Source organism: Leopardus geoffroyi, chromosome B2, assembly GCF_018350155.1.
Source record: "Leopardus geoffroyi isolate Oge1 chromosome B2, O.geoffroyi_Oge1_pat1.0, whole genome shotgun sequence".
NCBI classification, from domain to species: Eukaryota; Metazoa; Chordata; class Mammalia; order Carnivora; family Felidae; genus Leopardus; species Leopardus geoffroyi.
Window position 1 is genome coordinate 50,829,551 of NC_059332.1, and position 144,179 is coordinate 50,973,729.

At 42.8% G+C, this 144,179-nt stretch overlaps 1 protein-coding gene and 2 long non-coding RNA genes across 5 annotated transcripts; 1 reads left to right on the forward strand and 2 right to left on the reverse strand.

Annotated features, from left to right (window-relative positions):
- Nucleotides 1-32,066: 32,066 nt before the first annotated feature.
- On the reverse strand, nucleotides 32,067-35,550 carry LOC123608521. Its single transcript, XR_006717272.1, has 3 exons — nucleotides 35,432-35,550; nucleotides 33,762-33,857; nucleotides 32,067-33,017 (listed from the first exon to the last, which is right to left on the reverse strand). It is a non-coding gene; the product is annotated as an uncharacterized LOC123608521 (long non-coding RNA).
- Nucleotides 35,551-39,562: 4,012 nt separating this feature from the next.
- On the reverse strand, nucleotides 39,563-113,624 carry ELOVL5 (ELOVL fatty acid elongase 5). 3 transcript variants are annotated; one of them, XM_045498549.1, is made up of 9 exons: nucleotides 113,446-113,588; nucleotides 97,182-97,301; nucleotides 66,649-66,714; nucleotides 63,408-63,595; nucleotides 48,835-48,912; nucleotides 47,927-48,098; nucleotides 46,036-46,160; nucleotides 42,556-42,690; nucleotides 39,563-41,435 (listed from the first exon to the last, which is right to left on the reverse strand). In XM_045498549.1, the coding sequence occupies exons 3-9, from the start codon at nucleotides 66,704-66,706 to the stop codon at nucleotides 41,292-41,294; spliced, it is 900 nt and encodes a 299-aa protein (XP_045354505.1). In that variant the 5' UTR covers nucleotides 66,707-66,714; nucleotides 97,182-97,301; nucleotides 113,446-113,588; the 3' UTR covers nucleotides 39,563-41,291. The 3 variants fall into 3 exon arrangements, with proteins under 3 accessions (XP_045354505.1, XP_045354504.1, XP_045354506.1); XM_045498548.1 differs by lacking the exon at nucleotides 97,182-97,301 and having other exon boundaries at nucleotides 113,446-113,624; XM_045498550.1 differs by lacking the exons at nucleotides 66,649-66,714; nucleotides 97,182-97,301; nucleotides 113,446-113,588 and adding an exon at nucleotides 66,052-66,075.
- LOC123608523 lies at nucleotides 112,492-114,892 on the forward strand. The gene is made up of 2 exons (XR_006717273.1): nucleotides 112,492-113,147; nucleotides 113,823-114,892. It is a non-coding gene; the product is annotated as an uncharacterized LOC123608523 (long non-coding RNA).
- The last annotated feature ends 29,287 nt before the right edge of the window (nucleotides 114,893-144,179 follow it).

Sequence of the window (144,179 nt, forward strand, 5' to 3'; positions counted from 1 at the left end):
TTTTTTTTATTTTTTTTTAACGTTTATTTACTTTTGAGACAGAGAGAGACAGAGCATGAATGGGGGAGGGGCAGAGAGAGGGAGACACAGAATCGGAAACAGGCTCCAGGCTCTGAGCCATCAGCCCAGAGCCCGACGCGGGGCTCGAACTCACGGACCGCGAGATTGTGACCTGAGCTGAAGTCGGACGCTTAGCCGACTGAGCCACCCAAGCACCCCTAGGAACATGATATTTGAACAAAGATTCAAAAAAGGGAGTTTACTCTAGGGATTTGTGAGGGAAGAGTGTTTCAGGCAGAGAGGACAGCCGGAGCAAAGATTCCAGTGGGGTTCAGGCCTGTTTTGATTTAGCAGAGTGAGCAAGCAAAGAGTAGTGAGAGGTAAGTTCTGAGATTATGTGTGACCTTGAGTGAGGTGTGTGTGTGTGTGTGTGTGCACGTGTGCGTGTGTGTGCACACACACATGCCTGTATCTATGGAGCAATGATATAATTAAGAGTCAGCCAGTCAGTCTACAGATATTTATTGAGGTCCTACTATGTGCCATTCTAGGTACTAGGAACACTGTGATGAAATAAATCAACTTAATGAATGTACATTCCAGTAAATAAACAAAAAAGAGAATTTCAGATATTATGGGCTACAAAGACAAACAACAGAAAGGAAGCAACTTGAAGGAAGAGGCTCCTCTACTAGTATGTCAGGGAAGTTTTCTTGAGAAATTAATGCTGGGCTGAGGTCCCAGTAAAGAGGAGACAGCTGCCTGATAAGTGTGAAAAGAACATTCCAAGAAGTTACAACAATTCGCAAAGCCCCTGGGGAGTCTGAGAGATAACAGAAGGCCAGCGTGGCTGGAGCATAGCGGAGGAGTGGAAAAGAAGGGTTCCTACTGCCTTAATGGTTGGGCAAGGAAGGCAGAGTCAATTGATAGGTAATGCTAAAGGCTTGGACATTACCCAACACATAATTGGAAGCCATTGGATGAATAATGATGTGATTAAGCAAATGTTTATAAAACATCACCGGGATTGTCATCTGAGGAGCGTTCTCAGAAGGAAACCAGGGAGAGAGTACTCCAAGAGAGAGGTTTCACTGAAGCCTAGAGAAGAGTTTGCTGAAGGAGGGAGTGGTCTGTTTGGCCAATGGCTGCTGGTCAGCCCAGTAAGATAAGGACAGAGAACCAACTACTGGCTTTGGCAAGACCTAGGTCATTGGTGACCTCAGCAAGAACTGAGGTCTACCCATTGAGTAGAGGACTGGCCGTGGAAAGCCTGACTGGAGTGGATTGAGAGAAAATGGGGCTGAGGATGTGGACAAAGCAGCCACAGTCAACTTTTTAGAGTCAAGTGGAGCCCAGTTTAGTGCCTAGACTAGAATTCAAGATTCCTAACAAAGAGTTCTCTTCTATGGAGCACTGACGAGAATTAAACACTCCTGAAATCATATATAAAAAGACAGCTGCATTACAATATCACCTGATTCTGAGATTGCCATAACTTGATTCAAAAGAATCGTAATCAGCTCTTGGACTAGGAGATCAGGGCTACTGGGAGAGCTGTCCCTGGACTCTGTCTACCTCTGGGAGGCATCAGGACCAGAAGAGAAAAGACAAAGTTCTGAGAGTGAGTTTGGGGAAGATATAAGAGGAGGAGGCTGCCTACTTTCAGACCTCTTACCAGAGCTCCAGGGCAGGCTTGGAGAGTGACAAGGCTGGGTCCTGAAGCTGGGAACAAGGGGCAATCTTAATCATATTGGGTGAGTTCCTCCCATGTGGAGAGGAAAGAGGGTAAAGCTTTTTTTTTTTTTTTTTTTTTTTTTACCAGAAATGCCTTAGAGAGAGCCAGAAAGGCACACTGAGAAGTGAAAATATTTTTGTTCAGATCGTGAGCTTATGTGTACTTTGAAAACTTTGAATTAATGATTAGTGTGGTTTTTAAATGATTTTTAAAAAATCACGGTTGGGTCCCCTGGGTGGCTCAGTTGGTTAAGAATTGACTTCGGCTCAGGTCATGATCTCACGGTTGCTAAGTCTGAACCCCATGTCGAGCTCTGTGCTGACAGCTTGGAGCCTGGAGCCTGCTTCGGATTCTATGTCTCTCTCTCTCTCTCTCTGCCTCTCCCCTGCTTGCACTCTCTCTCTCTCAAAAATAAATAAACATTAAATATTAAAAAAAAATCAGGGTTTCAGACACAGGCAGAAATTATAAGGCAGTGTATACTATAGTATGGGTCTTGAATCTTATCAGTTGTCCAGGCCTCACACTTGTTTGCTATCGCTATCTTAAAGTTCTGAATAATCTTTTAACAAGGTGCCCTGTGTTTTCATTTTGCACTAAGCTCCACAATTATTGTCTAAAGTGTAGGTTAGCGGTTGTCTCCAAGACAGGCATTTTGCTGTCAAATATAGCTCAATTCTTTTTTTTTTTTTTCAACGTTTATTTATTTTTTTGGGGACAGAGAGAGACAGAGCATGAACGGGGGAGGGGCAGAGAGAGAGGGAGACACAGAATCGGAAACAGGTTCCAGGCTCTGAGCCATCAGCCCAGAGCCCGACGCGGGGCTCGAACTCACGGACCGCGAGATCGTGACCTGGCTGAAGTCGGACGCTTAACCGACTGCGCCACCCAGGCGCCCCAAATATAGCTCAATTCTTGAATGGATTAAAGAAGGCAACATCACTATGTTGGTGGTTGTATGAGAGAATAAGACTTCCCAGTATGGATACCCAAGTTTAGCATTTCTAGGCATCGCCAGTTTCTCAGATCTTCCTAGAACACATGTCCTTAATTTTACAAGTAAAAGAAAACAAAAAAAACTAGTTAAAAATTATAGATACTTCTAGGGGCACCTGGGTGGCTCAGTTGGTTAAGCAGCCAACTTTGGCTCAGGTCATGATCTTGCAGTTCGAGTCCCACATCTGGCTTTCTGCTGTTAGCACAGAGCCTGCTTTGGATCCTCTGTCTCCCTCTCTCTCTCTCTCTCTCTCTGCCCCCATCTCTGTCTTTCAAAAATGAATAAACATTAAAAAAATTATAGATACTTCTGAATATTAAGGAAAGGTCTTCTGTGTCTCCCTCTTTCTCTGCCCCTCTCCCACTGGCACTCTGTCTCTCAAAACTAAGTAAACATTACAATTAAAAAAAGAAAAAAAGAAATGGTTACGATGGTAATTTTATGCTTGTGTGTTGTACCACAGTTAAAAATTTTTTAATTAAAAAAATTATAGATAGTCCTGAAAACTCTCATATAGAGGTGCTTGGGTTGAAAATTATCAGTTGTTTTCTTCCATGGGGGAAGGGATAGGAAATATGATATTTCTAGGTGGTTAGCGAGAGATATGGTATCCAAAAAGAAAAATTTCAAAGGCTTAGTGCACTATTTCATCTTTTTGTCTCCAAAGAACCATATCATATAAACTACATTATGTTGTCTTGACTTTCCCTGTGTGTTTTTCTATTATCCTGATAATGTTTTATCCAATTCTTGAAAGAAACATGTTTCAAGAACCTACAGTGTGTGAGGCAGTGGGTCTACAGTGATGAATCTAACAGATTCATTTTATTCTCTACCCTCACTGTTCATAAGGCGCCTGTGAGGGAGACAGTTCATCAGTTCATCACATAAGTAACTTGTGAAAAATGCTGTGGAAAGAAATTCAAGAGGCAAGGAGAGATTGTGACAGGGTCTGAGGCTGGAGGTCTTGGGAAAGCTGCCCTGATCGTAGTAAATTCAAGATGGCTGCAAATTCTTTGCCCTTCTTCCGTGGTGACGTGGGGTCTATTTACCCTCCCTCTGAATCTAGACCGATGCTGTGACTTGTGTTGACCAATCAAGGGGAGTGGAAGTGAGACTGTGTAACTTCTGAGGTTAGGCCCTAAGAGGATCACAGTTCCTCCCTTTGTTGCTTGAAATGTTTTCCCCTGGAAGCCAACGTCATATAAGAAGTCTAAGTCTGGTTATCCTAAGACCACCATATTGTGAGGAAGTTCAAATTGGGCATGTAGATAGAGAGAGGCTACAAGGAGGAGCACCCCAGTGTCAGTCAAGTGAGTGAAGCCTTCTTGGACACTATAGTCAGCCCAGTCAACCACCAGAGGAACGCAAGCTGAGTGTACCCAGCTGAACCGTGTCTGATTCCTGTCTCACAGGATCACCAGCAAATAAGGTCTTCGTTATTTCAAGCCACTATGTTTTAGGTAGTTTCTTACACAGGTCTAGCTAACCAAACATTGAGGAAACAGTCTTTGACAGAAATGAAGTGATGTTTTGAACGTTAGCACCTAGCTTTAGCACAAGATTCCTGACACGGCACCATGGCAGGGGGGAAGGGGCCTGACAGCTCACCGCTGGCTAGGTTGAGAGGCAGTAGATGGAGGAGTATTTACTAAGCAACAGAGACTTTGCTTTCTCTGGGACTCATGGCAGTGGCATGCATTTGTAGCATCTGAAAGCAGAAAGATTTGAGAATTGCTTATAGGGAATAAATAAACATACCCAGTGCATTCTCTGATTTTGTGTCACCGGTCTATCTATACACTTGTAAACTTTTCATTCCTTCTAGCTCCTCTCTTGGCCTCAGGCATCCATCCCCACAACCTGGATTTCCTGGTGCTGCTATGTGCCTGCTGCCCCCAGAAGTCCAGCTGCCGAGGACACTGTGTTATATACAAATGGAAGAATTTCTTGGGAAACCTGGACCTCTGTTTCTGCCTCCCAAGCCACAGTCCTGGCAAGGCCCTGGTCCCTCCAGAAAGCAACACTTGCCTGTCAGGCCCTCTCTCCCCATCTTCCTCGGGAAGGGGGCTTTAAATGAGAGGAGAGGCAGACACCTCTGTGCTAATGACAATGCTATCCACTTCTTGCACACTTCCTGTGCACCAGTAGTATTCCATTTTATTTATTGATTTCTAAATGTCTTATTATTTATTTTTTCAGAGATCGTGCCCAGGGGAGGGGCAGAGAGAGAGAGGCCAGAGGATCCAAAGCAGGCTCTGTGCTGTCAGCACGGGGCTCGAGCTCAGGAACCTTGAGCTCATGACCTGAGTCGAAACAGACGCTCAACCAGCTGGGCCACCCACGCGCCCCAGCCAGCATCCCATTTTAAATATCACAACAACCCGTGTAGAAGGAATGATGATCCCTACCACACACATGTGGAAGCCGAGGCACAGAAGACATAAGAGCCTGGTCTGTGTCTGCCCGGCTGGTGGGACAGTGCTGGGAGTGTGCCCTGTGGGGAGGAAGACACCTCCCCACACATGCTCTAAACCATCCTGTCAGAGAGGCCTGGGCTCTTCTGGCGGCCTTTCTGCTGGTGGGAACGCACGTTCTTCCAGTGAAGGTCTTTGTTTACGGAGTGGGGGGAAGAAAAGTTAGGACTTCTAATTCTGCTCTCTTGGCACAAACGGCCTTTTCTGAAACGATTTACCTATTTATTAATGACGGTCATCAATTTATAAATAGCACATGTTTTGTATACGGCATTGAGCACAGAGGCCTTCATTATGAGTCAGAAGATAGAAGTTCTGCTTCCCATGCGAGCTGGAAGTCTGTGACAAATTTCTTTACTCTTCGGATTTTTCAGTTCTCGGTTTCTACCTCCTCCACTCAACCGAGAATAATTTGAGGGGTGGGAATGTTCCGGTCTTCTTCATACCTTTAGTTTTAGTTTTAGTTTTTAAGTTTATCTATTTATTTTGAGAGAGAGAGAAAGAGCAGAGGAGGGGCAGAGAGAGAGGGGGACAGAGGATCCAAAGCAGGCTCTGTGCTGACAGCAGAGTCCGATGTGGGGCTCAAACTCACGAACCATGAGATCATGACCTGAGCCAAAGTCATGCTTAACTAACTGAACCACCCTTAACCATCCCTTCTTCATACCTTTGGTATCTAGTACAGAGCCCCGAAATGTTTGAGGGTCGAAATAGGAAGGGGGAGAAGAAAGAATGAAAGGGAGTCATCAGGTAGTATGGTCATGGGATCAGCGATATGATTACAAAATCATTGCAGGCTTTGTTGAGAGACAGGTGGATCTGGGTGGCAAGCTTTTTAGAAGGAGATGGGGCCTGTGATGAGAGCCTCTTCTGCATAAAGGGTGCAGAAAATAGAATTGTGTGTACGTACAGTCAAATGCCTAGGCAACCTTCCCTTTCCTTGTTCCTCCCAAAGCAACTAATACCACAAGATGACAAAGCGGTTCAACAAGAGGACGGCTGTCAGCGACAACTCTGGCCACTTCCTTTCCTTTGGAGATGGTAGTAAGAATGGAGAGGTCGGAGGAGCCCCAACACAGATGCAGAATGATGACTTGGTTTTGTGCCACCAAACTCACCTAATACATGTTCTTTGGTGACCTCGATTCTTCTGACCTTTACAGAGCGAACTCCCACTTTAGGAGTGTGCCAAGATTTTAACAGGGAGCTTCAGCTGCAGAGGGCAAAGGAGTCACGCTAATAAGCTCTCCAATTCTGCTTCTTGCAGACGGCTTCAGTTTTGAAGGAGAAGGCATTATTTTTAGAATTCCTTCTTGCTTTCATCCTGTGTCTTGAATGATTAACTCCTAGTGTTTCCTCTCCAATTGTTCCTGGGGAAGCAAGTGCACTTGCAACCCAGAGACCGGATGTCTTTTAAAAAAATCATTTTCAATCTGCTCCCTCCCACCCCCCACTCCATCTTCTGTCCCCACCTCTTGCCCCTCCTCTATTGAAATCATCTCCTTTGAGTGTCCAGGACAGTGGCTTGTCTGGTAGGCGCTAACCTGGGAGAGACACTTTTAATAATGTTTAAAGTCCAGTTTAACCCTTCTGGTGTCTAGAAAACATGACTTCATGGATCCTCAGGCTTGACTTAGGTCATTAGAATACAGAGGTCGGGGTGAAGGGATAAGGGAAGCACACAGTCTGTGTTTGGGGGAGGGGGTTTGTTTGAAACTCCCACAGCCTTTCAGTGAGTAGGCAGATGCGGTCACTGTTTACTTACAAATCTACAAAGTGTTTTCAAAATGTAACTTCACGCTGCTGTTTGTTTTTGCTAAATTATCCTTTGCTAATTTTTGAAAAAGAAATCTCAGAGGGAAAATTATAGTTTTCAAAATTAGATGCAAATCAAAATCCATGAGCATCTTTGAGATTAAGTTTCTTAAAAGAAAAATAGATGCAAATAGCTGTATGTGGGGGACAATCTGTGCCCCAAATAAAAGAACATGCATTACGTGAGTGGGGAGTAGTTCCTAATATGGACGTATTTGACTAAATGTATTATTTCTATTTTAAAACATGTGACTATGGTGACCAGTAAACAAGCCAAAAAAGATGTTTGACTTTATTATTTTTTTTACAAATTTATATGTTACTTAAATTTTTTTTTTACTGTTTATTTACTTTTGAGAGAGAGCAAGGAAGCTGTGCAAGCAGGGAAGGGTCAGAGAGAGAGAGGGAGACACAGAATCCCAAGCAGGCTCCAGGCTCTGAGCTGTCAGCAAGGACCCCAACGTGGGATTTGAACTCACAAACCATGAGATCATGACCTGAGCTGACGTCAGACACTTAACCAGGTGTCCCTATATTTTCCTTTTTTTTTTTTCAAACATTTATTTATTTTTGAGACAGAGAGAGACATAGCATGAACGGGGGGAGGGGCAGAGAGACGGAGACACAGAATCTGAAACAGGCTCCAGGCTCTGAGCTGTCAGCACAGAGCCCGACGCGGGGCTCAAACTCTCGGACCACGAGATCATGACCTGAGCCGAAGTCGGCCGCTCAACCGACTGAGCCACCCGGGTGCCCCTATTTTCCTTTTTTTTTTATAAAGTAGGCTCCACACCCAAAGTGGAGCTCAAACTCAAGATCCCGAAATCATGAGTTGCTTGGCTCCACCGACTGAGCCAGCCAGGTGCCCCAAAGATTTTTGACTTTAAATGCAAAAACCTTAAGTGGATTTGAACTTGTAATGAAAAATGGATGCATTTCGTGACCCTGCCAAAGGTATGTGTGTGTGAGTATAATGTGCTTATTTTTTTATTATCTTTAAGGTTTATTTAGTTATTTTGAGAGAGAGTGAGAGAGAGAGAGTGAGAGAGAGAGAGAGAGAGAGGGCATACACACCATCATGAGTGGGGGAGGGGAAAAGAGAGAGAGGGAGAGAGAGAATCCCAAGCACGTTCTGCGCTGTCAGAGCAGAGCCCAGCTCGGGGCTCGAACTCACAAACCAGGAGATCATGACCTGAGCTGAAGCTGGATGCTTAACCAACTGAGCCACCCAGGTGCCCCTAGTGCAATGTGTTTAAAGTCATATTGAGTCTGATTTGGTGGCTCCTGAGATGTAATGATTAACATTTTAAGTAAACATAACTTGTCCTTTAATTCTTTAGAGCAAGTTTTAAATAAGCTTGAATGTGATAAGAAGTCTTACTATTCATTCTTTGCGAAGTTTCAAGTAGTCAAGTCATAAAAGTAATTTCTCAGTTTCTCTGATATGGCTCGTAGAAATAAAATCTGTGCTCTGAAGAACACAGTGTGAAGCTCTGAAATACAAAGGACTTGGGCAGAAGCACAGATGGACGGGGCAGGGGGGTTGGGAAGGGAGACGAAGGGGGAGATTGCTCTCCCTTGAATACATTGTCCCAGAAAGGTGCCTTGTGGATAATTTTTAGGGTCCATGTTGACACGATGGTTGTTAAGACTAGTGCAAAAAATTTGAGGAAGCCAGTGTGAAATACTCGGATGAAAGGTCAACAGTGAGATCATGAGACATTTAAAAAAAAAAAGTCATCAAAACTTGGAGTCTCTTTTATTTGCTCTCTCTCCCACTAAAACTCCCTGCTCTCATGTTAAAGAAGGAAATATTTGTCGAGAACACATTCATCCTCATGTGCTTAGGGAATGAGAGAATGTTGCAATAGTGTATGACAGATTGTATTGGTTCTTTTGATCTCAAGTACTTCACGTTGTCCTTTACTGAACTTAAAGTTTGTCCAAACAAGCTTAGTCTTTAGTCTTTAGTCACACTCACATGCAAACATCAACCTCCCCACTCCTCCAGTAAACCCGAAACAAGTCTGTTCTGCTTGAAATAATTCCTTCGGCAGCTCCCACTTCTCTCAGGATTTAGTCTGATCTGGAAAGGCAGACACAGCTCCCTTGGGAGCTGGCTCCCAGGCTCTCTGCATCCATCCACCTCATCTCCCTACGCCCTTACCGTATTGACTTTGAGGTTCTTGAACGTGCCACATTCCCTCCTCACACCCTCCAAGCCTTTGTTTTTCCTTCTCTCTTTACCTCCATGTCTGCCTGACTCTGGCAGGTCTTTCCACATTTAGCTCAGATGTCACCTCCTCCTCCTCCTGAAAACCTTCCCAGACCATCTACTTGCTGAAATCAGGACTGGTGCCTCACCAGTGAGTTTCCATGCATCTCTCTGTGCCTCTAAGCAATATTACACCAAATTGAATCCTTCGCCTTTTCCTGTTTACTTTTTTAATGTTATTATAATTTTTTTTATGTTTATTTATTTTTGAGAGAGAGAGGGAGAGTGCTCGAGCAAGTAGGGGAGAGGCAGAAAGAGGGAGACAGGCTCTGCACTGATAGCACAGAACCTTATTTGGGGCTCAAACTCACAAAACCTGAGATCATGACCTGAGCTGAAGTTGGACGCTGAACCAACTGAGCCACCCAGGTGCCCTCCTATTTACTTTTACAGTAACACAAAAACTATCCCATGGCAATTGTCCTTTGCACATTTGGTGGGTGAATTTTTAAATCAGAGTTTGTTTCTAGCCCATGTTAATGTACTTGTGTGCCTAAGTGGATGAGGACAAATAAATCTTACAGTTTGTTTGACCAAGAATAGTTTCCTGATAGTGATTTGGCAACCTGAAAGTTAGCGAAGGAAGTAAACAATACTTACTGAACAGACTGCCATTGATTACCTTCTATGAATCATTTATTTGAATTAGGAATGCTTTAAATTATTTTTGTGGATGGACTTAAAGCCGTATCACAAAGCTATAATCATCAAGACAGTAAGGTACTGGCACAAAAACAGATAGTCGGATCAATGGAACAGAATAGAGAACCTAGAAATGGACCCACAAATGGATGGCCAACTAATCTTTGACAAAGCAGGAAAGAATATCCAATGGAATAAAGACAGTCTCTTCAGCAAGTGGTGCTGGGAAAACTGGACAGCGACATGCAGAAGAATGAACCTGGACCACTTTCTTACACCATACACAAAAATAAACTCAAAATGGATGAAAGACCTCAATGTAAGACAGGAAGCCATCAAAATCCTCGAGGAGAAAGCAGGCAAAAACCTTTTTGACCTCAGCTGCAGCAACTTCTTACTCAACATGTCTCTGGAGGCAAGGGAAACCAAAGCAAAAATGAACTATTGGGACCTCATCAAGATAAGAAGCTTCTGCACTGCAAAGGAAACAATCAGCAAAACTAAAAGGCAACCAACGGGATGGGAGAAGATATTTGCGAATGACATCTCAGATAAAGGGTTAGCATCCAAAATCTATAAAGAACTTATCAAACTCAACACCCAAAAAACAAATAATCCAGTGAAGAAATGAGCAAAAGACATGAATAGACACTTCTCCAAAGAAGACATCCACATGGCCAACATGAAAAAATGCTCAACATCACTCATCATCAGGGAAATACAAATCAAAACCACAATGAGATGCCACCTCACACCTGTCTGAACGGCTAACATGAACAACTCAGGCAACAACAGATGTTGGTGAGGATGTGGAGAAAGAGGATCTCTTTTGTACTGCTGGTGGGAATGCAAACTGATGCAGCCATTCTGGAAAACAGTGTGGAGGTTCCTCAAAAAATTAAAAATAGAACTACCCTACAACCCAGCAATTGCACTACTAGGTATTTATCCAAAAGGTACAGGTATGCTGTTTTGAAGGGGCACATGCACCCCAATGTTTATAGCAGCACTATCAACAATAGCTAAAGTATGAAGAGATCCCAAATGTCCATCTATGGATGAATGGATAAAAAAAATGTGGTATGTATATATAATGGAGTATTATTCGACAATCAAAAAGAATGAAATCTTGCCATTTGCAACTATGTGAATGGAACTAGAGGGTATTATGCTAAGTGAAATTAGTCAGAGAAAGACAAATATATGACTTCACTCATATGAGGACTTTAAGATAGAAAACAGATGAACATAAGGGAAGGGAAGCAAAAATAATATAAAAACAGGGAGGGGGACAAAACATAAGACTCTTGAATATGGAGAACAAACAGAGGGTTACTGGAGGGGTGGTGGGAGGGGGGGATGGGCTAAATGGATAAGAGACATTAAGGAATCTACTCCTGAAATCATTATTGCACTATATGCTAACTAACTTGGATATAAATTAAAAAATAAATAAAATTTAAAAATAAGTAAAAAAAAAAAAAAGAAATGGGACTAAGAGCCTTTCAATGTGAGAAACTTGTATGCAGGCTAAGAGATGAGAAAGGTGTGGAAAGGTTGGAGGAATTGATAAAAGCTTTTGTGTATTTAGAATCTAGAGTTAGAGGCAGTGGGGGCCAGCTGAGCCAAGCTGTGCCTGAAATGTGGAAACCTACAACTTTGTATAGTAAGAATGGGTTTTGAATACTGTTCACTCTAGAATGGCAGTGATGTTCCACAGCCACCTATGTAGGAAGATTCAGAGAACTGAATTCCAGTGGATTGGCAAGAGATTTCAGAGGGGAAAAAAGTCCAATGGTTTCTTGGGTCAATTGTTGGAATGACATGATGTCAATTTATTTATGACAGTCACTTTGTAAGTCACTTTATTATTGAAATTCTAGCTAATATTCCACTCACCTCCAGAAGAATAATTATTATCTTACAAGTGGTCTTTCCAAGGTAGAGTCCAGAGAACATATGTAATGTGAGGGCTGGTTTCTAACTATTATGCTGTCTGTAGTTAAAAAAATTTAATTTGCAATGTTGTTAATCTGATAATTTTCACAGATATTTAATTTTTAAAAGTCAATGGTTACCAGCTAGAATGCTTCTGTGTGCAAAATCCAAGAAATTAATTAAAAAACAGTCAGTGATAAATATGTGTATTTTAAGGGCAACATTTACATTGAAAATTGCATCTCTGTCTTGCATTTATGGTAAATAAATAAATCTAGTTTTGCAAACAAAAAATTCATTTTTGTGGAGATAACATAATAACTAAATATAAAATAATAACTAAACATAATGAGGGCCACATTTATTATGGATATATGCTAAACATCTTTTTTGTTGTTCCAAGTGCTATAATTGAACTTCAGAATTTATCTTGGAGTTCAATCATAAATTCAAAATTTATCTCCTCTACCTGGCTGACCCCCAAAACACACACACACACTCACACACACACACACACACACACACTCACACACACACACTCACACAGACACACACACATACACAGCACACACCTCACTTGCATTCCCTTAGAGCCACCTTACTAGATTTTGTCTTTATTAGTCCCTTGAGACAAATGTCACCAATTTCCAAAGTTGTAATAGATCTTGTAAAGGAAAACGGAAAATAATGGTAAGAAGATCCACTCAATTGGGCATATGTGGCTCCCCGCTGACCTCTTCAAACAGAGAAATCAAGAGCGAAAATCATCTAAGAAGGCAAAAGTTATAATATTCTTCCAAAGCCCGTTGCACCCAGTCATGCGGACCTGTGCTGCACAGAGTCAGTTCTGCAAGTCAGCTTGTAGAGGGAAGAGTTATTTTAGAAAGATCATCTCAGAAGCTTATTTATATTCTCTTTGAAGGGATGAGTCCAACGAACTCTTGAACTGGACACTTGAAATCCTTAATTTTTGCTGTCACTTGGAAAAGAATTACTCTTGATAATTTGTAATATAATTTATTGGAGAGCAACAAAAGTGGCTGACAATATTATTAGCTGAACTTTTGGCCTGCTTTGGTAAATACCAGATAAAATGTTTTGAGGGTGGAGCGTGAAAGTCTAATTAGACAACGGTAAGGTAAATGTCTCACTATCAAGGAGAGTTTGTATTTTTAAATGGATACGAAAGATTGTTAGAACATTCTGCCCAGCAATTCTGTGTGCCAGAAAAATGAGGTGAGAGATCTGGTGTGGAATTTGGCATGGAATGTTTTTCCACAGGTATAATGAGAAAGAATGTTGAGCAAGAGGCTTGAGACAGTCAGTTTTACTGAGGGTTGGTGGGGGTTGGAAGGGAGGGGAAAGTGGGTGATGGGCATTGAGGAGGGCACCTGTTGGGATGAGCACTGGGTGTTGTATGGAAACCAACTTGACAATAAATTTCATATAAAAAAAAAAAAAAAGACTGTCAGTTTTAGTTCCAGTTTTGCCTCTGTGACCCCGGCCAAGTCACTTCACTGTGAACGTGGATTTCCAAAACTACCAAATAAGAGAGTTGGACTTTTAGTCTCCTTACATCTCTGATGATCTGTGTTGGATTACTCCACATCCAAATAGAGGAGGCCACATATTTTTGGCCATACCAACCACCATTTAAACAAATAACCCTCTCTGGTCTTAATGGAGGAGGAGCTCATGCAGATGCCTGGTGGCCTCCCCCTGGGCGAATGCAGATGAATTCTAATCAGCAGGCATGGGCTGACCAATGTGTCTACAGTCTGTTCCAGCTCCACTGGATTGGGAGGCTTTTGGAGGCAGTTGGGTCACGCTCCCTGACCCAAACTGGCGAAGTGGGAGAGCAGTCAGATGTGCCAGCAGTTACATAACCCATCCCCAGGAGGAAGAATGGAGTGAGTGAACCACAGTTCAAGAGAAAAGCTTCATGCAGGTTATTTGCTCTGTGTCAGGGCCCAATCCCTTCAACTGCCCTCTACCCACTTGTTTTTGCCTCTTGCTTCTGCTCTTCCCCACACCTTCTCCAGATCTTAGTTCCCTTCTCACTAGTGAAGCTGGATTCTCATGGGCTCATACAGAAGATAATGTACCAAAACCATTCACCACCACCCTCTTCCTTGTTGACAGAACTCTGATTGTGATCAAGGGTGCCCCCAGCCTTAGGTAGCTAAGAGAAGACCTCCCATGCCTCAGCCCAAGGGGAGAACCCTGAATGGTGTGAGCCAGGCACTGTGTTCCCATTTTCCTGTTATCCTCACTAGTGATTGGCTTGGGTACGGGTGTGAATTACAGTTCTGGCCAATGTGAGGGAGATCACTTGAGAGACTTCCAGGAAAACACATATTGTGTTGTCAGCATTCAATGCCTTAAATGCCATGGCCATCTTTTGAAGATGAGAGATAAGCTGACAGGCTGAGTGAAGTTGGTTGAGTAGAGAAGTGGAAAGAATCATCTGGGTCGTTGGTAATATATCTGAGTTGCTTAATCAACCCTGGAACCCATCTACCTCTTGAATTCTGGCTATATGAGATTTTTTTCTTCCTGTTTGAGTCAGAAGCCAAAAACATCTTAATACAGTTCATGCTGGTGCACTGATGAGGCAGTGAGGAAACTCCTGGGCTTTAGAATCATGGGGACCTGGTTTTACATATTAGTTCCTCCACTTCTAGGTTGTTGCTGACGAACAAACTACTTTAAAACTTCATGACTTAAAAAAAAAAAAACACTAAGCATATATTGTCTCTCAGATTCCAGGGGTTGCAAATTTTGGGGATGGCTTAGATTTTCTCCTCTCATGAGATTGGAAACAGGTATTGGCTGGGGTTGCAGTCACCCGACAGCTTAGCTAGAACTGGTGGATCTGCTTTAAGGGACTCACTTGTGTGGCCAGTGGCAGGCCTCAGTTCCCCACTGCCTGCCCTTTCCAATAGGGCTGTTTGAGTGTCCTTTGTTTTATTAATTTTTAAATGTTTATTTATTTGTTTTTTGAGTCAGAGAGAGAGTGAGAGAGAGAGAGAGAGAGAGAGAGAAAGAGAGAGCAAGCTGGGGAGGGGCAGAGAGGGAGAGAGAGAATCCCAAGCAGGTTCCGTGCTGTCAGCACAGAGCCTGACACGAGGCTTGAACTCATGAACTGTGAGATCATGACCTGAGCCGAAACCAAGAGTCATATGCTTAACCGACTGAGCCACCCAGGCACCCCAAGTATCCTCTGTTTTAAATAAAGATCTTATTATTTTGGTATGAGAGAGCTGACAGATCAAGAGATGAATGCCAATGAAAAGATAATTTGTTATACAGTCAGGTCACAAGGGGAAGGCACATCTCCTCCACAGGAAGGCACTGGGATTGGCCTGGGGGGCAGAGGCAATAAGGGGAAATGGGGGCAAGAGCCTTTACTGTGGTTTCCATGGGAAGGAAGGGGTGAAGCAGGTTGAGTAGGTGTATTAGGATTGGTTAATTTGAATTATTGCAGCAGGCCCTGGGGCATAACAGCTGATCCCTCGCTGTCTAGTACCTGGCCTTGGGGTTTACTAGTGGCCCAGAGTGTGGGAGCTCAAGAAAGGAGGTGGTTGCGGATATGGGTCATGGACTGGTTGACTTGCATGTGAAAAGTGTGCTCACAGACACATTGTTTGTTATCTCTAGGAATTGGCTTGCCCAGGGAGGGGCAGTCCCTCCAGGGTCGTTAAAGCCCTAGATGTAAAAGCATAGAAATACAAAAATAAAAGAAATGATTAATACACCTTCACAACATGGTGGCTGGCTTTGCCCAGAGTAAGCAGTCCAAAAGAACAAGGCAGAAGTTGCAATGCTTTTTGTGATCTAGATTCAGAAATCACACACCATCACCTGTGCCATACTCTACACAGGCCAGTCCTGATTAAACGTGGGAGGAAACTACTCAGGGTGTGAACACCTAAGAGGTGGAGATCATTGGGGGTCATCTTGGGGGTTACCACACATTTGAGAAATTACTTAACCTCCAAGTCTCAGTTTGTCTGTCTGAAAAAGATGGTAATAATATTATGGCAGTCAGACCTCTTGGTTGCAAGCAACAGAAACCAAACCTGGCTTACTCAGGCAAAAGGTGATTTTGCTAGATAAATTCAGGGCAACTCACACAATAGAGGGAGGCCTGGGAGCAGGAAATGTCGTGCAAGGTGAATGGTTTGGTCAGGAAATCGGTGTTGATGTCACCCCCGCGGGACACTGGATATTGCTGCCTGAGCTGAATTCCCACCACACAGCTGTTGCTATGAATCACTCTTCTGTCTCCTGAAGGTTCCACCGTGCTGGCAGAGTGGGGACAGGACAGTCTGGCCCTTTCTGCTTCCAAGAATTCAACAAATGTCCACTGCTTCTTAGGATCCTCATGAAGATTAAACAACAATATATGAGTCTTTGGAAAATTGAGAGTCATCAGTAATTGGTTGTTTAATAGAAGGAAGAAAGCAGTCACCTTGGGGGTGACAAAGTGGGTTCAGAGATCTCAGGTAGAGAGGGATCTTACCTTAGACTCCGAAGCATCCTCATAACGTGTCCAGACACACTGATCACTTCTAATCACACTCTCATCCCTCCTCTGCTCTTATACACATGTACACATTCTTTGTTTTTCCACCTTTATTGAGACATAATTGTGTAAGCTTAAGGTGTAGAAGGTGATGATTTGATACATGTCTATATCGCAAATTCATTAACCATAGTAAGGTTAGTTAACACCTCCATCACCTCACATAATTATTATTTTTTTTGTAGTGAGCATATATGCACATTCTTAATTTGCTGAGTTTTATACAAATCCTATCTCCATTACGATGTGGTTGTTCTGTGACCCGGGTTGGAGATTAGGAAACAGTGTGACTAATTAAGAAAAGCTAAAGTAGGGGTGCCTGGGTGGTTCAGTTGGTTAAGCACATGACTTCAGCTCAGGTCGTGATCTCGTGGTTCGTATGTTGCAGCCCCACGTTGGGCTCTGTGCTGACAGCTCAGAGCCCGGAGCCTGCTTCAGATTCTGTGTCTCCCTCTCTCTCTGTGCCCCTATCCCTCCCCCCCCCACCCCTCCCAAACACGTGTGCACATGCGCATGCTCTCTCTCTCTCCCTCTCCCTCAAAAATAAACATTAAAAAAGAAGAAGAAGAAGAAAATCTGAAGTAAAAGCTTCCTGTGAGATTGCAACCGTGACCCCTTAGTACTCTGATAGGAACCACCATTAATTGCACTAACTGGTGTTGGTTCCTCATTGTGTCATTATTACGTTTACTTGTCTCTCTGAATCGGCAAGGCATGGCAAGATGCCTCTTCCCCGAGAGCCTGCGCTTTCCTAGCTGCTGGTGTGGGTCTTACTATTCGGACTCAATCATTTCATTCAAAGGGCCTCACCCGTCTTAGGTTTGAACTCACTGCGGCTGATGTGTTTAACTTGTCAGTGGTTTTGAAACTTTAGTGTCCCTGAAGATCACCAGGAGGGCTTGCTAAAACACAGACCGCTGGGCCCCACCCCGAGAGTCTCGGATTATAGTAAGGCTGGGGTAGGATAAACATGTTGCCTTTCCCAAGCTTATTTGACCACAGAGGCTTTTTAAACATTTTCCTGGACTATCTCCCTGAACTAAGTTCCACCAGACTTTTGCCAGGAAACCTTGATCTTTAAGGTGTCCGCTACCAGATCCGCCCAAAGTGGAAAAAGCAAACAGGTTCTTCTTGGATCAGTGGGATAGTCCTATCTATTTTCTTTTAAGTTTACTGATTTATTTTGAGAGAGAGAGAGAGTGTGAGTGTGGGGAGGGGCAGAGAGAGGGGGAGAATCCCAAATAGGCTCTGTGCTGTCAGTGCAGAGTCCAACTTGGGGCTCGATACCACGAACCGTGAGACCATGACCTGAGCTGAAATCAAGAGCTGAATGTTTAACCAAGTGAGCCACCCAGGTGCCCCTAGTCTGTTTTTTTTTAAGAAGAAGGAAATTAATATAGGAACAGCTGGTGAGTCAGGACATGGAGTGTGGTGCCTGTCTGCTGAGTGGTACCTGTGTGAACTTGACAAGCCCTTTGTCCTTTCAGAGGTAACCTGTTCTTATTTACAAAATAAGATCTGTAGGAGATTAGGCTGCATCCCAACAAACTAATATTTTGCAACCTCACAGCTCCCAGAAACATCGGAAAGGGATGGCTGAATAATGTTTGTTAATGAGAGACATGGGAAGTAAGGAAAACAGTTTTGAAAAGTCTTTTAGAAGTCAAGGATAGATATGGGGAGAAAATACCTCAATGAATATGAGGGATGGAGAATGTGAGATTGCATTTAGTTTCCAATGGCTGCCTTAACGTAGTACCACAAACTTGGTGGCTTAAAAAGAACAACAGATTTTTATCAGTTCTGGAGGTCAGAGGTCCAATATGGGTCTACTCCAGCCTCAGCCAAAGTGTCAGCAAGACTGTGCTCCTGCTTGGAGGCCCTAGGGGGTTCACCTCTGTTCATTGTCTGGTTTCTGAAGGCCGCCCACATTCATTGGCTTCTGGCTCCCTTCCTCCATCTTGAAAACCAGCAACATTGCATCTCACTGACCATTCTCCCTAGTCACATCTGTCTCTCTGACCCCAGCCAGGAGTATTGTCCCCTTTTGAGGAACCTTGTGATTAGGTTGAACTCATCCAGATAACTCAGGATTACTACCCCCTCAAGGACATCTGCAGAGTCCCCTTTGCCATGTAAGTTAACATGGCTACATATTCTGAGAACCCCCATCCTTGGGGGATGAGGGGGCATTATTTTGTCTTCTGCATGGATGAAATTTTGTGTTTAAAGAAGTGTGGGTGTTGAGAAGACTCACTTTCCTTCCTTTGAGTCCCACTGATGCTCTGTCCATATCTGTACTTTCTCTGTAACTTAAAAAGATTTTTTTAATGTTTATTTTTTCGAGAAAGCACAAGTGGGGGAGCGGCAGAGAGAGAGGGAGACAGAGAATCCAAAGTGGGCTCCATGCTGACAGCAGCGAGCCCGATGTGGGGCTCGAACTTATGAACTGTGAGATCACGACCTAGCTGAAGTTGGATGCTCAACCGACTGAGTCACCCAGGCACCCCTTTGTATCTTTAATAAAACTGTTCTCACTTCCAAAAAAAGTGAAAAAAAGAAAAGAAAGAAAGACAGGAGGAAAGAAAGGAAGAAAGAAGTGTAGGTGTTGACATTAAAAATTGAAATTAGACTTCATAATATACGGGGTAAAAAGAAGTAGAAAGGGCTGATATGAAAAAAAAAAAAATCCAAGAAAGCAGGTAAGTTACAGTAGGAACAAAAATAGTTAAGTGTTAGATACACATTAATTCTCTGTGAAAAAGCCAGAGCAAATATTGGAGGCTTAGCATGGGATTGTTTTTCTGTTATATAGCATACCTTCACAAAACAGAACTTAAAACCTAAAACTCACACCATTTAAACAGCAAGCCTGTGTTAGCTTTAATGAAATTGGTCCTGCATGGTTTAGCTTGATTTTCACGGGTGGAAGATGGTGGAGGGAGCCCCACGAATTGTCTGAAGTTGTCACAGAACCCCAGACAGTGTTTGAAAGAATTGTTAGGAACCTGGTGAGGTGAGCACAGCCTTGCCTTTGTTTAGTGGCTTCAGGGATGTGGAACAAAAAGAAACACAATATTTACATTCAAGGTGTGAGTGAGCCTGGGCCCAAGGGGTGGCCAAAGCATCATCCAAAGGTCAATCAGATGGTAAGAACTAAATTCAAGTAAAAGTATCCCAGTGAAGGGTGTACACCATGGTTTTCTCAGCCTCAACACTACTGGCATTTTGGACCAGATAATTCTTTGATGTGGGGGACGATCCTGTATGTTGTAGGAAGGTTAGCAACATCTTTGGATTCTATTCATCTGATGCCCGTAGCACCCATTCCCCATGTTGTGACAACCAAAAAATGTTCCCAGGAGTTGCCAACTGTCCCCCTGAAGGGACAAAATTGCCTCAGTTGAGAACCACTGGTATAGACGGAGAACAGGTGAGGAGAAGCAGTGAGCCAGTAGGTGGAACCCAAGAGCCTAGAGAGATTTTCAGGACATGAACCAAGAGAACGGTCTCCAGGACCTTTTGCTGGACCTCGCGGGCTGGCTGGGAGCCACCAGGAGCTTCCAGCTGGCTGCATATTGGTCTCTTAATGACCGGCAGCCTCCAGGTCAGAAGAGCTCAAGCACAATTTGTTCAGGTGTTGCACTCTGGCTATTGTCCATTTGTTATGCAAGCACAGCCTTTAAAAGACAATTCACCTGGGCAGGTGACATGTTGTTTGCACTATAAACAGCTTGGGATCTATTATCTTGTTTCGCTCATCAGGGTTAACTGTCAGTCCTCAGGATCCCTGATTTGTAGAAGAAGGACAAAAGGATGGCTGTGGAGAGATTCCTGATGCAGGCCGGGCCACCTCAAACCTATACCGATGATTTGATGCAAACTAGAAAAGTTGCACCCCTTGTGGATGAATTCAAAGAGGGTGTCCCTCTGGGCTGGTCAAGAGTGGGCCGGGAGAGCAGATGGCACCTGATCTGTAGCCCTGGCCCCACTCAGCATGGCACCCTACATGGTAAGCACGTGCCGAGCTCTTGGGCTGAAAGGTCAAGCTCTGTGACCCACACTGGGTTTTACATATCACAGGAAACACATGTGAAACTTGATTTCAGACATGACATTGGGATGCTCTAGCTATGAGATAACCTAATGCTTCTTTACTATCAGAAATAGAATTTTCCTACAACCTATGGTCAGGAACAAAGGCAATAGATTACGAAGCAATGAGCGAGAGGTGGTTTAGGAATAGTCTAAGGGAGAAGAAAGCAGAATGCATAGCTAGAGGAGGCTGTACCTATTTGCTTCTGTGTGTCTGAACTATTCATTCATAAAATATAGGACCTAAGTGATGAGGGAGATGCAGAGATAAATAAGGAACCTGTGCTTTTTTTTAAAAGTTTATTTATTAATTTTTTTTAACATTTATTTATTTTTGAAGGAGTATGAGTGGGGGAGGAGCAGAGAGAGCGGGAGACACAGAATCTGAAGCAGGGTCCAGGCTCTGAGTTGTCAGCACAGAGCCCGACCTGGGGCTTGAACTCACAAACCATGAGGTCATGACATGAGCTGAAGTCAGATTCTTACCCGACTGAGCCTCCCAGGTGCCCCAAGTTTATTTATTTTGAGAGAGAGAAAGCAGGGGAGGGGCAGAGAGAGAGAGCGAGTCCCAAGTAGGCTCCATGCTGTCAGCGCTGAGCCCTATGTGGGGCTCCATCTCACGAACCATGAGATCATGACCAGAGTTGGAGCTGAAATCAGGAGTTGGACACTTAACCGACTGAGCCACCCAGGTGCCCCTGATAAGGGAGCCGTGCTTTTATGAGTGAGGGCAGACCTCTGAAAGCCCTCGTAAGTTTCAAACACTGATGGCCCAAGGCTCCTGGTTCGGGAGATGCCATTCCGCAGAGCAATCATGATCCACTGCCTGCCTTCCTGGGAACTGCCTTCAATGACCCCAGAAGACCAGCGGTGTTGACCCTCTTCCTGGACGGCCTAGGTGTCATCCTGCCAAGGGGCAGAGAGATTCTAAATCAAGAAAACCTGCATTAAATGCAGACGTTCCCATGTCATACATGAAGACCCTGAAACACAGACCAGCCGCTACCATTTGCAAGGACCTGGGCTAAGAATACATGCGGAGACCCACACAGCTCAGGTCTGATGTTTAAAGAGAATTTGTTCCACCCTGTATGTACATGGGCAAATATATCTCCATAGCAACAAAATTGGGGAAAAAAGTGAAATCTGTGGGTTTTATCTGACTGAAAGTTTGCAAAAATTTTAAAAAATGATGATTTTGTGATTATTGCACACTTGTGGGTATTGTTATAACACATTTAAATGAGCACTAAAGAGGGCGACTGGGTGGCTCAGTTGGCAAGCTTCTGACTTTGACTCAGGTCGTGATCTCATGGTTTGTGAGTTCGAGCCCTGTATTGGGCTCACTGCTGTCAGCACAGAGCCTGCTTTGGATCCTCTGTCCTACTCTCTCTGCCCCTTACCTGCTGGCACTCTCTCTTCCTCTCTCTCTCTTTCAAAAATAAATTAAAATATTATAAAAAAATAAATGAGCAATAAAGACACACAATTCATGTATAACTATATATTTATCCATAAGTTAATGTTTTTGCTTTAATTTCAACAAAATCAATATGTTGTTATGATTAAGATTTTCAGGGGCGCCTGGGTGGCGCAGTCGGTTAAGCGTCCGACTTCAGCCAGGTCATGATCTCGCGGTCCGTGAGTTCGAGCCCCGCGTCAGGCTCTGGGCTGATGGCTCAGAGCCTGGAGCCTGTTTCCGATTCTGTGTCTCCCTCTCTCTCTGCCCCTCCCCCGTTCATGCTCTGTCTCTCTCTGTCCCAAAAATAAATAAACGTTGAAAAAAAAAAATTAAAAAAAAAAAAAAAAGATTTTCATATAATTTGTGTTATATTGATAGTAAAACCAAACTGGATTAACTTTCTTGAATCTTAGGTTGTTTTCCATTTCAAATTGGATAAATGTTGCTCTGCAGAGGCAGCAATGATTGAAATTATCAGTAACATTCTTTTTTTTTTTTTTTTTTTTGAGACAGAGAGAGACAAAGCATGAACCGGGGAGGGTCAGAGAGAGGGAGACACAGAATCTGAAACAGGCTCCAGGCTCTGAGCTGTCAGCACAGAGCCCGACGCAGGGCTCGAACTCACGGACCGCGAGATCATGACCTGAGCCAAAGTTGGACGCCCAACTGACTGAGCCACCCAGGCGCCCTGTCAATAACATTCTTAATTTTAAATATCAAGCTTTGTAACGGGGTCACGTGATCCATTGCCATTATCACACACTATTACGAATATTGAAAATTTCATCCTATAAATTAATTTATATCATGATTTAACAAATCCTTTAGAACAATATCTTAAAACAAATCTGGATCCATATAATATAAAGAGTTGACACCGCGTTTCATGCATATTATTTGGGTACCTACATACACACACATTCAAGAGTAACGTGAGTTGTGTGTGAATATTGTGCTAATTCAGGAGACCCTCTAGAACCCAGAAACTGGAACATGAAGAGGAACAAAACTCCATGGGCGAGGAAGGTCTGAAGAGCTAAGCTGTCCTTCCTCCCCTCCAGGAGCTCCCGCTGCCCGGGTCCTCCCCACTCTCCACGACAGCGTCTGTTTCTGACGTCAGCCGCAGTGAACTGTACAGGCTTCTGCAGGTTTGCATGAGCTCACCTATTCTTTGGGGAACAGAGCAAAAGTTAGAGGTTTGCCTGGGAGTTGAATGGTGTCAGGCACCAGCAGATGTTCAGGATTACAGGTTGCGCTGAGCCACTGTTTAGAGTCATGTGACAGAGGGCCTCTTATAGTGATGGGTCCTGGAACGCCCAGCCCAGGTCTGTGGCCAGCACTGTATTACTTGCTAAGTCACCAACTAGATATTACTGTGGAGGGTTGAATGGTGACCCCCCAACAGATACAACTATACCTAATCCTTAGAACTTGTTGACTGGGACCTTATATGGAATAAGGGTCTTAACAGACGTGTTAAATTAGGGATCTCAAGGTAAATCATTCTGGATTATCCAGGTGGGTCCTAAGTACCATGACGAGTGTCCTTACAGGAGACAAATAGAGAGAGGGGGAGAAGAGATTATATAGATGAGCAAAGTGAGGCTCAAATGGGCCAAGTAACTCGCCCCAGGCCACATGGTTGGTAAGCTGGGATTGGAACCCAGGTCTCTCGAATTCCAAAGACCTTTAAGCACACACACAAACCTCCCTGCTGAGTCATATACCCCGCAGCAACTGAGATACACCCCACGTGTGGTGGTTTCATCTGTGCTACGTGGTCTTTGTCCCTCTGCTTAAAAGGGGGAATGATTCTTGGGGCACCTGGGTGGCGCAGTCGGTTAAGCGTCCGACTTCAGCCAGGTCACGATCTCGCGGTCCGTGAGTTCGAGCCCCGCGTCAGGCTCTGGGCTGATGGCTCGGAGCCTGGAGCCTGTTTCTGATTCTGTGTCTCCCTCTCTCTCTCTGCCCCTCCCCCGTTCATGCTCTGTCTCTCTCTGTCCCAAAAATAAATAAACATTGAAAAAAAAATTAAAAAAAAAAAAAAGGGGGGAATGATTCTTTCAGCATGCCCTCTGCCAACACCGGGCTCTTTACCAGCACCTTGCAAATGAGATATAAGTTACAATGGACTGACTATTCTTCCAACTCAGTAGATCACGGGAACAGTGTTTCTGTGTCATAAAGAAACAAAAACTCATAGTTTTTTTTTACATCTATTTAGCCTCTGGGTCGTTTGGGTTTATTTGTAGATGTTGCCAAGATGAATCAGAAATCTGGGGAAACTATTTGTCCTTGGAGAAGGACAGCAGTCAGGGTGGAGTTTTGTTACTTTCTTTTTGCTGATTTTGAATGTGTGTTAAGACTATCTCAACTGTCCCAGGAGAAATAGTTAGAAATAAAAGTTTGTGTTCTTAAGACTTAAAATGTATACTCTGAGCTCACTTAAGCTACAAGGGACTGCTCTCCAACTGCTGACAAACCCAAATATACTGTGTGTGTGTGTGTGTGTGTGTGTGTGTGTGTGTGTGTGTGATGGTGGTAGTTGGAGGAAGAAGGTCTGGTTGACATGGTTATTTTTATTTCGTTACCATTTATTTCTTTTCTTCCAAACAAAAATTTACCCCATTTTACAGGTGGAAACATTGAGTCTTGCTGAATCAAAAGGGTTTACTCCAAGTTAATCCAACCAGACAGACTTAATTACAAATGCTATGCTTGTCTCCTCAAGAAACCATTCTATTTAGTGAAAACGAGAGCTGTTATACAATGAGTTTTGAGGCTAATTTTAAAACAAGTCATGTGTCCCTCCCGTTGCTCTGACCCAAATATGAGACAGAGATTCAAAGCTGCGCACAAGGAAAACCAAAATCAATAAGGAGGCCCGACATGAGCATTTTGGTTGATTACGGGAACTCAAGCCTCATTTTTCAGCCGCTGCGATGCTTCATTGCTTGGGATTCACCTGATGTTCCAGTTAGGGCACTGCCCCCCAAGGCTGTGCAGAGGGGGATCTGAGTCCAGAGTCAGGCCCAGAGATGACTTTGTGTCACTGTTCTCTCCAAACCCTGATTTCTAGAGCAGTCAAGAGATGCTAATCTGACCTCTCTCACAAAAATGGCCTTGCACTGTGCTAACATTAGCTAAAAGGTTTGAAACTCCTGTTCTCTCTTGAAGGGCTAATGGTTGAAAGGGAAAGAGTGCCAGGCAGCTGACAGTCCTCACAGTGGCCTGGGCTGGGAAGGGGTAGTGCAGACAGAAGGTGCTGGAAGGTTACTCCCGATCTCACTTTACTGGATCCCTTCTTTCTGGCCAAGGGTCCTGTACACAATCTGCCTGGAACTTCTCTCTTCTCTCATTTCTCTACACCAAATACCTGCTTCCAGGGAAGAATCTGATAAATTTGTTTGCATCAAGGAGAATGGAAAAACTCTTTTTTTTAATGTTTATTTTTTTATTGAGAGAGAGAGGGAGGGAGAGAGTGGGGGAGGGGCAGAGAAAGAGGGTGAGAGAGAAATCCCAAGCAGTCCCTGCACCTGCCACAGCACAGAGCACGATGTAGGGCTTGAACTCACGAACTGTGAGATCATGCCTTGAGCCGAAATCAGGAGTCAGATGTTTAAACAACTGAGCCACCCAGGTGCCCCAAGAACGGGCAGCACTTGCATTTTGCAGACCTAAAAAAAAAAAATAGGGGATCTCTGTGTTTTTCAGATGTCAGGGCAGTCAGGGAAGAGGTATGCGACTGGCTCTGGGGGACTGGGAAGGTATGCACAGGAAGGTTCGGGTGAGAGCCAGACAGGCATTTTCAGAGAGGAAGACAGCCACTAGAAAGGGCTCCAGCGGTAAATGAAGGAAGCCGTGGGAGCTAAGGAGGCAAAGAGCAGAAAACCTGGAACTGAAAACTCATGCTGGAAGTATTCTTTTTCTTTCAAGTAAAAGGTTCAAGGAAAGAAAATATATGTAAAACTCACTCATTTATACTTTCATTCATTCATTCAAAGGAAATGGTATTTGCTATCAGAGAGGTAGCAGAGAGAGAGCCACGGACAAGATATACATGGTCTCTCTATACCTGGGAGATGGAACTTTCTCTCCAACTAGCAGGGTGAGGCTAACATAATTTCACGTGGTTGTCAGTGCCTTGAAAAGACAAAACAGGGTGAGGAGATAGGAGAGCTGCAAGGTAGTTGCTTGGGGCAGGGGTGTTTAGATGAGGTGACTGGTCAGTCTTCCCAGGTCAGGTTTCCAGATTTAACAAATAAAAATACAGGACACCCAATTAAATCTGAGTTTGCGAGAAGCGATGACAACTTTTTCAGTACAAGCATGTCCCATGCAATATTTGGCACATACAAGTACTAAAAAAATTATTTGTAATTTATCTGAAATTCATATTTAACTGGGCATCCTGCATTTTATCTTGTAACTAACCCTATCCTCTGAGACCCCCGTGAATGAGGTGAGGGAGAGTTTCAGGAGAGAAAACAGGAAGGGCCAACGTTTCCAGGCAGAAATGAACTTGGCTTCTTCAGGAAGCCTCATGTTGGAACAGGGGGGTCGGGGGGCGGGACCCCAGAGATGTGGGCAGGAGACAGATCACATGGGGTCACAGGCCCGTGTGAAAAGTTTGGATTTTATTCTCATTTGTGCAATTTTAAGGAAAGCCCTCAGCATGGCAATTAATTATTTCCATGATATTCCAGTTGAGTATTGTGTTTCCCAAAGCAGGCATCACTGACATTGCTTTAAGACCAGAGTTTAGAATGAGAGAGTAGGTGCTTCTGCGTTGGGGGGGGGGAGGGGAGGAGAGAGTGAGCAATGCCTCCCTTAAATTTCCCTGACCTCACCCTTCTTCCTCATTCACTACTGCCTTCAGTTTTCCTAGCACTGGAGAAAGCCTTTCATCATACCATAAGGAATGAGCTTAAAATGCTACTGGGAGAAGAGATTTAGGGACTCAAATTCTTACTAGTCTGTAAATGACTACTCTAAAGTGTTTTGAAGGTGATGAATGGGAAAGCACGTAGCAGGAGTCAAGGGAAGATGGCAAAAATATGAAAAAGGGGCATCTGACGGTGCTCATGTCAGGCACTGGCAGTGTGACTAGTTGCTTAGCTGTGACCTTGAGTGTGGGTCAAGTAGAACTCAAAACGAACTCTCCCCACCTCTCTCTATCTAGATGGCCAAGAATCTCTCGTGGAAGAGATATTCAGAACCAGGCTGGCTGCAAACCACTACTGCCAGATGGCGGAGCAGTCAAAATATTGAGCTGTGAAGCCCACACTGTTTGGGTAAAGACTGAACTTGCATTCCTGCTGCAGACCTTGGTGGGCTCCAGTCTGAGAACGCTTCCTGCCGCCTCTGCCATTTCCCTCAGGGACTCACTGAATGACTCACAGCTCATTTCCAGCAGTTTGCTCCTTGCAGGGATTTCTCCCTCCCAACCAGCCTCTTCTCTGGCCTTCTAGTAAAAGACACCCTGTGCCGAAAATGGAGTCTGGACTGTATTTCTGTGAGAACAGACCTACCTTCCTTTCCATGTAATATGCATTTTAGGGACCCAAAAAGAATCTTGTGAGGTGACCAGAAAAGCAGCAATGCCCCCATTTTCTAGATGGGGAAACTCCAAGAGGCTGTCTTGTCCCAGGTCCGAGTGGAGGAGTGTGGACTTCTGACTTGTGTCTTTTCTCACACACGAGGAGCCATCAGTCCACTTGAAAATTATTTAATGGGGTGCCTGGCTGGCTCAGTTGATACAGCATGCGACTCTTGATCTCAGGGCCGTGTGTTCAAGCCCCACGTTGGCTGTAGAGATTAGTTACATAAATAAAACTTAAAAATAAAATAAAAATGTCATTTCTGTAGAAAACCATGGTCTAGAAAGCAAGACAGTATCTTCAAGGGGAAATGAGGGTCCTCTCATTCTTACAAAGGCATTTATTTCAGATAGATTGAATCACTCTGTGGTAGACTGGTTTATTCTTTCCAAAAAATGTAATGACTCCCCCATTATACACATAATGTTTACTTCAGAAACTTTGAAAAGTTAGAAAAAGAGACAATAAATATCACCTGTAATCCTCCCACTCAGATATAATTGCTGTTGATATTTTGATATGTATCCTTCCTGTCTTTTTTCATATACATAAGACTGTATTTAAAAAACATTTTTTTTAAAGTTCATTTTGAGAGACAGAGAGAGAAAAGAGGGGCAGACAGTGAGGGAGAAAGAGAATCCCAAGTAGGCTCTGCCCTGTCAGTGTGGAGCCCAACGCAGGGCTCAAACTTATGAAGCATGAGATCATGACCTGAGCTGAAATCAAGAGTCAGATGCTTAACCAACTGAGCCACCTAGGCATGCCACATATGGCCATATTATATTAAAAAAATTTTTTAACATTCATTTATGAGAGACAGAGAGAGACAGAGCCTGAGTTGGGGAGGAGCAGAGAGAGGGGGAGACACAGAATCTGAAACAGGCTCCAGGTTCTGAGCTGTCAGCACACAGCCCGATGCAGGGCTGGAACCCACAAACTGTGAGATCATGACCTGAGCCAAAGTCAGGAGCTTAACCAACTGAACTGCCCAGGTGCCCCCACATACGGCTGTATTTTTTTTTTAAATTTTTTTTTTTCAACGTTTATTTATTTTTGGGACAGAGAGAGACAGAGCATGAACGGGGGAGGGTCAGAGAGAGGGAGACACAGAATCGGAAACAGGCTCCAGGTTCTGAGCCATCAGCCCAGAGCCTGACGCGGGGCTCGAACTCACGGACCGCGAGATCGTGACCTGGCTGAAGTCGGACGCTTAACCGACTGCGCCACCCAGGCGCCCCCATACGGCTGTATTTTAACAAATTAGAAGAAAATGTGGTATAAACTGATTGATAACTTGTTTTTTCATTTAATAATACTTCCACGATTTTTTTCTCACATCATGAATTTCTTTCATCATCCTATAAATGAGGTCCCTAATCTACTCAACCCATTTGGACTTTCAGGTTGTCACCATGTTTGTTGTTGTTGTTGTTATAAACACCATCGCAATGGGCACGCTTGGTCTTATAAAAATACAGCCATGTTTGTACCCAGTTGTTTGGGTAGAGGAAACAGAGAAAGTTGATAGGTGTCAGCTTGATTTACATCCGTCTTTTGGAGCACAGGGAAAAGTGAGGCCAGGATTTCAAGTGCCCCCACCGTAAATGCTGTTTCCCTCCCCTGCACTCTTAATTCTTTTTCTCCAACTTAACTGTCATGGTACTTATGACCCCCACTTCTCGTAGCTCCTTTGCTTTCTCTCCGCCCTGCTATTGCTGTCCTCATCGCCACGCCTGAAACCACCTCATCAGAGCCTCCCTGGTCTTGCCAGCTGCTGGTGAGTGTTTTCTGCATCTTGACTCTGTCTTAAATTTATTGCTATTTATTTCATTTCATTTCATTTCATTTCATTTCATTTCATTTCATTTCATATATAGAGAGAATCCCAAGCAGGCCCACGCTCAGCGTGGAGCCCCTTGGGGCTTGATCCCATGACCCTGGGATCATGACCTGAGCTGATATCAAGAGTTGGATGCTCAACCGAATGAGCCACCTAGGTGCTCCTGAAAAGTTATTTCTAAGAGCAGTGAATGAAGAATCCTCGACACAATATCTGAAGTCATGCCTATAAAACTCTTTGGCAGACCATGGCACGGACCACTTTGCCTGTGAATACATCCCACCACCTACTTATGCTTGACTGGGGAAGCGGTAAGAATCTCAAAGAAAATTAACAATAAAGTGACCTCTGGATTTCTTTAATTTCTTCACTGGAAGAAGTTACCATCACTCCATTCTCTCCTCATCAAGGCACTAAGAGTTTGTGAGTTCTAATAATCAGAAAAGTTGGGATGATCATAATTCCCAACCTATAATTCGAGAAGCACTTAAGAAAGGTCATAAAATCAAATAAGGCTCAACTTAAACACACACACACACACACACACACACACACAACCTTTGTTGCCAGATCCTACAAATAGTTCCCAATGGTGTCCTTCACCTTCACAATTATTTTAGTCTTTCATTCTAAATCCAAATGGCACAGAGCAGCAGAATTTATACATTAAGTTCCTAAGAGAGCAGACAGCTCATTAATTCTTAACATTGGTGGGATTTGACTGTTCACTGTCATGTGCTCAATTCTGAAATATATCTGGTCTGCTCTCCTGAGATGATTAAGATGTCTTATTGATAACCTCAGGGCTATTAACAACACAGTGCCCTTCTTGTGCCAGACAAGGTTAAAGCCGCCCCCCGCCCCCACCCATGGGAGGGTGTGGGCAACATCTACACTAATCATCTCAAATTCATTCATTCACAAGTTCATTTATTCAGGTATGTGAGACTTTCCCTAGGTGCCCGGCAAGAGAAGATCTTGTCCTCCAGGAGGGAGACAAAAGAAGTATTTAACCTAATGAATATGTTACAAAGGAAAATAAAGCCAAGTAAGAGAATGGAGTGTGTGTGTTGGGGGGAAGGTGGTATTTTAGATCTGGTAGTTTGAGAAGGGCCTCTTTGGGGATGTGGCATTCAAGTGCGGGGACGAGTCATGGAAATCTCTGGGGAAGAGCAGTAAGAATAAGAACCTCAAGACGGGAAAGGCTCCACCAGAGAGCCAGCAAAGACTCGAGGGTAGCTGAATGCAATTGGAGGGCACGGGGTGATCTGAGGAGGCTGGGCCAGCTCAGGGAGGATAGGCCATGGGAAGATTCAGCATTTGATTCTCTGAGAAGCAATTGTCTAGAGGTGGCCCTGAGGCAGAGGGAAGCTAGTGACCCTTGGTCTGCTCTACCAGGTCTTTCCAATGTGCTGATTCGCTACAGACTCTCCCAGGCCCTGCACCCAACAGTGACCACCTTGGGTCCCAGCAGGCTGGAAGCATTTAGGGATTTGGGGGAGAGTTTCTGGGGTCTTGGTCACTATGACTGTCACGTTTACTGACTTGGGGGTTTTACAATTCAGATGAGCTGCTCTGGCATCCTAGGTCTATCGGAAACAGATGAGATTTTTAAGGAATGCGGACTTTATTTCTGCTACACCACCACCTTGCATAACCATCAACTATTACGTGGGGATAATTCCTTCTGAGTCCCCCTGGTAGACCATGTGATCCATATGTATTTTCTCCAGCCCTTGACAAGGTCACCTTGTGTCTTAGTTCAATACCAAAGTACCATACACAAAGTGGCTTACAGACAGACATTTATTTACTTCTCAAATGTCTATTTATTGATTTTGAGATTGAGCAGAGGAAGAGGAGAGAGAGGGTGAGGGAGAATCCAAAGCAGGCTCCACACCTTCAATGCAGAGCCTGACATGGGCTCGACCTCAAGAACCATGAGATCATGCATGACCTAAGCCAAAATCAGAAGTTGGATGCTTAACCAATTAAGCCATCCAGGTGCCCCACAGACATTTATTTTTTTTAAGTTTATTTATTTATTTTGAAAGAGAGAGGGAGAGTGAGTGTGGGAGCTGTCAGCACAGAGCCCGATGTGGGGTTCGATCTCACGAATTGTGAGATCATGACCTCAGCCATAATCAAGAATCTGGTGCTGAACCGACTGAGTCACCCAGGTACCCCAGAAACACATTACTTTCTTTCTTTGTTTTTTCTTAATTTTTTTTAACATTTATTTATTATTGAGAGAGAGAGAGAGAGAGACAGAGCATGAACATGGGAGGGGCAGAGAGAGGGGGAGATACAGAATTTGAAGCAGGTTCCAGGCTCTGAGCCATCAGCACAGAGCCCGGCGGAGGGCTTGAACTCACAAACTGCAAGATCATGACCTGAGCCTAAGTCGGACACTTTACCGACTGAGCCACCCAGGCACCCCAGACATTTATTTCTTATAGTTCTGGAGGCTGGAAGTCTGGAACCAGAGTGCCAGCAAGGTCAGGTTCTGGTGAGACCCTCTTCTGGGTTGCAGACTGCCAAGTTCTCATTGTATCCCCAAGTGGCAGAGAGCAGAGAGAAACAAGCTCTCTTATGGCTCTTATAAGGACACTAATCCCATTAATAAGGCTCCACCCGCGACTTCCTCTACTCCTAATTACCTCCCAAAGCCCATCTCTTTATACCATTACATTGGGGGGCAGGGTTTCAACATATGAATTTGTGGGGATGCAAACATTCAGTCCATGATACATGGTTATCAAGTGGTGATGGGATCTAAATTCAGATCCAGTTGGCTGGAAAACCTGTTTTTGTTTTTTGTTTTTTGTTTTCTTAACGATCTATCTCACTGGTTAATCTTTCCTGAGTACTTCCTTTCATCACAACATTTATAGAACATGTACTGTTTGGAGCTGTACCAGGTGGGCCCTGGGGATGGAGATATAAATAAAAGACAGTCCCTGCCCTCAAGTGTCTTAGAATAGAGTGGGCTGTCTGGAATCCATACCTCATCTTCCAGAATGGAGTGAGATCATGTAACACACAGATGCCCCATGGCCAACACACAAACCATTTTAGACTTCCTGAAATGGAGATTTGTCTTCTTCTTCTCATTAAAGAACCTTGCCAGCTGCCAGGCAGGTTGTGCCATTCATGAATAGCATCCATTGAGCCATTTGTCCTTGGCTGACATTGGTACTCCCTGTTCATACTTGGATTTCACTTTAATTTGGATCGTAAACTGTCACTTGAAAAAATCTTCAGCAAGATAGCCCTGCCTATCATGCAGGGAGAGAAAGACAAGTTGTCGATGTCGAAGCCCGCCTGTCACGCTGCGGCAGCTCAACTGAGTGGTTTTTTCACCGTTGCTTTCTCAGCAACTGGCAAGATGCGTGGAGCGGAGTGGGCATGTGCAGAGGAAGAACCAAAAACAGGGGGCTGGAGGAAGCGGCATGTGGCTCAGATGCTGAGAAACCTCCCTGTGGCCAAAACGGTTTGGAATCGTCTTTCTTCTGTGTCTGGGAGAAGCTTAAATTCAAGTCTTACTGTGATGCTGAAAAAAATAAATGCTATGTGGTTGTCTAAATATAGATTACCGTTAGTTTTTTTTAAAAAAAGACTTGTGAACTTTTTTTTTTTCCTGAAAAAATTTTTTATCACATTTACAGATATTATTTGGTATTAGCTTTTATGACTTGGCAGTTTCTTTTACCCAGTGGCATCCCAGAAGGAAGGGAATCGTGCAATAAGTTAAAGCCCTTTAAATATTCCAAAGCTTTAAATCAGACATTTTAATATTTGGGGTTCTCTTTGAGTGACTCTCCCAACATTCTAATCCATTAACTGATAATGGGTATTTTTCAAATATACAAAATCGCACGGATATAAAACTCGTGGGCAAATTCTCTCCCTGGTTGGAAAGGAAGTAGCCAGCATGATTCCAGTCCATGCAGCTGTAAATGCCCTGAGACGAGCTGGTCTGAGGGGCTGCTGTTGGGGCGACTCCCTGCACAGTGAACTCTAAAGGCATCAACATGGGAACAGAACAGCTTGTTGGAAAGCGTTGGAGGCCACGCTTTCCTCAGCAGGTCACGGCAGGGCACGTACCCTCTGTGGGATTTAGCTCCATCTGTAAAATGGGGAGGATGGCCGCTCACAGCTAGACTCGGGGCGGAAAGCACCTCTGGCCTCACTCCGTTGGCATTTGGTACTAAGCACGCGTCCTAGTTCGTTCAGGCTGCCGTTAACAGAACACACAGGCTGAGTGGCTTATAAACAGTGCACATTTATTGCTCACCGTTCTGGAGGCTGGGAGTCCAAGATCAAGGTGCTGGCAGATACGGTGTCTGGTGGGGGTCTACTTTCTCATAGGTGGTCATCTTCTCGCCGTTACCTACATGGCAGAACAGAGGAGCTAGCTCTCTGGGGAGTCTTGTACGAGGCAGTAACCCCGAGCGCAGGGGCTGTCCCTCATGACATAATCACCCCCCGAAAGACCTACTTCCAGGTACCGTCAACACTGAGCATTAGGCTTCAACGTATGAATTTGGTGGGGGCGGAGGTGGGGGAGACACACATTCAGACCATGGCGCTGTCCCCACCTGACTCCCTTCTGGGACGCCTGACCCAATCAGAATGCCTTCAGGGATCTGGAAGGCTTGTGAGCACACCATTTCTATTTAACTCAGATCGTAAAAACTGCTGTCTCCAGAAAGGTGCTCCTTCTCTGGTTTTATTGCACTGACAGCTCACTTTTAATCCTTTTATCCAAACTTTGTACTTTTCTTCTAATCTTTTCCTGCCTCTGCTTCTACAGAAACCTCATTGCAAATCCTACCACAGGGCCAGGGACACAGTCCGTGCTCACTTGGACCTTGGGCCAGAGAAATTGCTGAATTCCTTGACTTCATTTCATAAAGAGCCACATTTAAATCAAGAGTTATTTTCAGCAAAACACGCTGTAAAAAAATATAAAGCTCTTAAATTCTCCAAACACTGGGGACTAATCTAAAAGAGCCCAAATAAGGGGCACCTGGGTGGCTCAGTTGCTTGAGCGTCTGACTCTTGATTTCAGCTCAGGTCATGTTCTCGTGGTTTGTAGGATCGAGCCCTGCATCTGTGCTGACAGCATGGAGCTTGCTTGGGATTCCCTCTCTCTCTGCCTCTCTTATGCTCATGCACTCTCTCTCAAAAACAAACAAACAAACAAACAAACAAACAAACAAAAAGAGCCCAAACAAAACGTTGCTATATTAAATCCAGGCTGCTTTTCTTAAGAAGTGTTGAGATACATAGGGAAGGCCTTACAGTCTATGGTCCCACAGAGCCAAATAGTATTCCTTCTATCATGCTCTGTGTGTTCAAAGTCTCACCTTGGAGATGAACAGCAAGTATGTTCTGCCTTACGTGTCAATGTCCTGACAAGGCAAGGAGCTATAAGCAAATTCGGGCTGTCGGGAGTCCTACTTTGCAATCACACAATGTCTAAGAGGGAAGGGACCAGAATGCTCCTACAACCCCCTCGTTTATTCATGAAAGACCCAGCAAATCATGATGTATCCTATCAGAATTTCATGCCAGTTGGTGCTATTAATAGATAACTTTTGAGTGACCACTTAAGATTAGACTATTATCCTACTTAATATCATTTTGTGAGGCAACTAAATTTAAGATGTTCAATTCATCCATTTTCCTAAGAAACTTGAGTTCCCTTACCAAGAGCTTTTTTTTTTTTTTTAATGCTTATTTACTTTTGAGAGAGAGAGAGAGAGAGAGAGAGAGAGACCCCCATCCATGTGGGGCTCGAACTCACAAACCATGAAATCATGACCTGAGCCACCTAGGTGCCCCACCAAGAGCTATTAATAACTGAGCTTCAACCAAGGATAGCTTAGTGGCAAATAATTTGTATTGAACAGATTTAAAATTGGATACAGAATTGATCAGCATGCTTCCTTGTTTACTTACCTATGTGATCTTTTCATCCTTGATAATAAGTGACTTTTACTGCAAGGCTCCGTGCTAAACACTTAATATTTCATCTCTGCAATAAAAATTTTTTTAATGTTTATTTATTTTTGAGGCAGAGAGAATGAGTGGGGAAAGGGCGGAGAGAGGGAGACAGAGAATCCCAAGCAGGCTCCACACTGTCAGTGCACAGCCAGATTCAGGGCTCAAATTCACAAGTCACGAGATCACGACATGAGCCGAAATCAAGAGTCAGATGCTTAACTGACTGAGCCACCCAGGCACCCCTCATCTCTGCATTTAAGTTCAGCTATCTATGCTAGGTATCTATATCTCTCTTTACAGTTGGGGAAACTGAGGTTCAGAAGAGCGAGGTAATGCTTGCAATCACACAGTAAATGGTAAAGCCTTTATTCTAACATGTACGCTGTGTCACTTCCAAAGATACATAGACCCCTTCTAGAACAGGTAAGAGTGCCTTTTGTACCCTAAGACATATATCCCATTGCACTCAGTTCTAAAATAAGGGTGGAATTTAGGGTCTAGGTTGGGGCCACTACAATTCTCTCTTCTGAAGCCCTTAGGAAAGCTTAATATTTGAATTCTGACTGCTCTCTTGTTAAGGGCATGGCATGACTTTGGGCCTTGGTCTTACTCAGTAAAATGAGCTCTGGATGAGTCCATCAGCAGGCAGGAGGGGCTTTGACAACCCATGGTCACACAGTTTTACAAAGAAATGACAACCGATAAGGGAGTACAGGAGGGTGTGAGATTGTTGGAACCTGACTGACGGTTTGCTACAAACAGGTACCTGTTTCACTGGACATTGCTGAAAAGGGCTAGATCGGTTAAAGCATGATCAAATTCATCAGTCAAGGGAAACCCACATCTATGCTTATCATTTGAACACAGAATGCCAGTAGTAATACGTGTTGACATAGTTGCTTACGAATTTGTTTACAAGCCATCATGGAATCCCACCTGTGATCCTTCCTCCAGGTGCCCCAAGGTTTTTAGACTTCAAGTGCTAGGTCTTTGGCTGGAAAGAACTGTCACCAGGGTTGAGGCCCCCTTTGCATCTGCTCAACGGACAGGCTCCCATCAGTTAATAACTAACAGGAGAGTCCCAAGTCTTATCATAACCACCGCCAGGCCCTGCCTCAGCACTGCTAGTAATAGGGAGCAGGAGGAGGGCATCTGGGCAGGAGGCATAGCTAGGGATAATCTTTTCGAGGCATAATTACTACCTCCCCTGGGAACTCTGAGCACATGTCATCAGTGGGAACACCCAAATTCCAACCTCTTCCCACTTCACCTTATTTAAAAGATAAGCAGTTTCTCTCACACAATCAATAGTTGGGTGCCATGTGTCACCTCACTGGCTCAGCCTTCTGCTCATTCGCTCCTGCAGTCTCTCTCAGGCAACCTCAGCCACCACCTACCTAAATCCAGATGGTCTGCAAAGGCTCAGATTAAGCCCCCACCTTCACAGAGCTCTTCTCAACCACCTTGTTAGAAAAGTTCTCTCTCCCCGGGCTTTTACAGTGGTCGGTTTACATCCATCTCGTGGCACTCACCACAAACCACCCTGTGAAATCATCTGTGTGCATGTTTGATCCCGATCCAACAAAGGCTTCTTTAGGAACTTAAGTATTATGTCACAGATCCCCGTTTGCTCAGGACACCTCCCTCAGCCCTCTGTACCAAGCACTCTCCCAGTGAGTCCGGATGATCTGGGAAAGGGGACATTCAGTGACAACCGTGTGATTGGTTCTCTGCCACCACTATATCGTCAGGTACTGGGTTCCAGTTGGCTTACTCCTACAACTTCCACCGCAGAGCCTGAGCCATCTGCACAACCTTAGACCACAAGCTGAGTCCAGACATTATATGAAAACAATGGCAAAAATCAGTCCTGGGAACTTTCTCCCTTTGGGTGAGTGCCATGAATATGCTGGCACTCAACATATTTATGGCACGTATTCCTCAGAAAAGGAAGCTCAAAAAAATGTTAAAAATGACAAAATGAGTTTTTTCTTTTTATTTTGAGAGAGAGAAGGCATGAATACGGGGCAGGCAGAGAGAGAGAGAGAGAGAGAGAGAGAGAGAGAGAATATCCCAAGCAGGCTCCGCGCCCAGTGCAAAGCCTGACATGGGGCTCGATCTCACAACTGTGATATCATGAGCTGAGCTGAAATCAAGAGTTGGACGCTTAACCGATGGAGCCACCCAGGCACCCCAATAGGTGGTAGTTTTAAGAGATGAGTGGAGTGAACAGAACAGGATCTTGAAGGTAACAGCTAACAACTTACTCTGTGCTTGATGTGGTTCCAAGGGCTCTGTGTTGTATTTGCCTAAAGGCCATACAGGCAGAACAACAACCAGGCAATTAGGCCTCCACATTGTGCTTCTCACATGAGGCTGCACTGCCCCTCCACATACATGGGAAGGCTGCTAAGAAGGGAAATGTGAATCCTCCCTCCCCCCCACCCCCTCCTGCCCTCCCAATTCCCTATATAGAGAGAAAAGGATGGGAACAGGTGCGGCCTCACTCTGCTCTCTTACCCACTTACGTCTCTGAGGGGAGGAGGGCGACTCTGGCGGCCGAGATTGGGAGATACACTGAACATACTTTCTCAGCACGGCAACGTCACCAGGACAGAATCTGACGCTGCAAGGGGAGCTTGGAGTTAAGGTGGGTCAATTACTGGTCAATGCAAAATATTTTAATGACCTCATCACCAGACCAACAAATACCACAAACCACTGGTGTGCTAGAGCCAGCCCTGCTAAGTTTACGTCAGTAGGGTTATCGGCCAGGGTAATAAGTAAGCCCTATTGTAATCTTAGCTTCACCCAGCCAGTCTTTCCAGTGAGATGAACTATTTTGATCTTCGTTCATCTGATTTCTAGGTCTTGTGTTTTTTTCAAAGTGTTCTGGATTTAGAGGGGAAGGGCAAGGATCGGACTAATCACCACCACCAAACCCCCAGAGCCCTCTGTACTTTTCAGACGATATCCCAAATACTGAATGCAGTCTCACATGACATTTTTAAGGTGATATTGACAAGCTGGAAGGCATTCAAAAGCTAAGATTCCAGGGGCACCTGGGTGGCTCAGTCGGTTAAGCGTCTGACTTCAGCTCAGGTCACGATCTCATGGTCCGGGAGTTCGAGCCCTGCATCCGGCTCTGGGCTGATGGCTCAGAGCCTGGAGCCTGCTTCAGATTCTGTGTCTCCCTCTCTCTCTGCCCCTCCCCCATTCATGCTCTGTCTCTCTCTGTCTCAAAAATAAATAAACGTTAAAAAAAAAAAATTAAAAAAAAAAAAAAAGCTAAGATTCCAGCCTACACTGGGGACCATGTGGTACGAAGGAGATGGAAGGAACATGTCAGTGCTCTGTGTACATGGTTGGATCTGTAAGTCAGACTGGGGGACACGAAATGGTCTTTGGCAAAGAAAGCGATAGGGCTTTGGGACTAAGGTGGGCTCTCATTACTCTAGAGAAGGGGTCAGCAAATTACGGCTGCAGGTCTTGTGTTTTGCAAGTAAAGCTTTATTGGAACACAGCCACGCCCATCCATACACGTATTGTCTATGGCTGCTTTTGCTCTACACAACGGCATAGAAAGTCGTGGCAGAGACTGTATGGACTGCAAAACCTAAAATTTGTATTCTCTGGCTCTTTACAGAAAAAATGTGCAGACCTCTGGTCTAGACCTAGGAAAGTAACTAATCACCTGAAGGTGTGGGGAGGGAGAGAGGATGGGAGGAAGGGGGAAGAGGAGAATTTTGGTAGCGGAAGAGGTGAAAGTGGGGAGAAGGGTGGAATGGAGGATGGGAGGAAAGGGGGAAGAGGGGCACGGAGGGGAGGGGGTAGGGGGAAAGGGTGTGCTTAGAAAGCTGGGACCTTTGGTTGGGACATCAGGAAAAGGCCGAGAGGAAACCATTAGTGGGGACTGACCACCATGCCTCACTACATGGGGATCTGTCCTCATGTGAGCTGAGCAACAGGATAACCTTTCCCACTGAATTATTTACATCTACCTGGGTGAGTTCCTACAAGGTGAAGAAAGTGGATTTTCCTCCAATGTGTCAGAATTGGTAGCATACAAACAATGTAAAACGCGAGCACAGGTAATCAAAAATGTTTTAATGATTAATGTTCAGACATTATTTAACAGTGTGGATATACCCAGGTGAGCTAAAGCACACTTTGACAGCACACTATTGAATGTTATAGTTTCTGTGTTGAAATATGTAAAGACATTCGCAAACTAGTACCTAGGAAGACACACATTTACAAATATACACATTCTAGATTTGATAAGGTAAATGTAAACAGATGCTGTGACTCCTTCCAAACAGAAAACCCACAAGACTAAGAAGAGAACCAATCGGCTCCCTATAATATGAATGTGCAAAATTAAAGCATGATAAACTGATATTTACATAAATATCAAACCAACAATTAGTTTATACATTGTCGATGACCTTCTCAGATGCGTCACGAGTGGTTCAATGACTGTTTTTTCCCCGAATGGAGAAGATATTCAGAGACTAAATTTCAACACTTTAAAATGACACACACAATAGTCCTTATTTGTTTGACCACTGCCTCAAGTGTGATAGACATGATTTTATGATAAGCAGTCTTATTTTTAAATAAGCAGTTCTACACAAATCTTTAGATTCTAAGCAGAAAAAAAAAATGACAGATACCATTAGATTTACATTAAACAAATTATCTATCCAATTTCCCAGTTCTCTTAGGCTATAGCTATCTGTTTAATTTTACCTTAAAATTTTTTAAGGTCCCTTTTCCCCCCGTTTATTCATTTTAATAAGCTAGGCACATTTTAAAAGTTTGTGTCAAAACAGACAGCAGCACAGGAATCAATCCAAATTTGGACCCTGGCCAACTAGTTCCCCATTGTTCATCTATGGGATTCTGTCAAATGGTAAATATTCAATCATCTCTTTTGAAAAGTGTACATCCTCCCTCTGACGAGTGGAAAGCAAAATGGGCGTTGTTTCCCGTATAAAAACACTTAGCACTTCAGATATTTTAAATGTCCCACTCGCCCTACATACTTCCTAAAATCTTGAAGACAAAGAATATATACTTAGGTTTCATCAAAACTGCTTTAGAGCCCCCCCTCCCTTTTTACATTATTAATAGTGGCACTCAAAATAAAAAAATAAGATCTGTTAAAAAGTTAAACTGACTGTTCCACTAGAATTGAGCCTGCCTGATTTAAAGCCAATATTATAAAACTGAAGGTGCCATTTCTGATTTCACATATACAAGTCACTTGACATTATGTGTCACACGCTAGTTCAATAAATCATGGTCTTTGATTTTTCTAAACAGAGCTATTAAAAATGAATAAAAACTTGAGACATATCCTAATTTAAATTAATAAGCTTTGGGCCCTGCTTTTTAAATTTTAAGGCATGTGTGTTTTTCTACTGTAACAACATTGTACAAATTTACAGTCACATGCATGATCTACAGTAAAAAAAAAAAGTTTGGATTACAGTGTTTTTAAATTGTGAATCACAATTCAGCACCTATCATGTTATAACTAATAAGGCAACAGCAGTGTCGTATACTACAATAATACGCCCTCCACAGTCTAGCGCAGGGTCGGTGAGAGCCCAGAAATGTTAAAAATCTTATGCCTACGTGTATAATCTGTATAGGTATTCTAGGGGTTTTGAACTGATGAAAGAGGTCCTACATGAGTCACACTATTGTAGGCCGGACTAGTTACAGCAGCTGTTAACGAGCATCGGGCACAACTCATACTGTGCTTACAATCAGACGATGGGTTTTGGAGGTCTTCAACTCTTCTGCTTCAATCCTTGCGCTGCTTCCTTGGCTTCACATGGTTTTCCAGGGAAGAAAAGCTGTTGGTGTGTCCGTTCACGGCAGCCACGGACCCATTCTGGTGGTCTTTCAGGTGCTCTTTCCTCCGCGAGGCCCCCTTCTTGTTGTAAGTCTGAAATGAAGAAGGGCAGACAGGCCGTGTGAATGGGTGCTCTGCTGGTGGATGGGGGTGCCCTGCTTCCCTAACTCCAACCTAGCTTCCTGCTAGCATCCAATACCACGAGGTCTGCAGTCAGGCGACCCTGGGTACATTTTTTGCCACCGGTTTTAATCACTTTTTCTTTTTTGAGGCGTAGCATGAGGTAAGTTCAGGGAGGTATAGGCTGCGATATAAGTGCTATTCTAAAAATTAAGTAGAAAATTCAATTTGCGCTTTATTTGGCTTCGCCCTGTCTGTATCCAGATGGCAGGTTATCGAGGTTACAAGGCCACACCAGTTTCTCCCTCTCTGTAGTAGTAGCTCTCCCGTCACTCACATCTCTTATCTTCAAGGTCTGCTCACGAGCTCACTCAAACACACCATGTGCAGGGGTGTGTGAAGAAAGGTGCCTGTGGGCACAGGGAAGGGGCTGAGCCCCCAGGTGGCTGGTCGACGGACTGAGCTTTACTGCCTCCACATCCATGGCCTCTGCCCTTGCTCCCGACCTCTGGTGCCTGCCCAGAACCAGGCACTGCACGGGAGCAGGAACACACGTCATCCAGGGGTGGTGGGGAGCCACCAAGTGATCCACGGGAGACAACCTACCCTAATTGGACCCTTCTGTGAGTAAAACTTACCTCACATCATGCACTTGGGAATGAACGGAGCCCCCAAACCCAAGCAGTGGACGTGTGAGAAAACTGGGACAAAGAGGCAGATTTCTATCTACAGCTGAGAGCTGTGAGGGAAATTTCTTTGGACATTTAATTTCATCACAAAGTTCTGAGCAGTAGGGCTGTGAGACTGACTGAAATCACCCATCACGTGTCTGCAGGGGGCCCTGAGCAATCCAACACGGAGCTTGTTCAACAGCTCTGCTTTCCCACGTGAATCCCGAGCCCTCTTTCCAAAGATGGAGCCCTCTGGAGGTTTGGGACAGATTTCAGCATCCCTTATGTTGGCAGGAGTCCCCCTCCTGTAGGCAGGGGCTGCCCTGTCACTGTGACAGCAAGGGTCCCACGTGTTGTGATGGCCCCCTGAAATGAACAGATGAGGGGCTTTTTAGCAAAGGCCACAGAAGAGTGAGATTTACCTGAATGTAGAAGTTTGTGAAGAAAGCAATCAGAGAGATCATGTATCCGATCTGGAAGTACAGCCACCCAAGAGGGAACGAACACGGCCAGATGACCCCGCAGCTGGTCTGGATGATTGTCAGCACAAACTGAAGCTGGTGGGAGAGAGGGGATACAGCTGATCGGCCATGGCCCATGGACACAGTGCCACCCCAGACTGGCTCTCCATCCAGCACTCCTCAGTCTGTGAATGAACACTTACAGGCCTTTCTGGTGCAGAAGTCAGTCACTTCATAAACACTATGCATACATTTATACATAAATTTATCCTACACTATCTATTTGCCTTTGTCTTAAAAAAAATGTTTATTTATTTATTTGGGGGGGGGGGAGGGGCAGACAGAGAGGAAGAGAGAGAATCCCAAGCAGGCTTCAGGCTGTCAGCGCAGAGCCTGATGTAGGGCTCGAACCCATGAACTGTGAGACCATTACCTGAGCCAATACCAAGAGTCAGAAGCTTAACTCACTGAGCCACCCAGGGACCCTGTGCCTTTGTCTTATATATATTCTTCTCCCCTTCCAGGCTACTTCAATCACCTTCTCTCTAATTCAGAAAATAGGGATGCCTGGGTGGCTTAGTCAGTTAAGCATTGGACTCTTGATTTCAGCTCAGGTCATGGTCTCATGGTTCATGGGTTCAAGCCTCATGTCAGACTCTGCACAGACAGCATGGAGCCTGCTTGGGATTCTCTTCTTCAATCTCTGCCCCTCCCCTGCTTGCACTCACATGCACATGTATAAGCATGCTCTCTCTCTAAAGTAAAATTTAAAAAAATGCAGAGAATAGTTAAAAATACTATATTGTACATACGCAAGCTGTTAAAAGAGAGTAGATCTTAGAAGTGCTCACAGCAAGAAAAAATTGGAGCTATGTATAGTGACTCTAGAGGTTAATTGAACTTAATTGTCCTAATCATCTGACAATACATACACATATCCAATCATTATACCATATACTTCATACAATGCTACAAGTTTGTTATATCTCAATGAAGCTGGGTAAAGGAAATGAAAACTTAATCCCCCTCCATAGAGAGATGCAAGGTATTTAAAAACAACGTTTACTTATTATTTTTGAGAGAGAGCAAGTGGGGGAGGGGCAGAAAGAGAGAGAGAGAGAGAGAGAGAGAGAGAGAGAGAGAGAGAGAATCCCAAGCAGGCTCCACACTGTCAGCGCAGAGCCCAAAGCAGAGCTCGAAGCCATGAACTAGGAGATCATGACCTGAACAGAAATCCAGAGCTGGATGCTTAATTGACTGAGCCACCCAGGTGCCTCATAGAGATGAAAGATATTTTTTTGTTTGCTTTACCTTTTTAAGGGAGAAAGGAAGGGTGTGAGGGGGTGTATGTTTAAAGATAACAGTGGTATCTCTGTGGGATATGCAATCCCACTGGACACTCTTCTGATTCCTTATCCATGTACCATTTGGGTTTGAAGAAGGCTGGTCTGAACTTCTATCGGGATTTAATGCTAAGTCCATAGATAATTTCTGATGAATAAATCTTGAAAAACATGTGGAATTGCTTGGAGAAACAGGGAAAAGGAGTGAAAATGAGGTGTGGCTCCTGAAGGGTGTTGTCTTCTAGAGGAATAACAACAGGGGGCAGGTTTCTGTCCACCACATATCCCAGCTCCAGGGTTTTTATGTAGAACTGTTTTTTGTTTTTTTTTCCCTTCTTCTCTTTTTTAAGGTTAAGTATTCCTGGCTAAGAGATAACTAGGAGTGGTGCTTAAATCTAAGCAAACTGAGTGCAATCTTCTACTTCAAAGGGCAGAGCTTAAATGGGGAACCAACTTTCCCAGTCTGTTCTTTTAAATGCTGCTTCTGTGTAGCCAGGGCTGGGTGGTATAAATCAATTTCTGCATCACTTCTCAAGTGTAACAAGAAGGTTAAAGAACAATTATCCCTTCTCACAGGTGACTGAAAAAATTAACAAGGACTGCAGAGCAGCTGGCAAAGAGGTGATAATGAAATGTCAAACACATAAGTAGTTCAGACCATCTTCTCAGATTTTTTTTTTGCCAGATTATTTTTAAATATTGGAAAATCATAATTGACTTGGAAAGACTGGAATCAGCTTGGTTTCTTTAGAAAAATGATAGGGCAGGGCTAGGGCTAAGGGTTTAATGTCTAAACCCTCAATCAGCTAGCATTGGCCTATTGCCTCAGCGTCCTCATCCACAAGATGGGGATAACAACATGAAATGAGAGTATTGGAATAGTCCACGTAAAACTGCTTCCTTACATAGACTCAACAAATGTCAGTGTTTAAGATTAGTAGTAATATTAATAACTAGTTCACGAAAGAATTCACAAGGGGAGAGAAGGATGTGTCTGTAATATGCTGACAGCTCGGGGAAGCTTAACAATGGATGGTGAGACAAAACCACCAATGCAACAGTTGCCCTGGTGTGGTGAATCTCAGGAAGGAGGCTGTCATCTGAAGCACAGCAGGTGCCATTCTCACCAACAGGTGCTTTGCTACACGGGGGCTGAGAGGTCACCTGGCACCTGCCTTAACAGACATCCTCACTGCCTAACAGCTACAAGTAGCTGGGACTTTCTCAACCTTGCCCTCCAGCTCCTTCTAAAACTCCTGGAAACACACACACACACACACACACACACACACACACACTTTGTGCACAAACTAAGGACAAATGGCCTAACTTGAAGTCAGGAAATTAGATTCTAGTTCTCATTCTACAACCCAATTAGCTGTGTGCCCAGAGGCACAATTTCCTCACCAATTAAAATTAAGAAAATTTTCCTCTCTGCAAGTAGTTTAACTGGATCAAATAAGAAAGGGCGCGAGAGGCACATGTTAGATGCTATTACTTTATTTTTATTTTTTAAAATTTTTAATCTTTATTTACTTTTGAGAGAGAGAGAGAGAGACAGAGAGAGAGAGAGAGAGAGAGAGAGAGAGAGAGAGAGTGTGTGTGTGTGTGTGTGCGCGCGTGCGCGCGCAAGCAGGGGAGGGAGAGAGAGAGAGGGAGACACAAATCGGAAGCAGGCTCCAGGCTCTGAGCTGTCAGCACAGAGGCAGATGCAGGGCTCCAACTCACAAACCGCGAGTTCATGAACTGAGCCGAAATCGGATGCTTAACCGACTGAGCCACCCAGGCGCCCCTATTTTTAATTTTTTTTTTAACGTTTATTTATTTTTGACAGACGGAGCATGAGCAGGGTAGGAGCAGAGAGAGAGGGAGACACAGAAACCGAAGCAGGCTTCAGGCTCTGAGCTGTCAGCACAGAGCCTGATGTGGGGCTGGAACCCACAAACTGCAAGATCATGACCTGAGCCAAAGTTGGACGCTTAACCGAATGAGCCACGCAGGCGCCTCCTAGAGGCTATTAAATAACAATACAGCCAGGAAGAGGTGGGAGGAGCCACCGAGTCCTGGGAGGAGAGTCCTGGGAGGGAGAGTTACGTACCAGCTGGCCCTGAGTGATGTACTTCTTCCACCAGAGGTATGGGCGCATGGAAGGGACAGATGACAGACCGTAGTACGAGTACATGAGGACGTGGATGAAGCTGTTAAGTGTGGCACCAAAATAAGCTGAAAGAACAGAGGGGATGTGGGAAGGAGAATGCATCAGTGTTTTACACATAACAAGTTAAAAAAAAATCCAGAATTCTTTTCAAATCCCAAAAAAAGATGCTTTCAAATAGGGGCTGGCAGATACTGCAGCAATAAGCACTTCACGGACCTGTACTCAGAATTCAGTTGGCACTTGGGCAGGCAGCTGCTGGGATGCTTTAAGGCCAGGGTCAGCTGGAGCTGCCAGGGAGGCACTGAATACAAGAGTCAGGAGGCCGCCACTCCATTCTGGCACCAAACGGTTTTGTCGCCAGACTCCTATCACCTAGCTGCTTTTCTTTACATGCCCAAGTGCCTCAGACTGCTGTGCTGAAGGCCTGGGGAAGGGAGCCGACGAGCAGTATGTTCACAGCTGGTTGTCTAATACACGTGCTTAGGTTTGAAGAGGCCTTGGAAGGCCTACACACACATATATGTGTGTTTATATATACATATATTTTTTTTTTCAGTAATACAATCCAGAGTCTAGTTCCTTAGAGACAAAAGACTCCTCTTTTATCGCATGATTTTTAAATTCCAGTAGAATCACCAATTCTTTTTTTAAACCGTCCTCCTCCTCCACAGCAGGAAACACAACAGAGCTCTCCAGCTTTCCCATGAGCCGCGGTCCACAAGACTGGGATCAGGGAGTGCATTTCTACTCCTGGCTAGCACAGTAACTGGCTGTGTGACCTTGGGCCAGTCACGTGCAGTTCCTGTGGTTGTTCCTCATGGGCCCAGCGGGGCTTGTTAAAATCCACCATCCTGCCAGTTCTTTGAAAATGTAACCCACTCTTCAAATGCAATGAGACACTGTTTCTATTAGAAAGTTAAGTCATTAATCCCGAGCCGTAAGATGTGATGGTGGGGGAAAGAAAAAAAAAACACATGAGAGGGGGCCCTGGAACCTGAGCTCTACCAAACCTTCTACTATCTCCATTTCTCCCAAACCCAAAGGGAGCTGAGTTTGGCAAGTTCCCTTTCTAGTCTTAAAATTCTATGACTGTGTGAACCTTGGTGGGCCGAATTAATCAAGGTCAGTGCTATCGTAGGAAAAAACACATGAATAGACCCAAAGGTTCTCAAATTCCTCAGTGCCGGATGGCAGAAATTTTGGTCAGAACATTTGTTAGAACTCCCAAGCTAAATCTAATGGTGACAATTTAATCTCTGAAAATGAGACTTCAGACCATAAGCTTTCTAAAAACAACACCCATCCTTCTTTGAGCATTTACTTCAAATGCTGGTGCTTGCCCCTGAAGATGCTTTGGGAGGGTCATTGTATTAGCATATATGCAAGACTTCTTAGGTGCCCCTCAGCTAAATCTGTGCTTCACCAGTAGTCTTACTCCCTGGTACTCCCTCAAGGGTGTGCTTCTGTCTTCTTGGCCTGCCTGTATCAGTCAAACACCTTCCACACTGTAGAGAAACAAGGACTAGAAATTACCTGGAACAGCTGCCCTCTATGACAGAGGACACTGTCCCTATTTATCAATATGCCCCAGGCTGGAAATCTGGTCTTTCCCTCACTTTGCCAAGTTAGCAGAGGATGGTTTATTAGCTAGAAAAAGGTTCTATCAGCTCAATGAGTGCACAGCCACACTATCATGAAAGCAACTCAGACACAAAATTCAAATGCTTGACCTAGAAATCTACAGAGGCAGCACCTTCTCTAAAAGCCTTGGTTTTAATTCAGCCCCTCTGCTCGCACCTGTTCCCAGACCCCGCCTCAATGTAAGACTTACAGTGGCCACAGGGGACCCAGTTCATCACAAACCACCAGATGTTCAGCATGGAGGCATGGTGGTAGACATGCAGGACCGTGATCTGGTGGTTATTCTTCCGCAAGATGAAGAAGAAGGTGTCCATGAATTCGATGAGCTTGGAAAAATAGTACCACCAGAGGACACGGATAATCTAAGAGAAAGAGGTCATCAATGTTTCTCTGGAATATCACCCCTGACATGTTTTACTAACATCTCAGAATCCCAGGTTCACTCAAAGCCCCACTGGCTCAAGTCGTTCAGCAGCTAGGAGCTCTGGTCATTTGGAGAGCATCGCTAACTAAAGAATACTGGGGGTGGGGGCAGGGGGCGAGGAGCTTTGAAATGACAACAGGGAAAAATTTTAAAAGAACCACTGACATCCTCCAAGATGAACAAAAAAAACGACATGTTGAGATGATGACCTGAGCTGAAGAGTCGGACATTTAACCAACTGAGCCACCAAGTGCCCCATCAAATAGTTTTAAGGAGCGGAAGGACTGCCATGCTGAACATATAGCAGCAGCTTTTATGTAAAACACTCAGCGTGGAAGTCACAATGTGCAAATAGACCACTCTCCCAGGGCACTCTGAGGAATGATTATAGCATTTAAGGCATTATTCATAAGATCCTGTTTATATAAATGCTGAGAAATGCATGCGTTTCCCCCCCACCTGGAAACTAAAATTAATAGGACTCAATTTTACTAAATGAAACTGTAGTTTTTATCTTAAATCTTTCATGCTGTTCTAATTTTCATACCATGTGTGTGTTAAAAAAAATTCTTTTAAAAATGTCAGTAGGAATTACCTTGGGCAGTGAAGTCATGAACTTTTTGTTTTTTGTACAATTTGTTAAAAAGAAAAACTATTAAAAAAAAAGACCATACCTTCATATCTGCTTCTCCTGCGCTGCGTGTGCCCTGACAGAAGAAGTTGTACCTGCCTTCCCATACTCCTGTCACTAACTAAAACAAACAAACAAAAAAAAACAGAAAAAGCCAATCACCAACAATATCAGAACATATAAAGCCCTATTCAATTAAACTTCAATTAGTTTCTGAATTTGCGACAACTGACCTTGGGCTGGCTGAGGCAAGTCTGCTCTTTGCTCCTGAGCAAAAATCAGGATGACAGGGAGTGTGGACAAAGGGAAGTTTAGATGACCTAAGTCTCAATTTCACAAGGGGTGAACTGGGAGTCACTCCAGGGTGCTGCCTTACCAAGCTGGCTCTCTCCACAATTTTCAATTCCCCAGGCTGTCACAAGGCCTCGACCAGCTTGGTGGCAGGCTCTCTGGGTCCTGCCCACCAGGCAGCCTCAGCCCTTCCCTAAACCAGGGGCTTCTCAAACTTGACTTTGGGGCATCAGAATCCCTGAAAGGGTGTGTTAAAACAGGATCACTGGGGAATGTTTTTGATCCAGTAGGCCTGGGGTGGGGTCCAAGAATTCCTAGGTTCCCGGGCAATATGGATGGTGCTGGTCTAGAGACCACACTCCCAGAACCGGTGCTGTAAAACCTAGGATCATTCAGTAAGCCTCGCCTTCATTATTTCCTGTTGCTGTATCATCCCCTGGGTCCATGAAGCAGACCTCCACAGTGTCACAGAAAGGACCCCAGAATTGAGCTGCAAGCTCCAGGTATCACCAGTTCAATATGAGGGCCTCAGTTTCCTCATCTGTACACAGTGAGGACACCTGGTCTAGATGAGACTTAAGGATCCACTGTAATGTCCAGAGAAGAGATTTAATTTGAACACCTGTGCATGTCCACAGTATTTTTTTTTTTTAAGTTTGTTTAAAAGTGGAACTTGAACTCATGAACTGTGAGATCATGACCTGAGCCGAAGTTGGACGCTCAACCAACTGAGCCACCCAGGTGCCCCCACACTATGTTCTAAACAAACACCTACGGGGTGCTACTCCTTGTCCAGGTAAACTGTAGCTCACTGCTTCCTCCCAAAGCCTATGGTGACCTTGAGTTTTCCTGGTGACTTTCTCTCTGGTGGCCAACTGGCACTAGAAGGGTACAAATGTGGTGGCCTGCCTCGTGCCTGATCTCATCTGGTATCCAGCATAAAAAACTGGCCTTGGGTCTCAAAGTGTGTTCCCCAGTCCACTGCATTCACATCCCATGGGAACTTACAAGACATGGAAATTCTTGAGCCTACCCTGGACCTTCAAAATCAAAATTCTGGGGGCAGATCATCAAGATAGGGCTTCAGAGTCATGATCACAGACCTTTGGAAAATCTAATACTGTGGTTTATCAAGTGTGGTCCCTAACCTAGAAGCATCGGTATCTGCCAGAAATTTGTTAGAAAAACAAAACCACAAGCTGCACCCTAGACCTACTGAATCAGAAATTTCTGGGTGCAAAGCCCAGTGGTGTGGTAACAGGCTGTTTTACAGGTGACTTTGATGTAGCTAAAGTTTGAGAACCACCGGCTCAAAGCTGTGGTTCCCATTCTAGTTGCGTAACAGGATCACCTGGGGAGTTTCTAAAAACTAATGCCTGGCCTCGCCCCAGATCATTAAACCAGAATCTTGAGGGGCCTTTTACAAAGCTCTCAAGCTCTTTCAACATGCAACTAGGAGTGGAAACCATGGGTTTCACGGTGGGTGAGCCACGAAGGATGACAAGGGCCTGAAGACAAACGGTTAAATTTCCACCCAGTCTGACCTCAGAAATGTCGGTAGTGGGTGTGGCCACTGCACTCTCACTGGACACCCAGCTTAGAAACTGCTTTTTTTCCTATTAACTTCCTTTCTGTGGTTTGCTTTCTGGCTTTGTCATCGTCTATACATAAAAAAGCATCAGGCATTAACATGGTCTTCGTGGCCAAAGACCAGCACAGGGGTGTGGAGCACACACGAGCAAGGCATCATTATGTGATGAAGAGTCTGCATTAGGAAGCGAAAGGTTGGAGCGCTGGGCTAGCTAGGCTGCTATCCTATCCACCAAGGCCCAGGACCTGAGACGAGCCCGCTGAGTTCCTCAGGCCCCGGGTACTTTAAAGTAAAAAGATGAGGTTGGACTAAATTATCTCTAAAGGTTCTGTTCTAACTTTCTACAATTTCTATGTTAAGACTTAAAAAAAATAAACCACACACAAACTACACTGCACTATCTTTTAAATAAATTTTTTAATGTTTATTTATTTTTGAGAGAGAGAGACCAAGTGTGACTGGGGGAGGGGCAGAGAGTGAGGGGGACATAGAATCTGAAGCAGGCTCCAGGCTCTGAGCTGTCAGCACAGAGCCCAATGCGGGGCTCGAACTCACAGAATGAGAGATCATGACCTAAGCCGAAGTCGGATGCTATCGAATGAGCCACCTAGGTGCCCCTACACTGCACTATCTTTGAAAAACCAACTTCCACAAGGTAATTTATAAGGTCTATTGTCCTCTTAAGTCACAGCCAGTGAAGCACACCACATGCAGACCTTATTTCAAGTTCCAAGAATCAAGACACAAAGCCTGAACCCCAAGAGGGGTTGGGAGTCAGTGGTGTTGGCATGTGTGCCCTCAGAAGAGCTGCTGCCTTTCCTTTGACCCCCTGAAAGAACCAATGAATTCTCTTCTGTGGCTGGACGATACAGAAAGGAACTAATGGTTCTCGATGAGATTTTCACAGGACTCCTGAAAATGATAAAAAGTAAGGACAATACAGCAAAGTTCTTCATGAAGATAAATTTATGCCATCTGAAAGATACATTTACAACAATAGCCTTACTGAAATTTATAAACAGTGTCCTCATGTATCTATGACATACTTTTGAAATTTTAGCATCTTATTGATTTAAAATTCTAGGACCTACCATCACTGTTTTCCAGCTACTATTTTGGTTTATAGTGTCTTGAGATACCCTGGGTTGGCTTGCTTTTGCCAACTTGAGAACAGAATGGGGTGTGTGTGTGTGCGTGTGTGTGCGTGTGTGTGTGTGTGCGCGCGCACACGCGCACAAAATTAAAGATGGCTGCATCCATGAACGCCTGCCTTGGTGGTAGAGGGGAAAAGCAAGGGAGCTCTCTCTCTGAGGAAGAAGAGGACTAATCCTTCCCTGTAATCCTGCAGCCACTTTGACTGAGGAAGGGTCTGTTAACTCCAGCAGAAGGGACACATGCCTTTCTTTCAAAATGTCTTTCAGAAGGCAGCCAGGTTGGATTGCCTTGCTCCTTAAACTAATTACCTTAAAATTCCATTTGTCCCTTTTCCTTTAAATGGGGGAAAGTATCCTTATCTAAAATACCCACCATCTCTAGAAGCTCAAGAACTTCAGGGCTTGGGTGGATGAACTTCCCCAGCACTGAAACGTGAAGCAGGTACACCAACCAGAAGCTCTCATCCATCCAGTGCCATTTCAAACTGCCCCGGGGCCCGCCATCCTGATCTCCTAGTAGAGACTCCCTGCCAACCAGGCATCTCTCCCTTGCTCACCACTGCCACTCAGCACTTCCACTGGGGCCCCAGGGTCTCCCAAACCACTGAATTCTGGGTTTAAAACCCTTCAGACTCTCAGTGCCTTCAGAACCCAATCCCAAACCCTAGGCAAAGCATTCACGTTCTTCCACACACTCCCCCAAGCTGACTTCCCCTGCTCCCTGACCTAAAGTCAGACGGGCCCCCTTTCCTTCTCCAAGCATGCCACTCCTCACCCACCTCGATATGGCCAAGGGCACAGAGCACAGGTTTGGGCACTAGCCAGGAGGAGGTTAAATCCTAGCATCCCACATTTTAGCTAGGTGACCTTAGACAAAGTATGTCCATCTCTATACACCTGTTTCTTCATTCCCCAAACAGGACAAAAATAGCAGTCCCACCTCTTCAGGCTGCCCTGAGAAATAAATGAGATGCATGGAGTGTACAAATGCTTATCCTACCCAAGCTGGCACATGGGACAAACACAATGAAGTTAGCAGTGACCATGAACTTATTCTTTTCAACCTGAGTGCTGTCTGCACCCAGGTACCCCCATCTCTAGCTCTAAAAATCCTATCTACCTTCAAAGCTTGGTTAAAATTCTCTTCGTGATCGTTTGCTTGAGCACTCCAGCCTGAAGTCTATTCTTCTTCCTCTAAGCTCACCCTTGTGAGCTTGTGGTATGTGCTCATATGCTCCTCCTTTCAGCCCTTTGTTAAAGGGTCTGTTTTGCTCCCTTTGGTAAGCTCACAGAGGTGGGGACTGTGGCTCCTGCATCCACAGAACCCAGCCCAGGGACTTGTACACTAGAGGTGCTGAATAAATATTTGCTAAACTAATGATAAAGAGGTCAAGCCATGGCTTTTTGCCCCTCAAATTGAGGCCTAATGTGTTATTCATAGCCAAAAAACCCCCACCAAAACAAAAAATACCCCAAACCCCAAAAGATGTCATTTGCAAATGGAGAAATTGAAACAAAGGATTTTAGTGAAACTTGAATTTGACAATATTCGTCTGAATTCTTCTGTTCACAAGATGGAAAAACCAGTCCCCATCAAATGTCATAGTGGGGGGATATGGAAAGTTGAATTCTCAAGTATCCTCTGCTTTCGAAGGGATAGAATAATTTAACACACGAGGACCAAGCACCTGACTTAAAGTTTCTCCATAAGACTCTCAGCAATTCTCCATAAAATGGGCCAGTGCCAGAAGGTTCTGTTCCCTCCATCCCCCATCAGAGGGAAACAGCATGGGGTTTTCAAGGCTATTCCCTCCAGCTCCACTAGGAACACATCAGAGGAGACAATGTTCTAGTCAAAGTCACCTTAGCTACCACTTCCCTTCAGGGCTCAGGCCTGGCTTCTTTCCAGAGAGCTGCTTTAGTCAGTTCCCCAGAAATCTGACACACTGCTGCAGACACTGCAAAGTGAGAGGGCCCAGGAGGCTGGACAAAGGTGAGGCACTGAAAGTAAGGGTAGGTCTCTCTGTCTTGGGCTTCTGGGAATCAGCTCAAAAGAGGGCAGGACTATACCTCAATGAAAAAGCGGCCACAACGCACAGCTTGCCACGACCTGCACAGTACAGCTACTCCAAGAGCAACAGTGTGCGTTATTTACCTGGCTTTTCCCAAGTAATCAAAATACAAACAGCACTACTAAAAACCATATGTGCTTTCCCCTTCCTTGGAGTAAGGCAAACTTTAATTAAGCCAGGAGCATGGAAAGAGCTATAATTAAAGCTGAGCTAGAAGCTTTTTCTTCTTAGGAGACAAATTCAATAACCAAAGGTGGTTTCATGCATCTTTTCATTTAAAGAAGAAAAGTTAGGTGAATAGCACAGCTAGGTCTGGATGATTCACTTCGTGGAGTTAATCATTTCTAATATTGAGAGAGGTGACTTTTCTCATCTAACACCACAGTTAGCCACAAATGAGGCATAACCTCTAGTGTGATAACCACTTCCAGAGCACTTTCTGGAATGCCACCAAAGCATCTCAAGAAACAAGGTCATTTAACATTTAAAGAATAAGCAGAAGAATGTCTTCTTGGGTGGCCATGATCAGCCATTCACCCCAATATTCCAAGATGTCAGAGCCACAAGATAACCCTTTTCCAAAAGGGCTGGCTGCTTTTAGTGATAGGGGCTTGGTAAGCTGTGTGGTCATTACCCCCAAGCAGACATCCATCCAATAGAAGACAATGAGACTAGAGACTGTCCTTACTGGAATTCAATTGCATCTATAGGACCCAAAGGGCATTTCTAAGCAACACTAAGTGTGTGGTTGACATGTTCATAGTTTTTATGGTTTCCATGTGAATGTTCAAGTGTGTGTTTTTTAGATTTGTGTATAAGTTCATGTTTTCAATAGGGAAACAAAGATGAGAAGTGATATGGGTGCCCCAAGGTCACACAACTTTTTGGTGATACCACCAGGCACCCAGAATTCTGGCTCTCAGTTCACTTGCAATCTCAAACGGGAGTTCAATCCTTAATAAGAGCACGATGGGGGTGCTCTACCCATGAAGAATTCTCTGGAAAAGCAGACTTGTTACCTGCATCTTACTTCAGCAGTGGTTTGGTTTGAAATTAACCACCAGCTACTCCAAAATTCAAAGTACGTATTTCTTCCAGGGTTTGGCTAGTCGCTCTTGGCTGTGCTATTATGAAATAGGGTCAGATCAAAGCATGTGGCCTTGAATTTAAAATCTTTCATGTCCGGACTATAAGGATGCCCACTTAAGATAATTCACACTCATAACTTTCAAAAGTGTTTTGTTTTTTTTCCTTATTACCAGAAACACCCTTGGGTTACTGCTGAATGAAATACTCTTAAGTCATAAGGACAGGCTCTATACACTAGAAAAGTCTTCAGAACAAAGTACAAAGAAACAGCTTGTCCTCATCCAAACCCAAAATAGGTATGTCTGGCATTTTTCCCTGAACCCTACACCCTGCCCTCTTAAACTGGTAGTCCTTTTCTCTCACTTTTCAGGCCTCCTGAGGAGTGGCTTCTACTAAGTTGCTTTCACGTATACAGCCAGAAATGCTCATTTTATACTTCATGGGGATGTTAGTGGCTAGGGACAGCAAGACCTCAAGCTAAGACTCAGCATCCTGAGACAGTGGTGCACAATGGTTTAAGGCACAGGCCTGAATCCCAGGCCTACCTGGGAAGTCTCCGTCCACAGAGAGGGCAGTTGGCAGTGTGATGAACAGTCAATGAGCTAGCCCACTACCTGGCGTAAGGCAGGCACCTATATAAATCTTTGCCAAGATTCTAGCCAGATGTTTGTTCCTTCTGCTTCCAGAGCATGAAAGCCCATGAGTAGGCCTGAGGTGGTGTTGCCCCTCCTGTTACAGAAGCCCCACCCAGGGCATCCTTTGAATAATTTAAAGAGAGATCTCCATCTCTCCATCTACCAACTCTTGCTTTGCAGATTCAGTCTGCTTTGGTTGAGGATTTGTAAAGTAATGTGTTTTCTCATGCCGCCAGGCCGCCAGGCCAAGTTACACCAAAGGCTTGTAGGGTCAGTTTAGAGGTGTCAGGCCTGGCTTTGGACCAACTCCAAAGCTTGCTCTCAACTGGCAGGTAATCCTCCCCTTTCTGCTGGGTGTGGGAAGGGAAGGGAAGGCTGCATCCTTTTCTCCATTTGCCCAATATAAGGCATTCTCTCAGGGCAGTGCCAGATCAACTGAGGGTGCATAACTGCGTGGGGTGTTTCCACTCATTGAGATAAGTTTCCTTCTGAGCAAAGAGCTTCTGTTGCAGGGGAACCGAGAGTGAGAACTATTTTATGGCAATCATTAGGCCTTTCTGAGAAGTATTAATCTCACCAGATGATTGAACTTCTCTATACCTCTGTTAAATGAGAAAAGCAGAATAGTAAATATTGTTTTCAAAGTACTTTAGTAAACAAAATCTTTTTTTTTTTTTTTTTTTAATAAAATTCAATGATCAACTACCAGGTCTTTTCAGTGTTTTTCCAAATCCTATTTCCCCACAATAATATTTCTATTTTAGGAAAGCCTGAAGGGAAAGAAAAACAAGACAGTTTAGAATATAGTGTTTCCAAAGCAACTGCTCTGTGGTTCTATCAGGACCTTCAAAGCCAGAGCCCTGGGAGGAACAGGCTGTCAGGTGCTTGCCCAGCTGCTTCAACAGTGTCAACCCCACAATTACAGAGAGGTCAGAAGGCACAAGCAGAACACCCATCTCGCAAACTTCTTTCATCTTTCCAATAAAGAAGCATCAGAAGCATCAGAAGTCTTCAAAAGAAGATGCAAAGGAAAAAAAAGTACGGACGTCTGGTTCTGGCAATGCAGCAAACTGAACAAAAACAGAACCCACTCCCCCACTACAAACTCATATACAGAAAAGCTGCACAGAACCCACCAAAACAAGTGCATCACCTCTGATGCCTAACTGTAAGGTGAGGCCCCTCCCCAACGCGTTATTCAGAAAGGAGGAAGTATGCCTACATCGAAGTCCTTTTAAAATCTTTGACTTGGGGAAGACACATTACCTGAGATAACCCCACCCAGCACAACTAGTCTGGGATGCTTATCCAGAACACCAAACTCTTTTTGTTTTCAAAGAAGAGATTTCACAAAGATTTAATAATTATTCCCAGAGGTATGACCTCACAGATGTGGCTGAAAACAAATGGTTAAGTTTGGAGAGAACTGTCATATCTCGATCACAGAGAAAAAAAGACCCGCGATGCTCCTACGTTATGGAGTGAAACAAAAGACAAGTGGCAAACTTTCAAAAATGAATGATATACAGCCATTTGAACTAAAAACTCAATAGATGGATGAAACAGGAGACACAAATGAAAATGTGGGTGAATCAGAAGAATGCAGAGGACAGAGATAAAGAGGCACAAATATTCAAAAGACAGCATATGTGGAGTCTGGGACTATCTAGCATGTGTCTAACCGCAGAGAGAGGAGGAGAGGCCAGAATCTAGCAAACGATGGCAAAGTACTTTCCTCAACTCATGGAATATGTAAACTTTTGGACTGAAGGCTCACAAGTCCTGAATGAGTTACATGAAAGCAGAGGGCTACCCAGGCAACTGTTTTTAGTTTTTCATGCAACTTAACAAGTACCTGGAACAAAAAAGATTACCTACAAATGAACAAAAACAAGACTGCAGCTGACCTCCCTGGAATAAATCTTCAAAGTGCTGAAGAAAAATAATCTAGAATTCTATGCCCCACTAAAATACTATTCAAGCTTAGAGACAAATAAAATGATGCTCAAACGGAGACTAAGTTTAGTCTTCACAGGAAAGAACTACTCCAGAAGAAGAAAACTGAGACTCAAAGGCAAGAATGAATTTCAGAGGTCAATAGCACAGAGAAGAGCAACCCCAGAGTGTAAAGATGATGACTGTTCAGGACCTTGGAACACGCTGGGACTCAACACGACAACTGAGACATGGAAGATGGGATCAGAGCAGAAACTTCTAAGGTCCTGTGTTACTCAGGAGGATAGAAAGAATAATTCACTTTAGACTTTATGAAATCATAAAGGCATATTCAAAACTTATGGGTAACACTAAAATATACAATTAGAAGGAATGACTTTTAAATCAGTAAATGAAAAAAGAAATGTACACACACAAAAAAGGTCAAAGAAATTATTCCAAAATAATCACTACACTAAATGAAAATAGGTTAAATTTCCCCACTAAAAGACAAGAGACTATCAGATTCAGTCATTAAAGTCCTATGTATATATCTGGTAAAACAAACAAAAACAAGTGACATTTGCACAAGGAGACCAAGAGTACTCAATATAACACTGTCAACTGGAAACCTGTATGTCCGTGCAAAGAGAACTGCACAAAATGGTATGATAAATTGTAACACTGAAATAATAAAGAAGTTAAAATTAATTACCTAAATCTGTAAATTTCAACATGGATTCATCTCAAAATACAATGACTAAAAGGAGGCTATTTGAAAGAGTAGACACAGTAAACCATTTACATAAGTTAAAAAAATTCCTCACAATATATTACGTGCTATCTACATATGTATTGAAAAGTATAAAAATATATCCAGAGAAGAAACATAGGAACTTTGGAAGGAAGTTATATTTGGGAAGGGACTGTACTTCAGATGCATTTTTGTAATATTTTCTTTTTTAAGTAAACAATTCAAACTGATAATAAAAGATCAATATTTATGAGGTAGATATTGTTTATGTGATTTTATTTTTCATAATCTGAAGTAGTTCTGAAATTACAATTTATTTATTTATTTATTTATTTTTTATTTATTTATTTATTTTACGTTTATTTATTTTTGAGACAGAGACAGAGCGTGAACAGGGGAGGGTCAGAGAGAGAGGGAGACACAGAATCTGAAACGGGCTCCAGGCTCTGAGCTGTCAGCACAGAGCCTGACGCGGGGCTCAAACTCATGGACCATGAGATCATGACCTGAACCGAAGTCGGACGCTTAACCAACTGAGCCACCCAGGCACCCCTGAAATTACAATTTAAAATAAAAAATTCAGAGGGTAAAAAAGAATACGTTTTAGATCTATGCCAATCCAGATCCATCTATTCACTCGGCTATCAATCATTGCTTGCTTGCTTATATATATATGTATATCTTTGAGAGAGAGAGAGAGAGAGAGAGAGAGAGAGAGAGAGACAAAGTGAGAGCAGGGGAGGGGCAGAGAGAAAGGGAGACACAGAATCTGAAGCAGGCTCCAGGCTTGTTGTCAGCACAGAGCCCGATGTGGGGCTCGAACCCACAAATTGTGAGATCTTGACCTGAGCTGAAGTAAGAGGCAAACGACTGAGCCACCCAGGTGCCCCTCAATCGTTGTATTAAAATTACATGTTAAATGTTCTGAATGCTTGAGACAGTTCTAACTGCAAGGGAATACAGATACATAAGTACTCAAAAAATAATCTTGTTTGTAATCTGTGATTTTTGTTGTTAATAAAGTAAAATGGTGGTTGAGGCCTTTTCTTTTTTCTTTTAGCATTTGCAACTGTTCTATCCCAATGCTCAGGATACATTTGATGGAGCCCTACTAACAAAGGGAAGAGACACGGACATTACAGCCATCCTGTAAGTGCATCATCTGTGTGAGGGACAGGAGGCAGAGGCCACACCCACGGAGCGGTTTAATGGAAAGCCATGTGTCATGTTTGTTGGGAATAGCAGGAAGACAAGAGAGGCTAAAGAATCACTGCCTTTTAGAGCTTGAGTCTTCTGACTCAGCGTCCTCCTGCCTTCACAGGGGAACTGATCCTTGAGTAGTTTTCAAGAATGAGATGGAGACTGTCAAATAGAGGTGGGCTTGGTTAGGTCTAAAAGGAAGTTTCTTGGGGGTAGATGGGAAAAATGAAAGACACTGGTATTGGGGTGTTTGAGTAGAGCTAAGCAGAAGGCGCAGGCTGAGAGATCAGTGTCTCCTCCTGAGGAAAGGGGCCAGAAGTTCTTAAAGTTCAAAGCCTACCATGCAGTACTGACCCTGCTTCCTCTGCAGCTACTGCTGAGTCCCAGGATGAGTGCACGAGACCCAGGCTGATCAACAGGGATGCTCCCTTTTGGACTGTAACAAACCAAGCAATGAGGTTCTCTCAGCTTAGGGGGACAAGAGGCCAGAGGCAGGTGGAGAGCAGATATACCAAAATGGTTGGCATACAGCAGCTGCCCGAGTGGGACTCCCATGTTTGGCACATTAACAAAGGAGTCAGAAGTGGCTCAGAAAGCCTGCCAGAGGGGACAGTGGAAACAAGTCCAACTTGGACATACACCACATGATGAGGAAAAGCCACATCTGGTATTGTCCGGTTGGGGGTTCTCAATCTGGACCTCGGGGACATACAGATAGTTTGGAGAAACAGTGGGGCTTCGATAAAGCATGAAATATGCCCTGCCTCTCAGAGGCACATAAGATTTTTATATTTGCTACTAAGGATAGAGATTTACAATGGTGAGTGACACAAACCAAGCTGTTTTCTATTAACTGAAATTTTATTTCTGAGCCTCGTCACTGACTGTGATTGTAGGTAGCACCTAATTTAATATGTAAAAGTTAAAAGGCTTGCCATAAAGCCCTAGACTTTCAATCTAAAACATATCACTGTTCAAATCGGGGATCCAGAAACATTTTCTTAGAAATAAAACACCAAGCTCATGAGGTAATAACTAATGCCATGTCTCTCCTTTCAATTTTCTTGCTATCAAATGCATTAACTATAAACAAGTCTAAATTTTTTCTACATTTTAAACTCCGTTTCAGTTTTAAAAGTCATTGTTATTTTCCTTCTTCTGGTAATTTTAAAGCTATAATGACTCTCCCCCTTTTGCTTCCTTGTTACCTTCCTTCTTTCAAGATTTCTCTTTGTCTCCTGTGAGTGACAGTTAATTTTATTTGTATTAGCCTAGAACTTGCCAAGGCAGCTGTGAATTCATGCCACAGGATTAAATACACACAAATATCAATGACTACGTATTTATTTTTTAAATTCCTTATGGACCCAAGTATACAGATAAGCAGAAGGGTAAATAACGACTAATAATCATGACCCTGCCAACCCTGCCAACCGTGTGACCGCAGACAAATGGCTCCAGCTCTTGGGACCTTTCTGTGGGATGAGGGGCCCAACTGGGATCTGTCCCCTCCTCACTTTGTTTGGTCATAAAACCCATGACTACCCTCCTATGTTTTAATATTCAGTGGAATATAAATGCTAAGTTAAAGAAAAACAGTAGCTAAAATGAAATGAAAAAATTGACAAAGGTTACGTTACAGTGATATTATTGATGGGTTTATGTAAATACAGAAAAAAAGTCACACAAACATCAAATGTAAATACTATCTAACTCGGGAAGTACCAGGGTTTGTTTTAAACTCAGGCAGATCTGATTTGGGTTTATTTTTAGAAACTTGATTTAAGGAATTGTTTTTTTGAAACACTTTTTAAAATCTTTTTTAACATTTATTAATTTTTGAGAGAAGGAGACAGAACATGAGCGGGGAGGGAAACAGAGAAGGAGACACAGAATCCGAAGCAGGCTCCAGGCTCTGAGCTGTCAGCACATAGCCTGATACGGTGCTCAAACTCATGAGCTGTGAGATCATGATCAAAACTGAAGTTGGACACTTAACCAACTGAGCCACCCAGGCACCCCAAGGAATTATTATTATTACTGCTTAATGTACTCACTCTAAATCAGGAGTTAAAATTGTTTTCCGACTGTATATTTCTTAAGCCTCTTTATCCAGTGCTGAGACTGCTCAACGTCTTCTCTAGTCCTCACCAAACTGTCATGGAAAATCTGTATTTCCTACTACGGTGCTTCTCGACCCTTCCAAGTTCAGTCACCTGCACACAGCAGCAATTTATACAACACTTTGCTTCCCCTCTTTACCCAAGAATTATCTGTTTGAAAGAGGTGAAATGATGAGGTTATAGCTCTGTCTCCAGGGTTTGGGAAACAGAAAAGGCAGATCCTTAACCACTAGAAGATTTAATAATCTTAAATATTTTTTTATCTAGAATATTGTTATGCATAATAATAAACTCTATAAAAGCTTTCTTAAGGAAATGGCTGTATCATCTATCAATTGTGGGAAAGTAAACAGTTCACTCTGAAAAACCTGACAACCTGCTGCACTTTTGTTCCTTAAACACAGAGATGTGCACAGTGCTGGACCCGGGAGACACTCCTGCGCACTGTCCCTGCCTCCAGTCCTGCAATATCCACCTTGGAGGCTAATTAAACTGCCTTCATTCTAGAACAGGACAGAAAAAAGCAAAAAGGGAGGTTGTAAGCATTTCACAGAGTACCAAGCATAAAAGTAATGATAGTAGCATCTACCGTTCTAATCATAAACTCTTTCGCTGCCTTCTGAAACCTACCTGGGAGAACAGGACACAGACCTGGCCCAGGTCCAATCAATACCTCTCACAATCAGACAGTGTTTCACACCGGCGTATGAACCCAGACACGCTCTTGCACACGGCCACATGCAGACAGAGATGGAGAGGCCTGCGGCTGATGGGGGGGGGGGGGGGGGTCATGCTTTCCTCTAAACACTAATTTCAAGATTCATCCTGGTTTCTCCCCTCCCTCACCTCCCCTATTTCTTCCTTACTATCCCATGGAGAATTAAAGCCACCATAAAAGGTTAAAAAGCTAAATGGAAGTGCTTGCAAATGTTTATGTATGGCTTAATTCCTCACCCAGAGATTCAGCGACACTTTTGTGTGGTGAGGCATTTGTGTTGCAAGCCTGAAAGGTGAAGTCCCCTCCCCTAAAAATGTACAGAGGCCGTGCTTACCCTTGGAGGGCAGCTTCCCTCCCCGGCTTGGCTTTGAAGGCTGTGTTACATAACTGCGGGAAAGAGGGAGGACCTAAGTTTTGATTCCAGTTTCTTTCCTTTTTACTTCAGCTACAATGCTAGCCTTTGAGATCATCAAACATGGCTTTCAACATCCCAGTTACACAGAAAAAATAACTTGGCCCAAACTTAGACCATTCAAATCCTAAACGCAGATCTCACTATCCCCTCTTCTTAGCTTCTAAAAAAATAACTTGTCAAATCTCAAAGTTATTTACAGTTATCAGACCAGGCAAGAGGCTGACTTACCATAAAGCACACTGAACACAACTGCCACCCACTTCCTTCCTCCCCACCTCCAAACGAGAACCCTGCATTTATTAAATGCTCAACAATCAAACGTTCACAGGTCTGTTTTTTTCACATTTTGTTCATTTGCCATTCTTTGCTCTGCTTGCGTAAAAGTATTTCTGAAAATATTTAATTCTGAATATGAAACATAACCAAAGAATCGATAGCAAAGGCTATTTTAGATGTTCTAAAAGGCATATTTGTACAAACAACTCTTGCATTTTGAAAAATCAATTTTAAAACATACTCAAAATGGAGTCATGTATTTGACCTCCAGGTGCACCCATCCCACCCCTGACACACTGCCCTTCTTCATTTAGGAACACAATTCAGGACGGCGACTGGAACGCATTTAAGGAAGAGACCTACCTCACAGAACATATAGAGAGACAGCAATGTGAGGCCAAGGTTATACACCACTAAAATTCTCCGGCAAGTGAATGGCTGCCTATTCTTCATGTATTTTGGTCCCAGCCATACAATTAGTAAGTATATGACAGAGCAGATAAAAGTAGGTATATAATTGTCCAGAAGAAACCATCCTTTTACTCTGGTATCTGGAAAATAATAAAAGGAAAACACACAGTGATTAATAAGGCAGATAAAAAACCACAACTTTTTTCAAACATTAAAAATCTTTCCCCATAATTTTGTAACAGTCATCTAATACTCAAGCTCCTAATGCCAGCAAAGCAGTTGGAAGAGGAAGCAGGAGTTTTCACTATTTGTCATATAAGGTGAAGCTCTTTGTTACATGTTCTGAATAATAACATGTATATCATGCATGGCTTCTACATAAAATAAAAACATTAAAAAAAAATCCTTTCCAAAGCATCTTAAAGAAAGCAAGGACAAAGCTAAAGTTTCTACTAACTGTATTTATGGACCAGATCTGCTGAATGATGCACAGACAGGGTAATGAAACTCCAGAAATGGCAGTCTTTGAACTCCAAAGTCCTCATCTTAAGTCAAGTGTCTGCCAGTCTGCCCAGCATGTGCAGACTCAGAGAAAACATGCTATTTATCTAGCTTAGCAACAATTACTGATTAGAAAGGCAGCATCTGCTATGAGTGCAATGGTCAACAGCAGAGAGGACAATAATTTTAAAGAAAAAAAAAAAAAGACGAGGCAGTAATGACAGTGAAGTGACTATTTAAGGAACCATGTGAGCAGCAGAAGCTTGAGAGGGAAGACCTACACTGATTCGGGGCAGGGGAGGGGGCACTACAGGTGCAGGACAGATCTCCCTTCCCCCACCCTTTTCCTAGGCAGAGAGGAGGAAGATTAGTTCCACAGAGTTGCCAGCAGCAATCTGACAGCCCTCTCCTTGGATGGGGAGAAACTCTCTGGCAGCCAGACCCCCTAGGTGTTAACCTGTCCCCTGCAAGAGTCAACTTCTGCCTGTGGCTGACTCTCAGGAAGCCACTTCCGCAGCACGTTCCCGTCTGCATGCTACTTTGATGAGCCCCCAAAACCTATTGCTCCTCAATCTGATCTACCCTCTAAGGCCACCCACTCTGGAGCTCAGAGGCGCATGCAGTTTTCGCCTTCTGCAGCTTCAGAGAAGCAGCATCTAGTGGGGAAAGTCTCTGTTCCTTCTTGGACCTCCTGACTGGACCATCTTGCTACATTCTCCAATGCTTTTTCTCTTGATCTTGCAGGAAAAGCACCCATCCATTTGGGGAATGGATTGTCAGTCTCCTTTCTTAGAGACATTCTAAATTCTCCCTGGGTTTCTCTGTAGTGCTCCTCTCTTGGCTTAAGAGGAGATGCCCTCCACCCTCTCCCCGCTACTTATGCTAAGGTGGTAGAGGGGGTTACCACAGTTCTGCTGAACTGGTAGTTCTTAGAAGTCCTTCAGGGAGGTGGCTGGCCACAGTGAACTTAAGGAGGAGATTCGTAGCACCTTTTGTTCTCAGCTCTAGGCCCTGGTTGTCAACTGTGAGAAAGCAAGTTCCCACACAGCAACTAGCTTTAGACAGTTACATATGCTTGTGTGTACATACATATCACAAACACAATAAATGTACACACAAAACCCTCTCATTTCCTTTTATTTGATGTTCTATCTTACATCTTATTTTATTTTTTTACACCTTGCTTTTAAAATCTTGTAAGGCCGTATCTGCAAGTATCCAGCCTCCATTCATACTGCCAAGTGCTGCCAGAGCGGCTGGCTGCCCCAACGGTGTCCCCAGGCAGTAAATCTTTAGGGATCTAGCCAACCATGGCAGTCCTCGCCCACTCTCTGGTGACTTGTTCACACAACGGCATGTGAAGCAATTGTGGCCACTGAGCTTTGAGGAGATGACAGCTGGGTGAAAGGCCCTGGTGAAGAGTTTCCTTCTTAAAGGCACGCAAATGAACAGATTTTTCCCTCCTCCTCTGTAGGTGCTGCCTGGAGCTGCTGTGGTCATCCAGTAACCATGAAAGGTGGAGGAATTTTTCCAAGGGCAGAACTGCTGATATACTGAGAATGTGAAGTAGAAAATGACAAGAACAAGTGTACTGGGTCCCTGAAATAACTCAGGAGTTGCTCAATCTTGATAATGTAAACGGATCATTTTTGTTACTGTTTCAGCCATTTAAAGTTGGACTTTTTTTGTTCTATGAAGCTGAAATAAGGCATCATCTCAACCCAAGAACACATAAAAAAATGATCTAATTTGGTTTTGCTCATTTGGCTGTACGCTAACTTACTGAATCAGTTCCCCTACTGATGGGCATGTAGATTATTTCCAATCTTTACAAGCAATGCTATAAAGGAGTATCCTTATTCACATCTTTGCAATAATGATCAAGATTAGCTATAGGATCAAGTCTTAGGAGTCAAATAGCAGAGTCAAAAGGCATGTGCTTTTTGATTTCAATGGAAGACACAACTACCCTCCAAAGAGGTCTTATCAATTAGACTGTTTCTCCACACCCTCATGTTTTAGCTCTACCATACTAAGAAATGCAGTTTCTTTTGTTTTCTTTTGTACTTTAAAAATCGTAAATGAAACTGACAACCTTTTCATTTGTTTAAAAGCTTCTTGCAGTTTTTTAATGACTCTTTCTGTGAACCTATAAAGTTCCTTCTTTATAGACACATCAAGAGACATGACAGATGACGTTCAAAAAAAGCAACATGGAGCCGATTTACTCCCTAAAAGGAAACAAAACAATTAAGCATAAAAAGTGAGATCAGGTGTATATATTTACCCACTGATGTGACACAACGTGAAAGGACAATAAGCCCTGAAAATTATAAAAGGGGAAGAGTTTTAAACCACCACAGCAGTGCATTTTGGAAACCAGTTTCAGCTGGATACTCAGAAGAACTGAGGAAAACCCAGCACCAATAATGGTGAAATGTGCAGCATTCTCAGGCTACAAGCTTTCCAGCACAATATGATCTCCAGCTAACGTCACCAGAGGGTCACAGCAGCTGTGTCACAGGGGACACTGCACTGCTTCAAGAGTGTCACAGGACTTCTCCAAGCCCCTTGTTATCCAGGACAAAGCACTGGTCTTATCACAGAAGACGCTAATGTTTTCTAGAATCTCTTCATGCAATATTTATAAGTGTCTCTAAAGGGAGGGGAGCAAAACCAAAAACCACCTTACCTCGGGGGCCTAGCAATGCCTTGAAATAGGTACTAAGTGATGCATCAAAATTTTCCATTTTAAAACCTATTAAGAAAAACAGACATTGATTAATCTCTACTCAAAATGCTTTTTATACAGTGTTTTTTTCATAAAAGAACAAGAACAAATTCTTTTCAAAGATGTGCTATGGACAAGGTTATGTTCAAACTTTTTTTTTTTTTTTTGAATTCCCAAAGTAACTTGTGTGCTAGGTCTAATTTGGAAATCAAAAGTAAAGACAGAATCTCGTGAATTCACGTTATAAATGAAGTGCCAGTTTTCTGAACTTCTTTTCGCAGTTCCATAAAAATGCTTCCCGTGAAGCTGGAATCTCAGTGGGGAGAAGAGTGGAACCGGGCTGAAAAAGGTGGCAGACGGGAGACGATCCCATCTGGGCAAGAACCAAAGCTTGAGGAAAGACTGTAGCCAAGACGGGAAGAGCCATGTTAGGAAAGGAAGGCCACAGTACAGAGATTTGCTATTTGCCTCAATTATTATTTAAAAATACTTCATGTCCATGATAAAAAATTCAAATATTAAAAATGAAAAGAGACGGTAAAAAAAATTGCATCGCTTTGCTCCAACCACAATCCCAAAGCCCCACTTTTCAAAGGACCCTAATGGTAACTTTTCTTGGACATACCTCTAGAGATTTTTCTCTTCTGAGCACAAAAGGAGTGATGCCAAATGGGTGTTTTTACAATTGTGGATTTCAATCCATTAATAGATGATAGGTCACCTTAGCATTAATAATTTTATTAGTAATAATAGAAATAATAACCAAGACTGCTTTGCCCCTCGTGAGAACGAACATTTTCCTGTCTTCAGTGTTACTGTATTACATTAGTATGATGATGTATAAGTACTATGTACTCTGTTGTAATATAAAATATACTCTTGCTGTGGAGGTCATAGTAAAAAAAAATTAAACAGAAAACAATGTTATATCAAGGAGAGTACATACTACCTGCTTGCCTTCACTTGAAACATCTTAGAGATACTGTCTCCTCCCAGTAGTTACACGTCTACCTTCATCTTCGAAGACTTTATAGCTCCCTCCAACCCCTCCATTTAAGATTTCCATTTATAGTATAGCTAAGCATCTTTTCACATGTATACTGACTAGATTTTCTATATTAAAGTTAGAAGGCATACATTTTCAATTTTCCTGGTCAGTACTCTTACAGAAATAACCACAAATATATTACCTGCAAAGGGCAAAGGCAAAATTGGTTTTATTAACTAAGTAAGCTGTCAATAACTTAATGATACTTCTCTTCTTTGGCTTATGGCACTGAAGTATACATATTCTTTGACGATTTATCCATGGACTCTAGTAGTTACAACTGAGTCAGTCCAGCCGGCAGTGAGACAGAGAATCCAGCCGGGAGTGAGAAAGAGACAGGTGGAAACAGCAAGAACACTTAGAAAGTAGTAGTTACCAGGTTCTGTTCTGGCATTTGTCCTGCCCCCCAGGGTGGGGGTGAGGGTGAGCAGGGAACATACTGACTCTCTCAACCCATGGCTGGAAACCATGAAGCCACCAACTCCCACATGTCAGAGTGTCAACAATTAGGTCCCTTAATAAGTACACAATCACAGTACTAGGTCCCTTCTGAAACTCAGAAATTAGACAGCTTTTTAACATACTATATTCCTAAGACCATTCTGGTCCTGAGTCATCTTCCTCTCCCAGACGGAATCTCTTTGGGGGATAGATAATTCTAAAAAATCTTGAGAGGGGTGGCTGGGTGGCTCCTTCAGCCAAGTATCCAACTTCAGCTCAGGTCATGATCTCACAGTTCATGAGTTCGAGCTCCACATGGGCTCTGTGCTGACAGCTCAGAGCCTGGAGCCTGCTTGGGATTCTGTGTCTCCCTCTCTCTCTGCCCCTCCCCCGCTTGTACTCTCTCTCTCTATCAAAAACAAATAATTGCTTTATCTGTTAAAAGTCCTGCAGTTAAAAAATAAATTAACCACATCCAATTATTTTTCATCATCTACTGGAAATCATCTAAAATATGTAAGTTTTAGAAGACAAACATCACGTTTTTGTGTAATCAAAATCACTCTAATACAGTTAGCTTCAACTGTGATGGATCGTGGACCGTCCCCTTTGCCTCCGATCAGAGCAAACAAGCATAAGGAGAAACGAGGTGGTGAACACCATGACTACTGGATGAATTACTGATGGATAAGCTGCCCACCGGGGACAAACCCACCTCTTCCACAACAGTTTGAAATCTAGATCCGGCTATTACTTAATGGGTATATAGTTTATAATGGAGCTCATTACACATATAAAACTCAGGTATTAAACACAAAGGGGCTGAGAGCAGGTATAGAGGCATAACAGGTTAGCAGGTGATTAGGTGGCCCAGTGCTGGGCTCTTCATCACACAGTTTGGGTTTGAAACCCATTTTTCCACCTATTAGCAATGTGACTTTGGACAAGTTATTTAACCTTCTATCTATAAAATGGGGGGAAATGTAAAGTAATTGCCTCAAAGGTTAAGAAAATCAAATGACTTAATATACGTAAGACCTTGAGAGCACTGCCAGGCATGCAGTGAGCCCTCAATAAAGGTCTCCTACTGTATGTCTGCAATAGGTTCAACTCCATAATGAATACTGCCAGCCATCTGTGGCCATTGGCACTTCTCAGGAGGGGCACTGCTGGCCTTCCATCCCTGACCCCTGTGTACTCAATACTATCAGTGAGCCCCCAGTCATCATGAAACCCACCCACAATGTCCCCTTCAAGTCCTAACACCCCCTATGGGGACAGCAATGGAAGGTGGGTATGTTGATAACATCACATGAGAGAGGAGCTGGTCAGTGTGAGGCATTGTCTGAACAGGGAAGACAAGGCTAAAATGAACGTACTAATCAGATACACAAATTATCAAGCACTTACTATGTACGAGGGATAGGAACAGACACAAAGGAGCATACCTAGACACCCAGAACAAACTAGACATTCGTGGTGCAGGAAGAAGCCAGATGCTATAAACCAAGACCAAAACTCATCTAGCAAATGAGTAGATGTTAGAATAATGCATACTAAAACAAGTTGCATACTTAATAGCAAGCCATGAAGGTAACACTCAAGTAACAGTATTCTGGGATCTAACATTAGGAAACTACCTGACAAAAGCAATAAAGGAATCATTCTAAATTTTAACCAAGAGGACTTTCAGAGGGGCTGTAACCACTTTTTCTTTTTTAATGTTTATTTTTTGAGAGAGACAGACAGACAGAGCATGAGTGGGAGAGGGGCAGAGAGAGAAGGAGACACAGAATCTGAAGCAGGATCCAGGCTCCAAGCTGTCAGCACAGAGCCTGATGTGGGGCTTGAACTCATGGACTGCGAGATCATGACCTGAGCCAAAGTCGGACACTGAGCCACCCAGGCACACCCCACCCTTTTTTAACATAAGGATACAAGAACAACATAAGAAGGAAGAAGGAAAAAATGTTAAAAATGATTGGAAACAGATCCGTGGGAAGGGGTTGGCAGGGGGTGGGGGGTGGGGTGGGGACATCAGCGGTCTTGGAGAAAATGGTAGAATGACCTATCGTCCTAAGACCAATGCCTAGCACATAGTTCAATGTGACAATCCAGGCTACTGTCACAGCAACAGAAAAGCAGCTTGACTAAACATAAGGTAAAGTTTCAGTCCAAGAATATGGAAGCCAGCAGCAGGTTACCAGAAGAAACTGTGAAATTTAGTATTTGGAGATATTAAAGAATTCTGTCACAAGCCATCTGTCCTGAGTAATCCCAGGCTAAACCCATGCTGCACAGAAACCCCTCAGAAGCTGGCAGGCACAGGAGCACTCTTCTGTCTTTCTAAGATGAAACATCCTTACAAAAGCACACACAAGAGGTGATTTTCTCACAAACAGCACATCTGTTCTTAGACTGCATTTCTTCTTAGCTTGGGAATTCTTGTCTTAGGTTGGCAGAACTTCTCCCAGTCAAATTTAGGAACATACGAAGCAGCCAGCCAAACGTCTCTGAAAGGACACACATGGAGAGTAACAAGAGAGTGGTGCATTACTCCTGAAATGTCTACAGTGAAGGGGGAGAAAGGAAGGGCAGAGGAGGCACCTGGCACACAGGTCCTCAGTCAGCAGAGTCCTGCTGTGAACCACAGGCCCAATTCTGGGCTGGATTCTTGACGTGTTAAATGTTTCCCCCAAACTCTCCCCCACCACACCCACAGCCGGACACATACCATAGACACGGTTGTTTGTTATTTTCACAGGTTACCAAGAGACAGTCACCCAAGGTTTACTTTCATTGGTGACTCAGCGTAAGCTCCGGTTCTGTCCAGCCAACCATGCATCCAGCATCCCCCGGCACCATATAGTCACTTTCTCACCCACACCGTCCACTTACCAAGCGCCTACTACATGCCGGGCATGAAGGCCCTGAGGGATGGAGCAGGGAACAAGACAGAATTCCAGGCTGACGGAGAAATACACACACACACACACACACAGACACACACACACACACACACGCATACACATGTACAGATAATCTGTTATGTAGAGTGACTATCAGCAAGAACATCATATAGCAGGGGAAAGGGGGTGGGACCATGGAGCACGAACTACTTTGGAAAACGTAGTTAGAGAAAGTGACAAGAGAGCAGGCAGGCACCCGGGTGGACACAACATCAAAGCACAGGGCATTCCAGTTAGAGTGACAGGAGAAGGCAATGGCTCCAAGGCCGGCGGGTGCCTGGCATGCTCAGAGGCCCCAGGCTAGGCCAGGGGTAGTGGATGACAGCAGTGAAGGAGGCCTTCTGTCCCCCACTCCACGCCTGGCACCCGGAGCTCACTCAGTGCTGGTTCACAGAAAGCATCCACATGGTACAACTTGCAGAGAGCATGTGCCCCAAAGGCGGAGAACAGAAGATGCCAAACCTTAATTGCTCTCGCTGCCACCGTCCCCTCATCCTCCTGGCTGCAGCCTGCCTGCCAGCACCATGCCCTTTTTCTCCTCATCTCCCTTGCTGAGCCTATCTGCCGTGCCACGGGAACAGTACAAAAGGTCTCAGCAAATGAATTCTTCACTGCCAGGCTGGGCTGGTACACCCTGCTGGGTGAATTGGGCACTTGCTGAGTGGCCTGTGGGCCCACCTCGACAGTCTTGCACTTTTCTAAAGGAACAGGAGGGGCAAAGGGCCCTGCAAAACCCGACACTTTGCTAGTGATCTGGAATCCTGGGAATGGCATGACCCACTGTGCACAAGACATTCAAACGTACTGCCAGGTCTGCGGCTTGTCCCCTGTCATCCAAGCCACCCACGGGCCAGAGACATCACTTCTCAATAACCTGAATCATCCTACCAGCAGCTTGGGCAAGCTGGGCCAAGTGGGAACACAGCTGTTCCGTACAATTGTACTACCAGGGGCCAAGCCCAGGCACTGGGCCCATGGAAGAGGAGCTTGGGTCCTAAATGAAGCAAAAGAATAAGCCATTCTTTGGTCCGGCTGGTTCCCCACACAGACAGGAAAAGGGCATGGTCAGCACCTCTCAGGAACCAGATCATGCTGAAATCAAGCCAAGCGTCGCTTCCCCATCTTCTGTAACCCTAAGTCTCTGATGCCCACTCAAACTACAAGGCTTCCCAGAATTACAGGTCACGATAGGGAAGAACAGGATCTGTTAAAAATAAATTCCAATCTTAACAGTATTCAAAGTGTTCACCAGTTCATAGGCCACACATAGAAAATAAGGACAATAAAAATGGGATAAGGGTAGGAAACAGAGGCAGGTAAATTAGAATAGATTTTAAATTATTCCTCTTTTATGCACATTTTCCAAAAGACAGCCTGAGTTGAAAGCCACTTCCTACTATCAAATTCTGGAATGTCTTTGGTAACAATGCAACTGTATTCTAACTGTGCCTCACTGTAAGGATCTCACTAAGGAAACTGATTAATCAAGGCTGGTCACTTTCTATAAATTACTAGATCATAAGAGGGTGTGAGAGAGTTTAGCATACCTGCATCTGAATCAAGTATTAACTCTGTGTCCTGGTGCAAGTTCCCGCCACATATACTAAGAGTTTTAGGACTAAGGTGAGCCTCAGGCCTGAATGTAAGAGAAAACATCGGAACTACCACTGCACAAAATGCAGAAACCTGGACGTACTGACGAAAGCAGAACAAAAAAAAAGGGCAAAAACGGCATCCTCCAAAGAGAGCCCTGCTTATGTGGAAAATCCACCTGTCAGCTCCCTCCATGAGGGGGTTATGCCCAGGTGAATCACCTGCATGAGTTTAAATAAGCATTAGTGTTCTCTTTGATCTATTATCAAAGAATTTGCTAGAGGCCTGTTTCGGAAAAAAAAAAAAAAAAAAGACATCAAAATAAGCTTTAAGCAAATCAGTGTGCCCCTCTCTCTTTCTATTTGCGTCCCAAGAGGGGCAACAAAATGTGATAGAATGGAGGTGTGTGTGACAACAAAAGGGTGCTGGGGTAAATGAGAGACAGTGTAGAAAGTTGCTTCCATCACAGTTCTCAAGATGAGCTTTTGGTTTTGATAAGAATGCAAACGCTGGAGCGCCTGGGCGGCTTGGTTGGTTAGGCAGCTGACTTCGGCTCAGGTCATGGTCTCACAGCTTGTGAGTTCGAGCCCTGCACTGGGCTCTGTGCTAACAGCTTGGAGCCTGGAGCCTGCTTCAGATTCTGTGTCTCCCTCTCTCTGCCTCTCCCCTGCTCGTGCTCTGTCTCTGAAAAATAAATCAATGTTAAAAAAAAAAAAAAAAAGAGAGAATGCAAACATGAATCATGTTGGCTATTTACCTCTGGAGCAGGAGGAAGCGGGAAGGCTGATCAGCAACTGTAAAGTACTAAGATCTTAGGGCAAATTGGTTTTAAAAGACAAGATTTTTTAAAAAATGATGATAGTAAAGAAAGTTAATTTCCTAAACTCACAGCAGGAAAGATCTTCAGAGTCAAGTCTTGGCTTTTCTTGCTGCTAAGGCAATGGTAGCAGGCAGCTTGCTGTGAAAACTCCTTTTCCTGTGGTATCATTCGAGTCACATTGTTTTTGGCTTAAAAATGTGTTTACTGCAGACGTTTAACTACTGTTTAGCATAACTTCCATCATATCCTGTTGTATTTATTTTTTGAATTGTCACAGTTCATCTAAAAATGAGTCCTTGGAGCTGATGAGCTGTAAGGGTTCAGGATGAAATTTCCCTCCGTTTTTTCTTCTCCTACCCATTCATCTCTTTAACAGTCAACTTGCATTAAGCAGGCATGGGAACATTCTTCAGGTTGGCTGCCAATAACACGAAAAATCAAATAGTGCTTTAATTTGGTAGTCACAACACTGTTTCCGGAACGTAAAAAGGTTTCTCTAGGTTGGAGAAAATCAGGTCCAGAATGAGAGGAGGAACATGAGCCATACCTTGCTCAGAAATGTTAACATTAAAATATAAAATATGAAACTCTTGTTAACGCTCTGACACAAGCATGTGTCTTATCATACATGTACAGAAAACACAGTCCTATTTGGAGCTTCAGATAAATAACTGCCAAATTCGGGTGCTGATATGCACTACAAAGGACTGCTTCAGGTTAGCCACATAGCTAAAGAAAGCTGAACAGCTTCATTCTGGTATGTTTAATTTGGGGAGGGGTGGATTTTAAATATTGCAATGATCAGGTTTCCTTAGTACATGGGTAAGATCAGACAGGTTAAAAGAGAAGTGCCCATCTCCCCATCCTTGGTTGTCACCAGTTACTTAAGAGGTACTATTTTCACCACTGTGGGAGAAGGACAGTCTTCCAAAGGAGCGGAGTCACTCTGGTGGCTTTGCCCTCCAGTGAATCAATCATCTATGGGTCTTTCTCTCTGCTCTCCCTGGTCTTCACTTCTAACCCCTCTCTAGGGCCCAGATCAGGTGTTACAAAGGCTCTCCCATTGACCTCTCACAGCTTTGCTGTCTTGACAACTCATTTAGCAAACAGCAAACTTCAACCTGGATACTTATGTTTCCAGGTATTACGGAACATACTCTGCACTTCCTCAGGTAAAGCCCACATCCCTCAAAGGGCAAGTACGCCAGTTTGTTCTATGTGTGCAATGATTATCTATTGGTGATACCTAAATGAGGAGATAAACCTTCTATTACAAAATAAAACAGAGGAAAGACAGCATCAAGCAGTGGCACACACTAACTCACAATAACAGCTTCCTAAAATACGGACTAAGTCCTAGTTATAGAAGGTGTTCCCCAGAGAAGAGCTCTTCTGTGCTAGGGATGTGGAGCTCTGACAGAGATGTTCTCCTCATAAGGTGTGAAACAAACAATAACAAAATACCACAATGATTAACACACACACCCTTAAACAGCAGAAGAAATTTCTTCAGAGAGAGAGAGAGATGGGTTTTTCTAATTTTGGAAGGCAATACAAAAATATACTCAATCTGAGAATTCAGATGTAGATACATTTTTCAGCAGTGGGAAGAGGGAGAGTAACATAACCTTCCAACTTTTCTCTAGGGGAATTCTTATCCATAGCTAAAGAAAAGACTGTGCCACCAAGTTCAAAGTTCTTCCCCCCCAGTTCTCAGGAGGGGGAGGAAAGGGCCCCACAAACCAACCCTTTTACCCAACAAGTGTTTGGAGAGGGCTTCACTGAAAAAAAAAATTACTCTTGTAGAATTCTATTACCTTAAAGATGACAACTTCATTCTCACTTAACACCAAAATTAAGAACTGATGATGACTTCTACTTGGGTGAAGCACACGGTTATTGGGAAAAAGACCGTGCTAATGTACACAGAGAATACTCCTTGCAGGTGGATGAAGGCCAGATGGCTGCAGATGGCTCAGAATTCTGCTCTCACGGTCTTGCTGACAATAAATAATTAATCCCCATAAGGCTGGAAGTGAGAGACCAAGGCAAAAAAGATCAAGTGCAGGGATTGGGTCAACCCTGTGACTGGTTTTATTTCTGCACTCCCAAAAATTCTCACAGGACTGCTCTTCACTCTACCAGTCATCTGAGTTAACAAATGCCTACCATGTGCCACACAGCACACTGAAGCAACAGTGACCAATACAGACGTGACCCTATCTTCCTGAAACGTATAGTACTAGATGGCATGAGTCAATCACTTTGGGGAAGCAGTGGTTAGAAGCACACGCTCTGGAGTCACACAACCTGGGTTGAAATCCCTGCTCCACCATTTACTAGCCATGTGAGCTTGGGCAAGGGACTCACCCTTTCACGCATGCCTTTGTAAAATAAATATAATTACAGTACATTCCTCATACGATTAATCAATACATGTCAAATACTTGGAATAGTGAGTGCATGGCACATAATACATGTTGCATATATATGTGTTATTATTACAAAAGCCTTTGGCATTGGCCAACTTCACACTCAATATTTATGAAAGTTTTGCTAAGTTATAATCGGAGTTCCCCACAAAGGTCATGGGCAACGAAACATGCTCATATCCACCGCTCACAGCTCTGATATTCTATATTTTGGACGGATCACATGCCATAATGACACTTATGAATATGGAGATTTTTAAGAGACTCTAGGTAAATCTCTCCGGAATGTAAAGGGGATGTGGTCATAGACTCCTCTGTGAGTGGAAGAGAAGATCGGAGTTCATACCATCTTTAGTACAGAGTGAAAGGCCGTCTGTATCTGAGACGCCTTTTTTGTATTCCCAGAAACTAGCATATGGAAGATGCCCTATGAATTTATTCATTTATTACAACTGGGGAGGTAGCTGAGTTGACAAAGGTCACAGGGCTTGGGTGGAGACAAAATGTGAAGCCAGTTTTCCTACCCTATGATCTACTGCTCTTAACACAGCCCATGTAAACTTTCACAGAAGCATTTTCATATGCTTATTAAAAGGATGGTGACAATATGTATAAAGATTGTCTGAGTTCATATCCATGAGATAATTAACTTTTGTTTTTTTCAAAAATTTATTTATTTTTGAGAGACAGAGAGAGAGAGAGAGAACACACATTCACAAGAACAAGTGCAGGGGAGTGTCAGAGAGAGAATCCCAAGTAGGCTCTGCTGTCAGCGCAGAGCCAAAGTGGGGCTTGAACTCGTGAGCGGGACACTTAACTGACTGAGCCACCCAGGCACCCCGATTAACTTTCTTTTAAACAACATCAAGTTAAAAAACCTCACCTATGATGCTTAGTAACAGAGGCCCCAGACATCTTCCCTAGATGGGAAGATGATGGAAAAGAGAGCAGCAAAATCCTCCTTGCCTCCTTTTCATGTGCCCATCACCACTTCCACTATATCTCAATCAGTGATAAAATTATAGGCTTATATTTTAAATGATGTGATTATCAGTTATACTGTAATTATCTGTTCATTTGTTCACAATCCTAATTAAGCGTTAAGCTCTTCAAGGGCAACCTTCTGATGTTCCCATTTGTTATCTCCAAAGAGCCTCCTGGATCGATGCCCGACAGATGGCTGATTACTGGTTGAAACCATGAATGAATGAGTGAATGAATGCCTTCTTGCCTTTTAGAGTTTCTTACCAGAGTTCTCAAATTCGTGTGCATCTGAGAATCACCTAGGAGCTTTAAAAAATACAACGCTGTGGTCCCACCCCTAGAAATTTCTGGCACCCACTCTTAGAAATTCTGATTCAATAGTCTAGAGACTGAGAAATTTGTCTTTTTGAAAAGTTACTGAGGTAATTAAGATGAACAGCCTTCTTTGGGAACCACTGCTATATATATATATATATATATATATATATACATACACACACACACACACATACATACATACACCAATTGGGCTTGCGAACGCTAGTAAATCCCCTGTAGTTCTTCAACTTCTGTCACCCAGACAGTATCCATATATTGCATTACACCGACAGAGTCTAGACAAGTACTGTGGTCTCAAGGACAAACTATTTTTCATTCTAACAAATTTTGTTACAATTCCCAGTTTGCTCTAACTCCACCCACCAGAAAAACACAACAAAAAATCATTTCAACTCATCTCTCAAGCTGAAATAAAACTCCATTAAGTTAGAAATCAGTTCTCTTATCTTTCAAACACTGTGTTACACAGTACACATCACATATGACCAGCATGCATTAAATCACTCTAAATTCTCTTTCCCCATTCTGGAATGTCTGTCAGTAAGAGAGAGCCCTAATGCCTATCACTACCTCCTGAGCCAGGCATCAGTGGTGGCCAAGTATGCAAAGCTCCATGAGGGCAGCAAACTTCTCTCTCACTCCCTACAATCCCCAGCAGGTGTTCTTGGCACACAGAAGGAATTGAGTAACTACTTGTTTAACTGGATTGGACTAGGCAATGTGGGATGCCACTGAATGGGTGCCACCGCCAGAAATCATGGTACACACTTACTTGGCCACAGCCAATTGTGTGTATTCCTTGGAAGGAGACGAAGTGGGCAACCGTTAGAATGTAGACATTGGCTGGTATGTAGGCTCTGGCTTGGACCCTGTTACCATCAGTCCTAAACTGAGCCATTTCTTTTCTTTTTTTTTTTTTTAAGTGTTTGTTTATTTTTGAGAGAGAGAGAGGGAGACACAGAATCCAAAGTAGGCTCCAGGCTCTGAACTGTCAGCACAGAGCCTGATGCGGGGCTTGAACTCACAAACTGCAAGATCATGACCTGAGCTGAAGTCAGACACTTAACCAACTGAGCCACCCAGGTGCCCCGAAACGGAGCCATTTCTTACTGGTTTCATTATCTGGATTAGATGGTCAAGGTTCCTGGGTGCCTGAGTTGGTAAAGTATCCGACTTCGGCTCAGGCCATGATCTTACGGTTTGTGGGTTCAAGCCCCACGTCATGCTCTGTGCTGACAGCTCAGAGCCTGGAGCCTGCTTTGGATATTGTGTCTTTCTCTGCCCCTCCCCTGCTCGTACTCTGTCTCTCTGTCTCTCAACAATAAAACAATAAATGAATGTTAAAAAAAAAAAAAATTTAGATGGTCAAGGTTCCTTACAGTGAATGTGGTATCTGTGAAAGGGTGGCCTTTAAGATGTCCACCCCCAAACAATCCACTCCCACAGTGAACAAGGGTTCTGTGCATGACCAACAGAAAACAGCAAAAGGGATGGCATGACCCTTCTTGGATTAGGCTTTTAAAATCACTGTGACTTCCATAATTGTCAGTCCCTGTGTTTCTCTGTCTCTTTTTCAGATCACTAGCCCTGGAAAGAGCCAGCTACATGCTGTGAGCAGTCCTATGGGGGAGGCCAGCATAGCAAGAACTGAGGCCCTCTGCCAATGACCACCTGAGTGAGTCTGGCAGCAGACCTCTGGCCCCAGGGGGCTTCAGACGGGGGCAGCACACCTTTAGCTGCTTGAAACACCCTGAGCCAGAACCACTGGGCTAAGCCTCTGTGGGATTCCTGAACCCCACAGACTGAGGGAGACAAAGGATTGCTGGCTTCAGCTGTTAAACTTCACAATAATTTGTTACTCAGCAACAGATGCAAGCAACGCTTAGAAACTAACAGGTCAGTGGGGTTGGGAGGGGAGGTTCTTCCACATCTAGTCTCCTTTCTCCCTTGCTAGCTTTCCTGTTGCTTACTGACACATGATCAAGGCACCAACTGTCAGGACAGCCCTTAAGAATAAATGCTCCCCTCATCCTGACTGAGTTCGCACTGCTAAGAAAATGAAAAGGTTTGTTATCTAAAGTATAGAATTGGGTTATGAAAACAACATAATACTTTTGTTACTAGCCTGAGGCTTAACAGACAAGGAAGCTAACTTTTTTTGATTAACTGCATACCCAGCTTTTCAAAGACTCAGTAAGGAATTATCCTTATTTTTTAGATGAGGAAACTAAAAGTTCAGAGTTTAGGTAACTTGGTCAAACAACAGTCATTTACTTATCTGCAGGTTTAAATATTTTTTTTTTAACCTTTACTTATTTTTGAGAGCAGGGCGGGGGGGGGAGACTGAGGGAGGGAGAGAGAGAACGTGAGCAGGGGAGGGACGGAGAGAGAGGGAGACACAGAATATGAAGCAGGCTCCAGGCTCCAAGCTGTCAGCACAAAGCCTGATGCTGGGCTTGAACTCACAAACCGTGAGATCATGACCTGAGCCAAAGTCGGATGTCCAACTGATGGGGCCACCCAGCTGCCTCTCTGTAGGTTTTTTTTTTTTTTTTAATTTTTTTTTTTCAACGTTTATTTATTTTTGGGACAGAGAGAGACAGAGCATGAACGGGGGAGGGGCAGAGAGAGAGGGAGACACAGAATTGGAAACAGGCTCCAGGCTCTGAGCCATCAGCCCAGAGCCCGACGCGGGGCTCGAACTCACGGACCGCGAGATCGTGACCTGGCTGAAGTCGGATGCTTAACCGACTGCGCCACCCAGGCGCCCCTCTCTGTAGGTTTTATAACTAGGGGTGGCCTACTGTCATGGTTATTGGAATTCCAGGGTTTCCTGAGATACAAAGTAAGTGGGGAAAAAAGACCCTGGAAAGTCCCAGGCACACTGAGAAGAGTTGATTACTATATTCACATCTTGGGCTCTTTGCAGATCACCTTGCAGTTGATTTTAAGTATATTTTAAAACTATAATTTTGTCAGCTCATGACCTGCAAAATATATTTTGAAATGTCTCCTATGAAAATAAAAACCACAAACCTTTCTATATCTCAAGCCCATTTCTAGATTACCAGGCATTTAGAGAAATGAAAACCTATGTTCACACAAAAACCTATACCTGGTCACAGCTTTATTCATAATAGCCCCAAACTGGAAAAATCATACCATGAACATTACTCAGCAGTAAAAAAAAAAAAAAGAGCACTCTACTGATACACATTAACAACCTAGATGAAGTTCCAGAGAATTATGCTGAGTGAAAAATGCCAATCTATGTACATGATAATTTTGAAATGACAAACTTACAGAGGTGAAGAAGAGATGAGCGGCTGCCTGGGGTTAGAGATGGTGCAAATGCAGGAGACAAGCAGATGTGGCTAGAAGTCTGTATATTGACTGTGACAATGTCAGTATCCTGCTTGTGACACGAGACTACAGTTCCGCAGGGAAACTGGGAAAAGGGTACTTGGGATCTTTCATTATTTCTTACAACTGCTTGGGGATCTAGAATAATCTCAAAATAAAAAGTTTAATTAAAAAAAGAAAGACCCACAAAAGTGAGGAAAACAAACCAATAAATAAGACTAAGCTTTGTGATTAAAAAAAAAAACAACTCAAAACACCATTCCCTACAACCCCTCCCCAATCCAATGACACACGGCTCTGACCTTCTGACATCTGTAATAGTAAAGGAAGGTTTGTGCTGGGAAAGAACTGTGTGAAATATGATTCCATTTATGAAAGATTAACCCTTGACCTAAATACTGGTATTTTACCTTAAGTTTTATTTTCACAGTCTAACAGAACTTCTCAGTAAATGCTTATTTATATCCAGACTACCCAGGCAATGGGGAATACTTTTTTTAAAAACTATTTTACTTATTTTTTGGGAGAGTGCAAATGGGGGAGGGGCGGGGGGTGGTGGAGAGAGGATCTGAAGTAGGTTCTGTGCTGACAGGCTGACAGCAGGGAGGCCGATGCGGGGCTCAAACTCACAAACCTCAAGATCATGACCTGGGCCCAAATCAGGACATTCAACTGACTGAGCCACCCAGGTGCCCCAGGAATACTTTTTGGATCAGCCTCATGTTCTGATTCACTTCGAGGGATCATACAGCTTACATGGGCCAGTATTCATAGCATAAGAAAATGACTAAATATATCAAATAAAATCTACCTAGGGGTACTCAGCTGGCTCAGTGAGTAGAGCATGTGACCCTTGATCTCAGGGTCATGGGTTCAAGCCCCACGGTGGGTGTAGAGCTTAAACAACAACCAAAAACTAATAAAATCTTCCTAAATAAAATTTAATTTCTCACAATTCTGATGCATTTTGTGATCTGAGTGTTTCAGAGTCTGAATGATGAACGCCGAATCCCGTTTTATTGGACTGCAGATGAGCAGGCATGGAGAATTGGGACAAACCTGTAAATACACTATGCCTCTATAGTTTAAATAAGTTCCTGCAACCTGTCGTTTCCTTGCAACTTTCCATCCTCATAAATGGAATGCAGAAAACTTTAGATAGCAATCGCTGTGAGCTGTCAGATTCTAGATGTTTTATGATAATGAAAGATATTAATAAAAGGTTTACTGCACTATGAAAGATCAAAACTGTGCTTTCGTCTACCTTTTGGGTCATTTTCGTGTCAATGCACTGAGAAGGAAAGTGGTAAAGAAGCACTTTTATAACATGAAGGAGTCCTTTTGTGACATGCTTTCGCGGTTCGGTGGGGTGAGCTGCACGCAGTGGTCACACGTGTGATCCGCAGAGGCTCTCTGGAGGACAGCTTTCCAGTAAAGGCTGAGATGGCCTCTTCTGTAGCTCTCTGGAAATTCTCTAACAAATCTCCATCTCTTCCTAGCAATGCTTTGCTTCTTTTCACCAAGTGCTACTTTCAACAAGTGCACCACTGTGTTTAAACCCCCCCTTGACAACCATTAAAGATGAAGTGCTGAGAATTGGGCCCTAAGGTGACTACATTTTAGTGGAAATGCAAGCATTTTAGCAAGTCATATTAATGTAACTGAATATTCTGACTGGCTAATAACAAGACTTCCCCTTCATTTCAATTCTCCCCAAGTACCAATATTCAACTCTGAGCTGTCATAAAAGCCATATTTTGCTGTAACAAAATGAAAAAAAGGGAAGCCAGCGATCAAATTAACATGGAGTCAATTAGGTGCTCACCTACAGCCAGAACACCAAGAGAGAGACACTAACAAGTCCCCAAATGAAAACTAAGAACATAGTTAAGGAGGAAAAAACAAACACCTATTTGTGCACAGAACTTATCAAAAATTCTTTCTGGGAGATGTCGATCAGGTGAAAATTTTAGGCAAAGAATTTAGGTTGCAGAATGGCATATATCATTGTTTAACAATGTGCCTTTACTGAACACTAGATACGTTTACGGGATTACGGTAGGTGGTAGAGACAAGAGAACATGGTCCTTTCCCATAAGCTCAGAAATCTAGCTTTGGAATCCATGTTTGTCAGTTCACTTCAAAACACAAATTTAGCACAAATCAGCAAAACAGCTCAACAGCCCCCCCATCTCTGAAAGGCAAGAACATTTAGTTAGTGGTGGTGGTGGGAGGGGGTGATACATATAAAATGATACTTAATATCCTGCTTTGATCTGGAAAAGCTATCACATTTTCCTATGAAGAATCAAAGGAAAACAGTTACTTGAAGAAAATTAATGTGACTACAGAAGCAGTGACATGTTTACCAATGTACTATGGTTTTTTCCAGTGATTTTTTTTCACAGACAAGAACAATACAGGGCACCATCTAGGAGAAGGGAAGGGAGAGGGTTCTAGCTCAGGCTGCTATAATAAAATCCCACAGACGGGTGGTTTCAATAACAGCCATTTATTTCTCACAGTTCTGGAGGCTGAGACATCCAAAATAAGGTGCCAGCAGATAAAGTTCCTGTTGAGTGCTCCCCTCCTGGCTTGCAGACAGCCAGGCACCTTCCAACAGTCTCCTCACAAAGTGGGGGACACAGCACTCTGGTCTCTTCTTAGAAGGGTACCAATCCTATCATGGGCATCCTCATGACCTCCCCTAACCCTAATTACCTCCCAAAGGCCTCACCTCCAAATACCAAATCACTGGGGGTAGGGATGGGGTGACAGGCTGGGGGGTGGTGTTAAAACTTCAACGTATGAATTTGGTGGGGAGGGACACACACATTCAGTCCATACCAGAGAGGCAACTGGCCATTTAAGATCTAACAAGGCATCTAGGTAGCTTAGTTTTCTTTAGACACTGTAAAACAGTAATTCTCATTAGGGCTTTTTTTTTTTTTTTTTTTTTTTTTTGAGAGAGAGAGAGAGAGAGACAGTGAGAGCAGGGGAGAAGCAAAGGGAGAGGAGGGAGAGAGAGAATATTAAGCAAATGCCACACCCAGCGCAGAGCCTGAAACGGGGCTCGATTCCACCACGAGATCATGACCTGAGCTGAAATCAAGAGTCGGGACACGTAACTGACTGAGCCACCCAGGTTCCCCAAAAACAAATACTTAAAAAAAAAAAAACAAAAAAAAAACACCTGATATCTGAGGTGAGTCATTTTCATTCATCTAAGTTATCAAAACACATAATCTTGGTGAAAGAAAAGGCTATGTTCCAGATGTTAACCTGTAAACTAATCTTCTGGTCTTTGGAAAATTCTATTTTCTATAGAAATAATGCTATATCAGTAGTTACTAACCTTTTGGGGATCCCACACCAATTGTAAAAATTTGACTAAAGCAAAAGAGACCTCCTCTCTCTCTCCAAATGATAAAACTACCATTTAGAGTCTTCTAAATCCTAGGGGACCCCATGTCACCAAATTAAGAACCCTAGCTGTAAGCGGTTGATAGATCTCCAGATCGGCCCTACATCACCTAACTGATAGTGAAATGGCACCTGTAGGACTACAGAGTCTCAATATTTCTGTAAGAAAATATAATCTGTAATATTTATAAACTGAATTATAATCCTGTGCTCTGATACAACACTGTAACATAAAAGGCTTGGAAAGCTGCTACCTTGTATAGACCTCAGTTTCCTGATCTATAAACATGTGCAAAATAATGCTTATACCTCATGGGGTTGTTGGGAGAATTAAATGAGATTATATAAAACACCTGGCACAATGCACAGTCCCTCAATTCATCGCAGCTCTTTTATTATCAGCAGCAAACATCCATCAAACATACACTGAATGCATCACGACAGAGAAATCCACAAGACAATAACTCTGCCTCCAGAGAGGTCAGAGTCTAGCAAGGGAGAGAGAAGTGATAAATAACTGTAATAAAGTGACAGAGGTGCCTTGACAAAGGACGTACAGGGGGAAATGGGAGAGTAAAAAAAGAACAATTTTACGTAGGGACAAGTGGTTCAGGTGAGGCTTCACAGAGTAATGCTTGGGTTAAGGCTTGCCAGTGGAGGATGGGATAGAGGGGAGAGGGGTGAAAAATGCTGGAGAGCAGGTAATGGCTCTAGTGTTTTAAGCTGGGGAGGGAGAGCAGGAGTGGGGGTGTGCAGGAGACTGTAAAGAAGGGGAGATGAAGGTCACATCACTTAGAAGACTACTGCCATGGACAGAAGACTCTCTAAGGCCATGTCGGGGAGGGAATGCAGATGCCAGAGGGAAGAGATGTCCAGGGGCGGGCCAGGTGAGGGAGAAGAAGGAGTCCAAGCTCTGGCTTCCCACTCTGCACCCTGCATGGGGTGCTGCTACTCAAAGGAGTCAGGGAGCACTGGGGCAAGCAGGCTGGAAGAAAGGAGCAGGGAAAGTTCTGGCCATCTAGAAATGTACTGCTCTACTACTAGTCTAGTTAATCACAGATCGATGATACAGTTTCAGATGTGCCTGTTGAATTATTGGGGTGCAAATTACTGAAAACATGTTCTCTTCCAGGGAAGACATTTAGAAGATGAGCTGTGCAGTGAGTTCATGACGTTAAGTACAAGAAGTTCAAGCTTATGCTGGGACCTACGCCATACCTTTATTTAGGGATTCACGCACCCTTGTCCAAAAAAACGACATTAAGCCCACTATGTTACTACATGAATTACAACACACTTCTCAAGGCTGAATTCTTTAGCAAGCTGCTATTTCCCTTTACTAAATGGTCTGCTAATCACTGCTACAAGGTGCCTTCTCAAGCCACTCTCCTATCACATTAACAACTCTCCATGCAAAGCTAATAACCACTGAGAACCTAACCAGCTCACCATTTCAAGTGATTTTTTTCTTATTTTCAAATCCATTTCTTTGAGGATCATAATGATTATAATAGCAACTAATACTCAGTCCCTACAATGAGTCAGTAGTTTTTCTGCTATAAATTTCCAAGGATGATTTCACTTAATTCTCCTATCACTCTTTCACACATCCCCTTTGCACAGATAAGTACACTGAGGCAGAGAGCAGATGAGCCACTTATCCAGGCCAATGCCAGGGCCTGCTCTCTTAACTACCACACCTACTGCCCCTCCAATGTTACAATAAAAATAAAAAAGAGATATTTACTGCAGGAAATTTGGAAAAGCAAAGGGTTTTTGTTTGTTTGTTTTGTATCATTTTAAAGTAAAAACAGGGGCACCTGGGTGGCTCAGTTAGTTAAGCATCTGACTTCAGCTCAGGTCTTGATCTCGCAGTTTGTGAGTTCAAGCCCCGCATCAGGCTCTGTGCTGACAGCTCAGAGCCTGGAGCCTGCTTCAGATTCTGTGTCTCCCTCACTTTCTGCCTTCCCCTGTTCACACACTGTCTCTCCTCTCTCTCAAAAAGTAAACATTAAGAATTTTTTTTAAAAAAGTAAAAGCGAAGAATGTAGCAGAATCCATATTTCCCTTCTACCATTTATTAGAGTGATGGTGGACAAGTTAACTTCTGAAAGCCTCAGTCTCATCGGGGATATTCCCTTCAACTAGGAATAAAAATACTCATACTTTCAGATGAGATGATTCATGTAAAACATTTAGCAAGGAGCTATGCTAATATTCTATAATGTACATATAAATATTTAAAATACTAATCTATTTCTTCTACTTTTTTCTGTACTTTAAGAAAGCCCATTCTAGGGGTGTCTGGGTGGTTCAGTCAGTTAAGCATCTGCCTCTTGATTTCGGCTCAGGTCATGATCTCACAGTTAGTGGGTTCCAGCCCTGTGTCAGGCTCTGTGCTGCCAGGGAGCCTCCTTAGGATTCTTTCTCTCTCTCTCTCTCTCTCTCTCTCTCTCCCTCTCTCTGCCCCTCCCCTGCTAACACACTCTCTCTCAAAATAAACATTAAAAAAATTTTTTTTTTAAATAAGTAGAAAATACAAAAGCCCATACTTATAATCTTGCATTTCAACACTGTAGCTCAGGAACCTAATTTGAGTTCTGGAACAAGACTTCTATAAATGCTTTAATTATTCCTCTATTATTAGTCATTTAATCTGTTTTCAATTTTTACTACTCTTTTTTTCTAACGTTTATTTATTTTGAGAGAGAGAGAGTGCACACAAGTGGGGAGAGAGGCAGAGAGAGAGAATCCCAAGCAGGCTCTGCATTGTGAGCCCAGAGCCCGACATGGGGCTCAAACTCATCATCCATGAGATCATGACCTGAGCTAAAGTCAAGATTTGGCTGCTTAATGAACTGAACCACCCAGGTGGTCCCCACCTTTTTTTTTTTTTTTAAGTTTGTTCATTTTTGTGAGAGAGTAAGAGAGAGCGAGAAACAGAGAGAACGTGCCTGTGCTCCCCCCACCAGGGGAGGGGAGAGAGAGAGGGAGACAAGAGTATCCCAAGCAGGCTCTATGCTGTAAACCTAGAGCCCAACATGGGACTCAGGGCTTAAACTCGCAAACCATGAGATCACAATCTGAGCTGAAATCAAGAGTCAGATGTTTAACCCACTGAGCCACCCAGGCACCCCTAAGTTTTACTCTTTAAAATAACACTGCAATGAACATTTCTGCATGCTAAACTTTAGCTACAACAAGCATGGATTTTAAAAAGCATAGTTATGGGAATGCAAGCTGGTGTAGCCACTCTGGAAAACAGTATGGAAGTTCCTCAAAAAACTAAAAATAGAACTACCTTACGACCCAGCAATTGCACTACTAGGTATTTATCCACAGGATACAGGTGTGCTGTTTCGAAGGGACACATGCACCCCCATGTTTATAGCAGCACTATCCACAATAGCCAAAGTATGGAAAGAGCCCAGGGGCGCCTGGGTGGCGCAGTCGGTTAAGCATCTGACTTCAGCCAGGTCACGATCTCGTGGTCCGTGAGTTCGAGCCCCGCGTCAGGCTCTGGGCTGATGGCTCAGAGCCTGGAGCCTGTTTCCGATTCTGTGTCTCCCTCTCTCTCTGCCCCTCCCCCGTTCATGCTCTGTCTCCCTCTGTCCCAAAAATAAATAAACGTTGAAAAAAAAAAATTAAAAAAAAAAAAAAAAAAAAAGAAAGAGCCCAAATGTCCATAGATGGATGAATGGATAACGAAGATGTGGTATGGATAGAAGATGTGGTATGGATAAAGAAGATGTGGAAGAATGGATAAAGAAGATATATATACATACATACAATGGAGTATTACTCGGCAATCAAAAAGAATGAAATCTTGCCATTTGTAACTACATGGATGGAACTAGAGGGTATTATGCTAAGTGAAATTAGAGAAAGACAAAAATCATATGACTTCACTCATATGAGGACTTTAAGAGACAAAACAGATGAACATAAGGGAAGGTAAACAAAAATATAAAAACATGGAGGGGGACAAAACAGAAGAGACATAAATATGGAGAACAAACTGAGGGTTACTGGAGGGGTTGTGGGAAGGGGGATGGGCTAAATGGGGTAAGGGGCACTAATGAATCTACTCCTGAAATCATTGTTGCACTATATGCTAACTAATTTGGATGTAAATTTCAAAAAAAAATTAAAAAAAAAAAGGATAAAGGATTTGTTGAGTTTCTATTTTGTCTAGGCACATGGACTATTCTTTTTAAAAATTTTATCTATAACCCAACCACAAAGGAGCCCTATAAAACAACAGTAAATTTGATTCTAGTAAGAGAGGGTCATTAAAGTAGCTTTAAAATAAGCAAATGTTAAAAAGAAGCAAAAAACCCACCCAAATGTTTAATGTATTTAATAACTCAAAGTAAGAAGACTACCAGTTGGGTTTTTTAACTGTGTACATTTTGCAGAAGATAGGTCATTTTTTGCTAATCAGTAGCAGAAACAGCCAAATTCAGTTTATGTCATTACTAGTGTTGTCAATAACGTATCATGAAACAGCCTGATTTTTCTCAATCCATGAGGGAGGAACTGATTAGGCAAATAGAAAAATATTTTGACTTGCTCACAGAGAATTTCATACACATTTCACAGGACGCAAATGAAAAACCCCAACGAGTCCTCTCTCTTGCCCACACTTTTTAGCTCAGTCACCACATCCAGAATAAGTAAGTGGCATAAGACCCAACGGCTTCAATTTAGAAATGAACCACCTGCTACTTGGGTCACAAAAATCCTCATGACGACAAGAGGCACACTATCCAAGAATTAAGTCACAATGAAAGGAAAACTTGATCAGCAAAATGTCAGGCAGGCCCTAGGATAAGCTATCCAAGGTCTAATAGGATGAAATGGCATTAACTCTGGCCTAATTTGTTCCAGCATCAAACAAATCTCCCATCATTCTAGATTGTAATGCCTCACTAATGAGTTAAGAGGATTTCATTATGAAACCATAATATTCTTCCTTTAGAGAGTCCCTGGCTTGGGGATGGTAACATCATTAAAAATAGAAAACACAACAATGATAATCATAATTGTAACTAACACTGAACACTTAGTACTGCTAAGCATCATATCACGCATTTCACATGCACTATTTAATTTTCTCAGTAACCCTGTAAAGGGTTATTTCCTCACTTTACAGAAAAGAAAATGGAGGCTTACACACTGGAAGTTACTGCACACTACCACTGAGCCTGTGCCTGGTTTATGGGATTCAAACCCTGGCCGCCTGCTTCTACAACTTGAGCTCTTTAATTTTTTTTTTTTTTTTTTAATGTTTGTTTATTTTTGAGAGAGAGAGAGAGAGGCAGAGAATGAGTGGGGGAGGAACCTAGGTGGCTCAGTCGGGGGAGTGTCTGACTTCCACTCAGGTCCTAATCTCACAATTCGTGAGTTTGAGTCCCCTGTTGGGCTCTGTGCTGACAGGTAGGAGCCTAGAGCCTGCTTGGGATTCTCTCTGTCTGTCTGTCTGTCTGTCTCTCTCTCTGCTCCACCCCTGCTCATGCTCACTCTCCCTCTTAATAATAATAATCAAAATTTATCTACAAAGAAAATAAAAGTATTTGCGTAGGTTTGACATATGAAAGAACAGGCCCATGGGAATGTTGCATAAGTAACATCCTACCTCTCTTCAATGGCTGGGAGCACAGATCCACCTGAAGACAAGGATTTTGTCAGACACGGATAACCCTATTCCACACAGCCTAAATAAAGGCAGGAGAGCACTGTGTTAAAGTCTCCCAATTTTGCCCCACCCTCCAGGTCTACTTTCTAATGTGAAAATCCTATCCCATAGTTAAGTTCTTTCAGGAAGGTCAGTTTCCAACTTCTCTTCCAAAATTCCATTTGTTTCCCACTCAATTTACTACTGACCAACTTCACACATGTTTAGATGTTCTATCCCAGCACAAAATAATTTATGGAAAGAAACAGCAAGTAGAATTATTTGGGCATTAATCATCTGAAACACAAATTCTAGGCTACCCATTACCGTGTCACAAGCCAAATGTATGATATTTATATCCAAATGCTGATTTTTTGAAGTGCCCATATCTTATCTATCACTTGTGGGAATTTACTAGGACTAGAAGCCATGTGTAAATACTTGCACATGCCAACTATTTACAGGTACTCTTTTGGATGGAGAAAACTTTGAAAGAGTCTGTAATTATCTACCGTAACTGGGATTACATATACATGGAAAGTCAACACCACAAAAGCAACCAGTAAGAGGAGAGCCAAAGAGGTGAGGGCTGTGGTAAGAAGAGAGAGAGAGAGATCTGGTGTTGGGACATGAAGAGAGCCCAGAGCAATGGCTTGACCTGACACAGGATTAGTAGGTGTGGGCAGGACAAGGAATGAGGGAAGGGTATTCTAAATACCAAGGGGTGGAGGGATAAACAGGCTGCCATACTGTGGGAAGAACTACAATACTGGGCGGGCCTGAGGAATGTTTCAGATTTTACCTCAACTTGATCAAGCAGCTTGAATAATTGACATGCAGGTGACAACACTCCGCCTTCACTAGAAGATCAAGTCAGCAACGAGTTAAAGCACTTTGAAACATGTTGACAGCCCCGTAAATATTTGTGAAGTAGACTGCTTCTGAACAGGACACCGGGGAAGCCTACACACAGGTGGTATGTGACCAGGTTATGAAGGGTTTTACAAGGTGGAAGGCCCAGGAGGCCAAGTGTTGATGGGTACTTCAAGCTGAAGGCACAGCACCAAAAGGGGTATGGAGACATGAAAAGATACAGTAGGAAGAAGGGGCAGGGTAGCAGAGCACTTGAGTCATCTCCTCACCTGCTGGTACCATCTCCTGCTATCCTTATCACATCCGCTTCCCATCTGTGCAACAATTCCAGACAAGGGCACCATTGTGTTTCACATGGACCCCAGTGGGATTCCAGGCACCCAGTCCCATCCCTGCCCATCCATCTCCACAATGCACCACAGTATTCTTTTTAAACCAGCAAAGTTGATCAGGCCACTCCTGTCCCATCTTGGATGCAACTATGTCCCTTGATCTTGGATGTAATGTACAATCGCTCACTTAGCTTATGAGTGCCCTCTTCATGCACTGGCTCACCCCGGCTTCCAGCTCAGCTTCTGCCCTCCCCTCCTTCACTCTGCACCCCAACCACACCTGCTTCCTTCTCTCTTCTCCACTGCAGCCTTTACTCTGGCAGATCCTGCACATGGAAATGCCGTTGTCTGCCTGCCCCACTTCCTACTTCCCTTTATTTAGTCTGCAACCCTCCTATTAAAGATCAGTTACCCCAGAGAAATCTTCTCTGACTCCTCCCTCAAAGCCCCAGGCTAGGTTAGGTCCTTCAGTTTACTCTCCAATCACACCCCAAATGCAAATGAATATTTAATTAGTATCTAAGGCTTGAGGGCTGTGCCTGGTCTGGTACACCAGATCCCAACAGCTCAGTGCTTGAGACACAGGGGGTACCCATGGTCTATCTGTGGAATGGGTGGTGTGCTGGGTCGTGAGGCTGGAAAGCAGACTCAGGACAAAATGGGGGAAGGTCCTGTAAAGCCAGTAAGTCCTTAAAACTTTCTTCTGTAGACAGTCAGGAATGTAGACTTGCTGTCAACACTACTGGCCTCCATCACTAATCTCAGCACCAACCAGAATGGCTGACTTCATAAGAGGAAGCACAAAGAAACTCTAGGTCCGCTTCCTACCACCCTGCTTCCAGCTGAGTGAGCAGACCTGACAGCAGCACGCTCTGCGTCACCACCCGGGAGGCCTTCCACCTGACTTGCCTCCTTAGAAACTCGGGTCTGCCCACCTGCTCACCGCAGTGAGCATTTCTGGGGGACCCTGAGTGACGAACACACGACATTAACCCCCACTTTACATGGGCTCCTATTTCCACATCTATTCTCTAACTTGTGACCCTAAATTTACCCTATTTTGAAACAGGACATTCCGTTCCCTCTTAAAGCAAGTTCCTTCCTATCCACTCCTTCCCATTTCCCCCATGGCAGTCATTTTGCTCCTGGTTATTAGCATCAGGAGATTCAGACCTCGGCTCCCCACCTCCCCTGCTCTGGCCCCTGGGAATGCATTTCTCTGCTCAGACTGGACCTCATGGCCAGCCACTCCATAAATGCTCTTGATCCTCATCTATCTCTGTGGAGCCTTAATCAACTCCAACTGGATGAACTGATGGTTTTGCTGAGACTCAGGGATGCCAAGATGACCTCCTTAAAACTCCTTTTTTTTTTTTTTAATGTTAAACACTCCTTGTAAAAAAATTTTTTTTTTTACATTTATTTGCTTATTTTTGAGAGACAGAGCACAAACAGGGGATGGGCAGAGAGAGACGGAGACACAGAATCCGAAGCAGGCTCCAGGCTCTGAGCTGTCAGCACAAAGCCCGACGTAGGGCTGGAACTCACAAACCACAAGATCATGACCTGAGCCGAAGTCGGATGCTCAACCGATTGAGCCACCCAGGCACCCCAAAACTCTTTCTCTTTAAGTCATGTCACTTTTTACATGCTGCTACCTGGATGAACCTCAAAAACATTATGCTAAATCAAAGAGGCCAGATACAAAAAGTCACATTTTTTTTAAGGGTTTTTTGTTTTTGTTTTGTTTTGTTTTGTTTTGAGAGACAGCACGCATGACTGAGAGCACACAAGCAGGGAAGGGGCAGAGGGAGATGGAGGGAGAGAATCCCAAGCAGGCTCCATGCCAAGTGCAGTGCCCAACATGGGGCTCAATGTCACAATCGTTAAGATTTTGCCCCAAGCCAAGAGTCGGATGCTTAACTGATTGAGCCACCCACAAAAGGTTACATATTGTAGGATTCTACCTAAATATGCAGAACAGGCAAATCCAGAAAGATAAAAAGATAAGCAGTTGCCCAGAGGCTGCAGGGCGGGGAGAACAGAGTGACCACTATTGGGCACAGGGTCTCCTTTGGGGGTGGATAACAATGTTCTGAAATCAGAAGTGATGGAACACAGGAGCACCTGGGTGGCTCAGTCAGTTAAGCTTCTGACTTTGGCTCAAGTCATGATCTCACAGATCATGAATTTGAGCCCTGCATCAGGCTCTGTGCTGACAGCTCAGAGCCTGCAGCCTGCCTTGCATTCTGTGTCTCCCTCTCTATCTGTCCCTCCCCTGCTCCCACTCTGTCTCTCTCCTTCAAATATAAACAAACATTAAAAAAAAAAAATTAGAAAAAAAAGTGACAGAGCACAACATTGTGGTTCAACTAAACACCACTGAATTGTCCACTTTAAAATGGTTAATATTATGTGAATTTCAAAAACATTCAAATACTTAAAAAAAAAAAATCATTCTTTACCTTCAAATTCATAAAGAGTGGCTCTCCTTCCTCCTACTTGCAATCTGGATCCTTTCCTGCCTCTTTCAAGAATTTATTCAACTCTCATTTTTTTTCATGTTTATTTATTTTGAAAGAGAAAGAGTGAGAGTGGGTGAGGGGCAGAGAGACAGGGAGACAGAATACCAAGCAGGCTCTGTGCTGTCAGCACAAGAGCGTGATGCAGGGCTTGATCCCATGAACCGAGATCATGATTTGAGCCGAAATCAACAGTTGGACGTTTAACTGAATGAGCCACCCAGGTGCCCCAACTTTCATTTCCTTTTACCTTTAAATTCCCTTTTTCTGCTGACAGATCTGTTCAAGCCTTCCCAGCCTAAAAATTCTTCCCTTAACTTTGTTTTCCCCTTAAATCTCATCTAGAAGCATCTCAACACCTCATAAAAAGCAGCCAACATCAACAGCCTCCATTTCTTCAGCTCCAATACTCCCTCTAGTTCCCTCTCCAGTGATAAGGCAGTCTATAGATAATGAAACTTAACTGCTCTAAAATTGGTAAGATACACAAAAAGGTTGTAAAAATGAATAGATGAGCCTGCAAGAAACTGAGGTCAGGAATGAGCCAGGCATGAGTCATTAAAAAGAAACATCCAGACATCCCTGGAGCTGCGCTGCCCACTAAGAGGGACAGGAGCCCCATGCGGCTGAATGTAAATTAAGGGAAAAACTCAGTTCCTCAGTTGCCCTAGCGATATTTCAAGTGCTCAATAACTACCTGTGGCTATTAGTGACTATTACATTGGTCAGTGCAAAATATATCCCTTAGAAAATCTTGGTATATAGAAATAGTGCAGCTCAATATGCACCCGATGCAGACAACATAGAACTGGAGAAGATAAACATTTTGAAAGAATCCGCTAGAGTAAAATAAAGGAGAGGCACATGTAGGGTTTTCTAGTCCCCAAACTAGAGCTCTACATGATCAGACATTACACAAAAAAGGCTAGAGAAACTTTTAACACACGAAATTATTAAGGTTAAATGGGTAAACAGAACAAGATGGAGAAGTGAGACATGATGCAGCAATTTTTTATTAAAGCAAAAGCACTGTCCAAAATCAACAGTTAACAACAAGAACAACAAAAAGTAGTATCAAATAGGCATGAACAAAAAAAGAAACCACCTATTTTAAAAACTATTCCAAAAGACAGCCAACCCGAAAGCCCAAATACTATAATGCATAAATAGCAAACAGGATAAATAAAAAAATAAAATGAACATCTACAAAGCTCTATTTATGCTATTGAGACCTTAATCTCTTTTTCTTTTTTAAGCATTATTTATTTTTGAGAGACAGAATGCAAGCAGGGGAGGGGCAGAGAGGGGGGGGAGGGGACAGAGGATCTGAAACAGGCTCCAGGCTCCGTGCTGACAGCAGCGAGCCTGACGTGGAGATTGAGCTCACAAACCACGAGATCAAGACCTGAGCCAAAGTCGCATGCTCACCCAGGTGCCCCAAGACTATAATCCTGGAATTTACCCCTTTCTACTTTGGATTAAAAAAAACTGACTAATACAGTGTTTCATGAGCATCCACACAGTGACCAATACTGTTAGAGGACATGGATTTACTTTTAAATATTATCCTAAATAGGGTACCCCACACATTTATTTGATAAAATGACCAAAACGAGTCTACCTAATGATGTTCAAATATGAAGATGACATTTAGAGATCCTGTGGCATAAATCAAGAAATTTACTCAGGCAGAGAGAAACAGGAGGTAATCGGTGCTGAAATAAGGGGAAAAAAATGTTTTCATAGCAAAGTAGAAAAGTAGTCCTTATTTAAAAATAAAATAGGGGTGCCTGGGTGGCTCGGTTGAGCATTCGACTCTTGATTTTGGCTCAGGTCATGATCCCAGGGCCATGGGATGAGCCCTGTGTTGGGTTCCACACAGAGCATAGAGCCTGCTTAAGATTCTCTCTCTTTCTCTCTCTCTCCCAGCCCCCCAGCCTCTCTCTCCCACTTGTGGGCTAAAAAATTTAAAATAAAATAAATAGGATCTGATTAGAACAGAGGTTCTCAAAGTATAGCACAGATACCACTAAGGGTCCTTGGGCCCTTTTTTTGGGTTCCACGGGACCAAAACTATTTGTGTTACATTACCAAGAGATTACTTGCTTAATCTCATCTCTCTCATCATTGTAAAGTGTCTCAGAGACTGCATGATGTATGATAGCTCAAAACACTGAATGTAGAAGCAGATAAAAGAACGCTGAGACACCCAACACAAACAGGATGAGCTGATTTTCACGTTACTATGTGGACATAAAAACTCTGAAAGTTCCTTTAGTCAAAGCGTGATACTAACTTCCCTTTCAAATGAGGATACTCCTTGTGGAAACTCTTACCAAAAACTAAAATTTTAAGTCATAAATTACGAGAGATCCAAATTTGCTGTGGCTAAATCACATCAGACAGTTCTGCAAACAGAGTATGTTCACTCATCAACCACTATATAAAAAGCTGATGTCTTTATACATTTTTATAAAAAGAGAAAATGCTAGCTTAGAAAGTCAAAAATTCATTTTCCTGACTTCGATTTGCCACAGCAAAACACCTTTTACAAAAACACTTTCCTTTTGTCTGCTGTCACCTCAGTTGTCCAATTTTCACCAGGTCCCAGGTTTCTTTGACTCATTTAGCAATTCAGTTCAAGCCAGCAAGTAGGAGGTTTTTCAAAACTTCAAAATGCCGCCTCCTCAGACAGAAAGCTTCCCCCCCACGGGCTGTGGCACGGCCACGATCTACTGGCGGCATCACTGGCTGGCCTGTGGGCTCACCTCCTTTCTTCCTCTAAATGGGGTGTCAGGTGCAGGCACGGCCCTGGTATTGTACAGGAATATAATTACCAGAAGCAAAGCAGAGTCCCAGCCGAAGGAAGAAAAAGCAGGTCAGCACAGAGAGACAGAGAATGAATATGACTGAAAGAAGGGGAAAATTACATGACACTCCCTTCTCCTCTAAAATAAGAATCTGAGAGTGACATTTCACCTCTCCAAGCATGACTTCCACTGTTTGAAGCATATTTATTTCAAAAGAGCAGTGACAATGAGAGAACAAATCTTGTGTGAAGCTTAACACTTACTTGGGAGTACATTACATACTCCCATCTGTTATGAAGACTCCATCATGCTTTTCAACTAGAGCTCAGAGCATTCACCTTCAGGTCATAGCCACAGAGCAGTCATTTGTAGGTTTCTCTCTACAAAATGTTATCTCTAGTTGCTTTCTTAGTTTGGAAAATGTTACAGAGAAAGGGCTATAAGCCAAGCAGACTGTTTCATTAGGGGAAACAAGAATTCAATTCAAGGGGGAGAAAAGCCACACGACCTTGTTTACAGTGGAGAGTATAGTTGAACTGTTAAAGCACGCAGCACAGGATCAACATTTCCTCCTCCCTCACCTCCTTCTCAACAGGGCTGCAAACTGTGGTGCACTTGGTGCCTGCTCTCCGGATGTTTCGGGAGCTCTGTCTCACAGAGATACTGATTAATGTAAATGACAACCCACGATTTAGCATGCATAAATCTTAATCGAATCAAAGGGCAGAAAGAACAGAAAGTTTAGTTGGTCAATGAATGAGATCTCTTGTTTCAATCTTACTTCCTTTTCTGGAGAATGAAGTAGAAGTATCTCATTGAAATCAAAGTGATTTCACGTGTGGCTTATGGAAGTCATTATTAGTCATACCTCCTATCTTTATAGGCTTAAAAAAACTTAAGTTGTATTCAGCACAGTCTTCATTGAAACATCTTTCTTCTCTCTTTTAAGCTTCGATACATGGTGCAAATGCCACCAAGTGGAAGGACACTGATGAAACAGATAAAACAGCAACGACAGGTCAGAAGGCAATGTGATACACAGAAAAAAATTTTGTAATCTCAACACATTCTACATAGTTGCCATGAGATGGTTTCTCTCCCATTTCTCAGAAATAGGCTGTAATTTCAATCATTACAGCCAAGCACTTTATGAAGAAACAAGAAATTTGGAAACCATAACTTTCCAGATGTAACCACATCTAAACTAAGTGTACATATAGTTCAACAGCAAATTGATACTTATTTTTATTTGGCTTATTTAAATGTATTGGTCATTTACTTAGTATTACCTTAATTGTATTTATTAAAAAATTTCAGGGTATAAGGAATTCGAATGGCAGCAAAAATAATTTGGTAGAATACTAGGAAAAACTCCTTAATTTTAAGGAATATAATGTAACTGGATTTTTAAAAAAGGGTTGCCAAGTCTCTATACTGGAGAAATTTCAAGAAACAGTACAGATAAAAATCACAACCAATGACGCCCATTCCTGCATCCCAATCCCAGACATCAAGGGCCAGTTTGCCTCTGATCTCTCTCCACCTACACATGTGTGGTGCTCCTGAACTTCAGAGTCAGTAAGCCAAAAACTGAATTCATTATACTTGTATAACCTTCTCTTCCAATTCCCCTATTTCTGTTACTAGCCCCAGAACCTTCCCCAGAGTCCAGCCCCCAAAGTATGCTCCATTCCTCGCCTGCCCTGGATACCGGGCTACCAGGGCTTTGGGTCCGAGTCCTGTAAAGGTTCTGCAGTTTCACCCACCCACATCCCCACCTCTTCCCCCTCCAGTCTCACCCCATCACCTCTCTACCAGAACAGTTTTCTACTCGGCCCCCAGAACCTTCTCCTTGCCAATCCCTGTTACAAGTGAATCTGTCCCATTGATCTTTCTTAAAGCACAGCTCTCATTCACTAGGTAAACAAATACCGACCACTGTTTTAGTTTTCTATGGCTACTGTAACACACTGCCACAAAGTAAGCAGCTTAAAACAACACAATTTTGGGGCACCTGGGTGGCTCAGTCGGTTAAGCGTCCGACTTCAGCTCAGGTCATGCATGATCTTGTGGTCCGTGAGTTCGAGCCCCGTGTCGGGCTCTGGGCTGATGGCTCAGAGCCTGGAGCCTGCTTCCAATTCTGTGTCTCCCTCTCTCTCTGCCCCTCCCTGACTCATGCTCTGTCTTTCTCTGTCTGTCTGTCTCTCTCTGTCTCAAAAATAAATAAATGTTAAAAAAAATTAAAAAAAAAAACAACACAATTTTTCTCTTACATTTCAGGAGATCAGAAGTCCCAAATGAGTCTCAATAGACTAAAATCAGAGGTGGCAGGAGGGCTGCACTCTTTTCTGCAGCCTCCATAGGAGAATCCTCTTCCTGCCTGCATTTCTTGGTTCCCAGTCCTTACATCCACCTTCAAAGCAAGCAACACTGGGCCAAGTCTCCCTGTGCTGCCACTGGTCTGGTTCTCTCCTGCCTCCTTCTTCCACATTTTAGGACACCTGTGATTACACTGAGCTCACCTGGATAATCCGGGCTGGTTTCCCTATTTCAGTCAGCTGATCAACAATCTTAATTCCATCTGCAACCTTAATTGTCCTTTGCCTGTAACCTAACATATTCACAGGTGCTGGGACTTAGGATGCAGCCATCTTCGGGGGGCCGCTGTTCCGCTGACCGCAACCACCCGCAAAAGCACCGAGACAAGCAAAAGTTAAACAAAATGCAGACGCTGCTGTCAAGATGACATTAAGTCCTCTGATACTAAGTGTTAACTGGCTCCCTGTTGCTTAAGGAATTAAGTCTAATCCACTTAGTCTTATATTAAAGGCTTCCATGATTTCAAAATACTTCTGCAGCATTATCTTCTACTACTTCCTTGAAGTTTTCTAGAGCTGTACTCACACTGCAGAACCCAGGAGCACCAAACACAGCTGAGCTCCACACCCAGGCTCAGGTAATCTGCTCTATCCAGAGGCCCCTGTCCATTCTCCTGTGCACATTCTCATCTCTTAAGGCCCAGCTCCAGAGTGGCTTAGCTTCTCTTTAACTCTGCCTTCTCTGAATGCCCACAATGCCCTGTTCTGCCAAACTGGCATATCCAGCAGTGACCTAAGGGAACGCGTTTAGGCAGAGAAAGTTTCCAGGTGCTGCTCCACAGCTAGCTGGGTGACCCTGAGCAAGCTATTTAAATGCTTGACCTTGCTTTCATCATCTCTCAAGTGAAAAAGCAGACCATGGTTATTTCTAAATTCTTTCCCAGTTCTTAAACTCCATGAAACTGATAGGAGTTGTATCCATCCACTTCTCTCTATCCCCAAAGCCACTGTTCTGGTAATGCCCTCCCTCCTGATGGATCATCTCTGCCTCAAGGCTTATTCTGCTCCCCACCCCCAAAAGACATCTTTCTAGGTTACTCACCTCCTCACTACCGGTTAAAAGTTTTCAGAAAAATGTCCAAACTCCTCAGTGTGGTTCCCAGGGCTCACGTGATCAGGCCTCTGCTTCCTCCTCTGGTTTTCCTTACTGATTTTTTCAGTTCCTCACATGTTCCTCCCTTCCCTAGCCACCTGCCCCTCTCTCTTCAGAGCCTTTGCTAGAATATTTGGCCTATTTCCTCTTTCCATCAGACAGATTCCTGCTTCTCCAGGCAAGCTTTCCTGATCCCGTATTAATTAGGTGTCCTTCCTGTTTGTTCTCATTCACATGAAGTCACATAGTCCCCATCACTGCAGTACTTGTATCTGTTCATCTGTATCTTCTCCTGAATCTTAATTTCACATGGGCATGACTGTCAATCTCATCCACCACCTGTGGTACAGACTGAGCGTTTTTGCCTAATTTCTGTATATAGAGTAGCAGACTTCTGGCTGCCTATGGCCAGGATCAAATGAGACTTTGCCAGCTTCACGTGGCCACATGCTGAAGTTCTGGCCAAGGAAACAAGCAAAATTATCCAGGGGCAGTTTCTGGGAACTTCTCCTAAAAGAAGGCACAATACAAATCAAACCCACACCGAGATACCACCTCACACCGGTCAGAGTTGCTAAAATTAACAACTCAAGAAACAACAGATGCTCGCAAGGATGTGGAGAAATGGGAACCCTCTTGCACTGTTGGTGGGAATGCAAACTGCTGCAGCTGCTCTGGAAAACAGTGTGGAGGTTCCTCAAAAAATTAAAAAGAGAATTACCGTATGATCCAGCAATAGCACTACTAGGAATTTATCCAAGGGATACAGGAGTGTTGATTCAAGGGGCACATGTACCCCAAAGTTTACAGCAGCACTTTCAACAACAGCCAAATTATGGAAAGAGCCTAATTGTCCATCAACTGACGAATGGATAAAGAAGATGTGGTTCATATATACAATGGAATACTACTTGGCAATGAGAAAGAATGAAATCTGGCCATTTGCAGCAACATGGATGAAACTGGAGGGTATTATGCTAAGTGAAATAAGTCAGGCAGAGAAAGACAGACATCATATGTTTTCACGCATATGTGGATCTTGAGAAACTTAACAGAAGACCATGGGGGAAGGGAAGGGGAAAAAATACAGAGAGGGAGGGAGGCAAACCATAAGAGACTCTTAAATACAGAGAACAAACTGAGGGTTGATTGGAGGGGGCCGGGGGGGGGGGGTGGGTGATGGGCATTGAGGAGGGCACTTGTTGGGATGAGCACTGGATGTTCTATGTTAGCGATGAATCATGGGAATCTACCCCCGAAACCAAGGGCACACTGTATGTTAGCCAACTTGACAATAAGTTATATTAAAAAATAATAATAAAATAAAAGAAGGCCTGGATGACCCCTGTGTCCCTTCTTTGGTCTCTTCCTTCATCCTGCTAGTTGGAAGACAGGGATCACAACCTAGGCCTGATGCACAGTGAGCTAGAAGTGAGTCTATGGAAGGTTAAACCAGCCCTGGACTGCCTCAGCAACCTTTTATGGGAGATAATTTCTATTTTATTTTAAGATCCCACTGTTGACTCCACTATTATTTTGGAAGCTTCATCACTTACAGCCAAACCTTACTTACAGCAAAAAAAAAAAAAAAAAAAAGGGCATATCTGCAATACCAGTAATTATGTTGACTCAAGTACATACTTCACCTCTTCTCCTGAACTACAATCTCTTTGCCAGTGGGTGTATGGTCATGTGTTACTACAGGATTTACGGTCCTTAGCAGAGGGTAGCACACAAAAATCCTCAATGGGAGTGTGAATGATCAATGAACTAATGGCCATGGGGCTACTAACACAGATAGGCTCTGTCCAATTTATATGGTCTACTTCAACCTCAGATCGATGTTGTGGCCCACCAAAACAAGGTTAGAAAAGTATGTCAGTCTCCATCATTATTTTCTCATGGAATAGCCAGGTGCCTAAGACACCAGAATTTACTATTCCTTCCTTGGGCGCAGTGCCACTGGCGTGGTATATCACTGTCATGCTCTACTTGAATGCTTAACAAGGTTAATATGCAAATAAGCAAAGCTCTTTAAAATAATAGCATGTGTCACCTTTGCTCCTGGGTGAGTGGATATTTAGCAATTTGTATGGTCTGAGGTTATTGCTGCTTTACTCCCACAGCTTAGAGTGGGAGGATGGAAACATTACAGGCAGGGAAGCCCATCCTTCAGAGTCTCCTGCCCAGGTGGGCTCCTCATTCATGAATTATGTATTCTCAGGCTACCCAGGTACACTCATCTTCACACAGCCATTAGCACAGATTACTGTGCTGTACTGTACTGAATTGATCCTTGAAAGCTACCTCTTTAGAGACTCATTCGTGCAAATAATTTCTAGACAGCTACCACATAGCTGATGGCATATAGGTACCGAGGACACAGAGATAAACATGCCAGACACTGAGCAAAAAGAAAAGCAAAGCACTAGTTATTCTCACTTTAAGAATGAGGAAACTGAGGCACATGAAGGTTGGTATCAGAACCAAGAACATTTGATTCCATCAAAAGGATCAAAAGCTCTCAAATGCTGTGAGGATTTGAAGAATTCATGAAAAACAGGGCTTTTTTTTTTGCCATTAAATTTACTTTGCTCTTGTGTTCATTTTTTTGGTGGGGAGCAATCGATGAGGAGGCATCCAAATACAGCCTATGTGGAGTAGAAATGGGACATTTGTTCTATTTTTTCTTTTATTTAAATTTTTTTGAAGTTTATTTATTTTGGGAGAGAGAGAGGAAGAGAAAGAGAATCCTGAGCCAGGCTCCATACTGCCAGCACAGAGCCCAATGTGGGGCTTGAACCCACGAACTGTGAGATCATGACCTGAGTTGAAACCAAGAGTCAGATGCTTAACCAAATGAGCCACCCAGACACCCCTAGACCAGGCATATTTGGAGAAATGAAGTCTGTGGTGTGTACAGAGTGAGAAGTGCAGGCAGGAAAGTGGCAGGAAATGAAGTTGGATGAAGGATGGCCCAGAAGAGGGGGAAAATGAAATTTTTAGGATGAAGTGAAATGATCCTCTTAACGTGTCAGGAGACCACTGTGGCAACAGAGTAGGAACCGGACCACAGGGAAGACCAGAAGGAGCCAGGGAGAAACTGTAGTTGTTCAGTTATCCAAAAACTCACACACTGCAAGGGTTGGGCCCTAAGAGGGAAAGGGGCCGTGGAGAGGGACAGAGAGGAGCCTGAATGGACAGTATTTGGTGACTGACAGCTGGAGTAGAAGGAAGGACATGGCTGATGAGAGAGAAGGACTCAAACACTGCTGCCAGCTTGAAGGCTTGGGCAAACTGGTAGATGGTAGTGCTCTTCACCATGCTGGCCAACAGGACAGAGCAGTTAGTAGGACATCTAGGTGAAAACTAGCTGATGAGAGGTTCAGTCTGCAGCCCAGACGGGGATTAGAAATAAAATGGACAGTGGGTGGATACTCAAGTCTATGGACAAGGAGAACACCCACCGAGATCGGTCTTCCAACGATACTTTGCAACTACTCACCTAAATCTTGAATTTGGGGAAGTCCTTCAACATATGCCAGTCCCGTTTCTCAAAGATGATGAACTGAAGCATGAGGCTCTATCTCTATCAATGCTCAGTGAGAAGCACCTATCTCACGGCACGCTGCAGTCACAGCTGTCTTCCTTTGGGGTCACTGAGCCTATTCCAGACCTACCACTCCTTCCCAAGTCAACAAAAAGGAGCTGCTCTGAAGAGGAAGTGAGTGCAGTATTTAAGGGGTTCATCTGGAGAAGCTCCAACCTGCTTCACAGAGCAACCACCGTCTCCTCTACAAGCATGATTCAAGAAAATCAATGGCCAAAGCAGATCATGGCCATCAAGACCTTCTGCATGCCTCTAATGGTTGCTTTAAAGACTAAGCTTAAAGAGGCTGAGAAATGCTTCATATTCCTAAACGTCTGAGACTGCCAATTGCAAATAACTGGGAGACAAGGGGGCCTTTAAGCAACATTTTCTGCCACGAGCAACTACTTATAATTCTTATCTGATTGCAGTCTCTTAAGTGATGTGATTACTTGAATATTCAAAATAAATTATCATGTTCTTCAAGCTAATTTGTACAAATACACAAAGGCAGCATCACAGCCTCAGCTGAAATTAAAAGAGAGTGGAAAAATATAATTAACAAAGATAAGTTATGCAACCCCCAAGAGAAAAGGTCTTGAAAGATTTAAATTCAAACCTGTGTAACATACGTAAGGCATGTGACATGAGAACACATTTCTTTGTTTAAACTGAATCTAAACACCCACATTTTACAAAGGTTATTGGGTAAGGAGGTGAATGGGGAGAAGCAGAGTTAAAATGTTTAAAAAAAACAGCTTGCTACAATGTGGCATTTTAAAAAGCAAACACAATCTAGTAATCATTTATTCATCTCTTCTAAAGAGTGTCTCCAAAGTCAACAGTTATCACCTGGTCACATTTCATGTTACTATGTAGGCCACTCTGGGAATTTTGTGATTCTCTTATTTGAGGAACCGTGGTACTCATAATCATCATAATGTTGTCAGATCTACTGACCCAAACCCAGAAAGAAAACGAAGTTCTAAAAGAGTCTAATAATCCCAGGAGAACTAAGGATGGTGATAAACGTATCTATCTTGAGCCTGAACAGGTGGCCATTAACGGGGCCTGTGTCAGAATGACCTAGTAGATGTTTTCAAAATACACATGACTTACACCTCCGTCCAAGGGAAATCAGACAATCTGGAGACAGAGGCCCCCTAGAGGATTTGGGTGCCCTCCCCTCCCAGCCCACACCTCTCAGGTCTTATACACCTTGTAAATCAAACCCAGGTGGAACGAAGGCCAGGTAAGGAAACTGATGCTGGATGTCCTTGGCCAGTCACACTGGTTCAGCCTACTGGCAACTGGGCTTTTGATCACTGATTTTTTTTTTTTTTACACCAAATAATTATAGAGCTCTTCTGTGATCTATGCTTCTGATTACATCCAAGAAGACAATGCTTCAGTGCAGAATTTTGAAAAAAAGACTCAGAATAAACAAAAGGTTACTCTTTCAAGGACTAATCATAAGTATTATTCTTTTAGCTTTCTTTCTAAAAACTTTAGTTACTGTCAAAAGTCCTATATTGGTTATGCTGTTAACCTCTCAGAATATAATGATGAAGAAACTCAACTTTGTTTCTTCTAGTTCTATGGGTAGAACAGCAAATGCAAAGATGACTACTTAGGGTCTAATAAGCATACAGCGTAGCAGGGTAGCTAAGGTGACTGCAGCTGGACTGCCTGGCTCAAATCCTGGCTCTGCCAGCTACTGGCTGTGGAGCCTTGAACAAGTCACTTAACGTTTCTGTGCCTTAATTTTCTCATCTGTAAAATTGGAGTACCTACCTTGTGGGGTTTTGTGAAGCCAAAATAAATCAATGTATGTAGAGCACCTTAGAAAAGTGTCCACTACACTTCTCCAAAGAAGACATCCAGACAGCGAACAGACACATGAAAAAATGCTCAACATCACTCATCATCAGGGAAATACAAATCAAAACCACAATGAGATACCACCTCACACCTGCCAACAGGTGTCAGAATGGCTACCCTTAACAATTCAGGCAACAACAGATGTTGGTGAGGATGCAGAGAAAGAAATCTCTTTTGCACTACTGGTGGGAATGCAAACTGGTGCAGCCACTCTGGAAAACATACGGAGGTTCTTCAAAAAATTAAAAATAGAATTTCCCTATGACCCAGCAATTGCACTACTAGGTATTTATCCAAAGGACACAGGTATGCTGTTTCAAAGGGGCACATGCACCCCAATGTTTATAGCAGCACTATCGACAATAGCCAAAGTATGGAAAGAGCCCAAATGCCCATTGACAGATGAGTGAATAAAGATGTGGTATATATGTACAATGGAGTATTACTTGGCAATCAAAAAGAATGAAATCTTGCCATTTGCAACTAAGTGGATGGAATTGGAGGGTATTATGCTAAGTGAAATTAGATAAAGACAAATATCATATGACTTCACTCGTATGAGGACTTTAAGATAGAAAACATGAACACAAGGGAAGGGAAGCAAATATAATATAAAAACAGGGAGAGAGAGAATAGAGGGTTGCTGGAGGGGTTGTGCGAGGGGGAATGGTCTAAATGGTCAAGTGGCATTAAGGAATCTACTCCTGAAATCATTGTTGCACCATATGCTAACTAACTTGGATGTAAATTAAACAATAAATAAATTAAAAAAAAAAGAAGAAAAGTGTCGAATATATGCTATTGAGCAGCTACATTCAGTATATACAGAAGAGGTTCATTCTTTTTACAAGTTGCAAAGTATATTCCATTGGCCAGCTGTAATTTATTCTTCTGAAAGGCATTTATTGTATCTTTCAATCTTTTGTTATTATAAACAATGCTTCAATGGACATTCTGTACAATAGAGAGATCTTTTTACCATAATCATTAAATTCAGTCCCCTACTTAACTTTCATGTTTAACATTGATGGTTTGAACACCCTTCCAAAGTAGGCACCTGTATTATCACCTCCAAGTTCTACATACGAGTCTCAAAGAGAGGAAATGACTTACCTACCACAGCCTACCCAATCCTAAGTGGCAGAGTTGGAACCCCATCCAGATGTGTGGCTGCTAACCTACAAAGCATCTTCTTCAATCTGCTTCCTACAGCTTTGCTTACTTAAAAAAAACATGATAGTTTTTCTTATAAATGCACCTCAGATCCACAGTAAATATCTACAAGTTCTGAAAGAAGTAAAATTCAAATTTTCAGAGGTGCATATCAGCTCACAAATATAGCAGATGGAGGTGTCAACAACTTCTGTAAATATCAGTAATTTATTTCTTCTGCCAAAGGCCGAAGCAGAGGTACCCCCTGAACACTATCCCCTAAGGATGCACACCACACTGCCAAACTCCCAGAGAAGTAAATGAATATTATTGAATTTGGTATCATGAGAACTGTTCTTTGGGGAAAGAGAAATTCCTAATGATTACTCTGTGGTAGTATTTGCTATTCCAAGACAAGAGGAGAATAGATACTCTGGGGTTTAGCATTAACAGATTCAGAAGAGACCCGAATGGCCAATTCTCCAGCGTGGCTTTAATTAGGTCTTTTTAGTATGGGCTTATAAAGATTTGTTCTGACTGGGTGAAACTGTGACAATGGGGATAGGAAAGGGCAAAGGGAGAACTTCACAGAGATGGAAACTTTAACCAGAATGTGCTAGCAGGAGGGTTCTAACCAAGTATTAGGATTATAGTTAGAAATCACGGGCGTTTCAAGAAAATGGTTATTTTCCTAACTAGAGAAAACATGACTGTACCAGGACTAAAAATATTTTTTAAAAAAGAAAAGATTTCCTAAATCCCTGTCAGCAAAGACATCAAACAAAAGGTACAAAAGTCTAATTTAAGAAAGGTTACATACCACTTTACTTCAAATACAACTGGCAGGGGCTGGGGAGAAGGAAGGGTGGGAATTTAGTCTTTCTGAACATTCAGCAAGTACAAATAATTTATATCCAGGGACCATACAATTCTAAAAGGAAATACACGAGACCAAAAAAAAAAAAAAAAAAAAAGTTCCCATTGAGAAAATATGCCAGCAGGAACCCAGTGGGAACCAAACAGTTTGGAAATGATAACATTTATGAGTTCAAATAGGGGTCGGGGATGTGTGTCAGGGGAAGGAGGGGTTCTATTACACAAACTCAAAATTAGGTCAGGTTATCTTCCTAAATATAATTCACTTTGCTAGGCCAGAACATGTCCAGTAGTTATGGTTAACAACTAACTTCCATCACTGATCCTGATGTTGCCTAAGACCTAAATGATGATTTCAACTTTCCCTCTCTATTCCTAGTCAAACAGAAACAAAGGGTTTGCTCTTGGCAAAAGTGAAAATAAAAAATTTTAGTTCTGAAAGGGACTTGGAAAGCACCTCAGTTTAATCTTTTAAAGAAAGAAACCAATACCCAGAGTTGATCTGCTCACAGTTGGTGGCAAATTAGGACAAGGAATCATGGCAGCCAGGTTCTATACAAGGATGAGGCACCCTACTTAAACTATGCCTTCCCATCTTCTCAAATTATTTCAATTGTAATAAAGAAATATGCATATGTTTTACTACAATCCTGTATCATGAGGCAACACTGATTTTAATATCTGTCATATAAACTAAGGAAACTCAGCTGATGGATGGAGCCCAGAAGTCATGGTTCTTCTTCCTGGCTCTGCCAAGCAATCGGCTGCACAAGATTTACCAATACAGGATTTTCCTTCTCTCACCAATGACACTTGATTAAAAGTTGGGAGGCAGTCGGATAAAATGTGGAGAAGTACCTGCAGTGATTTTACGATGCCACTGATTATAAGCTGCATCTCTACCAAGATATGTTAAAATACAAAAAACTGTCTGAAAACGGATGAAACATGGAAACACATACTTGTAGACGGGCAACAAAAAGAAGTGGCTGCAAAGACTGGGGGAAGAAGCAACCTGTCCAGATATGTGTCTGGGCCATTTGGATATTACACCTGATTGCAAAGCTTCCTCCTCTCTTTGTAACACCATGTTTCTTCTACCACCCAGTCTTACAAGTGTTCTTTGTCTTGTTGGCCCTCAAATCCAACTGGTCTCCAGGTCTCATAGATCTTAACCTAGAAATAATCTTGTACAATTGATTAGTGCTCTCCTGTCTGTGCTCATGGCTGTAGTTCCCAGTGGGGCTTTATTGTTCTCCTAGGCTACCTCTAACAACTTCCCAAACCCTCTCTACATTCTTAGCCTCTGTCCAGGCCAATCCATCTTACACATTCTGATAAGAGTCATATTCCTGGAGTACAGCATTCATAACACTCAGTTCAAAAGCTTCAGTGTTACTGTTACCTCAGGAGAGAGGGCAGGCTAGGGGATCAAGATGATCTGGGCTGGAATGTTTTGTGACCTTGGCCAAGTATCTAAACTTCTCTGAGCCTCCATTTCTTCACCTGTAAATGGGGAATGCTCACAGTACCAATTAATAGTAACTGAGACAGGGGCGCCTGGGTGGCTCAGTCAGTTAAACGTACAACTTTGGCTCAGGTCATGATCTCATGGTTCGTGGGTTGGAGCCCTGCGTTAGGCTCTGTGCTGACAGCTTGGAGCCTGGAGCCTGCTTTGAATTCTGTGTCTCCCTCTCTCTCCCCCTCCCCTGCTCACGCTCTGTCTCTGTCTCTCTCAAAATTAACATTAAAAAAAGTTGTTTAAATAAAAAAAAAATGAGTAAACATTAAAAAAATTCTTTTTAATAAAATAAAAAGTAGTAATTGCGATAAATCCATATAAAGTGTCCACTGCAGGGTTTGACACATAAGAGCTCAATAAAAGATAGCCATTATTATTATCATCAACAACTTGCCTTTCTAACTTTTCCTTCCACTTCTGCACTGTCAACTTCAGCCAGCTGGGCTGGGCTACTTGCTTTTTGCCCAATGAGTCCACATTGTTCTCCAAACTCCTCCTCTCCTAGAATGCCTGTCTTCTCTCTCCAAATCAGTAAGATTCCTCTACGAAATGTAAGGCTACATTCAAATGTTGATTCAGTTCTACTTACTTTAATCTATTCATCTCTTTAGAACTGGCATCCTTGGAGGCCTTTACAGTCTCCATAGTGGCTGACTTCTGCCATGTCCACACTGGCCCTTACTGAAGGTATGGCAGCGGCCAAACAGGTGAGGTGGGATTTAAACTGACTTCTTCAGTTCTGAGATGGGGCCCCCAGGTTATCAGATTTCCATTGTTCTAGTTACTAGTTCAAGTGACCAGGCCGAAGTTAATCACCTCAACGCCAAGGGCCCTCTTTGGAAGGTGGTGGGAAGTGAAGTTCCCATATGAGAATATGTTAACGGGGGTCCAGACTGTTGCTGGCGGTCATCTTGCAAAATCAGCCTATGGACGTGACACCTAAAAGGACCACAGAGAAACTGATAGAAAGTTTTGCCCTCAGGACAAATGCCAGGACAATGCCCTCAGGTGGTCATTTAAGCCCATCCGAGTTGGGTTTCCAGTTTCCTGTACTGAAAGCATCCTAACCAATCTTGCAGTGGTAGGCACTGATATGTCTCATGTGGATAGCTCTGCCACAGAAAGCTTACCCAGACACAGTTACACAAGTCTCCCAGAAATCTGCTTCTGAATTCACCTCTTCAGTCCAAGGTATAGATTCAGTATGGGTATGAAAGGATTAAAGTGTAAACTAATGCAGGAAGACCTTTGGAGTCAGAACGATGTCATTAAACTTTGTATATAAACCTCTCCCAACACACACACACACACACACACACACACACACACACATACACACACACACACAAACTACACATTCAATTAACTGACAAGCCAATGGATTTGTAAAAAGTGCATTAAGTAAGGAAAAAAAAGGATGGGAACAGATTTCAGGTAGATCGGAAAGATGACAAACTGTTAATCTTGGGTTGACTACCTTAGGTTTTTAAGTTACAGAGTAACAGGATTTCACAAATGGCACACAGCTGACTGAACAAATCCTGGCAGTACAAGGATAGAAGAAGGAGCAGTACAATACTGGAGACAGAGCTTTGTGAATTTGGAAAAGTCACTTGACATCTCTAGGACTCAGGTTTCAATTTTTGTTGTTGTTTTTTTAAATTAGGCTTCATACCCTGCGCGGAGTCCAATGCGGAGCTTGAACCCATGACCTGAGCTGAGATCAAAAGTAGGGCACTTAACTGACTGAGCAACCCAGGGACCCCAGGTCTCAATTCATTAAAAATAGGAGGCAGGGGATAAGGATGTTATAAGAATTATATATGGCAAACAACTATTAATTGAAAGGTGCTCACATCAGCAATACCTGAAACTGAACGCACATACAAAAAAGACATATTTATGGATAACTAATGGAAAGTTCATCCCATCAGTAACAGAAGAGTTAGTAGCTCAGATGAGGAATTAAAAAACAACATTTCTTAGGGGAGAGAAAGAATGTGGCCAAATAAAAAAGTAAAACTGTCGCTCACACTCTATTATCTACTTGAGCACCAAAGTTATCCGAAACGAAGTTAACAGTTTTGCCTTGATTTGTACAATTCATGTTGGAAATAAGATGCCCAAGGACTGAGACTCACCTCTAGAAGCAAGAGGACAATCAATAACTATGCCAAGAGTAAAAGAAAAGGTAGTGAAAAAAAGATCCTTGCAAATCCCCAAAATTAAGGTCTCTAACCAGGGAATAAAAAAAAAAAATAAATAAATAAAAAATAAAAAAAAAAAGAGGCTCTGCTGATCCAAGGGAATAACTTACCTCATTTTCAAAAGCGACTTCATAGGCATACAGGAATAAGTGTAAAAAATCTAAAGTTTGAATATTTTCCCAGTTATTTAAAATTCCTGAGCTTTATTCTTGGCCACATCCTATAAATCACAGTTCCTCTTCCCCAAGAATAAGGAAGCATTTATTAAACCACTATTTGGTGGACCCCAAGACGGGCTTTCATTTGTATCCATCTCCTGAAATCCATAAAAATTCTGCATCAGAGGGGCGCCTGGGTGGCTCAGTCGGCTGGGCTTCGGACTTCAGCTCAGGTCATGATCTCACTGTCCATGAGTTTGAGCCCCATGTCTGGCTCTGTGCTGTCAGTTCAGAGCCTGGAGCCTGCTTCAGATTCTGTGTCTCCCTCTCTCTCCACCCCTCCCCCACTCACACTCTGTCTCTATCAAAAAATGAATAAACGTTAAAAAAATTTTTAAAAAATTCTGCATCAGAAAACACCCACGTATACACAAGGAAACTGAGTCAAGGGAATGAGGTCAGCGTTTGAAGTTATGAGGTACTTTTCTTGAAAAATATGACGAGTTTTAATACGCTTTCCACTTTCACTTTTCAGCAAAATTCTATATTCTGTAAAATTGGCCATCTGTAGCCATCAATAACATTTTCCTTTTTGTCTTCAGTTAGAAATGGAAAAGAAAATGCAAAAAGAGAAAACAATACAGGAAAAGCTCCTGGCAATGAGAAGTTACAACTTTGGGGGTAAGAACCTAAAAGGGACATGAGTTACATTTCTCTTTCAAGTGCGGGGCTTTCTGGGAGAATCCCAGGCAGCATCTGAGCTGACTAAAAAAGTGATTCACTTGTGTCCTAACCGAAGATGTAAAGTTAAAGTGTTTGTCCACAGCCATCGAATGCAAAACTCGCTACGTCGGTATCTGCAGATTCTGCACCAAATGTTGTCGGCTGAGACATGCAAGCAAAACAAGTGCAAACCAACAGGTTATCTACCTAAGTGGTTAGGGGAACACGTTACAAAACCTAACAAGCAACATTAGCTCCTCCGTACACCTCTAAAAAGCACTTCCTGCCAAGGGTCCGTTCTTAAAGAATTAAGGCTGCTCGCTCGCCGCAATTACCTCCTCGCCCAAACCTCTTGGTTTCCCAGCCCAGCTAATAAGTCAAGCACTGAATTCTTTCATACAGGACCCCTACCCCCACTCCAAAATTGGCCTAATACGCTCTCCAAATCTGCAATCAAGAAGCCGGGAAATGAGCTTAACTACAGTTGTGAGAAGAGGAAACCAACACCCTTAAAGTGCAAGAGCACGGAACGGTTGCAAGAGACAGTTTAAAAGAACTCTTGCTCCAGGCACGACCTCCCCCACCCAGACGCAGGCGGGCAGACGCGGCAGAGAGGGGCAGGTCTTACTGGCGTGGAGACTGTACAAGGGCACTTTTCCTTACAACCCCCAACAGCCGCGACCCTAAGGCTTCCACGGCCCGGAGCCGCTCCCGCGCCGCGCGCCTCCCTCCCAGTCCGCCGCTCCCGCGCCCGGATTCCCCAAAGGGCCGCCCAGGTCGCCCTCGAGTCCCCGCCCCCCGTTTCCCCGTCGGCCTTATCCCTCCGGGAGTACCGCTGGGCTGCAGTTCTCTGGTTTTAATAAAACCCGAGTGGCCCCGGGCTAGCGGGCTTTCCTCCGGGAGGCAGAGGCGGGGAGAGGAAGGGAAAAAAGGAAAGGCCGGAGGGTCCCCTCACCGCCCTCCCTGAGCTCCGCGTGGGGCGAGGGCGGGCGCGCCCTGGCTCTCGGTGCCGACCCGACCCGCGACCCCGCAGAGGCTCTCTGAACTCAGTCAGGTTTTGTTCTGCCCGAAGAAAGCACTCGCTCTCCCAGACGGCGCTTCCCTGGACCTCCCATCCGCGAGTTCGTCCCGACAGGGCGGGCGGACCCGAGCTTACAGACCCATCCCTGCCGCCCGCGCTCAGGGCACAGCGTGCGGCCCCGCGGCGCCTGTCAGCGTGCAAACCCGCCCGCCTGCTGCTTCCTCCGCCGAACAGGTGAGACTGCGGCGCGGTGGGAACTCCCGAGACGCCCAGCTTCTCCCTGGCGGCCGGCGAGCCGCCTCGCGCCCGCCCGGAGCTCCCGCGCCCGCCGTCCGTGCCCGGGGAGCCGGGCTAGGGCCCGACAGGCTTCTCCGCCACGCGGGCGGAGCGCGGGCCGCGCGGGGGGCTGTAACTCGGCACTGGGTCTGGTCCTAACGGCGGTTCGGAGCCGTCGCGTCCCGGCCGCGCGCTCGCGCCGGTGTCATGGCCGAGCGGCGGCCCCAGGCGAAGTTTCCAGGAGCTGACGGCTTACCTCGTAGTCCGAGAGGGCAGCGGTAGCTTTGAGAGGCGGCGCGGCGGCTAGGAGCGCCCGCGACCAGCGGAGCGAAGGAAGATGTGGGAGGGAGGCACCGGTAGCGAGGAATCGCGGCGATGGGAAGAGGAAGGCGCCGGGTATCTACAATCAGAACGTGGGCTGACCGTGACGTCACAATGGCGCGGCCAGCCAATCGGGGCCCGAGGGATGAATCAAGCGCTATGATGTCATGCGGCCCTGGAGCCAATAGCGAGACAATAGAACTTTCGTGATTGTAAATTCCAGAACCCGTTGCAGTGGGGAGCCAAGGCCGGGGTTGGTGCCCTCGGGTTCACGTGTGTCCTGGCAGTTTTATCCCTTTTCTTCCTAACAAGGCTGCGCGGAACGCAGAGCCTGCGCAATAGCTGCTGTGAAGTTCCTGATGCCCTGAACTCTGAATCTCTCCAAGCCAGGCAGGGCAAGGTTGAGTTGCCGCGTTTTGGACCGCAGAAGCCCACTCTCGGAGCCATCTCCTTTACAATTGTGGAAAGGGATCAGTTCTCCTCGGTTTTAGCCGAAAGGGTTAAGTGCATACGGGAGACCACTGGAGCGAAAGTCTGCTGTTGAACTAGATAAGGCAACAGCGAAAAGCACTCAAAATTGATGTTACAGCTTCACTCCCTTATGATAGACTTAATGTGATTTTTATTAAGGATTCATACTTTTTCTTAGAGGTCACTGCCAACTTTATGTCTGCTCCAGAGATTATTCCAAAGGCGTTTAAAAGGAGGAAAGGTGAAGTAAGCAACGCCTTTTTCAGCTAGACAAATGTAAGTACTTTTAAGACAGTGCGTTGTGGTCAAGGCACGAATAGAAGATCCTTGCTGTTTTTCATTGATATTGGATAACTTTGGGCCTTCATCATCCTAATATCCCACACTTTCCCCATATCAAGCCCCAGAAATTATGTCTCTCTCTTTGTGCCCTCTTATTAATCCATGCCCATTGTCTCAACATAGTCAACCAGTTAATGTAGGCAAATTTATTCTTTTACATAATTACAATGTAATGTTTATCCTGTGCCAGCTGTGTTGTTCCAGGCACTGGGCCATTGCACTAAGAATACAGGTGTACAAACTGTATACAAATTAGGTAATTTAAACATACACAAATAATTGAGATTTTTGATAGTCAATTGTCATTCAACTCCATAAACACTGAATGGTTTCAGTTTGTTAGATACGACCCTAGGTTTTAGGAATAAAAAACTTCAAGGACCCCTGGTGCCTGTAAAGTGATACAGTCAGGAAACAACTACCGTGAAGTGGTAAATGCTACAATGGAAACCAAGATACACAGATTAAGAGATTTCTGATAAAGGACCTGTGAAAAGCCTCAAAGAGTTTAGTGAAGGAATTTCCTCTGTTCTTCACTCTTTTTCTTTTTGTTTTTAAGTATTTATTTATTTTTTTAATGTTTATTTATTTTTGACAGGAGAGACAGAGCATGAGCAGGGGAGGGGCAGAGAGAGAGAGATGGAGACACAGAATCCGAAGCAGGCTCCAGGCTCTGAGCTGTCAGTAAATGTTTATTTATTTGAAAAAGAGAGCACTAGATGGGGAAGAGGCAGAGAGAGAGGGAGACACAGAATCCAAAGTAGGCTGCAGGCTCTGAGCTGTCAGTAAAGAGCAGAGCCTGTCTTGGGGCTCACACTCACCAACCATGAGATCATGACCTGAACCAAAGTCTGATGCTCAACTGACTGAGCCACGCAGGCACCCCTGTTCATCACTTCTGCTATCAGCCCAAGGCCAGAACTTGTTCAGCTCTCTATTACCCTATCCAAGTCCTGTCTTTCCAGGTTTTAAAAGTTTCAAATTTAACTTAGTATTCCAAAAATCTCAAGTTTTACACTACAGTTGCTTTTAATGTGCTCACTTATCAATAAAGTATTTTAAGCCTATACTACCAAAATATTTGTGTTTATTTTTAAATTATGGACTCACGTAACTGTCAAGTCATACATGAAATATTAAACTTTTTTTCTTATTTTAAGGTAAAGGTAAATATAAAGTGATACTATTTTATGCATGTTGCTTTGTGACTACCATCTTGCTCAATCCATGGGATGCTTGTACCCCCACTTTAAAGATCACTGCTTTAGGTTGTAAATTCCATTAGAAGGGGAAACATGTTGAATTTTGCTCATTGTTTATCTGCTGATCTTAGTACAGTCCCTGGTATATAATATAAGCTTAATAATATGTTTTGAGTGAGTGAATGAGTGAATTCTTACTCCCTCTCATCCTCACCACCATCCCCCTGGTGCTTCTATTTTCTGTTCTAGAATTCCACCCCCCCCCCCCTTATAGTCATGTCCCAGGACTGTTGATTCCTCTTAATCCTAAATTAGTGAAGTCATGTTCTCTTTCTTCCTCCAGCCAGAGACTTAGGGTTCTGAGTACATATATGATTTAAGAAGAGTTTCCACCCCCCCTCCCACAACCACACCTCATCTTACACCCTACAGTGTAAACTACCATGACCACAGTACGAATTACTGTAGATTGCAGCACCATCACATTCATGGATGAAGCTTCAAGGAAAGCAGTAGAACTGAAATGAATCCCCAACTTAACTGTGGGTTTTTTTGTTTTTTTGTTTTTTTCAAAATAAATCAAAAGAATGCCTAGGATTCAATGCCAGCATTCAAGAAAGGTGTTTTAGTTAAAGTCAGAATCAGATTCTTGGCCAACCAGGTTCTAGACACTGCTGGAGCCATCCCAGTCCTTATAACCAACATATCCAAAGTAAGCCCACGTAGGGTGCAGTAAAAAAACAAACAAGAAAACCTGTAGCTCTTGCCTTTTCCTTTACAATGTCCATATGATAGCTCCCCAAGAAGTGATTACTGAATTGTTTTATTCCTTTTAATCTTCCTCCTCCTGCTTTTCTTTATTTTTAAATTCTGGTAGCAGAGTTTCTGCTCTTAGTTTTCATCAACAGTTTGAAACCTCCTGCAACCACACACTTCCAATAATCTGGGAAAGTCACTTCAATATTGCTCTTGAGAAAGAAAATATTTAACATCCTGGAAAATACGTTCCGTTACTATAGTATCTGTAGTTGAATTAAGAAATACAATTGAAAGTTTCATTAGAATACAATTCTGATGAATGAGACTTGTCTCATGTAAGGATGAAATACTATATCACTTAGGGGATATTTGTATAACATAATATCTGACTTTTGAGTAATGTTTGCCTGTGGATGTTTGACAGTTGACTAAAATATAGGCCAAGTATAAGCTAGTTTATGTTAAGGATGTCACTATGAAGTCTCTGATGGCTCCTACTGTTTCTTTCTCCCTATTCTTTATGATCTTACTTTTTTTCTTATCTTCTAATTTGTATTTTCTGTTATCTTGGGTTCCCATTGGCCTGGCTTGTCTTTGTGGGAAGCAGATAGAGACTAAAGGCAGTTTCCTTTCCTCCCCAGAACAAGGAGTAATTTCTAGACTTCCATTGTTACTTTGCTGCTACTCGTCTTCACTGTACTGGGGTTTATCTCTATTCCTGTCCTTGCATGTTCATCTTGACAGATGTGAACTACTTGAAGGCACTGTCCAGGCCTGGTCTACCATATTGTTTTCCCAATGGCTAGTAGAACCTCTGGCAAACAGTGTATGTCCATAAATATCTGTTGAGTCAATGAACAGTTTGAACTATTTCTGGATTCTCTAGCTTTCTTCTCCCCTTCTTTTTATACTCTTTAGTACTCTATCCGGGAGTGAGTGGACAACAAAAGGGGTCTGCATCCTCAGTCCTCTCTATATACATTTACTTCCTAGGTGTTATTATCACCTCTTTTATGGCTTTGGATTTTATCTATACTCTGCTGACTCCCAAATGTGTTTCTCCCAAATGTATTTTTCCCTGAATTCTAGACCTACATACATAACTGCCTATTAATGACTTCTCCTCTTGGGTGTCTAAAAGGCATCTCAAACTGAAAATAATAAAAAATGAACCCTTGATTTTTTTCCTCAAATCCATGGTCTATCCCTCCTTTATAAATGACAATTCCATTCATTCATTTTTTCAAGCCAAACACCTTAGCATTCTGTTTAGCTCCTCTCTTTCTCTCACATCCTACGTCCACGCATCGGCAAAATTCTGTCTACTCGGTTTTCAAAATATATCCAGAATCTTACTACTTTTCACCATGTTTACCACAACCACTGGTTTGAGTCACTATACACTGATGCCCAGAATTTTGCAGTAGCCTGGACCTCTACTTGTGGTTTTGCCTCCTACAGTCTATTTTCAACCCGGCAGCCTGAGGGATCCTCTTAAACCAAAGCCAAATCATGTTACTTGTCTACTTACCATCAATCAACCTTTCCTCTCAGTAAGAGTACCAATCAAAACTCTTACAATGGCTTATCGGGTCCTTCATGACTTAGCACCAGGCCATTTCTCTGACCTAATGCTACTTTGTCTTCACCCACAATAGCCTCCTTGGCACTAGACTTGCCTCAGGGCCTTTACACATACTCTTCTGCCATGCCTAGAATAATGTCACCCAGAAATCTCCAAGGCTTATATTCTTGCTTCATTCTGATCTCTATAAATGTCATTTTAGAGAATTCTCCTTAAACTCTCTAAATTTGCAACATCTCCCTCCCTGCCTCCTATTTTCTGGAACTCTTTCACTCTGCTTAATTTGTCTCCTTAAGCACTTATCACTATCTGACATACTATAGATTTATTTTTATTATTAAGATTGAATTCAAGTTTCAGTTCTCAACTTTTTCAAAGGCTTAACTGTGTTAAAGATTTTAAACCAGGACAGATTCTCAATATGTCTTTTACTTTGCTAGCTATCAACAGATAACTTTCATAATTGATTGTTTAAAATTCTATAACATATTAAAGAGCTAAAGATTTTTAGGGAGTAGCCAAAACCAGACAATAACCAAACTTCTAGCCAAAAACTATGTGCAGCTGGCAAAGAATAGCCATATGGTGTCTGTTGTTAAGGAGTATGTCTAGTAAAGCAGAGTGTTCTGGTAAAGCAGTGTGTTCTGAAAGTGCACTATATGATTTTGGCGCTGGTGATATAGAATGGAATATGCTTTGCTCTTTTCTATCATTTATGAAACAAGTTCCCCAATAATTAGTCATATGCTTTGCCTTTTTCTATCATTTATGAAACAAGTTCTCCATAATTAGGTCATGTTATATTTTAGTTATATGCGCTATAAAAGACCTGGCTTGTGTGCACCTGCAATATTAGACATGCTCTTACGTGTCACAAAACCGGTAGTACAATTTCTTTTTGCAATCTTAAATTCATGGTTTGCCAAGAGTGAATGTGGCAAGTGTGTGAAGTTATGAAATTCTACAAGTGTGTGTTGCACTTCAGTTATTTTTGCAAACTATTGCTTGGCATCTGATTGTGAAGCACATTTTTGTTTTTCAAATTTATGTGAATGTCCTAATGTTAGGTTCACTAAGTCAATTCTCTTTCAGCTAAATAGCATGCAGGATTGTCTTCTAATCCGAGTGATTAAACGACACACTGCACTCTATCAGATGTATCTCAATAGAATAAAACTTAAAAAGCTGTCAGATACCCTATATGCATCTATCAGATGTGTCTCAATAGAATAAAACTCAGGCATAAAACTGAAAAAGCTGTCAGATACCCTCTATGCATAACATTGAGGCAATTTTAAGCTATTTAAGGTCTAGAAATAAAAGGTACGATAGTATGTCATTACTTCTGCATTTTGCTGATCAGTAAGATTAACTTCTACATAGTCTTAAACTTTTTTTTAAAGTTTATTTATTTATTTTGAAAGAGACAGAGACAGGGTGAATGAGGGAGGGGCAGAGAGAGAGGGAGAGAGAGAATCCCAAGCAGGCTCTGAGCTGCCAGCACAGAGCCTGATGCAGGGCTCGACCTCATGAAACCACGAGATCATGGCCTGAACCAAAACCAAGAGCCAGACCCTCACCTAACTGAGCCACCCAGGTGCCCCAACTTCTACATAGTTCTTAAAGTATATGTAATCTTTTCATTTTTTACCATTTTCATTTCTCCACCTCTCCTATTCTTTCTACTTCCTTGAATGTGACCTGGAACAGAATGTTTCTTTCCGATTCTCCCCATAATCAGTACACTCTATGCAGGCCTTTTTTTTTCTTTTGATGACTTATAATATTAACATTACGACTATTTGCTTATACTTCTCTTCCCCAGCTCAAGGTGAGAAAATGTGTCATGTGTCATCTTTGTTCCTCTAGTTTTGTGCTATGCCAGATATTTAGCAGGCATTCAATAAATGTTTACTAAACTAGATTCTCAAAAGACCATTTGCATTCTTGATAATAAAAACAGCAAATGAGACATGGTAAGCTGTTTCACATTACACAGGAAAGACTTTTGGAGCCCCAAGTTTCTATCATCAGTTTAATGTGCTCTGATAATATGATTAGCAACTTCTGAAAGTGCTCCCAAAGATCTTTGGCACCTGATCTTCATGCCCATGGACTGGACCTAGTGACTTACTTGCTCCTAACAGACAGAAAGAACATGGCAAAAATGATGGAATGGCCTTTCAAGATTAGGTTAGAAAAGAATTGACTGCTATCTTACTGGCATTCTCTATCTAGTTTTTTGGATTACATACTTAAAAAAAAATGTTTGTTTATTTTTGAGAGAGAGAACACATGAGCATGAGCGGGAAAGGGGCAGAGAGAGAGGGAGAGACAGAATGTGAAGCAAACTCCAGCCTCTGATCTGTCAGCACAGAGCCCCACCTTGGGCTCAAACCCACCAACCATGAGATGGTGACCTGAGACGAAGGTAGACACTTGACTGACTGAGCCACCCAGATGCTCCTGGATTGCATACTTTGGTGAAGCAAGGTGCCACATTGGAGATGCTCACAGGACAAGAAACTAAGTATGGCTTCTGGCTAGGAACAGAGGTCCTCAGTATGACAGCACACAAGGAACTGAATCCTGCCAATGACCACATGAGTGAACTTGGAAGTGCCTCCTCATCAAAGCCTTAAGATGACTACAGGCCCAGTGGAGATCTTGACTGCAGTCTGTGAGAAACCCTGAAACATAAAACCCAGCTAAGTAAGCAATGCCCAAATTCTTCACCTACAGAAACTTTGAGAGAAAAGAATGTTGTTTTAAGCCACTGTTTTGGGATAATTTGTTACAAAGCAATAGATAACTGATGCAAAGAAAATCAATAGTTTTACTTTTTAAAACAATCAGAGACAGAATAATTGCAGTAAAGTTTATCTACATGTCAGAACAGTCAAGGAATGCCTGGTATTTTGATAACTATGTCAATATTTTAGTTACAAGAAATTTGCCTTTCCCAATATGATTTTTCTCCTATCTCAGAAAAACATTTACACATATGGCAATAGGTTGCCAAATTGCAGTAGAAGGAGGTAGAGATCAAGGCAGGCCACTTTGGAAACAAATCAAGGTACTGACTGCGCCAAAGAAGAGGGCTTACGGTGAAGGGACCTACATTCCCAGCCCAACGTCAGTAAACACTTCTGAATGCAGGGGGCTAGTCAAGTGCTTTAAATTTTCATTTATTACTTTGAGTTAAGGCATTGCAGGTTACTAATAAAACACAAACAAAAACAAACACATTCTATAAGAAGAATGATCCACTGTACTTTCATTCACTAATAGATAGGCCTAATTAGTTTATTGGATGAGCCAATTAAGCTCTGAAAGTGTGAAAGCCTGGTAAATTTGTGGTTAAGTAATCAAGAAAAATCCCAAAGGCCAAGGATAAAGGGTGCCACGGTGGATGTACAGGACAGGTATAAAAATACAAAATTAATATTCAGGAAGCAGTTATGAATGCTCAGTCCACTTTTTAAATTACTTTGGGCACCTCACCTCACAGCATATCTGGAATCAGTGGATGCTGAGTATATATTTACTGAATATTCTTTGGGGACCTGGTATGTGCCAGGAATTGAGATAACAAAACCACAATACTTGGTGAAAAGTGATGTATCTTAAGAAGTGCAGAAAAAGTGCCATGAAAATTCAGATGTTGCAGAAGATGAGAAAAAGGGAGTGAAGCAGCAAGGCCTTTGGGAAGGCTACGCTCTCTCCTTAAAACTGCTCGACTTAGAAGTCGCCTTTTCAGATAGGTCTTTCCTATTACCCCGGGTGAAAGGAGTCACCTCTTTTCATTTAGGCTTTCTTGGCCACTAGTCAATACTTAGTTCTTAGCACTTTGCACAATCCGTAATTGTTCTGGTTATTTTTATCACTACCTTACTAATTAGCCTTTAAACTTCAGGATGTGCGAAACAAGTCTACCTTGCCTACTGGGGTGTGCCAAGCATAAAGTATGCACACAATAGATACTTGTTGAGTGACCGAATGTAAAATATGAAGTCAAAAAAGGGTACCGGTGTAGGAATGGAAAAAAGCTGCGTGTCCAGACAGGGATGTCCAGACATGGATTCCAATCATAGCTCTTACTCCGGTGAGCGAGGCCCTTTTTTTGCACAAGGTGCTTCGAGCACCCGGGAGGGATTCTCAGGGGCGGGGACGCCCTTTGCCAGTGGCCTGAGCGGCAGGCGCGGCTTCTCCTTTCCCCACCCCCACCCTCCTAGTCAGAACCGCAGCTCCTCTGGGGCCCCCATCGCTCCCGAGCCCCCACTCGCAGGCCCAGCCCGGGGACCAGAACCCGCCCAGCGGGTCCCCTCCTCCACTCGCACGCTTTGGGGACCGTTAGCCGCCCGCGGCACAAGGGCGGTGCCGCCTTCGGCGCGCGCCCCTCGACCGCTCTCCCCCGCCCGGCGCTCTCCGCGTCCCCGCCCCGCTCCCCCACCGCGGTCACCCCATTCATCCCGCGGCCGCACCCGCCAATCACCGCGCACCAACGGCGCCGCATCTGGCGATGGGGCGGGGCCTCGCCAGGCGCGCGCTCGCCCCTGCCCCGCCCCCAGCTCGCGCCCGGGCCGGGTTATTCCCGGGCATTGACCGGCCTCGTCCCAGCACTGACCCAGCCGGGGACTTAGGGTGGGGGAGGCGCTGAGCGAAGGAGCGGAGAGTCGTACGGTCCGGACTGCCGAGATCGGAGAGATCGGAGGGTGGCCCGGGCCTTGGGAGAAGAATGGAAAGTGGCTTTGACTGCAGGGGTCCCCACGCCCCTCACATCCAGCCCAGAGCTTCCAGATGGGCGCGTATTACGTTGTCAGTCCGGAGAGACGCGCGACTGGGTGCAACTACGTGGGCGGGATAAAAGGGGGAGATGAGGCAGCAAAAAAAAAAAAAAAAAAAAAAAAAAAATGTGTGTCTGGGCAGCTCAGCCCAAGGCTGGTGCTGGGAAAAGCCTCTAGAGAGAAGCTTTAAATCGTTACTCATCTTTTGGTCATTTTTTAATAATCTGTGAATTAGCCTTGTGCTGTATAGACTTCGTTAACGTGTGTCCTCTGCCGTGAGAGAGGTATAACAAAAGGCTGCTTCTGTCGAGGTTAAAATTGTATTTAATTGTTGTATCCTCATAAATTGAGATATTGAAAATATTTCTCTTGGATTATTTCATAAATGCGCTCCCTCCGCCGCCGTCTGATTTATCTTCCATAACGTCTTACTCGCCGGGAAGGAAAAGAGGAAACCTAGTGGCTTTTCTATTGGCGGCAAAGGTCACTCCCTCACTGCCCCCCACACCCACCCCCGAAACACTTAAAGGCACAGAAAGCAGTTTGATCGCAAACTGCTGGCTAGATATTTTCACTTCTTTTTTAAATTCTGCTAACCAGTCTGTAAGAATAGGTATTATCACTCTTTTCCGATGTCAGAACAGGCTCAGAGATTAATCCGGCCAAGATCACAAGTTTGTAAATTAGAGTTTGGTCTCTGTCCACATTTCCTTCCCCCAGGTTATGAAGTTTCAATCCGCAATAAGTGTAAGGTGGAAAGGAATCCAACGCTTTGAGAGTCCTTAGCTAAAGATGGTGCATCTAGCCAAGTGCAAACACCTCTTGGAGATGGGTTTGTGTTTCTTGAGAACTCTGTTAAGTGCATAGTTTTCTATGAACTTTGAAGGGTTCTGGAAGGAGAGTTCCTTGAAGTTCTGAAATACCGGGGTCACATATGGGCCGATGCTTTTTGCAACCCTAGCTTGACCTGAAACAAAACTCCTTTTTGTAATTAAGTATTGCCAGTGGGGATGCTGGAAGGCTGCCCAGGTCTTGTTCAGGGACTTCAGTCTTTGTGACAAGCAGAGTACAGAAAAGTTGGATCAAAGACAGAGTTAATTAGGTCACAGAATGCTTTTTGTGGGTAGAAAGTAGCAAACTATGATCAGACTTTTAACTCAATCTGATTTAAAAGATTGGCTGAGTATATCTGCTCCATGCTGCATGCTGTGGGTACACAAAGATGAGTGAGAAGCTCTTCCTGCCTGCTGGAAAGGATCACAGTTGGCTTAAGTGTATTATTCAGTCCAGTGTATGAATAACAGTAAAGGAAGGCAGCACATAAAGTGACAATAGCTAAATACAAGGCAAGAATTATGGATGAGTTTTTACCAAGCAGTGTAGGTCAAAATGCAGAAGGAGAGGAGGCCCCTTTAGGCTCCAAGTTGAAGAGTCAGGACTTTCCTCACCAAGCAGCCAGAATGGCCTCAAAAAAAAAAAAAAAAAAAAAAAAAAAAAAAAAAAAAGCCAACCCAATATCATTAAGCACTCTTTAATAGTGTTCCCATTGCACTTGGTACTAAATCCCAAATCCTTACCATGATGTGAAGCCCTGCATGAACTGGGTCCTGCTTACCTGCCCATCCTCCTGGGACACCACTGTCTGTACTTGTACCATACTCTTCATCTCCTTGTTTCTGAGAGATGAGACTTTTTCTTACCCTGGCCTTTTACACATGCTGTCCCCTCTGCCTGGTCACCTCACTACCCTGTCCCCTGTCTATACCCCTTTCCCTAGCTCATCTGTTCTTCCATCTCAGCTTCAAGTTGCTTCCTCTGAGAAGTTCCCCTTCTAAATAAAGCCCACTGTTATAACTCTCATCAGATCTTTTTGGCCAGTGCACTTATCAAAATTTGTAATATATTGTTATTTGTGTGATTATCTCTTTGATATCTGCCTGTACTGTCATGGAACCATTTTTTCCTCATAGGGCTTATAACAATTTATAACATATATTTATTTGGGAAATGATTTGTTTTTTATCTGCTGGCCCCACCTGTTTTGGGCTCTGTGCAGACATGGTTTTATTTCTTATCATGTCCTGTGGTTAGCACAATGCTTAGCACATTGTCAGTGCTCAATAAATATTTCTTGAGTTAATGCTCAGGGGGTGGCTGGGTGGCTCAGTCAGTCGAGCGTCTGACTTCAGCTCAGGTCATGATCTCATGGTTCATGAGTTCAAGCCCTGTGTCAGGCTCTGTGCTGACAGCTCAGAGCCTGGAGCCTGCTTCGGATTCTGTGTCTCCCTCTCTCTCTGCCCCTCCCTCACTCACGCTCTGTCATTCTCTCTCTCTCTCTCTTTCAAAAATAAATAACCATTAAAAATTTTTAAATTAAAGCTCAGAATCTGTCCACCTAGAATACATGCTGAGGAAGAGTGGGAGGCAGGCTGAGAAGGTTGGATGGAGCAGATGCAGGGGGCAGAGAGAAGTGTTTCTACCCTATTGTTTGGATCTGCCCTGTTCAGTATGGAAGGGTAATGAAATGTGACTGAGGAACTGAATTTTAAATTCTGTTTAATTTTAATTAATTTGCATGTCCTAAACTATATCTGGAACAACATGGATATGTAAATCTACCTTTTCAACTATAAATTTTGGGAAATCTAAATACAGATGAATTTTGGTGAAAATTTATCATCTGAACTGGATTTTGACCTCATAGAAAAGACGATTATAAAAGATCTCATTTTTCTCTACTGATAACATGTTGAAATGGTCCTATTTTGGATATATTGGTCTAAGTAAAGTATATGTTTAGAGTTAGTTTCACTAATTTTGGTATATACCCAAAGGATTGAAAACAGGGATTCAAACAGATACTTGCACACCACTGTTCATAACAGCATTATTGATAACAGTTAAAAGTTGGTCAAACCTAAATATCTACCAACAGATGAATCCATAAACAAAACAATATATGTATGAATATATGAATATTATTCAGCCTTAAAAAGGAATGAAAAAAAATTTAACAATCTTTTTCTTTTTAATATTTTAAAAATATTTATTTAGTTTTGAGAGAGAGAGAGAGAGCGAGCTCCAGCAGAGGAGGAGCAGAGAGAGAGGGAGACAGAGAATTCAAAGCAGGCTCTGTGCTGACAGCAGAGAGATCAATGCAGAGCTGGAACTCACAAACTGTGAGATCATGACCTGTGTGGGGATCAGACATTTAATTGACTGAGCCACCGAGACGCCCCAGGAATGAAATTTCAATACGTGTTACAACACAGATGAACCTGGGCAGTGAAATAGATGAAATAAGCCAGTCACAAAAGCACAAACATTGTTTGATTCCTCTTATATGAGGTACTTAGAATAGGCAAATTCATAGAGGCAGAAAGCACAATAGAGGTTACCTGGGGCTGGAGGTATTGAGGAATTATTGCTTAATGGGTATGCAATTTCTGTTTGGAATAATGACAATGTTCTGGAAATGGAGAGTGGTGACATTTGCACAGCACTGTGAATATACTTAATGCCTCTGAATTGTACACTTAAATATGGCTAAAATGTGAAAGGTATGTACATTTTACCACATTTAAAAATTATATTCACATATTCCTTTTTACTTTTAAAAATGCAGTTACTAGAAATATTTTTTTTTATTTTTTAAAATATAATTTATTATCAAGTTAGCTAACATACAGTGTATACAGTGTGCTCTTGATATTAGGGGTAGATTCCTGTGATTCATCACTTACATACAACACCCAGTGCTCATCCCAACAAGTGCCCTCCTCAATGCCCATCACCCATTTTCTCCTCTCCCCTACGCCCCCATCCACCCTCAGTGTGTTCTCTGTATTTAAGAGTCTCTTGTGGTTTGCCTCCCTCCCTCTCTGTTTGTAACTATTTTTTCCCCTTCCCTTCCCCCATGGTCTTCTGTTAAGTTTCTCAAGATCCACATATGAGTGAAAACATATGATATCTTCTTTCTCTGACTGACTTATTTCACTTAGCATAATACCCTCCAGTTCCATCCATGTTGCTGCAAATGGCAGGATTTCATTCTTTCTCGTTGCCAAGTAGTATTCCATTGTGTATATAAGCTACATCTTCTTTATCCAATTATCAGTTGATGCACATTTAGGCTCTTTCCATAATTTGGCTATTGTTGAAAGCGTTGCTATAAACATTGGGATACATGTGCCCCTATAAATCAGCACTCCTGTATCCTTGGATAAATTCCTTGTAGTGCTATTGCTGGGTCATAGGGTAGTTCTATTTTTAATATTTTGAGGAACCTCCACACCATTTTCCAGAGTAGCTGTACCAGTTTGCATTCCCACCAACAGTGCAAGAGGGTTCCCATTTCTCCACATCCTCGCCAGCAGAAAAATTTTAAATTGTGTATGTGGCTTCCTTGTTATGTTCTATTGGACAGCACTGGGTTGGGTTAGACAATGGAGACCTTGGGAGAGAATGAGTAAATTTCTGTGGTGAAGGTTTCACTAATGTCTGTGGCACCAGGAAGGCTGCTTGTAAGGAAGGCAAGAGGATAGCACATTATGATGAATCTAAGTATTTAAGAATTGGAAGAATAAGTTATGTATAAAAAGATACATACAGAAAAGCCTAGATGGGCAATGGGGGGGGGGGGGGCGGGTGATGCACAATAGACTAATCTGAGAAGGGCTTTCTTTATGGCCGAAGTGGGAACCTTCTAGAGGTAGTGTTTTCTCTGCTGTAATGGGATAACTTGGCAGTCATCCCAGCGTGATGTTCCTTAATTGTTGTGGGATCAAATGAGTACCACGTGTGAAAAAGCCTTCCGATCTGAGGTGAGAGGTACAGGTGAGGTGAGAGGCAAGGGTGAGGCACAGGTAAGGTTAATCACAGGCATGGGATTTCTTCAGTGTGTTCATGGTGATGCTTTCCATCTGCTCCAGTTTCTGTAAAGCACTAGTTTAGGAGGATTTCAACAAGTGCCACGTGATCTTTGGTATAAAACTGTGAACAGGCTCCTCCATCTTGACTCCCTCCGTGATAAAACCCACTCCTCCAAAATTGCACCAGCATGATATTACTTTTGGAGATGGCTTGTCTGCACACATTCAGCATTGTCCTGTTAATCATGAAGTTTTCAATCACTCAGAAGCCAGGTAAGTACTGACCCAAACTCAGGAAGGAACACTGGGCCCAAGGACAAGAGGTATAGGAGAAAGTGACAGTGGGAGATGAATTTGATTGTTCAATTTGGTTTGCCACTCAGGGGAGCCAGTGTAAGACGCATGATCCAGAACGGCCTGAGGGCTGATCTTGTGGGTTCTTGGGGGTCTGAGTTACACTCGTCACCTGGACTTGACTCCTTATGACCCTCCAACACTTTAGGAAACAGTCTGGTTCTTTGGACTTGCCCCAAATTAAGAATGGCCATTGCTGGGGCTACAACACCAAGTCCACCCTGGGTGGAATAACATGTGCCCCTCCAGAACTAAAATTTCACCTGAGTCGGGCCGAAAACGGCTCTGGCATGGGAAGAGGCCTATAAGGGGAGAAAGGGAAGTTCATTGGAGAAAAATCCATATACTCAAAATATGAGTTTAATATTCTGCAAAACAATGCAGGGACATTCTCTGCCCAAATGAAATCAGAAGCATGGTAGAACTGCTAAAACATTTGTACCAAATAAGTTTGTTTGTTTTTTTTAAATCTATGTACATTTATATTTATTGCTGTTTTTAGGTTAGTTTGGTGTGGCTCAGTTCTTTTAAAAGATCCCTGGAAGGCCTAAGATTATGTTCTGGTCTGACCATTTCAATAGTTATCAGAAGTTAGTTCCTGAACCAACTGTGTATAGCATGGTTGCTGGTATGGGATGAAAGAGTAGGTTTTTAATACCATCCAAATTCCTACATCCCAGCTCTGGCATAAATAGTGCCTTTGGTGGGACTTTACCCTTAGCTCTGGTTGTGTTGGCCAGATCATGGCTAAGAGTTTTCTGTTTCTAGATATTACAACTTACTAGAGTAAATTGTTCCTTTTTGTCAGTTCTGAGAAGAAAGCTATTAGTGTGCTCCACTATATCTAAGGCATTTCATGGCTAGGTTTGCTCTCAATAAAGTAAGAATTAGAGGTGGTTACCTGAAAATAGAGAAGAACTACTTTGGCTTGAATCTCTTAAGTCACAGCTGATTTTATTCAACCTGGTAATGATTCCAGCATCCACCAATTCCCACTTCAATGGGACATATAAGCATGACACAGATTCCCAGGGAAATGAAGAGGCATGGGGAAAAAGTACTCATCTATTAAATACTTAAATTGCCCGAGATTAACTACTGAGATTGGGATCCAAAGTAGTAGGAGACTACTAAACACTCACTATTTTATAAATTAGCAAATTTGTTGATTCATCCTTTTTTTTTGTTTTTAAGCATATTTATTTATTTTTGAGAGAAAGAGGGGTGGGTGGGGAGCAGAGCGAGAGGGAAAGACAGAATCCCAAACGGGCTCGGCACTGTAAGTGCAGAGCACAATGCAGGGCTCGAAACTCACAAACCACGAGATCATGACCTGAGCCAAAATCAAGAGTCTGACACTTACCAGCTGAGCCACCCAGGTGCCCCAAACTTCTGGATTCATCTTAACTGCAGTGTAGAGAATACATTGCAGGTAAAGGTGCAAAAGGATTAAAATCTAGCAACACCAGTGAACGTTAAAGTCAAAGTTCCTTAATCTTTTGAATGGTTCTGGGAGAGCCACAGTGGTCTTACATGCTTGTGACTGTAATATCTGCACACTAAATTGTCAAGATGCCAACATTTCTGGGTTCTAAATTTCTGGTAACAGTTGCTGTAGTTGTCCCTATGTTCTTTCAGAGGTTAATGGCATGATCTGTATTGTGTTTTGTCCTCTTATCTACTGACAAATCTAACCTATTTTGCTAAAGCCCAGTAAGTATTTACTCACTACACTAATTAGAAGTCTTTATGGGAAAGGCAGAAACCACTGCTATTAGCTGTTTTTTTTAATGAATTCATAAAATCTCAAATCCACGTATTGCTTGGTTCTGAATGAATACAGATTTTTGAATTCTGTAAGTAATTACAATTAGTGGTTTTCCATGTGCTACATTATCTTTTTAAAAATGTCCATTTAATAATTGTCCCATACTGTTGCTTAAGCCATTGTTGCTCAATGCACATTTCTAGGTGTTGAACCAAATCTACTGCATCCAAATATTGGGGGTGAGCTAAAGTATCTCTGTTACATAACTTGTGGTTTTATAGAGCTGGCTATGAAAGTCATGATTTTCCATTGTTGTAAATTAATTTTGCAATAAATGTCTTTGTAAACTTTTGTTTTCTTTGGATAATTTCCTTATTTTTTGACATGTCTTTTTTTTTTCTAAATGAGATGAACCAAAAGTATGTATGACTTTTAATCTATTTTCCTAACTTTCTTGAATTGTTTTGTCATATTAATCAACAGATATTTCCAATAATCTTGATTTTTTAGCCACATTTTAAATTCTAGATGTGAGACAGCCAATAGTTTAAATCTAAGGAGGTAAAGAGACAAAAGACCATGTTTCCACACTCTACTTGATTGACTAGGTTAGGAAAGAAGGCAGTGAAGATGCAAAGTGGATTTGTAGCCAGCCACATAGTGGTCATAATATTCACTAATGTTAGTGAATGTTCTTCATACCTAGAGAGCAATTTCATGTTCATTATCTGCTGATGTTCTCTTAATGCTGTGAGCTAGGTATGATTATTCTAGTACTATGTATAAGGTAGCCAAGGCTCAAAGTTACTAAGAAACTACTCAAAGCAGGAGTCATTATCTGAATGTGAAAGCTTCTCCGCCTGTTCTGTTCTGTGCTGCCTCACCTCAAAGGATTTCTTTATTGGGGGTACCCTTTTCTTAAGAGAATTATCAGAGATACTCTTTATCTCTAATTTTATTTGTTTTAAAAATTACACAGTTGTGGCCCAGTTTAATGACAAAACCAGATAATAGCAACAACTAATTACAAGGTATTCTACTAGGTACTGTAGGGAATATAAAGATGAGAGGGCACAGCCCAGGCCTCTAGGGACATTCATCTGGGAAATAGAAACCACATTTTTAAGACAAGAAGACACCAGGGACCATAGGAGATTGAGAGGATTTCTTCCTTGACAGTTGAGTAAACAGAGGCCTAACATCAAGGATTCCCCACTTGAGTTACTCCAAATAATTATTCTATGCTGGTCTCCTTTCATGAAGTCAAAGCTCCCCAAGAGTGAGACATGGTTTCCCTATGCCTTTGGCTGTCTCCAGGGCTCATTCACTGCCAGCTACAGAGTGGGCACACATTAAATGCATCTTGACCTCAATTTCTTCCATATACAATATGCTTCATGACCTTTGCCCTCATGTAACAGGTATTTATGTGGTTTCTACTATGTGGCAGGCACTGTTCTAAGAACTTGGGAGATGAGGGAACATAATAGACCAGAATCCCTGCCCTCACAGAGTCAAAATGTATAATCATAGTTGTGTTTTCCAGGAGTTTGATACCTGCATGATGTATAGCCCAGGGGAAATGTTGAGTGTCTAGGCTTCCAGCTTTAGTTCTTCTGTACTCCGTCAGCTAAAGAAATGCATGACTACTAATAGCTGGAGAAGTTTCAGGTATCTTCCTTTCACTCTGTTAAACTGGACTCTACATAAATCAGCTTCATTTGAAATTGTAGGGACATGTCTGGGGAAGGACATAGAATGATGAAGGGTCTGTTTGGAGGGCGTGGCTTGTAATGATGATTAACTGGAAATTAGGGCCCAGCTAAATCAGACTAGAGGGCCTTGGAGAAGCCATTTGGGTTTTGGGTAAGTGAGAGTTCTTTGAAGTTTTGAGGAAGAAAACTAAAGTCTCACCTGTACGAGGAAGGCTTCCTTGGTGGTGGTGAGAAGGGTTCGCCAGAGAGGACTAAGACAAATTAGGGTCTTCCACAGAGCCTGTTCGAAAAAAATAATCCTGCAGCAGGACAGAGGAAATGAACGAGAGGGGAAGATGCACCAGTAAAAACAAAACAACAAGGGGCTGCTGGGGAGAATTGGGGAGAGTGATAGGTATCTGGGAGAATGTGGATGACATTTGCTATTAAAAATACAGGGCAAGGGGTGCCTGGGTGGTCAGTTGGTTAAGTGTCTGACTTCAGCTCAGGTCATGATCTCAGAGTTTGTGGATATGAGCCCCACATCTGGCTCTCTGTTATCAGTGTGGAGTTTACTTCAGGTGCCCCTCCCTGCTCACGCTCTCCCTCTCTCTCTCAGAAATAAAAACATTTAAAAAAAAAATGGAGGGCAATGAACAGGCTTTTAATTCACAAATGTGAATGATATAATGAATGCAATTTTGGATATTTTGCGCCAGTTCTGTAGGACAGTATAATTCCTATCATTTATGCCAAATAATTACATTAAATCCATCTCCATGCACATTTCTAGGGTTCCTACCACTTGCTAAGTATTATAGATCACACAAAGATGAATAAGACAAATCTTGCCTCAAATAGCTTTCAGCTTGATGAAGGAAATACAAAAACAATGATAAAAGTAAAACACACTATTTCATGAGAGAAGTATAGGAACCATCCAGACCTGAAGAAGATTATAGTCCTTTAGGGGCAAGCTGTGATGGTTAGGAAACAATTTTTTTTTTTTTAATTAAAAACCCTTTTTCCCCCTTAAATGCCAAAAATATCCATTGAAATAATCAAGTTCAGAAATATTAACAAATGTTAACTCTTTGCACTCAAGTGTAGTGAACAGACAATGAAAATCTTAGTGAATTCCTTCCAGGGGGATGGCATGGGATGCTGTTGGTTTATAATGCCCCTGAATTTCTCTGGTGAAATCTGAAACAGCAGCTGTACCCAGAGGGCAGGGAGAGACGGAAGAAGAAAGAGGCAGGACGCCTCACGTTCATAGATGGCGATTTTAATAAGCAAAGGGGACTTGCATACGAGGTTTATCTTAGAAGGCAGGAAGATGAGATTTTTTTTTTCCTGAATACAGATACAGAAGTTTGCATGTTTTGCAAATACTGCTTCAAAGCAACATTTCTATATACATCACCTTCTGTTCTGACAGCTTGTAAACGTAAATGTGTATCCACAGTGCAATGTTGGCACATCAAGGGTCCACCTTGCATAACACCTATCATTTGAAGAAACAATGATTCGTCAAACCAGAACTGTTTTTGTCCAGGCAGTTTGTTTTGTTTTGTTTTTTTAAGGTGAATAGTTTTTCTCAAAAGAAAACTTAGGTAGTGTACACATTTTGAAATGGTAACAGTAATCTTTGCAAATAACAGTTTCCAGTGCTCCAAAGTGGGGTTAATTCACCTTGACCTAGGAATTGGGGATGGAGCCCCTCCACATGGCTTTAAATTAGAGAAGCACACTGAGGTTATCAGAACTTGGAATCTGCCCTGTTTCCCTAAGGACAAATGTCACAATGAGTGAAATAGGATTATTTCCTTGATGGAATTTAAGCAATAAACCCAATAGCCACTTTGCAAAATGAAGGTAATTCAGTTTCCACTTCCGTTTTTGAAAAACACATGAGATTGACTCCCTTAAAGTTGTAGCTTCCCCAGATGTGATGCTTCATGTATTTTCAGAGAAGAAAGATCAGTAATCGAATATAACAGTCATACCTCATACCTTTTCGCTTGCACAGGCAGGCCAAATCTTAAAGTTAATACAGTGGCCTTCACCGGGTTCAGTCATGTGTATGGTGTCAGTGTTCTCAATAACCACATCACTATCTCAAGGTTATGTCCTTGGAGCAGCCTCTGGGAGAGGCAAGCACAACCCACATCCCAGGGACAGAGGTGGGAGTGAGGAGCCTCCGGCAATCATGTCTTTTTTGATGACGTTCCCCAACAGATCTGTGAGTGAAAATCCAAGCCTATAAACAGCTAAGAAAAAAACTGGCAAAGTTGATCTGGGAGATTTCAACTTACTGTGGTCTATATACACTTGGAGCCTGTAGGCATACACACTTGAGCAGCCTCTACTGCTCTTGAACACTGACCTAAACACCACAGTTTAGGCTTCCTTTGGGCTGGTCCATCCCCAGGCAACTTGGCTGATGAGGGCAGCCTCTTTAAAGACTGCCAGGGACATTGTAAGCACTGGGACAAACTTCTTTTGAAACTCGTGGGTCTTTCAGTACTATTTTCTCTAGTTTGAGAAAAAAGATGCATTTTCTTCTAAACTGTTGGTAGTAAGTTCTTCAGTAAATGGTATGTGATAGCCAGGTTGCATAGCAAACTGGCCAGTGTCTATTTCCTTCCACATATATAGGTGTCTCTAGAAGTTCATGCCTAGTTGAGCCTGATACAGGTACAGATAGTGTATTTTTTAAGTTTATTTTGAGAGACTGAGAAGGAGAATCTTAAGCAGGCTCCACACTGTCAGCACAGAGTCTGATGAGGGGCTTGAACTCACCAACCGTTGAGATTGGTGGCCTGAACCGAAATCGAGAGTCAGTTAGATGTTCGGGGTACCTGGGTGGCTCTGTGGGTTAAACTTCCGACTTTGGCTCAGGTCATGATCCCACAGTTCCCGAGTTCAAGCCCGCAACAGGCTCTTTGCTGACAGCTCAGAGCCTGGAGCCTGCTTCGGATTCTGTGTTTCCCTCTCTCTCTCTCTCTGCCCCTCCCCTGCTCACACTTTGTCTCTCTCTCAAAAATAAGTAATCATTAAAAAAAAAAAAAAAAAAAGAGTAGGATATTCAACTGACTAAGACACCCAGGCACCCCCAGATAGTGTATTTTTTTTTTAATTTTTTTTTTCAACGTTTATTTATTTTTGGGACAGAGAGAGACAGAGCATGAACGGGGAGGGGCAGAGAGAGGGGGAGACACAGAATCGGAAACAGGCTCCAGGCTCTGAGCCATCAGCCCAGAGCCTGACGCGGGGCTCGAACTCACAGAGCGCGAGATCGTGACCTGGCTGAAGTCGGACGCTTAACCGACTGTGCCACCCAGGCGCCCCTGGATAGTGTATTTTTAATTTTTCCTTAAAATATTCAACCATTGCCTTAGAGTAGACAATACTTCAGCAAGTATCAAGCATTACATCAGGTACTGCTCTTTTTTTTTTTTTTTTTTTAAAGTTTATTTATTTTGAAAGAGGGTGGGGAGGGGTGGAGAGAGAGAATCCCCAGCAGGTTCTAGGCTGTCAGTGCAGAGCCTGACTTGGGGCTCCAAGTCACGAACCATGAGATCATGACTTGATCCAAAGTTGGACACTTGACTGAGCCACCCAGGCGCCCCAGCTTCTGCTCTTTCTGACCAGGACTGCTTCAGTCCATGTACTTTCTCCTCCTCCCCTCATGCAGTTTTGTAGTGGACTCTTGCCTTTGCAGAATAACAAGCTGTCTCATGTCTTCCAGCCTGGCAATATTTTTTTCCACACCTCTAGGTTCTTTGCTTTATTTAATAATCGTGCGACTGGCTGCTAATGACACGATCATTACTTGAAGACTGAGATCGGGAGGTATGATTCTGTGTCCTCATAATAGAGCTGATGAGTCATTGATTTCAATTTGATTGTCATTTGACCATCAAGCAAGAGAACCTGTACTCTCATGCTTTTCCAAGTCTCAGGACTAGGAGGGTTATTGGGAACACTAGCCAAACCAGACTTCCCATAATGTGGCAGCCAAAGCCTCTGCCCCATCCCAGACAGGATGCTGGAGTTAGCTTTGGCTAAGAATCATGATAGGGGCTCTATAGCAGGGAGTGTTGAATTTAAATTTAGTTTTTTTTACTTTTTAATTTTTAAAGTGATTTTTTAAATTCTTTCTTTAATGTTTATGTATTTTTGAAGGAGAGAAAGACAGAACATGAGCGGGGAAGGGGCAGAGGGAGAGAGGTGAGACGGAGACACAGAATCCGAAGCAGTGAGCTGTTAGCACAGAGCCTGACTCTAGGCTTAAACTCATGAAGAGCCATGAGATCATGACCTGAGCCAAAGTTGGATACTTAACTGACTGAGCCACCCAGGTGCCCCTTTGCTTTTTAGTTTTTAAAATTATTAATTTTTTTGCTTTTAAATATGCACTGATTCCAGCTGTTTGGATTGAGCATCTATTTAGTTAAAAAAAATCCTGTTTCCGTTTTGTATGTGTTTTGGTATATAAAGTAATATAGATTCATTGTAGAAAACTTGAATTATAGAATGCTAAAGTGTGAAGAAAATAACCCAAACTACCCATCATGTCGTAACCCATTATTGTTTTCTTTCCTGTCTTTATAAAAACATAATTTATACCCATATGTTAGCCATATATGGATGGATATATATATATATATATATATATATATATATATATGCATATGTATATGGATATATATCTATCATATATATTCCTAATTTTTCTTCCTAATTTTGCTTAGCAAATTTTGTGTTTTTTGTGTTTTTTACATTTAAACACCTGATCCTTTGCACCCTGGTCACCTTTGGAGTTGTCTTTGTTTCCTTCTGTTATACATTTACTCAATACCTGGGCCTTTGTGTCTGGTCCGCATGGGACCTTTGGCCACATTTCATTAATAAGGCAAATGCCCAGGACAGGGGAATTGCACCACTTTTCCAATTCTGATTAAAGTATCCTAGTGCAGAAGCTTTCATTTTAATAGCATAATGTAGACTTTGATTATTCTTCTATAGGATGAGTTGTGCCAGGAGCTGTGAATTTCATAAAGGATTTTGACCTGACCAGAGGCTATTCCGTCAAACAAACCCATACAATGCATGCCTGAAAAATGACTTGCAGAGAATTTATCATTGTTTGGTCAGATGCTCAAAATCCCCAGTTGCTGTTGTCATATTTATATAAACTCAATAGTCTCATGGTTGATGATTGGCTGCAGCCGTGGGTGGAAACTAGTGCATTCAGGGGGTATGAAATTAAAGGAATCACCTACCATCATCTCCACATTTTTTCTCTTTTGGAACTTTCCTCATGGCCGCTTCAGTGCAGCCCAGGCCTAGAACTTCAATTGTGTGATTGTGTTTCTAGAAACCATATGTAAGGGGTCACTGTGATCAGTTCTTACCAGGTTCAGCTGGAAAGAAGGAAAGACCATTTCTGAGCTTTATTGATGTGTGGAATTTTCTAAGCAAGGGTATCTTAAAATTCAGAAAAGACACCATTTTCACCTTACTCCCTTGAAGAACATCCTGCTTAGCTGAAACTGGCTGTAGAGTCAGCTACCGCCATTGCTAAATCCATGCTTCGTGTCCACTCAATTGCCAACTGTAAGCATTATGTACTTCCATAGTTAATATTTAGACAAAAAAGCTTATGTTTTCAAAATGTCTTGTTTTAATTTCGGTTTTCTGTGTAGTGTTGGCTCAAGAGTGCTTCACTTCCTGACAGAGAAAGATGCTATTACAGAACCTAGCCAATATCAATATTCTCTAACATTGTACTCAGTGCAAACTAGAAGAGAACATGGCACAGGTGTGTATGTGTGGCTCATGACAACAGCAGACACTCTGGCCAATCTCAGAAGTGACTCTGTAGTTGAAGGCCTCCGAGATATCATCTCACCCTAGAAATCACTGGAGAAGCCAGATGTGTGAAGACACCATCAGTGCGAGGGCAGTTGGCCTCCATGAAGTCAGGGCAGCACGCAGGTGCTGAGCTGGTCGTCTTGGCTGCCTTGAACATCGGATAACTGCTGGCCAGAGAAACCCTTGAATTGCAGACAGCCGCTGTTTGCAGTCCTCTTTGCAATAGCAAAACGCTGGAGACAATCCATTGAGATAAATTATAGGACAAGATAACAAACAAGAGCATTCTATCTGGTGGTTGAGAAAGAAGGAGACGTCTCCTTAAGTTCTGACACAGGAATGTATTTCAGTGTATTTTTAAACAAATGAAAAAGATTACATAATGGTATATATGTTATGATTCCATGGCGGAGGGGTCAGTGGAGAATAATACTATATGTGCCTGTGCCTGCATATAAGAGTTCTCTAAGGATATAGAGAAAACCTGTTGGCAGATAATCTTTGAAAGCTCTGAGGAGAGAAGGGGGGAAGGTAAGGGGAGGGCAGATTTTGACGCTTTACCTTAGGCACATCTGTAGTACTTGAATTATTTTGAATGCACACACACCATTTTTTTTTTTAACATTTATTTTCGAGAGAGTGACTGCGAACAGGGGAGGGATATAGAAAGAAAGGGGACAGAGAATCTGAAGCAGGCTCTGCGCTGAGAGTAGAGACCAGATGTGGGACTCAAACTCATGAACCGTGAGATCATGACCTGAACCGAAGTCTGCTGAACCACCCAGGTGCCCCCACACATACCATTTTCAAAATGACAATAAAACGGGAAAGGAAACATTGTGTTTGTAGTTAACAATGTTGTTTTGTATACTTAAAAAATGCAAGAGGGTGGATCTCATGTGTTCTTACCACAATAACAAAGTATAAATGAGACATGCTTGAGGTAGAAACTTAAAAATGTAAAGAAGTATAAAGAAAAATGGAATTCATCTGTGAGTCTATCAACTAGAGACAACCACTGTTAATAATTTGTGATGTTCCTTCCAGTGTATGTTCTGTGGACATAATTAGAATTTTATTTTGCACGAGAGCATACATATGTATGGTTCATCACGCTACATTTTATTGAGTCTCCTTTTCCAGGTTAAAGAAAACCTCTCTAAAACACCATTTATGATTATATAATATTTGGTTTTGTGGCAATACTAGAATTTGTTTACCCATTTATCTGTTTCTTCACTAGATTTTAAGCTCTTTTCCTGTATCCCTTAAACAATCAAATGTTCCTATTACTGGCAAAGCTCTGGGCTTTAACCACACTGTGTTGACTTACTCCTCAGACCAGGGTGAGGATGGCCTCGGGGACCTCCTGGCAGCATTTCATGCACAGGTTAGCATCCCCTTAGAGGGAACTACCTACCTGATTACCATTCCCAAATATCGGTGCCCTTTATCACTCTTTAACTACTTACCCAGCTTTCTATTGTTACTAGTAGTGTAGTGGGTAATGTTTTTGTTTGCCAGCATTGTGGCCACCTGGCCATGCCATGTATGCCTTTGTTTATTGTCTGTCTCCCCACCTGACTGTAAGCTCCACAGATGGTAGGGCCTTTGAGTGGTTTTGTTCTCTGCTATATCCCTTGTGCTTAGATCAGTGTTGGGCATGTGATGCGTTGTCAACAAGCACAAGCATACAGGAGGGGGATCTCCATCGCTCCTACTTCTCTTTTGTCTTTAAAAAAGGTAATCACTGTTTGGTTCCTGAGTATAAATACTACCTAAGCAGCCCTTGTGAAGTCCGTATGATGTACTTCTTGGGTTCCTACTGTTTGCTCTTAGAGTTACCAAATGTCAGACCCAATCTGCCTTTCACAGATAGAACTATAACCTAGGTTCATCACAACTGTAAGGGTTGAAGAAGTCAAAGAGGGAACAAAATGATTTAACTCTTCAAAAAGTTGACAATCTAGATGGAAAGATTAAGACCTATGAACACATAAATGTAAACATTTTGTGGTGACAAATCATTATGTGTCAGATTTGGCATGTAACTCCTTTTCTACCTTTGGGGATTTTATAATCTGGTAAGAAACTATTTAAACAAAGGATGCATTTACAGTGTTAAATAAGGCTGAAGCAATAAGAATTGGAATAGAGAGGTAAGTTGGGGAGCAGACTGGAAGAATTCATTTTGCCTGGAAAGGTGGAGATGGTTTCGAGTTGAGAAGGAATATTTCAGCTGGTGTTGAGGCCTATGTAAGGAGTATAGGTCAGAGGTGGGGTGTGGGGAGGAAAGTATCAGGGGCAGAGGATACTATACAAGCAAAAGACAGAAATAAAAACCCTTGGCGTGATTGAAAAATGGCCGCTCTGTTGCACTTAGAAGACAGAAGGAGAGGGATATGGGTGATGAGGGCTGGCCCAAGAGGGAAGGAGTGATGGACTATGAGGCAGAAAATGGTCTTGGGCCAGATGCCTCTGTGCTGCAGGTTTGGATTTACCAGTGATGTAGTGGGGGGACAGGGTTTCTCAGCAGAGATGTGACAAAAAAGGATCTGTGTCTTAGATGATTGATAGGATCAATGCCATTCTGGGATTGAGGTAGAGAGAAGAGCTAGAAACAGTGGAAAAATGAAGACTCTTGCAGTTGAAGATGATAGCGTAATGGAGGACTGAATGAGGGAACCCCTTGAAATGAAGCAGAGATGGTTTTAGATACTCCCAAAGTAAACTGATTGGAAGGCCTTGGAGACTTCCGAAAGCCCTCAGAGTGTTTGTTTTAGGTGACATAATGATGGACTGTGCTATCGGGTCTGGAGAATCTAAGTTTTCAGATTGCTGCCTTGGCCAAGCAAACTAGGGGAGCAGCAAAACAAAACAACACACCAAAACCATAATAGGCAACGCTGAAAAGTAAAAGGAAACAAAGTGAATCTCTACCTTCACCTGGACCTCAAGTAACTGACCTCAAGTAGTTTGGGTCCTTTGTGTTCTGAGTCCCAACACAAAAGCTGCAGGTTGAAATGCCCAGGGAGTCTGATTCAGCTTTTCCTCTCCCCTGCATCCCTGGCTTCTTCTCAGAATATGCTTCCAAGAGTCTCTGCCTGAGGCAGAAAAGCCTTTCCTGGTTTGCACAGTCTTCCTCCTGCATTGGGTAGATGCTTTCCTTGGCCATATTGGGAAAGAGCCCATTGCCGCCCAGGATGGCGACCACTGGGGAATGCTCTGTGACTAATCCAAAAGCAGGTGTTCACAAGGCTAGAGTCATCCTAGGGATTTGGCTTTGAGCTGTCAGAAACTATGTTAATGTTTGTCCAAGTCTTTACAAGCTAAGATGGGGACCTAGTGAGGGGAAGGACTCAGAAACCTGGCTAGAGTTTGGATCAAGCAGAGAATCTTTGTCAATAGGTTAAGAAAATAAAGAAAAAGTGGGAAAATGTCTACTTGGATCTCCATAGAAAGTTTTGAGTGAGACCAAGAGAGGAACACTATAAAGAAACAAGATAAGGGATAGTTTTAATTACACCACCCACCAAAATGCTAAATTCTAATCACCAAAAACTAGGTTTATCGTCCATACTGTGTGCTGCTAAAATCCAAACAAATAAACTGTTTACTTCATCTATATCTAGTTTCCTAAAATGAATAAAAATTAATATTGTGAGTGGTATTTTAAATACCTTGCACGTTGTTAATTAGTTCCTAATGAAGCACAGAAGTAACGGTATAGATTATGACTTGGTATTTAAGACATTGCTCCCTTAAAACTAAAGAAAAGTGACCTTTGCTTTCAGATATCCAGCTTGATCGTTTACAAATAGTTACATATTAGCACATTAGCCTTTATTATGTGTACTTTGTAAATGTACAACGTTCCTTTTTATTTCATGTTTCTTTCTATTTGAAATTGGTAATTCAATTTATGTTACTTGAGCTTCTGGACTGCTGGTGGTTTATAGCCAGTGACATAGGGACCCCTATTGCCCCACATGGTGTTCCTGATAACTCCCTTCATCATGGTCCAAAAGGCAAAAAGGTGAAGTGGGTGTGTATAGGAATAAATTTCAAATATTTATGTACTCTTTATTGAAAACAAAAGTATTAAAGTGCTAGAGAATGCACAATGCAGCTCTTTGCAGGAAATGAGTTGTTGTTTGATGGAGATAGAATTCATACATAGTGAAATGCACATATCTCAAGCCTACAGTTAAACCAGTTTTACAAATGTTTACACCCATATAACTCACACCTCTATCAAGATAATCAAGATAGAAATATATTTCAATCAACCAGGAAGGTCCCGCACACCCTTTCCCAGTCAACACCCAATACTTACAGAAGTAACCACTATTCTGTTTTCTTATAAATTGATTTTTTCAGCTACAGAACTTCATATACCTGGAATTATACATTTTGTACTCTTTTGTTTCTGACTTCTTAAACTTGGTATAAAGTTTTTGAGATTCATTCATGTTGCTAGTAGTTTGTCAATTTTTATTATTGAATAGTATTCTATTGTATAAATATGCCAGAGTTATTCAATTGATGGACACTTGGGCTGTTTCCAGCTTGGGGCTATTATGAATAAAGCTGCTATGCACATTCTCATACAAGGCTTTTTGTGGACCTACATCTTATTTCCTTTGGATAAACAGTAGCATTAGCATTGCTGGGTCATAGGATTAGATGCATGTTTAACTATTTAAGAAATTTCCAATTTTCCAAAGTAGATGTAGCATTTTACATTCCCACAAGCAATGATAAAAGTTCTGTTTGAAAAAAAAAAATTCCATTGGCTCCACATCCTTGCTGGTAGGTGATGTTTCCACTCTTCAAATTTTAATCCTCCTAGTGAATTTGCAATGATACCTTATTAAAGTTAGTTTACATTTCCCTAACAAATAATCCTCTTGAGTACCTCTTTGTGTGTTTATTAGACATTTATATGTTTTCTTTTGTGAAGTGTCTGTTCAAGTCTTGTAACCATTTAAAAAATTGGGTTGTTGATCTTTTTATCAAAAGGGGTCTAGTTTCAGTCTTTTGCATGTAGGTCTCCAGCTTTCCCAGCACCATTTATTGCAGAGAGTGAATTTTCCCCATTGCATATTCTTGCCTCCTCTGTTGTGGGTTAATTGACCATATAAGTGACCATATTGAGCTCTCTATTCTGTTCCATTGATCTACGCATCTCTTTTTGAATGGTGCCTTTTGATTACCATACCTTTGTAGTGTATCTTGAAATCTGGGATTGTGATACTTCCATCTTTGTTCTTCTTTCTCAAGATTGCTTTAGTTATTTGGAGTTTTTGTGATTCCACACAAATTTTAGTATTTGTTGTAGTTCTGTGAAAAAAATGCTGTTGATATTTTGATTGGGACTGCACTGAATCTGTAGATTGCTTTGAGAGGTATGGACATTTTAACAATCAACATTAATTCTTTAAACCTATAAGCCATAATATGTCTTTGTGTTGCCTTCAATTTCTTTCATTCGTGTCTTAGAGTTTACAGAATGCTTTTCTTTAACCTGTTTGGTTAAATTTATTCCTAGGTATTTTATTGTTTTTGATGCAATTGTAAATTGTTTTCTTAACTTATCTTTTTGCTACTTTGTTATTAGCATATAAAAATACAACAGATTTCTGTATAATAATTTTGTATCCTCAACTTTGCTGAATTCATTAATTACTTTTAATAGTTTCTTGGTGGAATCTTCAGGGTTTCTATGTATAGTATCCTATCATCTGTAAATAGTCATAGTTTAACTTCCTCTTTACGAATTTGGGTTCCTTCTATTTATTTTCCTTCTCTAATTGCTGCAGCTAGGATTTCCAGTACTGTGCTGAATAAAAGTGCTGGCAGTGGACATCCTTGTTTTCCCTAGAGAAGCTTTCAGTTTGTCTCTATTGAGTATGATATTAGCTGTATAGTTTTCATATATGGTCTTTATTATATGGTGTGGTATAGTCCCTCTAAACCCACTTTGAGAGTAGAGAGTTTTTATCATGAATAGATGTCGAATTTTGTCAAATATTTTTTCTGCATCTAGTGAGATAATGACTTACATCATTTGATTTTGTTAGTGTGGTGTATCACATTGATTTTATGAATATTGAACCAGTCTTGCATCTCCAGAATAAATCCCATTGGATCATGGTTAATGATCCTTTTAATATATGGTTGAACGTGGTTTGCTAATATTTTATTGAGGATTTTTACATTAAAACAATTTTTTAAGTTTATTTACTTTGAGGGAGAGAGTGAGAGGAGGAGGAGGAGGAGAAGTAGTAGTAGTAATGGGGGAGGAGCAGAGAGGAGAGGTAGAATCCCAAGCAGGCTCTGCACCGTCAGCGCACAGACTGATGTGCTCAACTCACGAGCCGTGAGATCATGAACTGAGATCAAGAGTTGGTCACTTAACCAACTGCTCCATCCGGGTGTCCCTTAGTGGAGATTTTTACATCTCTGTTCAATATGGCTGTGCCTTTCTTTTTATATTTTATATAATTCCTCACTTACTCTTCATCCTTATCCTTCTCCCTGACTTCTATTGTCATCCATATTGTTCTTTTAACTATTTACTTTTTTCTCTTAGTATACCATTTTCATTCCCTACTGTTCATCCTACAAACCATATTGCTATCTCCCCCACTAGACTGCAAGCTTTGTGAGGGAAATAACCATGTGTGTTTTATTCATGCCTGACAAATGACATTTCTTAGTAAATCTTGCCAAATGAAGAAATAAATGAAAAAATAAGATCTATTATATGCAATTCCTTCCCTGTTTTATGAGGCAGGTTTTAAATTTTAAAGAAATAAATTATTTTATCTGGGTTAGGTTGGGGCCAGAAGATATTTTGTTTGAACTTAAGCATACCATAGTACCTAGCATGCACCTATATGAAAGTGACTATACATGTTTTTTTTAATCTGATAATACTGATTTAAAAATGT

Bases quoted from the DNA above. Each gene is read 5' to 3' on its own strand.
- ELOVL5 (XM_045498548.1), bottom strand. From the start codon at position 66,706: ATGGAAAATTTTGATGCATCACTTAGTACCTATTTCAAGGCATTGCTA. The intron at 46,161-47,926 runs GTAAGTCTTACA...CTGTTCTTTCAG, and splicing joins CTGGGTCCCCTGTGGCCACT to CTTATTTTGGTGCCACACTT. The intron at 41,436-42,555 runs GTAAATCTCACT...TCTTCATTTCAG, and splicing joins TCACAAACTTCTACATTCAG to ACTTACAACAAGAAGGGGGC.